Genomic DNA, 121896 nt, shown 5'->3' on the forward strand with positions numbered 1-121896 from the left:
AGCTACATTCCCAGCCCTAAGAACCTTGTAAAATAGAGGTATCATTATGAAAATTACAGAGAAACTTGGTGTTTTGCAATTACATACTTTAATTCTGGGCAATTTTCATGAACGCTTTCAAAATAAATGATTTATTATTATTATTATTATTTGTTTTGTTTTTGTTTTTGTTTTTTCAAGACAGAGTTTCTCTGTGTAGTTTTGGTGCCTGTCCTGGATCTCACTCTGTAGATCAGGCTGGCCTCGAACTCACACTCATAGAGATCTGCCTGCCTAGTGCTGGGATTAAAGGCCACTGCCACCTGGCAATAAATGATATTATTTTGATGTTATAAACACTTTAGACTATAAACATGGTCCCATAATTGTTTTTTTATATTTGAATGGGTTAAAACCTTATTGAGCTTTGCTTTTGCTGTTTATGTATTACTGTGCTATTTATTTTAGCTACACTCTTTAAGGGAATCTTTCCCAAAGAAGGGTGTTCTGTCATCAATATTTTCTTTTTTATGTGCGTGGGTGTTTTTCCTGTGCATGTCTGAGCACACTACCTCTGCACCTGGTACCTGGTGAAGTTGGAAGACAGCATCGAATCCCCCGGAATTGGCATTACAGATTCCTGTGAGTTTCCCCGTGTATGCTGGGAATTAATTGAACCTGGGTCCTCGGAAAGAGCAGCAGTGCTTTTAGCCTGACTCAGCTCTGAGATCACCAAGGAAAGTGTTTAGTTTTTAGGAAGGCTTCTTCTTGGGTCATTTTTGAGCACCCCCTCCCCCGGCCCCCAATCAGTAGCAATAGGCTCTGGCCTTTATGCGCACCAATTTGGCTGCAGAATCGCATTGAGCCATGCCTTATTTCTCCGCCTTTTGTAGATATTGCTCAATGCTGTCACTGGACCCCACTGAGGAACCTAGGGTGACTGTCACAGTTCCCTTGTTTTTCTAACAGGATGTGGACACACAACCTTAGTGTTTCGCAACCTTATCAAAATATACGTTGATGTAAATCATAAATCAAGCTTATTGCTTTCCCCCTCCCTCTCCAGTATTTCTTTTCCGTCCTTGAACAGGGCACATCCACCTTGCCAACTACTTTCCTCCTGGGAATTTATGACCCAATTTTACAACCCTATGGCTTGACACAGAACGGTGAAATGTCCCTTCCTCCCGCATTTGTTCCTATTTGGACAAATGTATTCAGCACAAGAATCTTCTCGGTGAAAGGTTTTTTATAAAAAGCAGGTGGCTCAGCCACGCTCCCTTCCACTGTCATAAAATGTTTGGTTTCTCCTAGGATTACACTTGGAGCACAGTTACCCTTCACCTTTATGAGACTTTTGCTCAGGACTGAGCGCCGAGCAAAGACCGCTTAAATCCAAGTACCCGCCGCGACAGAGACTTGCAGCTAGGAAGCCTGGATGGAGTCAGAAACTGACTCAGAAACTACCAAAGCGTCTGTAGGTCCCATAGGGTCCCACGCTGGGATAAGAACCCGAATCCCACTCTGTGTGGAGGGATCGCAGAGGCGGGGCCGGGAGGGCCGCCCCGCCAGATTACCAGCTGATCTGCATGCAGATCAGAGACGCAATCGCAACAGGAACTGCAGCAGAGAACTTTGTGGCTGCCCAAACCGGGGCGGGGCGGAGCGAAAGTGTGCACATGCGTAGTGTCCACACGCCCAGTGTTGAGCCCAAAGAGCAGGGCGGGCATCTGGCCGCGCATGCGCCTTGAGTCACCCTGAGCCTCTGCGATGGTAGACAGGTTCCCCCGGTGGGTAGCGGGATGGTTCCACGGTGCCAGGTAAGAGTTGGTACGCGCGGGCGAGCTAGTCTGGGCCCGGGGCTCCACCACAGGCTCGGCCCTGCTCCGGAGGCTCTTCCTTCCCATCCTGTCCCTGGCTCCAGGCCTTGAGCCTGCAGCTCACTGAAAGTCAAGTTCTGTCCCTGAACTCTGGTGTCCAGGTGGTGGCCTGCATGACCGACGCCCTTCCGAAGGCTTCTAGACCTTTTTGTTTAACTGCCCTTCCTGATGGATTCATTTCGACAGAGACACACTTCTTAAGACGCACCAAATTAAGAATTATTGCGAGGAAATGAGCGTCCCCTGTGGGTTGACAGGCCCTGGATAATTTGCAGGACCCTGTGATTATTGCGTAGAGACTTAAGTTGTATTTACTAAATGACAAGTAAGCCGTTGTGCATGGTCAGGTTCCTTAGTTCCCAGGCTGATTGCACACGTTTGGCCTAGGAAGTACCAGTTTATCCAGTAATTCAAGCCTATTTGCTTTGCTGCATGTCAAATTTTGTGTGTTGTGTAACGTGAAGCAAAGGTCATTTGACCACCATGAAATGAAAGCTAGGCCTTTGCTGTTTTAGCAATTTATTTTACTTGTGTAATTCACTTCTTGTCCCAGACCCGTGCTCACTGCCTTATGATGTATGGAAGAGTCAATTCTATGTCAATTGAAGTCAGACTTCCCCCTGTTTTCTAAGGAAATGTCCTAGGATTGACTGGGGCCACACAGGTCTCTGACAGGTTTAAAAAGCATGCAGACATCAGAACTGAGTTTAAAACGTTTGTCTCAGATATGAATCTGTGGCCGTGTTGGAGTTTTATGGGCAATTGCATTGGGAGACCTCTCAGTGCGAGTTGTTTAAAGCGTCCTTTCTCGTTTCAGATTGAAGTGTTGTATTTTGCAAAAAGTGCCGAAATAACGGGAGTTCGTTCAGAGACCATTTCTGTACCTCAAGAAATCAAAGCGTTTCAGCTGTGGAAGGAGCTAGAGACCCTACATCCTGGGTAGTTAAAGTTGTAGCGTGCATATATAATGGACCCTTTAGTGTTTTGAAAGTGTGTAAATTATGTGTGTGTGTGTGTGTGTGTGTGTGTGTGTGTGTGTGTTGTAGCGTAAGAGTACTAGTTGTATTTCTCTTGAAATCTTAAAACTCTGGTGTTTAGAAATGTTTAGGTGCCACAAGGAACATTGGAGGAACTAAAAAAGACATAGCAACGTGGATACCCCTAGACGTGTTTATATAATCTACAATTATTTTTGTAATTTCTAAGACACAAAACGTAAGTTCTGCCTTTCATAACAAGATGCAGTTAAAAAATGTTCACTGTTGGCCAGGCGGCGGTGGCCCACGCCTTTAATCCCAGCACTCGGGAGGCAGAGCCAGGTGGATCTCTGTGAGTTCAAGACCAGCCTGGGCTACCAAGTGAGTTCCAGGAAAGGCGCAAAGCTACACAGAGAAACCCTGTCTCGGAAAACAAAACAACAAAAACCAAAGAAAAATGTTCACTGTAAACGTTTCTGTCCTTTTCTTTGGCACACTCAAAATGTTCCGAGATTAAGAAAAAAAGAAGTATAATAAACCCCACATGCTGCTGTGCTTGGGTTTTATGATATTTGATAAATTTCTTCCTGGTCTCTGAAAGTCTGAAATGTAACTGCCACTGTCTTTACCTCAAGCCCTTTTGGGATGAAGTATAGAAGGGATTTACTTGAAAATGTTCCAGGAATACCAATAGTGCTGCTCTGCCTGCCCAGAGAGGGTTAACCTGGAACTCAGTGCTTCCTGGGAAGACGCTGCACTGTGTACTCAGCAGGAAATAAATCTCCCTGACTAGGAGTCTTTCAGAGTGCTTTTACTTTTAGTGAAGAGTTGGCAAGACCTTTGTACTTTTGTACTGTTTTACTTACCTGGAGTAACATAGCTGTACTTGTGAGAGACTTCTCAACTAGACTTCCTATGCATCTGTCTACACTTAGGCCTGAGAAAAGGCCATGTTCTGATTGGGAAGCTTGTTTTTGTTTTGTTCTGTTTTGCCTAAAATTTTGAATATTGGCCCCTGTCTAGTTTGGGGGTATTTGTTTCTCTCTCTTCCCCCCCCCAACCCCCACCCCAAACACTTAGCTTTTCAGCAAATAGTAACCTAACATATCTTTGTAATCAAATATGTTCTTCCAGGGATATGCCCTCCACAGAATGAGAATGAGATTAATATCTTGTGAGTGATATGAGTTCCTTAGTGCAGCTGAGGAGATGTGAGCTGCAGCTGACTTGGCAACTTCTCATCAGACTGTTTTCTCTTTCAGATTGGCTGATGTTAGAAATCAGGTGATATTTGCTGTTCGTCAAGAGTATGTCGAGCTTGGAGATCAGCAACTCCTGCTTCAGCCCGGAGACGAAATTGCCATTATCCCCCCAATTAGTGGAGGATAGTGCCCTGGAGCCATCTAGGTATGTGGTAGTTCTTCTTCTTTTTTTTTTTTTTAAGCCAGTCTTGTGGTGAAAGATCCTATAAATGGCAACTTGTATATGGTTCCTGTTACTATATATTCTTTGTGAGTCTGTTGTACCAGTCCTTTACTGATGTGGCAGCAACTGGAGTAACTGTATTGATGGTAGTATTGATGGACACTGGCTACCATCTTCCACAACCTCTATGGTAAGCAGTTTAATGTCAATGTGGTGCATCCCTTATATTCATTTAACATTTCTTACTGAGATCTTCTTATGCGTGTATTTTTGGTGGTGGGAAAACAAATTCGGAGAATTAAGAAAGAAAGAAAAAACAACCCTCATCTATGGGGGCTGGAAAGTGACTCCGTCAGTAAAGTGCTTGTGGGAACCTGAAGATTTGGATTGGAGACCTAGCACCCTGTAAAGGGCAGATGGGGCAGCATATACATTTATCTCAGCTCTAGAAGGCAGAGGCAGGTGAATCCCTGGGATGTGCAGGCCGGTGAGCTCCAGACTGAGTGAGAGACTTAGTTTCAGAAACTAAGGTGCAAGGTGGTAGAGGAAGACACCAATGTTGACATTTGGCCTCCACCCAAAAGTACATGCTGTTCAGGTTCATGAATACACACACATATGCGCTCATACACACAAAACCTTTGGTCACATGGTTGAAATTTGGCTTTAGGTCACAGTGGCAGAACCCAAATTTGAATTTGTCTTCGTAATATGATCCTGTTTACTTTATCACACATGTGGTTGCTCAGACCTGGTCCCGGCTTCCTCAGACATAAAGAAATTATTCAAGTAGGAAGTTAAATGGTTAGTGTCCCTAACAAGACTGTCCACCATTGGCCAGTACAGAGGCACAGCTTTTCAGCTATGTGGCAGTGTGCAGCGTGGAGTGGGTAGTTTGGGAGCATTGAGCTTAGGGGTTGAGTCAAAACAGCTTATTTTATTGTCAGCTGAAGAATAAATAAACTGCAATCTAAATAATTCTTTTTTTTTTTTTTTTTTTAAGATTTTTAGACAGGGTTTCTCTGTGTAGCTTTGTGCCTTTCCTGGATCTTTCTCTGTATCTTGATTAGAAACTCTTTAAGCTATAGATTTAAAAAAAATGATTTTTTTTTCTACTAAAACAACAGTAAACATCCTGCACAGAGGTTAAGGGTTGGCCCCATTAAAGGCAAGCCAACAACGCCTGTTTTTCTCTTCCTCACTTTCCTAGAAAGCTGTATAGCAGATGGCAGCATGCCCACTCTTGGGAGTCTGTCTCAGGCCTGCTGTCTGGACACGCTAGGATACTGTTAGAGATGGATCTTAGTGTCATGTGGACATTCTGATCAGCCTATCACCATGGTAATCTCAGGGAGTTCTGCTTTTAAAAGCCTGTGTGTGTACTTGTAGCTATTCAGAAAGGTATAAAAGGTTGCTAATAGCATTGTATTGAGTTTGAGTGATTTATCTTAGCTAATTTTAGAACCTGCAAGTTAAGTTTGAGTAGTTTTGTACAATCAGAGTTATGGGGACTCTATATGGTTGGAAGCACATAGGTGACCTATTTGGGTTCTGTGTTATCAGAAAGAAAAGGGGGTATAAAGCAGTGGTTCTCAACCTTGGGGACCCCTTTGGGAGGGTGCATGATCCTTTCATAGGGGTCACATATCAGATGCCCTGCATATCAGATGTTTATATTACGGTTCATAACAGAAGCAAAATTACAGGTATAAAATAGCAATGGAATAATTTCATGGTTGGGGGTCACTGCAGCATGAAGATGTATATTAAAGAGCTGCAGTTAGGAAGGCTGAGAACCACTGGTGTAAAGGATCTAAGTACCTCAGATAGCATGTAGAGAATGTTGGAAATCCTGCAAGTCAGATGCCTTTTTTTTTTTTTTTTAAGTTCGATAATAGAGAAACAAACACTGAATTAAGACTTCTTGGATTCTCAGCACCTTGAACCTGTCTTTAATAACTTCTCTGAGCCTTCTTACATTTTTCTAATCAGATGAGCTGTTACAGAATTTCTAATTATGCTTCCAGGCATATAGTATAAAGTCCTCTTACCTGGCTGGCCTCAGTCTTTACTCCGGTGCTTCTTAGCACATTATATTCTTTGTTGCTCCCAAGTCTGGACATTTGCCAGTCCCTCTCATCAGCCACACCCTGTTCCCGTTTCTTCCTGTGGCCACTTCTTATCTTTCAAGGGTCAACTTGGAACATTATTTCTTTCCAGAGACCTTTGGGGTCCCTTTATCTGCAACAGTCTCTGAGACCTGTTTCAGAAACTCATTTATTTCTATTAAGTTAGCTGAATGTGGTAGGTTTGTGATTCCTGTGTGTGTGTGTGTGTGTGTGTGTGTGTGTGTGTGTGTGTGTGTGTATGGACACATGCCACACAGAGCATGTGGAGGTCAGAGGACAACTTGTGGGAGTTGATTCTCTCCTTCCACCATGTATGTCCTGAGCTTGAAACTTGGTAGTTAGGCTTGGCGACAAGTACCTGTACCTGTTGAGCCGTCTTCCTGAACCTGTGGTTCTTCATGGGTTTGTTTCTCCTATACAGATATGAGCACTCTGAGGTCAGGAGCCTGTGCTTTTGTTCCCCACAGACCAGTTCCTAGGGTAGTCTCTAGCCCTTAGTCATTTGTTGTAGGACTTCTATTCCTGTAGTAAAACACCATGACCAAAAGCAAGTCGGGAACCAAAGAGTTGATGATGTCTGCTTACAGTGTCAGGTTGTACTCCATTGCTGAGGGAAGTCAGGGCAGGAACTCAAGGCTGGAGCTGAAACAGAAGCCATGGAGAAATGCATGCTGCTTCCTGGATTGTTCCTCATGGCTTGCTTGTCATGCCTTGCTTTGCCCACTTTCTTAGAGGACCTAGGACCACTAGCCTCGGGATGGCGCCTCCCCACAGTGAGCTGGGTCCTCCCACATCAATCAAGGAAATGCCCCCAGGCTTACCTGCAGCCAATCTGGTGGGGAAGATTGAGGTTTCTTCTTCCCAGATAACTCTAGCTGTGTGAAGTTGACATAAAACTACCCAGAGTATAAACAGATGGCATTACATAATTGTTTGATGAATAAATGAAAAACTAAAGAAGACTGTCCACAGTACCTAGACAGTAGGTCACAGGTGGTACCTTCTTTCCTCCATGACTTACTGGGCTTGAGCCAGATTGTAAAGGGCTCCTTGTTCCTATGGAATCATCATCTCTTCTCTTTTTCCATCTCTTGCGTGAATAAAAGGAAAAGGGATTCTAGGTGTGGGGCTTGCTTACAGAGTGGTTAGTGATATTGTAGGTGGTGTGGGACTTGGTTACAGAGTGGTTAGTGATTTTGTAGGTGGTGTGGGGCTTGGTTACAGAGTGGTTAGTGATTTTGTAGGTGGTGTGGGGCTTGGTTACAGAGTGGTTAGTGATGTTGTAGGTGGTGTGGGATTTGGTTACAGAGTGGTTAGTGATGTTCTAGGTGTGGGGCTTGATTACATAGTTATTAGTGATGACATATGTACAGATGAGAGTGGTGATACCTCAATTGGATCATGATGAGAGAGATGAACAATAGTTGCATTCTTGGTGTATATTGGCACACTGGTAGAATTCCTGTAGACTCACGTGGGATAGTAATAGTTGTAATTGTTTGTTAAAACTTTAGACTCATCACTCAAATCAAATCCTCCTCTTCTACCTAACAGAGAGAAAAGTGGACATGGAAAAAGCATGAAAGTGGAATGTGTTACTTCTGACACTCTCACTGAGGGCTGTTCATGTCTTCTTTCTAGGAAAGATGTGGATGAGGTTGAAGAGAAACCTAAAGACATAATACAGTTCACTGACAAGAAGCTGTCAGTGGATGAAGTCTCACAGTTGGTGATCTCTCCGCTGTGTGGTGCGGTGTCACTATTTGTGGGTGAGTGTGTGATCTGCTCTCTTTCTGCCTAGAAACAGGTGAGTGCCTTCCATGTTAGTGTCCACAGTCAAAGGATGCAGAGTGCCTTCCATGTTAATGTTCACAGTCAAAGGATACACAGTGCTTCTATGTTAGTGTCCATAGTCAAAGGATGCAGAGTGCCTTCCATGTTAGTGTCCACAGTCAAAGGATGCACAGTGCCTTCCATGTTAGTGTCCACAGTCAAAGGATGCAGAGTGCCTTCCATGTTAGTGTCCACAGTCAAAGGATGCACAGTGCTTTCATGTTAGTGTCCGCAGTCAAAGGATGCACAGTGCCTTCCATGTTAGTATCCACATTCAAAGGATGCAGAGTGCCTTCCATGTTAGTGTCTACAGTCAAAGGATGCAGAGTGCCTTCCATGTTAGTGTCTACAGTCAAAGGATACAGAGTGCCTTCCATGTTAGTGTCCTAGTCAAGATTAGTGTCCAATTCAAGATGCAGAGTGCCTTCCATGTTAGTGTCCACAGTCAAAGGATGCAGAGTGCCTTCCATGTTAGTGCCGCAGTCAAAGGAGCACAGTGCTCCAGTTAGTCCACATTCAAAGGATGCAGAGTGCCTTCCATGTTAGTGTCTACAGTCAAAGGATGCAGAGTGCCTTCCATGTTAGTGCCACAGTCGATCAAGATGCTAGAGTGCACTTCCATTTTATAGTCCACAGTCAAAGGATGCAATGCTTTCATGTTAGTGTCCGCAGTCAAAGGATGTAGTGCTTCCATGTTAGTATCACATTCAAAGGATGCAGAGTGCCTTCCATGTTAGTGTCTACAGTCAAAGGATGCAGAGTGCCTTCCATGTTAGTGTCTACAGTCAAAGGATACAGAGCGCCTTCCATGTTAGTGTCCATAGTCAAAGGATGTTAGTGTCCACATTCAAAGGATGCAGAGTGCCTTCCATGTTAGTGTCCACAGTCAAAGGATGCAGAGTGCCTTCCATGTTAGTGCCCGCAGTCAAAGGATGCAGAGTGCCTTCCATGTTAGTATCCACATTCAAAGGATGCAGAGTGCCTTCCATGTTAGTGTCTACAGTCAAAGGATGCAGAGTGCCTTCCATGTTAGTGTCTACAGTCAAAGGATACAGAGCGCCTTCCATGTTAGTGTCCATAGTCAAAGGATGTTAGTGTCCACATTCAAAGGATGCAGAGTGCCTTCCATGTTAGTGTCCACAGTCAAAGGATGCAGAGTACCTTCCATGTTAGTATCCACATTCAAAGGATGCAGAGTACCTTCCATGTTAGTGTCCACAGTCAAAGGATGCAGAGTGCCTTCCATGTTAGTATCCACATTCAAAGGATGCAGAGTGCCTTCCATGTTAGTGTCCACAGTCAAAGGATGCATAGTCCTGAGTGGCAAACCAAGATTGCCCATGGAAGTGGACAGAAACTTTTTAGTTTTACTTTTATCTTAGTTTCTTTTTGATTTACAAGCCTTATTAAATTACAGGAATAATAAAGGCATGATAAAAGTCAGTGCTAAGAGAGAAATTTTGCACTTTCCAATTATTGAGGTAAAAATGGATTTGTTGATAATACTGGGTACACAGATATTTTCCTTTAAGTATGAAACACTATTGGTAAGAAGAGCAATATAGCTTGTTTTGGCATATGAATACTTTCAGGGAACTTGCTTAAATATTATTTTCTGGTCATCTTGGAGATAATTGTCTTTTATTCTCCTAATGAATTTTTTCTTATAGAAAATTTAAAATAGGTTTTAGAGAAATGTACAATACTTGTTTGTAAGTTAAAAATAACCCTCTTTTAAAAAATTCTGTAAATGAAGTATTTCTGTTATAGGGAAAAAAATCTTATTTTCATTGTGTGATTTTTTTCTTCTTTTTTTTTTTTAGGGACTACAAGAAATAACTTTGAAGGCAAAAAAGTCATTAGTTTAGAATATGAAGCATATATACCGATGGCAGAAAATGAAATCAGAAAAATTTGTTGTGACCTTAGGCAGAAATGGCCAGTCCGACACATTGCGGTGTTCCATCGACTTGGGTAGGATTTTTTTATCTTTTGAATATTGAATTTGGCTGCTTTTTGTCTGTATTGATACGAACTCCAACTCTGTCTGCCAAGAACAGAAAGCTTGCGCTTTAGCCCGAGGACTGTGGAGAGGGCTCCCAGCATCTGCGTGGCTGCTTGCTGGATTGTAGCTTTGGATGGCTCCATCCCTCATTTGCTCTATTGAAATTTAACCGCCTAGACCTTCAGGTCCTGGCCCGAGTGCCTGTGGGAATGTCTGCTTAAATCCCCGACGCCTTTTGACAGTTGTTCTGGCCTCTGGGCTTAGTGCATGTTGAAAGTTGGCTACAGATCAGAAGCCGTTAAAAACAGTTCATTTTCCATGCCACCAGAAAGAATGGCATTCCAGGATTTTCAAAGAAGCCAGCAATTAAGACATCTGTCATTATTTTGTTATTAGCTATAATTTTATTACTAACCGGTAATGCTACTGGGTGTTGCTGATCCTGTTGCTTAAGATTAATTGATATTTATTATTTTTAATTGTATGTTAAGTGTTTGTGGTCTTTACATACCATCTTACGCTGTACCTTGTTTGAGTTAGATGGCTGGAACTAGAGCAGTGGTTCTCAACCAGTGGGTCGAGACCCCTTTGTGAGTCTAAATGACCCTTTCACGGGGGTTGCCTAAGACCATTGGGAAACACAGATATTTACATTGCATTTCGTAACAGTAGCAGGAACAGTGGATTAGGGAGAGGACCTTTCCTTCTTAGTCCCCATCCAAGAAGGTTTATGGATAGACGCTCATTTCCACTGAATGTAACTGACATGGATTACCATTTTCTAGTTAACCTAGACATTTAAATGCAATAGAATCACATTATAATTCTAACATATATACAGATTTCCCCACCCTCTTGGTGGTGTATTTAATGTGTGAGTTAGAAAATAATGGGACTTTTCCGTCATCTTGTTAAAGTTTGGTTCCCGTGACAGAAGCCAGCACAATTATTGCTGTGTCCTCTGCTCACAGAGCCGCGTCCCTCGAAGCTGTGAGCTACGCCATCGACTCTTTAAAAGCCAAGGTGCCCATATGGAAAAAGGTGAGTGAAGAAAATACCTCACTTTGCCATGTGCACGTGATTTTTATTCATAGATAAAAATGTGATTAAGAGTACATTCACAGCCGGGTGGTGGCGGTGGCGCACGCCTTTAATCCCAGCACTCAGGAGGCAGAGGCAGATGGATCTCTGTGAGTTCGAGGCCAGCCTGGTCTACAAAGCGAGTTCCAGGAAAGGCGCAAAGCTACAGAGAAACCCTGTCTCAGGAAAAAAAAAAAAAAAAGAAAAGAAAAGGGTTGGGGATTTAGCTCAGTGGTAGAACACTTGCCTAGCAAGTGCAAGGCCCTGGGTTTGATCCTCAGCTCAAAGAAAAAAGAAAAAGAAAAAAAGAGTACATTCATAATTTGGCTTCCTATGCCTTGCATACCTATAGACTCTGTTTTTCCTTATCTGACATAGTACATTTATGTCGTGGCTGTTTTCCAAGTTTAAGCATAGAAAGTTCTATGCCCCAAGGAATGCATGGTGTGGAGACCGCTGGCAGTTAGAATTCCTAGCTGCAGGCTTCCTGCAGTTGGTAAGCTGATCTCCCTTCGGTTTGGGAAGTGAGAGCAATGTTGGCTACTTAGTCTTTAGCTGAAGGAGAAATCCCCTCAGGCAAAAGAGCTTTTATCTAGTGGTTCTTTTCTCAGGGTGGAGAGTGTGTCTGAGAAAATGTCGGTGCGTGGATTAGAAAACAAATAGGTACAAGACATGGTATTGCATATCTACATTTCCAGCAGTGTGGTGCAATCACAGGCTTTATTCTGTCCTAAGCTCCATAGACCCCATCTCCATATATTATATATATGTGTGTATGTATGTGTGTGTATATATATATATATACACACACACACACATCTATATAAAATAAAAACATTGATAGACCATTCTGTCGTGTTTGCTGCCAGTAAGTCAAGCTAAACAAAAATGAGTAATTCTTTGGTTAAATGGAGCATTCTGAAGGGACACCCCACCACCACCCCGCTCCTACCCCCTAGAATGTAGCAGCATTGAACAGAAAGTTCTGCACTTGGAAATCTTGGAAATGTTTACTTATGCATCTGAGTCGAGAATTCCCGAGTTGTCCTAAGCAGTTCCCAAAGCCGAGGAACTAATGTCAGCACACAGGATCAGAAGAGCCACACAGGGCCAGGACAATCCTCAAAGGAGTGGTTGGCTTCAGTCAGTGGGAAAGATGATCAGGTAGGACACTGATCCAGGGTCTGGGTAAAATCTGATCCTCTCCGTGGGCTGAAGAGTTTAGGAACTACTTTGGGATTACAGGATAGGGTGTATGTAAAGTCCTCATGATTCTGAGAGAATAGAGGCAAGCCTGCACAAGAGAGGGGAGGTGAGAGCACTCCAAATGAGCTTCAAGCCATATGGCAAAGGTAGCTTTCTTTACTGGAGAGGAGAGGACAGACAGTCAAGACAGCAGATGGGGGCCTAGCCCTGCAACTGAGAGCGAGAGGCAAGAACGGGCACGTACCCCGAGTTTATGCTTCAAGGACTTAGCTGAACTTCGTCTTTGCTCTTCGTGGTCTGTAGGGGAGTGGAAAAGTGTAGTGCTCAGAGGCGATGGAGTGGAGCAGGGAACTCAGACCCCATCCAAGAGCAGATAAGACATTAGTGACCCACCCCAGACGTGCAGGGCAGACCTTTCAGTCGAAGGCTTTAAAATCGCTGTGGGGAGGAAACGGAGACAATCCACAAAAAGCAATTCAGCAACTTAGTAGAGATGAGAGAGAAAGAGAGAGAGAGGGAGGGAGAGGGAGATGATAAGAAAAGGTTAGGGGAAGGGAAGACAAGAGAAAGAGCCAGGCGATGGTGGCACACGCCTTTAGTCCTAGCACTTGGGAGGCAGAGATAGGCAGATCTCTGTGAGTTTGAGGCCAGCCTGATCAACAGAGCAAGATCCAGGAAAGGTGCACAGCTACACAGAGAAACCCTGGTGAGAGAGAGAGAGAGAGAGAGAGAGAGAGAGAGAGAGAGAGAGAGAGAAGAAGAAGGAGGAGGAGGAGGAGGAGGAGGAGGAGGAGGAGGAGGAGGAGGAGGAGGAGGAAGGGAGGGAGGGAGGGAAGAGGAAGAGAAGAGATGGGTCTTAGAGGTGAAAACTACAGGAATGAATTTAAGGGCAATTGAATCTGGATTTCTCTCACTGTAGAAATGAAATCTGGCCTGTGTGGGCAGAGGCAATGCTTTTCCTCTTCTTGTTCAGTTGTCTGAGTTCCAGTCCGATTCTTTGCCTGGCTCATACTTGAAGGGCATCTGAGACACAGGCAAGGGGGCTGCGGGCAGGTAGAGGGTCCTGCACAGAGGTCGCAGTGGACTGCAGCGCAGGCCTGTTCCAACACTTCCCAGCTACCCATGTAACTTCACAGCTGGTGGAAATCCAGTCCACACCTCATTTTAGAAATGTTTGGAAAGAAAAAAGGTTTAAAGCTAAAGACTTTCCATATTCTCGTATATAACTTAACTCTTAGTAAATAAAAGTAGAGATGGGGGGTTGGCCCAGATGGAATTGTTTATTCTTGTCTGTTGTTGCATCTTGTCTTGTGACAACTGGCTTGTCATCCATGTTTGTGTCTCAGGGAAGTGTTGCTTCGATTGTTAAAAGGGGTGGGTGGTAGGAGTCGATGGGCTGTTCACTTGCCTGACGAGTTCAAGTGTGTTTAGTCCTCTCGTGCATTTTGAATACCTGCTGTGGTTCTGTTTTCTTCAGGAAATCTATGAAGAGTCAGCGTCATCTTGGAAAAGAAACAAAGAATGCTTCTGGGCAGCTGGTGACTAGTCCCTTCATTTTTGGTGGTAAACAGTCTCTTAGGTCGCCCAAGTGGAGGACAAGCAGAATGCCTGAGTGTGGGATGAGGGGCTGCCTAGGAACCGAGGATGAGAAGAAGTGGCTTACTTTAAATATGAGATAAGGTGTCTGCTAGACCATCCTGCTGTGACTAACTCCGAATGGTAGTCAGCCCACGATGAGCTGTGGCCTTCCTTTTGTGGTCAGCTGTCCCAGGAAGAACCCCCATCTCACAGTGTATTGACAGCATCATTATCGTATTACAAAAACTTGGCAGGATTAGAAAGTCATCATCAGTTTTGATCTATATTTTACGTAACTTAAAAATGAAACTAAATAAATCATGATTTAAGCAGCTTAAAAGTAGATCCTGTTTGTTTATAGTCAGTGATAATACCTAAGGAATTTTATATTACAGAGACCGCTATGACTTCAGAATCCATAATTATACAATAAAGCTTTCTGTATTTCATGAGTTATCAGTATGCTTATGACTGTATAAATTATTATAAAATTGTTCCAAAATTAATAGCAAAGTGGTTTGTGTTAAAATGGTGTCTGATGTTTAAAAGTTGGCCCACAGCTATTTAGAGAGATTATATAATTATTTATTAAAATAGTTTGAATAGTTTTAATAATGTTAATGTAACATTGCCCTGTGTGAAGTTATTACTAAACAAATTAAATTTTCTGCATATTTTATACCAAACATCCAGTTTTTGATTGGTCAGTATATCATGGCATGTTTGAGTGCAAAAGTCCCATGCAATTTGTTCTGAAATTTTTTTGGCTTTATTGACATTTGTTTGACAAGTAAAATTTATTTAAATTCTATAATGTGGTATTGATATGCTTGTGTTATAATGTGATCATCACAACCCAGATGAATAACACATCTGTCACTTCATATAGGTTCAATGGGAGAACTTAAGGTGCATTCTGAGCTCATAAAGAATTAAAATACCAGCATAACTGGATAATTGATCTCATCATAGAATTAGCAACATTCATAATAAGAATAAAGACTACTTTTAAACACAGAATAAAGAGGCTTTTCTTTTTCCTTTCTTGGCAAGTAACTTAGTAATCCTTGCTGGGGATGTCTTTCTGTATGCTGTGAATGTGCTGCTCTGATTGATTGATAAATAAAATGCTGATTGGCCAGTAGTGAGGCAGGAAGTATAGTATAGGTGGGACAAGCAGAGAAGAGAGTTCTGGGAAGAGGAAGGCTGAGTCAGGAGACTCCAGCTCACCATCCAGGGAGCAGCATGTAACGGGCACACAGGTAAAGCCATGGAACATGTGGCAACATAAAGATGAACAGAAATGGGCTGAGTCTAAGTGTAAGAGCTAGTCAGTGGTAGGCCTGAGCTAAATGGCCAAGCAGTTTTAAATAATAATAGCCTGTATATGTTTATTTGGGTTTGAGTGGCTGCAACACCAGGGTGAGAGATTTGTCTTGACCACAGGCCAGGCAGGACAGGAAAAATCTTCAACTATAAATCCTATTTATTATACCCAAGAAAAACACATTTTACCTAATTAGTTCATATATTCAACAAATGTTTTCTGAAAGCCTGTTGTGTGATAGACTCCCACCCTGTCTCCCATCTTTATTATCATGAGAAGATTATTCTTATGGCTGTGAGAGACAGGATAGCCATGCATCCTCAAGGATTTCTTGGTTACTTGGTTTCTGTTTCTTCGTCCATCCCTAATGATTGGGTCAGAAAGACACTTGGAAAATGTCTACTTCTGTTAGTGATTTTGGGTCATCTGTCTGTCTCAACCTTCTCTCACTTCAGAACGTTCCTGTCCTTCCACCAAGCTTTAGTCTGCATCTGTGGGGGATCAAGAGCTGGGTGTTGGAGTCAGTTACCCTAACCCTGAAAACACATTAGGTTACTGGGCTACTGTGTATATTCTTAGGATTTTGTACTCTTGATGTTAATGTGTTGCATTTAATGTTAATGTGAGATACTTTCAAGTTTTAAGATTTCTCTATTAGAGCTGAGAGTGGTGGTGTATGTCTTAATTTCAGCACTAGAAAGGGTTTCTGTGAGTTTGAGGCTAGCCTGGTCTACATAGTAAGTTCTAGGACACCAGAGCTACACAGAGAAATCCTGTCTCAAAAACCAAAACCAACCAAACCAAAACAACAACAAAAAATTTTCTATTTGAATGCTCTTTACAAGGCTTTCATTGAAGGTAATTGTGTTTTCAAAGAGTGTAGAGAAGTCATTAAAAATGGCTTTAAAGAATCACGCCTTCAGTAAGTAGGCTTGATGCTGTGTGGGACCTGGATACAGTGCTCCCAAGTCTCAGCATGAAAATGGAAGATTAGATTTGGGACGTGCTGGAAGAACCAGAATGGAGCATCCTTGAAAGTTTGTAGTTCATGGCACTGGGAGCTTCATTAAAGTACCCACCTAGGAGTGTCAGAGTTAATTGATTGTTGAGTGATCAAAAGCTGACGTCACCCCCACATGTAGCCATTGGCAGCTGGCTGTTGAAGTGGAAGAGTAGCCTTGGAAACCTCCTTAAGTAGATTGCTTGCTTTGGACTGTGACTGGGCATGAGGTGAGTTCCCTTAAGAAGCACAATAATCATGGGACATATTTGTGCTTCAACTGCCTTTGGGTAGAGAGTGGAAAGGGTCTTAGCTTCACACGGAAGTAATAGACGCTCAGCCATTGATGTAGCCTCTAGATTTTTATCTCTTGTATATGACCTATAGAGTCATAATATGTCTCCAGAACGTTTCGAGACAGTGGTTAAGGAACAGTTGTTGGATCTTGGTTTTGACTTTCTGAGTACGAACATCTTGGCTAATAGGATTCCCGGGTGAGTCTTGAATCCTGTTTCTTTACTTCTTTCTGGTCCAGGCCTTGTGAACTATAGCCATCACCTACCAGTCATGCTCTCTCTCTACCATTTCCAGCCTAATTCATCCATTTTTCTAGTAATGAGCCTTCTCACCAGTGTTGGGATCCCAAAGCCCTGAGTTCTCACCTCTGCAATCCAGCAAAGTAGCCTTCCTCTCCACCTCCCATCCTGCTTCAGGCTTGCTGCTTTGCTGTGGCTGGTGTGGGTAAGCTATTCCTGCTTCTAGATTGTTCTTCCTTCTGGGGTTTATGGATTCTGCTTCTTTTCTTTGTTCCCGTCTCTAAATGTCATTTGCACAGAGAGCCTTCACAGACTACCCTGCTTAAAAGTAGAGTCCTGTTCATTTCCTGTGCGCACGTTTTGTTATGGTACCTGATGCTGCCTGAAGTACTACAATCACTACTAGTTTATCACCAGTAGTTTGTCATTAGCTACAACTCTGTGTCACCAAAGTGCATGGGCTTGTAGTGTTCACTCAAGTATTTGCTGGATGAGTACTGGTGCTGTTGGTTTCACATACTGTGTCAAATTAAACACACCTGACATGTAAGTTGTGCCACACACAGTTAAAGGAACCAGTGGGCAACGGAAGCCATTCTAGTCCACTGTGTGTTGTAATTAGTGGAACCATCCAGCAGAGGGCAGTAGATCCAGGCCTATAATTGTGACTGCCTTAAATCACATTTTCTACTCACTAGAGTTGCGTTTAGTGTAGCCATTCTGTAAGGCTAGAGTGGTCCTTAAATGTGACTAATGTGTGATCTGTAATTAGTAACTTATTTAAAAATTAGGGGTTATAATAGGGGGAGGGACAGAGTTGTAGAGAAATGTTGTTTGTAGTTTTTAATACTAATATGGAACAGGAAAAGGAATCAATTACCTTTTAAACGTGAGTCAATAGACAAATTATTATACAGTTGCCTGTATGGGACGAGATGATGGCTTCAGTGCAGGTTTCAAAATGTCAGCCCTGAGGGGGGGACGTGGGCATAAAGTCCCTCTCTGACCAATAATTTGCAATTTCATTAAAATTTCCATTTCATAAATGGTATATCACAAAATGTGAGTTGCTGGGAAATGGAAAATTAATAGAGTGTCACGTGGCATATCAACCACACTCCAGGGCAGATCCTGTGCCTGGGAGTAGTTGGCCAACACAAAATGGATTCCATGCTTTTTTGTGCTATTTATTTATTTTTTTTGTTGTTGTTTTATTTTGTCTTTTTTTTTGAGGGGGAGGGGAGAGAGAGAAGAGGAGAAACAAAGTTAGATGAGTAGGGAGGTGGGAGGGTCTGGGAAGAGTTAAGTGAGGAGAAAGAGTGTGGTTGAAATATGTTGTCTGGAAATTTTTAAATAAAATAATATAGGTCTTTCTGAAAAGAAAAATAAAATAGAAAACTAAAAACAAAACAATAAAAACAAAAAGTTCTTTCCCCCAGCATTGTATTTTAAGCACATGGACTCACTTTTCTATAGAAAGCTGTACATTTTGGAGTGAGAATTCATATGTAGGAATGCCTAATACCTAAGTGAGAGATGTTTTAACATTGATACAGATGGCGGCAACACAGTCACATTCGGCCTTCACCTTGCAGAGGACTGCCATGCATATCATGACCGCACTCTGTAAACTCAAATCTGTCTTGCTTCAGTTCTTCAGTGTGTTCATTTCAGTGTGTGTAATTGTTTTTGACATTTAAGTCACCTGTCACTTAATATTCAAATGTTTTAGCTATCCGTTGCACATGGTAGCCCATCAGCTGCTTTGAGTTTCTACCAGACCAGAAACTGATGTCACTGACAGCCCGAGTCTTCAGAATACATCTTGAGTGTGTTCTGAAGCAAAAGGGGTCCCTAAGACATATTGACATGTGTAACTTTGCAATAAAAACCCAAGATGAGTGTAGCATGAATCTTAAAATGTCTTATTAATTAAATCAAACCTGAGCTAGGTATTGGGGTGAATGCTGGAAGATCAGAGAAGCAGAACAAGCCACAGCTACCTCACCTCATCAATTCCTCAGCTGATCCTGTTTCCTCAGACTGGAAGCCTCTCAGTCCTCATCCAGAATGAATCTCAGCTGAACTGTGCTGCTCAAAGCCTAAAAGCTTAACCAGCCAAATGCTTCTAGTTTCTGGTCCTCATGCCTTATATATCTTTTTCTTTCTGCCGTCACTCCCTGGGATTAAAGGCTGGATTTCTGGGATTAAAGGCGAGAGTCACCATGCCTGGCTGTTTCTAATGTGGCCTTGAACTCAGAGATCCAGAGGGATTTCTGCCTCCAGAATGCTAGGATTAAAGGTGTGTGTGCCACCATTTTCTGGCCTCTATGTCTGTCTAGTGGCTGTTCTGTCTCTGACCCCAGATAAATTTATTAGGGTGCACAATATTTTGAGGAACATAATACCACCATAATTGAGTAGCTCACTTTCAAAACAATTTTAATGACATTTAACGACAGGGCATGAAAAGAATGATTTACAATTAAATACAACGTTTCTGTCTCATGCTTTGAGATCAGAAAAGCTTCTATTTGTGTCAATACTACATTTTGATTGTTTCTAAGAAATCAAATAAATTCACCAAGTTGGTGTACAAACAAATACATTCATCTTATTTACTTTTGGTGGAGAGAAAAAAGACAAAACACTTAATTCAAAACTGCAAACATTACATCTTACCAAGATTACCTATCATGTTTCAAGGAAATAAGACAATCCCCTCTTTTAAAAATAGATAATTCTAATAGAGTTGTGCAATATATACATTTACATTTGGCTTCCTTTGCCAAAATCAAGTACAAACAATACAATCTATATATTTACACAGTGACTACATCTTTATACTTTAAAATTCAAAGTAGTAAATATTTTACTCCCCAGTTCACCCCCATGTTTATCTTTTAACTGGATGTTTACTCTGTCATGTTATTGGGAATGAACCTTCCTGAATGCACATGAAGTATATAGTTCGAGGATGCTGTGTATAGACTTGTTCTGTGTGTAAGGATGAGAATCCTGCCTTCTGTTGAAACCTTGAGGCTTTCACATGTTAGGTTACAGCTGTGTATCAGGATAGATACAGCGTAATATTATTATGTATAATGTAGAATAATCACTTGTGTGACCATCATAAATTGCCTGTAGTTGTCTTTAGTCTTCACAGTTAAAAGGCAAGTTGCACTGTTTTATGAAAATAACACTGCCAGTTAGGAAAACATCTGTCCAGTTAGGCATTCATAGTTTGCTGCTAAGGTGAGTGGTGCATAACTTGAGATGTGTCCAGTTTCTTTATTACACTATTTTACCCTCCTGCTGCTGTTTACAGAGTTGTGTGATGACCACACAGGAGGCAACTTGGGTTTTTAAGATCACATTTTGTGATATACCATTTATGAAATGGAAATTTTAACCTGACATCTTTTGAGTCCTATACTTACTTTTAAAGCAAAAGTAGGGTTAAATGGATTATGTAACTTCCTCTCAACCACTGCCTACTTGCCCCCAATAATTTCTTGAGAACACTCATCTTTGCTTAAAATTTCTTGAAAAATACAGGGGTCGTTTAGTAAAGACTGGGTGTGGGGCTCAACTGGGGACATTTGTTATTGTCCGCCAAAGTTGCAATCTGTCCTTGAGTAGGTAGAGGCCATGGATGCTGCTTAAAACCCTGTAAGGAACACGACCACCTCTCCCTCCTAAAACTACCTGCTCCAAAATGACAGTATTGCTAAGGTCATAGACCCTGGGGCTTGTGTGAGAAATGCTTTAGAGACTGTGTTTAAGTCTTGGTTGTAACCCAGCCCTGCCCCTTCAAAAGTAATCAAAGCTGATCACCCAAGCCAAGGCTAGTCAAAGGTCACAAGCTCTATGTGTATAGTGGTACATAACCCTGTTTACTACCTACAGAAGGAGAGGGAGGCAGTTAAATAAAGGAACTGTGTGCTATGGGTACTCGTAAAACACACTAGAAAACTCGTGTGTGTGTGTGTGTGTGTGTGTGTGTGTGTGTGTTAGTGCACATGCGTGAGCAGTAGGTTAACATGGTGTGTGAAGTATTCTGTCAACCTAATGACTGGTTTCTCCACTCTAAAATAAAATTTTGGTTGGAATGACACAATGGTTCCACATAGCTGTTAGGAGAACTGGACTCTGGATCTCGTAACTAAGAGAGTACCAAGTTGTTTTTGCTGTGCCTCCCTGACATTTACAGCTAATAATATTTTTTCCCCTCTGTTTGGCTTTATCAAGGATGAAGTAAGCCAATAACTGGTCCAATTAGCTCTGGACTGCCACTCAGGGGCCTGGCCTTACACACACACACACACACACACACACACACACACACACACACACACACACGAGCTAGCTGTTTTTCCTCTGAGCTCTCTAGGCCCCATTCTCGGAAGTTGTATAGTAGGAAATCCTTACGGTTGACTTTTCAGAATGAGTCGCTGCTGAGCCCTAACCCTGACTTCCCCTTTCATGAGAGAAATGAAGTTCCTGGAGGTTAAGGACCAGGCCAAAGATTTGTGTGCACAGTGTGTGACAGAGTGGTCTCCCCTGTTGTTCCCTGGACCCCTTTCTTCCAGCTCTCTTCTGGAGAACGAATAGGCTCAGAAATAAGGTGCAGAAGGTGGGAAGGGTATAGAGCTCCCTGGAGTGCAGCCTGTTTACCTCACAACCACTGGGCGCTTGTCAAAATGGGGGCCACTGGGCTTTCTATCAGCCCCACCTCGTCAGAGTTTCAGGAGTTGGGGGCTGAACAGTTTTGCCTGTCCCGGTCAAGCACAGTGGTTGTACCTGCTACGTTAGCGGGTTTCTGCTGCTCCTCCAACCTTAGATCCCTGAGCTGTTCCATTCACCTCCTTTGTAACTGTAACAGCTACCAGTACAGGCACAGTTTTCTTAGTTGTGTGGCAGCAAATGAAACTAGCTCCCTAAAGTTAGTGGAGAGAGTGATCACACAGGTGTGTGGACTAAACAGGGGACTTTCTCATCCCACCACTTGGGGTAGTGAGTGTGGGGTGGGCGGGTTGGGATTCGTGGTGTGGGAGATGTGGATGGTAGGTAAAGGAAAGTGGGTAACTACTAGAGAGAAAGGCGGACGACCAGGGGCTTCTGTCATGAAGGGCAGCAGGGAAGGGGAGAGGCAGGGGAGGCAGTTAGCAAAAGAAATTGTTCACCTCTAGGTTCCTCCCCGCTAGCTAATCAAGCAGAGGAGAACTTTTGCTGTTCCTAAAATGAATGTCCTTCCTCCTTTCCTTTGGCCCCAGCAGACAGTGATACTATAAATTTCTTATAGTATATTACTAGTCAATTTGGGTACCTTGACTTTTAAACTGTCCCTGCCCCAGCATAATGTTTGTGGGGGTCTGTGTAGTAGGTGGCATATTTATCTGCAAATATTATATATATAATATTTATTATGTACATGTAATCTGTCTTTCTTGATTATTCAAGCATGTTTATAGTAAGATAGGACTCGGAAGAGGCAGTCAGGGCCTGAAAGAAAGCAACGAATTTTATCTACTTTTTTTTTTTTTTAAGATCCTGCCAAGCAAGCACTCTACGATTAAGCTAAGCCCCAGCATCATTTTACCTTTTGTTTTTAGACAGGGTCTCCTTAAGTTGTCCAGGATAGCCTTGAGCTCACTGTAAAACTCAGGGAGACCTCAGACTGCTGTCTCCACTTCCTGAGTAGCTGAGATTACTGTCCTGCAGTAGCAGGACTTCATTTATTTATTTTTTTCCGAGACAGGGTTTCTCTGTGTAGCTTTGCGTCTTTCCTAGAACTCATTTGGTAGCCCAGGCTGGCCTCAAAGTCACAGAGATCCGCCTGCCTCTGCCTCCTGGGTGCTGGGATTAAAGGCATGCACCACCACTGCCCAGCGTTTTTTTTAAACCTAGTTTATAAATAAGATTGTCCACTAAAAGTATCCTCTATAGCAACCTTGGATGAGCAGCATAAATTGAAAAAGCAATCTATGCTGGTTTTCTCTCTTTTCAACAAACATTCATATTAATTATAGTAATATAGTTATTATGTATGTGGAAGTACTCAGTATAATATACATATTATTTACAATATAATTTATGTCACAGTTATAATATGTAACACATAATTACATATGCTATATTGATTATATATAACATATATAATATGTGTTATGTATTATATACATACCAGGTACTTTCCACTTTTATTGATACTGTTAATCAAAATAAAAAGAGCATTCCCCATGCACTTTCCCACCCCCAAATCTGAAAAATGTTACAATTTTCTTGAAGGCTTGTCATGCATAGACGCACCCTATCTTCCTGACACAGTAAATGTTAGCATGTAAACACTGGACTAGCCAGTTTAAAGAGTACTTGTTCTTTCTGTTTAATGTTTGACCTGTGTAGCCCCTAACTACCACGTCTTCATTACCAACTGACCAGCAGTTACTCTAAGATGATCAGGCTAGTTTGCCTATTGAATTATTTAAAACTGGACTGTAAAAGAAATCCATTCACCACACAGTGAACTCTATCTGGGATGTCACCAGCCGTCATGCCGTGGTGTCCGTGGGAAGGTTTAGCTGTTGAGGTCTGTGGTCTCATCCATCTCATCTGGACTTTGGCTCATTTTTTTATATTGTCTTTTGAAGAAACCAAGCTGTAAGGTGACAACATAACCTGTTACTACACTGTGACTCCACTTACCTTGGTTTGATCATTACCTGAAATACATGCAGCCCATACCACACCGTGCCTGGAAAATACCGACCATGAAAAGAATGACATTATCACCCGTGGCTTACTCTGCACGTGCCTTTGACCTGCTTTATGCCCACTTTTCTGCAGCCCCTCTGGACTGCATGGAGGTTTGGGGGAACTGGTGCACAAGCTGCTGACTAATGTGTTAGCACCCGTACATTGAGGAACTTTACATGCAAGGAGTTAAGTTGCATTGTGTGAAATTGAATATCTGTCATATCCATTTGAAACTGAACAAAATGTTCAGGGTGCCAGGTGATAGGGAGGTTAAAACAAAAAGTCCTTATTGGCTTTTCAAAGACTTGAGTAAGAAAATACAAACAGCCTTGCATTTCTTTTCTCTGTGGCAAGAGGTACCATGCCATTCAAAACAGGGGCCTTTGGGAGTACCATATTTTAGCCACAAAGTTTTCTTACCTTCCACAAACCTGTAACCAGAGCTGCCAGCAAGAGGATCCCAGCAATTATGCTTCCTATTATAACCCCTGTTGGTACTTCGGCTTTCTCGGTGGGTTTCATTATCATGAGGGGAATCTGTGAATGAATACATGCTCACAACTGAGTTATCTATTTAGCAGAAAAGTAATGTGGCCTAACACAATTCAATAATTTATAAATACGACCCACAGTTCTCGAGGGGAGCTGTGACTTGTCATAATGGCGTCCGTCCCTTAAGCATCCGAGAAAACACACTGCAGAGACAACTTGAAAACTCGGGTAATGCACAGCCTTTTTATCTTTTCTTCCTCAGCTGTATTACTGTCTTATGGCTATGCTGAGCTGAAGGCATCAGTTGCTTCCTGTTGTTTAAAGTAGGCACTTCAGTCTCCAGTGTGTGTGTGTGTGTGTGTGTGTGTGTGTGTGTGTGTGTGTGTATGTGTGTGTGTGATCAGACAAGACCAAAGTATCCTTGGAAGGGGGCCAGCATAGCCTTACCCAATCCCTCATTCAATAACTTTGCCTCAGCTTTTAAAGTGCTGATTTCAATACCATTCATGTTTGATATTAAACACTGGGAAAGTAGACTAGACAGGAGATGTCAGGGGTGAGGTTGACATTGCCCTTGGGCACATTCATGACCTTATTCCCATGTCCCATGAGGACTGTGGCTGTGGGGTGGAATGGCATCCTCAGGGGCTTTGAACATTTCATATTCCTTTTCTTGGTTGAGAAAAGGAGTCACCACAAAATATTCTTAGAGTTAGCAAAAGGGAACAATACTTAATTCATTTATTTGATACCATATTAAACTGTACTGACAAAGGAGCTGCCTTTTTGTTTCCTTGTTTTTCTGGCTTTCTTTTGTTTTGTTTTTTTGAGGCAGGGTTTCTCTGTGTAACTGGCCATCCTGGACCTTGCTCTGTAGACCAGGCTGGCCTCAGACTCAGAACTCAGAGATTAGCCTGCCTCTGCTTCCCTGGTGCTGGGGTTAAAGGCATGTGCCATCACCACCACCTGGCAACCTGCTTTTTATGGTAGGATGCATAGGAAGCCAGCTCTGTGACTAGGTTTCTTCCTCATTTGTATTTAAAAGCTAAAGTGTTCTGAATGAAATCAGTATAAATTTGTGCAGTTCACTTCTGAGTAGTAGTGAGCTACTAAGGCTGTATTCCAGAGCCCACCAATCTGATGCTTAGATTGTCCTGTACCCTTGAGCACAATACTTCTTCATGTATCTGATTTTGAAATGGACCTTCATATAGGTGTGTGCCAGTATATTATTTGGGTTCCAAGTATTCCTCAAAAAGTTATCCAGATTATTGTTTGGATTACAGATTAATTTCACAGACACAAATAGAAGTTAGTCTCTGCTAGTAATTAGTACTGCTCATAGAAAAACCAAGAAAAGAAATATCTGGTGGAGTCATGAAAATGAAACTTTGAATCTTTAATTAATACCTTCAAGGGCTGCTTTCAAGAAAGACTTTAGCAGAGTTTACATATTGCCCAAAATGCTGCATTTTTCTAACATGAGCTTTGAGAACAGTCTATATTGTTTTCTCTTTTCACTTAGGTTCATAGCAGTTTGACTTTGGAGCTTACACTTCCCTTTGGCTCCGTTTCTGGGTTTCCATGCCCAGCCTCTGCAGAGAGGGTGTGGGCTTTCACTGAGGTTCCCAAAGCAGAGGCAGAAAAGCAGCCTCTATTGTGTGGAATCATTTTTCCTGGGACAAGATTGGGACAGCAGTGTTGTGAACTCAAGGCAGGCATTGAGAGAGGCCCAGAATTCATGGGGCCCTTGGCTTTTTCACCGATCTGTAGGCTGGAGAACTGGACAGAGGCCATCTGTCCAGCTGGCCCTGGGGGCAGAGTTGTGATCTGACCTACAGTTCTTTAACAAAAGCTTTGAGAGGAAAATGCTCAGGGCTCTGCCAGCAGATTCGATGGGCATGGAAATCCTGCTGTATCTAAAAATGGCACATGCTAGCCAGAGGATCACTGCTAAGGAAAGTCGCCTCTGCCAGCCCCAAGAACAGACAGCCTTTGTTTTCTGTAAAAGGACAAGCCTCCATAGTACTCTCCCTTTTGAATGAAGGTTACATTTGTAGGTCTTTAGACTGTAAGGCCATGAATAGACACGTCACAGTGCCTGGTTATAAGAAGTACTTTAAAAAAAAAGTGTAATAAATGCCTGATTTACATACTTTTACAATGCTCTGGATCTAAGTAATGATTTAAGCCAGTATAACTTAGGTCTTATGCCTCAGAACCTGACGGTTTCTCACAGCACAGGAAGAGGTGGTGATGTGGCTTGAGGCATGAACTGTTACCATGGTGTCCCAAACACAACACAGCACCTCTGTTTGTACCTTTTCTGGTGGGTCTTCACTTCTAGAGAGCCAGCTTTGCAGGAAGCGGGGGTGGGGGGGTGGAGGTGGGGGGCTGGGGGGGAGGAGAGGGGGGCAAGAAGAAGGCAAGTGTGTCACTGGACTCTCTGCATCATAGCCACGCTGACCACATCTCCACCTAAGGAAGCCTAGGCCTTCAGTGTTTCGGTAAGAGCCTTCTGGATGGTCAGAGATGAGGATGGCTGTTCTGTGTTCTCCAAGCTAGAATGTCTGTCCCAGGGAGGGATGCAGCACACTCACCGTGACAGCGTTTTCCTCAATCACGTACAGCTCAGGGTTGTGTGTATCAATTTCTGCTGCTGCTGTTAGTTGCACGGTCTGGAAAGTCGACTGGAACATAGAATAAAAACATTTCATCCTTGCAGCCAGTATACAGAAAACCTGGCACATTGAGGTTTGGTTAGTCCCTGGCGGAAATTCACACGAAGAAAACTTGGTCCTGGGATTCATCCCTTGCATGCTTCAACTCGCTGTGCGGACTAAGCCTGCCCATCAGAAGTTGCTGAGCAGCCTTTGAAATGTGCAGTGATTGGAGCCTGCTGCTGCAAATTATACCAAATCTCAGGGTGGCGCCCGGGTGGGAGCCTTGGAAACACCTTCTGACATCACTCAAATTTGAAAATGATTCAAACAGAAGGCTCGCAAGGCCTGTTTTTTAAAAAAGAAAAGCTTGTCACTGAGATTTTTCTTAAATTTAATGAAGCTTGATACATGCAAGAAAATTGCACATAATACTCTTTTACTCGTACCTGAACGAGGCACATTATGGAATGAGACACCTGCGGTTGAGTTTCTTCTTCTATTGTAAAAAGTATTGCTCTCTAAAAGTATACCTGAACTTGATTATATATGATGACTGCAGAAACCTTGAGCCTTCTTACATGTTACTCACATTAGGAATGATTTCATATATCCTAATCTAAGTGTCTCTATCACATGATACTGACTGGGGTGGATGGATAAGGACATACATTATGCTGATACTATAAGTAAGGATATACAGGAAGCTTACATGTCATCATCCATTTGTTTATGGAAAAAGAGTCTGCTCAATGGGAGGGCAATGATGCCACTGTCTTGCTGCTAGTGTTTGCTATACAACACAAATTGTGGGCCTGATAATTAGGTGTGATAGAGCTAACACTCAGATTTTAGAGCTGTCTTCACGTGCTCTGGCTATTAGGACTCCACTGTCCTGGTTACTAGGGCACACAATTCAACATCTTCATGAAGTAACTTGCTAGACTATATCCAGGAGCCAGCAAGAGAGAATATATTTCCAAAAAATGAGCTATTTGTTTCCTTTCTGCTGGCCCAGTCTCTGGTTATTCTTAATTTTCTCAAGATGGAAGATTGCATCATATGTTAACCATAAATGTTGATCTTTTAAACATATATTATAGGTGAAACATTAAGAGAATTTATGTGGTGTGTGTGTGTGTGTGTGTGTGTGTGTGTGTGTGTGTGTGTGTGTGTAAATGGCTCAGTACTCTAGCAGAGGACTCCAGCTCAGTTCCCATCTATACCTCCAATTACAGAAGATCCAATTCTCTTTCCTGACCTCCAAGAGCATCTGCATGCATGTGGTGCACATGAACTCATGTAGTCAAGTGGCAGTCAAGTGAACTCTAGGCTATATAGCCCCTGTAGAGTGTGTGTTGAAATAATTGTTCTTATAATGCTCATATAGCTGCCCACACAGAGCTGGCTATTCTTACTCAGACCCAATGACCTACACAATTAACTAGTAGAGAAAGGGGTACAACACACACCCAGGAGAGCAAAGTAGCACACTTGCTAGCATTTACCAAGGTTTTCCCTCCAAGAGGCAGCCAAATGCCATTGGGAATCAGTATGTGATGAGATACTTGAGATGCTAAGCTGATGTGTACTGCACCAGAAAAAGAAGTAATCACATCATGAGCCCCATACAGGAAATGAGACCTGAATTTCAGACTGGAATGGCTGTTAGAATGGACGAAAATTAAGGCAAGGATAAACAGCTGGCCTCTTGTGGAGGAGGAAGATGTGCCGCGCTTGACACCTGTTGACACCCAGTAGTAATTCTGAGGGTGTAACTATTGCAAAAAAGGACAAATGTTCCACTGCTTAAGAACTTGCACCCAGAAAGGAAAGGCTGCCTCCGAGCCTGCTGAAAGTCACTTTCACAAAGCCTGATGGTTAAAAGATTGTAGCTTCAAGTAAACTCCAGAAAACCCAAATACTTTTCACAGAGGAGTTGGAGCGACAATATTTTGATGTGCGCAGAAGTCAGTTTTCCTTCCCACTTGGCAAAGCTTGTTACAAAAATATTTGCTCTTCAGATCTGAGGAGCCAGGAACCCACTGAGTACCGAGACTGAGTACCAAGCTTCAGCAGCAGCTGGTGGTACCTCCAGCAGCATACACCATATTTTAGGACTTAGAACTGTCCCAGAGGCTGCAAAGCCAATGCAACTGACAGGCAAAAGAAGATAATATCTTCAAAAGGAATCCCAACCCCTCAGTTTTCCCACTCCCCCAGTTCTGCAATCTTTCCCTAAGTATCCGCCACTATTTTCATATTATGTCTTTACTCAATCTTACTGCTTGTGTTTTGACTAATTTATGTTAGTGTTTACCTCCTACCAGGGCCAACATAGGAGGACAATCTCAAATCTAATCCAGAACTCCAACTCAGAGAATGGGAACTATTGCAGGTTGTGAAATGGTAAAACATCAAGGGAGCAGAGTTCAGTGAGGGCCAGTAAAGGTCATCCAGATCCCCTGGAGATCCAAACTATGATAGCTTGTCAACGCTCAGTGCCAACATTGGAAAAGGCACTAGCTAGCCATTCCAGCGGTCAGGATCAAGGAGGTAAGGCCCGCCCCTTCTTATGTTACCCATATTTACACTGTGCCTGCCACCCTAAAATCCTGGCTACCCAACCCCTGCTCAAATGGTGCTATGGTAGACACTTCCACTGTGTAGGGAAACAAGACTGACAATTGTTCTGGAGCTTTCCTTTTCATGGATGTGGAGATAGCCTAAGAGTTGTATGCTGTCTGGGTTTGCTCATGAAACTGAAGCCCAACCAGGAAAGCAGAGTGTCTGTCTGTTTATTAATAGAGGGAGATGGACCCTCATGCTGTATTCATCTCTTCATGGTTTAAGATCAATGACACACTTGGCTGAGAACTCAAGGAGAGAGACAAGGGCATGAGCGTCCTGATTCAGGTGTGACTACAGAAAGAGAACTGTGGGGACATCATGAGGGAGACCAAGAAGATGCTGTCTATGGCAAGGACAGCAAAGGGATCCTTGTCACCATTCAAATAAATGCCATGGGCTGCTGTGGCATCTAAGAGGCAGACCTCTTCATGAGCTCTCCAGACGATTTTGAGGCAAACCCAGACTAGGTGAGCATTGGAAAGGGATGTAAACTTACTACCTAGAGTATGGCTGCTTGGGCTTGCTTGGGCATTTATGACTGTAGGCAGGGTGCAATTTCATCAAAAAGGAGGAATATTTTTGACAATGAAGCTGCCTGCTTCCTTCCTCTCTCTTGATAGACCCGGTAGGGAAAGCTGATACTTACAGCAGCAAACGTCCCGTTCCAGACTCTGGTAGTCACATTGATGAAGTACTCTGATTTCATGTGAAGGTCTTTCAGCCAGCAGGTGATGTCACTGCAGGAGGTGGTTCTGCAGTCCTTTCAGATCAGAGTTCATGGGGGGCAGGGGGAGAGAGAGAGAGAGAGAGAGAGAGAGAGAGAGAGAGAGAGAATGGGTGTTACAAATGCTAAAACTTTAGAAAAAGATTAAACAGTGCTAGGAAGGGCCTGCAGAAACAGGCAGGCACTATCAGGCTCAATTGGTATTGATATCATTATTTGTATTTATATCTACTATTATTTATACTAATTTAAATTAGTATTTATATTTATTTTAGTATTTCTTATTAGTATTTAGCTCTGTGAGTATTTATAGCCATATATTATTAGTATTTATACTAATTTATACCTTCAAGGGATTTTGATAATATGTTTCAGACTATAAACAGAGTTCACACAGCTTTTCCCAGCCATTTCCCATCTGTGTTGATAACCTCAGAGATAACAGAAATATGTGAAAAGAAGGATGTTGCAGAATATTTGTTTAACCACATAAAGAAGTGTTGCATTTGTTTAATTATGTAAAGATGTGTTGCTGTTTTACCTTGCCTGCCTAAGTCACCTGATTGGTCTGATAAAAAGCTGAATAGCCAATAGCAAGGGAGGAGGCACAGGCTGAACTTCCAGGCAGGGAGAGCAAGTAGGAGGAAGAATTTAGGGTCAAAGGAGAAAGAAAAGGAGACAACAGGGAGATGCCTGAGGCCAGCCAGGCAGACACGGAGGAAGCAGGACATACAGAATGAAAGAAAGGTGAAAAGCCCTGAGGCAAAATGTAGATGAAGAGAAACGGGTTGAATTAAGTTAAAAGAGCTAGTGGGACAAGCCTAAGCTAAGGCCGAGCATTCATAATTAATAATAAGTCTCTGTGTCTTTATTTGGGAGCTGGTTGGTGGCCCAAAGAAAATTCCAACTACAAAAGGGCACAACCTTTTCATTATACTATTTATGACTGTAAAAACTAAACACAGTAATCAATTCATGTTATCAGCAATGTGCTCAGCAAGTAAATTATTGAACAGAAACAACATGTCATATGATTTAGCCATTAATGACAATAATGAATTTCCTAGATTAAAATATGTCAGTAAAAGAATCAGTAGTTCTCAGGGGTTAGGGGAGAGAGGGAGATGTGACTACAAAGACCACAGTAGGTTTTTTGTCACTTGTCACTTGGTATGCTGCCATCATTAATGGACACAGGCTATTACACATTTTCGACTCCATAATGTGAATGTTTGAAATTCCAGCCATGAGCCCCAGTGTAAACTATGGCATAAGGGATATGTTCTGTTAGTGTAGGTCTGTGCCACTCTATCATGGGGTTTCAATGGTGGATGAAGCCATGCATATGTGAGAACAGGAGGTATATGGGAAATTCCTCTACATTTCACATGATTTTGTTATAAATTGCTTTAAAAAGTAAAGTCTTAAAAAAAAAAGTTTATGAGGCAGAGAGAGAGAGAGAGAGAGAGAGAGAGAGAGAGAGAGAGAGAGAAAACAGTGGTGGATTAGAGTACTTGCAAGCATTAGGACCTGAGTTCAAGTCCTCAGCACCCACATGAAAAGCTTGGCCTGGCTGTCTGTGCCTGTAGCCCCAGTGTTCGGGGACGCAGTGCAGAGAGAAGTGGATCCTGAGGGTTCTCTGGTACTTTAGCCTTTCCAAAAAATGGTAAGCATCCAGTATAGTGAGAGACCCTGTCTCAAGGTAATATGATAGAAAGCAATAGAGAAGTACCTTGGCCCCATATTTCTGTGCATGTACCATACAACCACAGACAGACAGACAGACAGACACACACACACACACATACACACACACAAACACCATATACATATATGCACACACACACCACACCACACACAGAGACACACACACTGTACTATTCATACAGATACACACATTGTACACACACACACACACACACACACACACACACGCGCACACGCACACGCACACGCACACCTGAAAACCCCAAAGCAGTCTATGACACTGGCTTGTGTATGGCCAAAAAATAACAACATGGCTTATTTATGTAACAACATACATATACATCGACACATTAATGCATATAGAAAAAAAGTTTTATTTCAACCTCTTCTATTTATTCCATCCATCACAACATAAAAAAAAAAAAATTGCAGAGAAAGAAAGCTAAGGACAACTTAAGGATCACTGACAGTGAAGAGCCACAGCTTGCTTAGGGTTTATTGTTTACTTACCCAGTGACTGAGTCTGTGCCAAGAACCATGCTAGCTGCTCTATTAACCTCTTCCCCTGAACAGGCAGAGCTGGGCAGCAGACGGTAAGTAAGCACATGGAATTCCTTGTTAAAAGCTAGCAGAGGAAGTGTTGGTTTCCACGTGCTGGTTTCAAGCCTGGTTGTTTCTGTGGATTCTCTCCCTGATCTCCATCCCCCGACCTTCTGGCCCCTCCACCTCCAGTAGGCTCTTTGGCACTTCCCTGCCACAGCCCACATGTCCTGTTGATGCTGTGAACTGTGGACCTAAGCCTGAAAATGTGTTTGCTGTATCCCACTTCCTGCTCGACCTCAAGGGCAAAAGGACACTCTAGAGGGTCAGCTGCTGGGATAAAACAAGGACCATGGTTTCAGGTGCAACAAACACCAGATCACTTTAGGCAAGTTTGGCAGGAACATAGACCTCTCCTCACCAAATCTTTCGTCGTCCGGAAGTTTTCACTCTTGAAAGCCACAGGGGAGGACGCGGGTCCCAGCTTTAGTGGATTTATTTCTGCCGTGCAACTGATGTCGCCAGCCTACAAAGAAGAAGACCACGTCAGACTTGGAAAGAAACATGGTTGATGCCATTTCGTTCAGCCTTCCAGGAAATCCTGCCATCATTTGGGGTATGGCAGGGGCCCTAAGCTGCTTTCTCAGGGGCTCAGTGGCCAAATGCTTGTTCTCCAGTAAAACCTCAAGTATTCCGGTCAGCTGATGTGACCTGGTGACGCAGGCCAGCTTCTCATAGCCTGTTACGATTTCAGTGTGGTTTGTTCTTCCAAGTTCACACATTAGAAGTGTGGTCCTCAAGTTGGCAGTGTGGAGAGAAGGTGGGACCTTTGGAGTTGGGCTCCATTAGAACATCTACGGGCTAAGTGGAAGGAAGTCCTAAAAAAGGGAGTTCAGAATTCTAGGCCCTCTCTAGTTTCCAACTTGGCCAATGTACTTCCACCTGCCTCCCCCCACTCCCTTATACCAACCACCATGAGACCCTCACCAGAGCTGAAATGATGCTGGCATCATATCATTAAACAGCAAGAACTGGGGGTCAAATAACCCTCTGTAAAGATGCAAAATGAACTAATACTAATACGGTATGACATGAGATTAAGGAGCCAGTCCTGCAGACCCATAAAGCTGCAGGATCTCCACAACACAGGGCAACAGCAGGATAACCAAGAGAAGTCCCAGTGAGGGTCCAGCATCGATCGTGTAGCAGAAACCAGAGGCCTCAAACGGGACTAATGGTTCTGCAATGAACGTTTGCATGTAAAGATATATGGATAAAATGGTTTACTGCGTGACTCTCTATGTCACATTATAACTTCCATGACAAGATAGTTCCTATTTTACTCTAATTTATTTTTGTTTCTTTTAGGGGAGGTTACAAGGGCAGAGGTCAGATACAAAGGAATGGGGAAATGAATGGAGTCAAGATGCATGATGTGAAAGACACGAAGAATAAATAAAAAGAAAGGTTGTTTTTTTTTTGTTTGTTTGTTTGTTTTAAAGAATATAGTAAAAGAAAAACACCATGAGTGATTCAATTCAAGGTTCTTTCCCCTGGAACATTTTAGGTCTTTAATTGCTTGAAGTCTACTCTGCAAATTACAGAAATAATACTGCTGTAGGACCAGTTAAGTGCTCAGCTAAAGGAGACCCAATATTAACACGTTTGGTTATGGCAGCAGGCACTACCTCTTGGTCCAGGCCGCACGGAAGAACCCCTCTCTGCAGCTTTAAGAGAGATGCCATAGCGACAGTTGTGTAGCGTGATCTGCTTAAGGGGCCCCCTGGCAACGGGACCAGAATCCATCCCTGGTGTATGAGCAGGCCTTTTGGAGCCCACTTCGATGATGGGACACCCATGCACAGCCTTGAGTCGAGGGAGGGGCTTAGGACTGCTCTACTAAATGTCCCTCCGCACATGGGAGGCCTTACCATCTTGTAGAAGAGGATGGGGGTCGATGGGGAGGGAGAGGCTGGAGGAGCAGGAGGAGGGAATAGGGGGATCCTTGGTATGTAAAATGAATAAAAACTTTTTTTCTTAATTAAAAAAAAAGGAATGCTAGTGTTCTGGCCTTATCTTCAGATCCTGATTTCATTGCCTTGATGGCTCTCCTTAAAAGGTAACTAGGGTGACTAAAATGAACAGCGAGGGCTGAGTCCTACTGGATGAAAGTCCAAGCCAGCTGCTTAAATACCAGCTACTAATTGCAGCTTTCTAGACCTACTATGTGCTACGTGCCTACAATAGACCGAACTCCTCGCTTCTCAGGGTTCTGACTGAGTCAAATCCTCTTCTACCCAGAACAGAGATTTCAGCCATCAGGACGCTGATTTTCCTATGACAGTGTTGTGCTTATAATATGAAGTCTGATGCTGGTTTGTTGGGATCTGGTATGCACAGTGCTCTCTTTGGTTTTTCAATGTGTAGGTGCAGACACCATTACTCTTAAGTCACGGGTTCTGTACGTATGTATGGCCGGTTGTATTGTCCTTACCTCATCTGTTTGCACCCCGGTCAGATACAGGAGCGGATTCTTCGCCTTGGTGTACTGAGGGATGTGGATGGTTACCAAGGCCATGCTTACTGGAGAGCTTCCTGTTGTCACCTATGTAGAGAACAACACGGAGTACAAATGCTGCCAGAGAAAACACCCCTGTTGCTAGTTGAGGGGGATGAAGAGTAGCAGCGTGGCAAGAAACTGAACCTCCCTAAGGATAATTTTTCACCTACCAATTAAAGATCATTAAAAATTCAGTGGCCATGTGCTCCCATGTTATCTGTTCTCACTAATGGGAATTATGTTGTTATTGTGTAAAACCCAAGATACAATGGCTGATGCTTAAACTCTTAATAGTATAATAATTATTATTATTTTTTACCATGAATTGATTAAAAATCATATAAAGCATGTGGTTACCATCTTTATTTTCTGAAACACAAAATCTGGATAACAAATCAAGGTTATTTTGCCATTAAAGACATGACATTAAACTGTAGATCTGAAGGTGTGCATGTCCTAGTGGAAATGCACAGACACAGAATGGTATTGACTCAGAGAGACAGGTGAATTCCAAAGTTTCTATATCATTCTTTTCTAAATTAGTTATTCTTTTATAACTTAATTTTTTTCTTTCTTTCTCAGTCATACTCTGTGGCCCAGACTGGCCTTAAACTTACAGCAATCTCACCTCAGCTTCCCAAGTTCTGGGATTACAGGTGTCTTTCTTTGAATTTCTCTGTAATAACTGATTCCAATCTTTAGATTAATAGTTACTTATTCACAGGTACTTAGTTATGTTGCATTGAATTGACTCAAAGCATTTTAGATACTACTTAGCATAACTGTACAAAATCCCTATTTGTACTATGTACAAATGATGAGCTTTTCAAACAAGACTTGTCTCCAAGTATAAAGTAGTATAATAGACACTCATCCACAATAATGCCAGTGTATCAATGCCCTGTTGGTTCATCCTGAGTATTTGCTTTGAAAATATTTAATTTCTCCCTTACTAAGGATGCACAACTGAACACAAGTCCCTCTACTTTCCTGTCATCTACCTCAATGTTCTCAAAGTGTGACACCCAAGCCAGCAGCATCTACAGCATGGCCCGTGGGCTTGTGGGAGATGCACACTTCCAGACTCACCACAGACCTTCTGAGTCAGAAACCTGGGGACGGGGCTCAGTTGTATGAGCTGTAACACACACACTCTCCCGATGTTACTGCACACTCAAGATGGACAGCCACTGGTGTATTGCAACCTTGTGGTACTTTCTTCTCATCCTATACTCCCTAACTTGGCTCCTCCTCTTCCTGCTTTGTCATCTTTATGACATGTTTACCAACCTTGAGGGAGAAGACAAATTTAGGACCAATATCTTCCACACTGTTGATGACAGAAGGGGCATTCTCATCTGAAGAGATTTCACAAAAGTTTATATTGGTGGATCTGTTGAGTGACATTGGTAAAACCAGTTATTTCTGTTTGATATTGCTCTTGAAATACTATAATTATTTTACCCAACGATCTTCTAGCTTGTATTACCATCAAAATGGTTCACTTTTACTTACAGAAGCACCAAATTATTATTCTACTTTTTTAGCTTCCACATGAGAGAATATGAGAATCTGTTAATATGAGAATTTTGCTTGGCTGCTGTCTGGGGAGTAATGGCAGTGCTACTACCTACCACTGATGTTATTTGTATACACACACACACACACACACACACACACACACACATATATAATGTTGAGCCTCTAAATATTTAGAATTATTAATTGTTATCATAATCCAAAAGTTAAAATATAACAAATGTGAATGACTGCATGTTATACTCCACAGTCCAATGTATGTTTCTGAGATTAACAACTTCCTTTCAAATCTTACTCCTTCACTGTCTTTCTGAGGACAGCCTCTGTGTTTATCAGTTGTCAAGTTTCTAACACAGGTGTAAAAGTATTGTTTTAGGACTGACAGTTGTATTAGTCTCTAGACTTCTGTTACATTGGCAAATGTGTTGAAAAGGTAGACACTCCAGCTTTGGTGGTTGGATTGGATCTCTAAGCCAGGATTTTCTTCCCTTGCTTGGGGCTATAGTACAATGATGGGTACCAGTTATTAGCTCCTGCAGTATTTGTTACTAGTCTTTCAGACAGGGCATAGATTGATTGTATTAATCTTTCTCTAGTTTTAGACCAACTTGAATAGTTGGCAATAAATTGAGGGTTGACTGAATTTGTTTCCATCATTGCAGAACCACTCTTAAAATCCAAAGATTTTTATTATGAGATCTTGACCACATGATTTAAGATTCATGATTAATGCCTGCAAGTATAGTAATGCCCAGGCCAGAGAATTCCACAGGAAACTGTTTAGATGTGGGTAAAGCTGGACATCTTCCATTTTCTCACCTATTTCTGGTGCTTGGAAGCAACAGTCCAACCAGGGTGGCTTCTTTGCATTGTAGGGAGTGCAAAGGAGCTGATAGCCAGAGTAGGATTCTGAAAAGCATTATGCATACCCCTCCATACATTCCAGGGGACAGTTTATCTAGATTATGGGATGTTCAGTTCACTTCCTAAAAGAATGGACTAGACATTTTCTGAGACAGAATGTTTTCTATCCTCTGAGCACCACTGTATCTTTCTGTCTTTATCTCTCTGTACCTGTCTTTTTGTTTCTCTCTGTCTCTCTCTACTTCCCCCCCTCCTTTCTCTCACACCTCTCTCCATTTTTTATGAAAGTTCTTCCAAAATTTCGAAAGGAAAATCTGTCACAGGGAGAGCTGAATATACGTGGAATTTGTCAAAGTTTTATGTGTATGAGAGGAAACAATGATGTGTTGGCCTTGTATGGAAAATGGGAAAACTGACTCAGATTTGAAACAGAAAACTCAGCTATGTGTGCATGAGTTATCCTCTTTGCTCTCCAGATGTTTATGTAAGCCCCTAAACTGAGCCAACTCCTAAACTGATTGATACGGTCTGCTTTTTGTATTTTAAGGAGATCTGACACTTGTCCACTTTTTACATAAGTTTTTTCTAGTTTACTTAAGGTTACAGTAGCAATAATCTAAATTCAGGAGGATCCTGTTAAAAATAATTCTATTTATATTTATTATATGCAGAGAATATAGTGGCACATGTATACAGTATTACGGTGGCTACTAAAGGACATGATAGTTAGGTGGGACTTTTTGCAAAAGTTTACAAAATGTTAAAGCTCTTTTTTTTTTTGCAGTATTGCTTCTGATGGTTATACAAACAAAAATGTGAGACAACCAAATACCTTATTACTGCTAGAGTGGTTGCATAAATTATGATTTATCCAGAAATAGAATGAGTTAAGTATGTATAACCTGCTATGAAAACCATATGAAGATATGAAAGAATGTTTTAGTATTCCCTTTTAGTAGGTAAAATGTTTGAGCACATGTGTGTATAACCTTGTAGATAGATGAACTGAATGTATTGAAGATATTAGTCTCATTAGTCATTTGTGGGGACTGTCATGAAGGTGGAGGATAATGCTAATCTCTTCACTTTGTGTTTTTCTCTAAGATTTGGATTTTCCAAATACATTCATGTAATGCTTAAAAAAAAAAAAAAGAAGCATGCGGGAAGCCATCTGGGTGGAGGATCAGAAGTCATTTCTTTAAAATTCTCCATAACAAAAATTTTAACCATATACCTTAACATTTTATGGCATACTATCGACTCTAATACTAGGATGCATTAGAATAAAAATTGCAATCACAAAAAATACATGGCTAAGATGGTAGTAAAAGTAGTCATATTTTAATACTATATTTTTTCCATGTTAACCTACCTGAAAAGAATATAGACTCTCACTAAATGTGTTTAAGAGAATACAGAATTGTATATATTAGAGGGGGAATGTTTGGCAATACTCATTACTATAGCTTTGTCATTAATTACGTGTTTTAGCAGAGAGAGCTTTTTGGAAACTCTAGCTACGGATACACTTATCAGGGCTGGATAACATGGGCTATGTTTTGTTTCTACATGCACCTTTGTGACTTTGATGCAGACATGTTCTTTTTATCTTTGCTCATCTGTCTCAGGCTTCATACAGGATAGCATGTGTTCCTTTTCAGTTTTGTTTTGTAATTTATTGCATGAACTGTGTGCTCCATGCTTTCATGGACTGGGCTGTCAAGACAGGAGTTAGAGAATGTGGTTGCCCATATACTTACTGGGAAACCAATGCTTAATGTTTTCAGAGGCCTTTGGTTTACACAGGGAAGTGGCCTTAGTTCTGAGAGTGAACTAAGGTTAGACCTGCCTATAGCACCTGTTGGGTTCGTATGTTTGTTACCCCTTTCCCAAGAAATCTGCCTCTGATGTCTACTGGTAACATTTTAACTGCTGTCCTCAGGTTGACCTGCATTGGAAGGCAAGACAAAGGTATTAAGCCTTTCTTCATGGATGACTTCCTTTGGAAAATCCCTCATTTCCTCCCGGTTGGAAGAAAACCATCATCAGTCATGTCTGGAGTTTTCCATTAAGAAGCTAGACTTGGTCTAGTTTCCATATCAGCTTATTCATCCCGTGACTCCATTTCTTATTTATTGCGCTCCTTCAATGTCCAAAACATGGTGCTGGGGACTTCCATGTCTAAGAACAGGTCTATTCTTGGCATCCAGTATCGTATTGTGACGGGAGCAGTGAGAAATGTTGGCAACTCTCACAGCCTCCAAGAGTCTGTTTCTGCATGTTAGGACAGATTACAGACAGCTTACCACCTTCAGGGGCGCTGACCTATGACATGTGATGAAGACAGTTTTCCTCTGCCATTTCCCTCTGGTGCTATTCTGAGTCAATAAACCTAAAGAGTTCAAGTGTTCCTAGGCATCAATTTGTCTGCATATTTCTAATCTAGTTGAGAAGTGGGAAACAAATTCATGTGCTAAGATTGAGCCAACAGTGGACTGTAGTCCTGAGCTAAATGACTCATGTACCAGGGTGCTGTCAGGGGGAAAAAGCTACCCACTCGGGTAGCAGACTTCACCTACCGGGTTAAGTGAAGTTCGGCATCATACACAAGAGGGATCTTGAGACTGATAGAATTATCTGCTTTGTTGGCTTCTTGGCTCTCACTATGAAAACAAATATTAGAAATTACTTAAGGAGACATCTCATAAAGCCTACCGAGCATAAGGTTGCGATTGCATTGTGCCTTACCTGAAGGCTTGGAAATGGATGGATGCCTGATTCTGGAGGTTTTGAAGGTTGAAGTCGAAGTTGATGGTAAAAGTCACCTAGACATGACATTAAAATCCATCAACCTGACATACTGTATACCAGGGAAAAAGTTCCCCAGCATGATTAACCCATTCTCTTGTAACTCTGAATTTCATGTCTTTAAATTTTGTTTGTAGACCATGTCTGGGTACCTTGCTTACCAGAGAACCAGAGCTTAATTTCCATCAGAAGTACATGCCATCCAGCTACATGTGTCAGAATTGTCAAGTTTTGTGATGATCTGATATTTACTTACAGGACTTTAACCAATGTTGGTCAATGTAGTCACACAAAAGAGCATTATGTATGGCATGTACACTTGGAAAAAGGCACATGAGGAAGTACTATCTTTGTTAATGATTTAAAGAGAATGACCCCAGTGAGGGAACCACTTCCAGGTATGTGGCTGGTGGTTTTGTGATGTCTGTTAAATGATGATGCCTGATAAAGACAGTGAATGCTCTCAGGTGTAGAGAGCTGGGATTAGATGACACAAGCTCTACCTGCTGTTCGCTCTGTAAGGCAGGATATCCCACATCACAGGTAACAGATTTCTGCGATGAGCCAACCTGGCATGTTACTTCTGTTCCATCGACCTGAAGGGAACCGAAGGAGTAACAATTAAGTGTGTGTGTACACCCATACTGAAAGGTGGATAAGAACATCTTAGTAGTGATATTGGTTTATATTGAAATAGTTTATTGCTCTCAAACACTTGAATACCTTGGATTATCCAAGTGGTTAACATGTTGTTTTTATTGCCAACTCTAAAGAAAGACACACTCAAGAAGCTAAAGGATTGGGGAAATGTCCATGAAGATGGAAATCAGCTTTTGTATTTCAGCAGCACAAATATCTTTAACATAATATTCAGGAGGCTTCTATTTAGAAATACCTTCTTCATAATGTTTTTGAAATGTATATTTTTAAAAGAAGAAAAATACATGTTGAAGTTTGTATTTTAAGTAACTAACAGGTTTTGCCAGTTTTCCACAGTTAATGTTGTCTTTAATGTAAGCTGCTATCTGGCACAGGCCATTTAAACACAGAGGTCAGCATAGGTTTGCAATCCTAAACCTCTAAAGTTCACATTAATGTGAAATAGAAAGAAACTTTTTTAATGTCCTTTAATCAGGCAGCCCAGTTGGAAAATAGCTTTTCCTTTTCCTTTTTTTTTTTTTTTTTTTTTTTTCCTCTCTCCTCATGGCTTGAGAGCAGAAGAATTAGCAAGGGGCACTTCTGGTTAAGTGTATTCCTGCTTTAGTGATCAGGTCAACTCAACAGAACGGCTTTGCAAGGCTTTGCAGGAATGCACCATCCTGGCACCAGAAGTAGCAGCATTGCAAAGCTGGGACCAGGCTGTGGGACTGGATGCCACTGAGCAAGTGCACCACATCTGTTAGGCAAAGGACTGGCGGCTCCTCACAGCACCGATGGCTGGAGAAGTTGTGAGTTGTCTCTGCCAAGGCCTGGGGTAAAGGAAAAAGTGACCCTCACTGCCTCTGGAGCCGCCCTAGATTCGGAGCCAGACTGCATTCTCAGGAGGCTTTACTAACTGGAATCCACAAGGTGGGACTGAGGATGCCCGGGGTCAACTATGATTTTTTTTCAGACAGCTTGGAGGACAGGGAGGTCTTAAGTACCAGAGACAGTGATTGGCAGAGGAAGGAGCGAAGGACTGTCTCAGGGGTGCGGTTTGTAGGAGGAGTGTGTGGAGGTTGGGGGGATAGGGACGTGTGTGGGATGGAGGGGCGGGCGGCGCGGGGTTCCTCACATACGTACCGGCATGGTAAATGAAGCAAAAAACAAGTTCTCAGAGAAGTCAGCCAAGACTGCCGTGTTGTAAGCGCTCTCCCCTCTGTTCTTCAGTGTGACTGAAAATGTTAACCTTTTGTTCTGGTTGCTGACAATAAAGCGTTGATTTCTGTTCACAGGAGAAAAGGGAGACAGGTAAAGCCACTAAAGTTAAAACTGCGCCAGTATTCAAAAACTTTCTTGATGCAAGAAATTGCATTTACATGACGATTACTTAACAATGAATGACTTTTCTTCGTAGTAAAATGATGCTGGCAAGTAAGCAAACGGAGCTGGATCTTTTAGATACATTCTAGCTTTTAAGTGCGTCACAGGGAAGAGAACCACTCAAATCCAGCAGTTTGATACTTCTCATTGCTCTACTCTTAGGGTAATGGTAGAAGCTGAAATTCAGTTTTAAAATGTCTTAACTATATTCTGAAAACTTCCTCTGTAGAAAAGAAATCCAAAATTTTATCTTTATTATGTATACAGAAGAGGGCGCCAGATCTCATTACAGATGGTTGTGAGCCACCATGTGGGTGCTGGGAATTGAACCCAGGACCTCTGGAAGAGCAGTCAGTGCTTTTAATCTCTGAGCCATCTCTCCAGCCCTCCAAAATTTTATCTTGAATGAGGAGATATAATGCACCTTTTATTTTTACATTTTTTTTTCTCACAGAAACATAAAGTTGAACATACTGCATGGCTGGCAGCTGTTGGACATCCAGGATCAGGTCAGAGATGCAAAGCCCATCGCTGCCACATTCTTTATAGAAAGGGATCTACAACAAAAGAATCTACATCATTCTTGGGTACTTGTGGGTTAAAAACAAAACGCAAAAGAATATATACAATATTATCCCATTTGCATAAGGTCAAAACTATGGAAAACCAAACAAAGTTTTAGGGCCTTCTACATGCATAATCATAAAGAAAAAATACTGAAAATACAAAATTCAAGATAATATATACTTTTCTGTTTGTTTGGTTTCTTGTTTGTTTGTTCGTTTTTTTTTTGTTGTTTTTTGTTTTGTTTTGTTTTATTTGAGACAGGGTCTCTCTGTATATCTTGGGCTATCCTGAAACTTGCTCTGTAGACCAGGCTAGCCACAAACTCAGAGATCTGCCTGCCTCTGCCTCCCAATGCTACCATGTCTGGCTGGTAATAGCTTGTTTATGGGGAGCTAAATTAAAATGGTCGTAATGGAGAGAGACAAACAACTCCACAGGCATCTGAAATTTTAAGTGAGTGTTGAGCACAAGAAGTTTGGCCTGCTTTAGTCTTTACTTCTTCAAGAAGCATTTGTTGAACACCTGTGGTAGCATGGCACCTCTCTTGGGGCTAGAAACAGAGTACTGAAGAAGAAATCTCTGCTTTGTGGAACTGAAATGTCCATGAATTGTGTGCATCATTACATTTAGGCCACATCTGTGGCATCTGTAACACCAAGGTGACTATGGAGGCTGCTAGCCAGCCTCCACTTGGGAAGGGCAAGCCATACTCACGCTGAAGACTTTGACAGTATCCGAATAGGCTTCAAGGGCAGGGCTTGTGCCAGGGTTTTCCAAACTGATGTCGACACGCAGATCCAAAGGGTTGACAACATCAGAGGGCCTCTAAATACAGGAGGAGGGGGATGATTGATTACTTAGACATAGTAACTTGAAAACAAAGTCCGCAAATGTGTTTATAATTAAAAGTACCATCAGTTACAGAGAAGAATGACCAAGACTTCCTCTTTGGTCCCAAATTAGCCTCTAAATTCAGAAGGCTAAGGGGACTTGATTACAGTAAAAATCTGAAGTGGCAATTCTTACTGAAGTGGTAAATAATCTGGTTATTTACACACAAGTAATTATGAGTATTTAGATATATCCTATGTCAGTGCCCAGCTCTTGGGTGGTCTTGCTTCTCATTCCTAGTATCTTCTCTCTTCTTTTCATGAAATCTGGAATTGCATGGGTAATTTGATCCCATAGTAGACAAAGTCTGGAAAGGACGGAAGCCAACTTTCTTCCCTGCTCCTTCTCCTCCCTCCTTCCTTTCCTGTCTCCTTGCCCATCTCAACCCTTTGTTCCTGTCCACTTCTAACCCTTCTTTTTCTTTCCAAATGTGTGTGTGTGTGTGTGTGTGTGTGTGTGTGTGTGTGTGTGTGTGTGTGTGTGTGTGCATGTGGGTGGCATGTATGTGTGTGTGATTGTGTGTGTGTGCGTATGTTTGTGTGTGTGTGTGTGGTGTGTGTGTATGTTTGTTTGTGTGTGTGAATGATGCAGAGGGACAAAAGCCCCAGGTTTTCATAAACAAGAAATCTTCAAATTAACCAATAAATAAAATAACAGAACTGATTTCGATGCATCAAAATTTCAAGGGATTTCCCCCCAGTGATCTGTGTGTATGCTTGTGTGTGTACATGCACATGTATATATGTGCCCATGTGGAGGTGTCTTCTGTTACTTTTAAGGTATTATTACACAGTTGCTGAGGGGGGTGTTTCATATAACTGATAAAGTAAGTTTCTGATGGGAAAATTTTTCCTAAGAAGCATGTTTCTTACAGGAAAGACTTCCCAAATCAATGTGAACTCTAGCAATTATGGCCTAATAGGAGAACAAGTAATCTTTAACATCATGTAATATTATTTGCCTAGTGCAGTGGTTCTCAACCTGTGGGTTATGAGCCCTTTGGGGGTTGCATATCAGATATCCTGAATGTCAGATATTTACATTCTGATTCCTAGTAGTAGGAGAATTATAGTTGTGGAGTAGCCGTGGAATAATTTTATGGTTTTGGGGGGGGGTCACCACAACATGAGGAACTGTACTAAAGGTCACAGCATTAGGAAGGTTGAGAACTACTGACCTAGTGTAAAGAGGTGTTAGACACCACATTTGAGATTTTCATGTTCAGTAGCTTAAAATGACTGAAACTTTTACCTGATGGGAAAGATGTCAAAATAAAATTGTCAATGGAAAGCTCACCCAATTAGTCACTTAAGAAAATGCTGTCTTTAAATTTTAAAAAAGCATTTATTTAATTAATCTATTTATTTTCTTTATTCAATGTGTGTATGGTGTAGGGGCATGTGTGCCCGTGTATATGTGTGTATGTGCACATGTGTATGTGCGCATGTGTGTGTGTGTGTGCGCGCAATGTGTGCATATATGCGCTGTACATGTGGTGTGTGTGTGTATGTGTGTGTGTAGGCCAAGAGGGACATCAAATATTTTCCTTCACCATGCTTGACATTTTCCCCTTGAGACCAAGTCTCTAGATGATTTTGTAGTTAGCCTGGCAGCCAGGAAGCCCCAGAAATTGTCTTGTCTCTGATGTTCACAGTTCTGGGGTTACAGGCACACGTATAGCCATATTTGACATTTTTACATAAGTGCTAGAGATTTGAATTCAGGCCCTAATGCTTATGAAGCAGGTAGTCTTAGCAGCTCACCCATCTCTCTAGCCCCAAGTGTTCAATTTCTTTAACAATCTTTTATTCCCTTTAGTTGCAATCCCTATATAAAATGCAATGCCACTAACACATATAAAATCAGAATGTGACCATAAGTATTATAAAAGAAATGTGTTTCTCGTTCACAGAGTTAGACAAGAGATGCTGTCATTAGAAAGGCAAGCATGTCCTAACATGTAAATCCCACTTTAGACTTCCTGTGCTTGCCAGTCTTTTAGAAGAAAGGGGTGGAGAGATGTAACTCTGAGGTCTCACCTGTATGTTAATGTGGTGCTCAGAACAGCTCTGTATTTCATTTACAACTGTGTTCTTCTGCAGGAACCGTTCACTGTTTTCTTTAAATACCCCCCTGGAGGTTACTCTAGATGAGTATCTGTCTGCATCAAGTGTCATGTTAAACAGGATGGCTAGGAAAAAACCACAAAGAAATATGTCCAGTGAGCTCCAAAGAGGAAAACAATCTTGTTTTCTTGTATCTTATTAGACAAAAGCCTGATATCAAGAAAATACAGAAACCATATGGCATTTGTAATTTCATGTGATTCAGTTCAAGAGAAGAAAAAAAACCAAAAAACAAAAAAATGAACCAGAGAAATGCAGCAATCAGCAATAGAAAAGAACAACAATTGCACTCGCCCTGGGAAATCTACTGGATAAATTTGGCAAATTAATCCCTTTTCTTTGTATTAGCCTCATCTGCCATAGCATAGGGCACACAGAGAAGAAGTCGTCATTATGGAACGCCTCCGGTTGAACACATCCTCTTATGCTACCAACTCTACAATAAACCTGGACACTGGATACCCTGATGCTATTGTCGAGATAACAAACTAGATCAGATGAGGCAGAATAATGGGCATGAGTTCACACCGCTGGGACAAGGTCAGAGGTAAAATATGATTCATTTTGAAATGAAGGTTCATGTTCTTTCTATTTCCATGCCATTACAAGGACTAAACGTTATTATGAGAAGTAGCTGTGATCATCTATGTCCAGTGCCTGACATATTCTAGATGTGTGTGTGTGTGTGTGTGTGTGTGTGTGTGTGAGAGTGTGTATGATGCAGAGGGACAAAAGCCCCAGGTGTTCATGAACAAGAAAGATGTGCAGCATCGCAGCTCCAAGGTTTGATCCGGATATTCTTAGATTGACAGTAATCCTACTGTGTATGACCTCCTTGACCTTGAGCTACCCTCTTTGAGTCTCTGTTTCTCTAGCAATCAGAATTGATGAATATCAACTGGGGGGGGGTGGAAATGAAAAAAACTACTGTGTGATAAGAAAGTGAGGACAGTAGCCAAAGTCTAAGTAGTCAGACCGGCTCTGCCTTAAGAAAGTCCACGGGCCACATCCCAGAAATTCAGCTGCTTACAGCAGCTGTCGAATTTGGAATTACTTTATCCGACTTATTCAGTATTTTAAAGTTGAATATGATTCCCAGGACAATGTATCTACATTACCTTTAATATCTCTACTAAAGAAACGAGAAATTTCTGTGCTTCTGTGACTCAATGAGATCCAAAATGAATGTCAGAAACATGAAAGAATTGAATGGACAGACGAAAATAAAATGACAAAAAAAAATATGGAAATGGAAGACTAATAACAGGGGCTGGATAACTGTCAAAAGGACAAAGTTAGCACACTTCATGTACCTTTTTTAAAAACAAAAAAGTAGCTTGATAAAATAGATATATAGTTCCATAGATCATATGGTTTGAAAGATGGGATTTTGTTCTTACATATTGTTATTATTGCCAAGCAACAAAGTGAAAAATTATGACCTGCTCATCAGTGTAGACCTGAGCACAGCAGGATAAAGAGTCAAAAGGGCAAGGTTCCCCAAACCCAAAAGTCAATCAGAGGGAAAGGAATTCTTTGAAAGTACAGGGTTTTCAGTATGGGCCAACAGAATATATGAAGAACACTCAAAATGTGGAAGATGCACAAGGCTTATTCATGCTTTAGGGCCAAGACATCTGGGCAGCCAGCCATGTCTGCCAGAGAATACATTTTCCATTTTAATCGTTTAAGCAGACTAAAAATGTTTATATGGTGGTGGCTTTCGGCTTAACTATGATGGCTACTCAGATGGATGTGTGGCAGTATGGATGTGAGGTATGTCATTCAAAGGTGGGTCAGGGTTTGAACACCCGAGAGTAAGGAGACCTAGAAGCTGTGCCAGTTGTGAATCTCACTTTGGCTTCTCTCCTTGTTCATTTCTTTCTTGGCATGAATCATGACAACCTACCTACCTGATGGTTTTCAACCTGTATGTTAATTTGCTTGCAATTTCATTAAGTGCCACTAGGAACTAAGAGATCTGAAATACAGAGCTGGAGTCTGATGGAAGGGAGATCAGAATCCATGGATTAGCAAGGGAAAACACTCAGCTTTTAATGAAATGGTGTTTTGCTTGCTGTCTACAGAGGATGCTGAGATAACAGAGTAGTTGTTTGGTTGGAAATGGCTTCAAAGAGGGTGCTGTACCACAGTCAGGTCCTGCAAGATGGCCTCGCCTCTTTAGGAGAGACAGGATGACAGTTCCTGCTGACATTTGCCCACAGTCCTGCTTGAGCTTTTCCCCGTCTAATGGGACACACTTCAGACTCCTACTGTAGGAATGGGAAAATGATGGTTACAAAGTGTATGTTTCCTTCTCCTTTTCTTCTGCTTGATACCAGGAATAATACACAGTGCTTTTACTAAGCACACCTATGTAGACAATGACATAGACAGTAGATGGCCCACTCATTTAGAACTTGCCACACGTTCAATGAAACCTGTGTGTGCTGAGGATCTACGGAAGGGATCTGTGAATAAGAGAGACTCAAAGGCAGAGCCTATGATTATGCCATAGTGATTACAATGTTTTGCAGCAGAATGCCACCAGCTAGAGCTGGGCAAGGATGCTCTAAACAAACATCCCACGCCTAATGAACTACTCTTAGGTACTGAATGTGTGGCAATTTAAGCATGTCCAGTAAAAGATCCTTATTTCTTCTGGTCTGCAAACCAGATCTTCTAGCTAAATCTATCGAGGCAAACCCATCTCTGTATGGGTTATTTCAGGTCTACTCACCCACTTGACGGTTTTGTCCAGTAGGTCTAAATTTTGCTCTGAAGCAAAGTTTGAGGATTATCTTAGCATCCTTGTTGAGCAAAGTGATTTTGTCTGGAGTGAATGAAGCATCTATAGCCACATCAGCAATGCTTTGTGACCTGAAAGACACAAATGGAAACATATGCACATTATTGCCCAGCATACCAGCAAACATGACCTTCACATAGAGGACCCAGGGCTGGTATCATTGAATTTTTCTCTCCATTGTTTTAGAATTTGAGCAGTTTTTCCTATTTGAAAGAAAAGATCACAGCAGGAGTAAATGGATTTTTTTGTTGGTAACTGTGTATTGTGTGTGTGTGTGTGTGTGTGTGTGTGTGTGTGTGTGTGTAATATATATATAAATAACAGTTGTGCCTACACAGAATAGAAATATGAAATCTCTTTGCAAATGAAATGTTAAGTCATGACACTTTTGTGTCTTCCCAACTGGGGTTGGTGTAACTCTTGCTTCTTGAGATGGCAGGAGAGAGAGAGAGAGAGAAGACAGGGAAATGGAGGCATCAGAGCTGACGAATGTGGCCATGTCTTGTGCCTTGCTGCCTCCATGGTTAGCATCACCTGTCCATGATAGTGACAATGAGCATTATGGCAGAATATGACTGAGGTGTCCATCACAGGGGGCCAGAGTTTCCTATGCTGGTGTGGCCTTTTGTATACCTGAGACAGTCTTATTTTCTCTTTCAAAACTAGTGTGAAATAGAACAAATACTGGTTCCATTCTATTAATGAAAATGTCTGAGACATAGGCTTACCACTTCACTGGACAATTGTCAGTGAGAAAATGGAACCTACAGTCTGAGTTCCCCCATTACTGGAATTTGAACTTTACCACAATGACTCCTGCGTACAGCTTCCACTATTTCTAAGGTAGCAGGCAACGATTAGTAATTTCACCTTTTTGAAAAGTACCACCAATAGTTCCAGAAAACATTTCTTTTTATTTTCAGGCATCACTAGAAAGACTATTTCAAAAGTTACTATGTATCTGTGATTTCTCTTAATATGCAGCCATGACACATCTAATAAGAAATGTAACAGGGCTTCAGGGTTACATTCTAATGCTTAATTGAATTTTAGCACAACTATTTGAGAGACTGAACATTTATTCTAATACAGATGATGTTGATTTACATGTTTTGTAAGTGTATTACACATTATTCCTAGAGTTATCCAGAAAAAGCAGTTCAGCACTTTGTAGGAATTTGACCACAGAATATTAGCTTAGCATGAATAGTCAGCTCAGCACATTCATTTGATTCCACATGTGTTGACTTTTCTGAAGAATCAACTACACCTTTCAGAACAGAAGCTTAGCCACATCACTGTCTAAACTATGTCACAGTATAGTAAATGCAAAGGCATCACATGGGAAAGACTGCCTAGAGGCTTACATGGTGCCATTGTTGCCAAGTATGTGTTTGGTACATTATTTTAAATGAAGCCATGTAACTCTATGACACTCCTAGCATGCCATTCTTTCATTATTTTAACTAGCTTTATTCAGTAGATGTATTTTCTAGTTTCTCAGTCTTAATGCTTTCCTTGGTTTTCCATATAACAGTTTCCCTTGTCAAAAAGAAATGCATTTCACTCTTGAAAAGCTCAATTCACATGTGTGCAGAGTAGCGTCAAACTCAGAAGTCATATAATGTCAATGGACTGTGTTTCTATTCCCAATATGTCTGGACGGTTAAAGCATATATTTTCAACAGAGAAAATGGATGTATGAGTATTCTTGACTGTGTAATCAATTTCTTTTCAATTCCAGTATCTCATTAGATCACAGACCCAAGTTTTGTGTGTATTTGTCTGGTTTGTGTGTGTGTGTGTGTGTGTGTGTGTGTGTGTGTGTGTGTGTGTGTGTGTGTGTGTGTGTGCGCGTGCGTGCGTGTGTGTGTAGGTGCATGTATGTGTGTGCATGTGCATCAGGATGCCAGTGGCCAACTTTGGGTGTCATCCCCCAGGTACTCTGTTGACTGAGTCATGGTCTCTACTGCCCTGGGACTTGACAATTAGTCTAGGCTAGCTGGCTAGTGAGCTCCAGGTATTGTCTCTGCCTCACCATCACTGGGGTTACATACCACTAAGCCCAGCTTTTTATATGTTTACTTACTTAAGTGGTCTCACTATAGAGCTGTGGCCAGCCTGGAACACTCTGTGAAAACCAGGCTGGCCTCAGACTCACAGAGACCCACCTGCGGCAGCCTTCTGAGTGCTGGGATAAAAGGCATGAGCTATCTCACCTAGCTCTGTCTGGCTTTTTGATGGGTTCTGGGGATTGAACTCAGGTCCTCATGCTTGTATAGAAGGTTCTTTAACCAACTGAGCTATCTTTACAAGCCCTTCACATATCTAATTTTTAAAATGTTGAACCATATTTCCTTTGAGTCCTTTCTTGCTCCCCCAACTTTTTCACCTACACAGGCAATGAAGAGGTCAGCTAAGCCAAAACAATGATTCTTATTCATGACTATGATTTTAAACTATGCCTTTTAAGCACATAAGAAGTTCCACTTTATTTGGGTCCTATGAATTTGTTCTCATGAGTTTTTTTGACTGGAAGCTGAAATGAGGCTGTGTACAAGAAGATAACATTTAGAAACATGTGGGATAGCATTTCAAGGGCTTTCTCTTTTCTATACAATGACTCTTCACATAAGGAGAAGAAAAGCATGACTCTAATGACAAAAATCTCTCTATATATATCTATATCTGTATCTATGTATATCTATCTAACTATCTGCCTATCTATCTATCTATCTATCTATCTATCTATCTATCTATCTATGTGCATATATATGTGTGTGTGTGGCAAAGGTACATGCCTGTCAGTAAATTATATATATGTAAACACACACACACACACACACACACACACACACACACACACACACACATATATTCCCCCAACTCTCAGGAAACCATGTATATTCCTTCTTTTATGCAACTCAAACTCATGATAAATACATTTCCTAGTCTTATATAATACATTAGGCATTACATATACTATACAACCCAGCAGGTCATTTTAATTAGCTAGTCTTAATCTTGCACTTACTGACTCACCAGAGTTGAACCACTTGTCCCAAAGCACCAATGGATACATCAGTGATGGAATCCCCATTTAAATCTGCATAGCCATCCAGGGACCTTCCAAAGAACTGGAGGTGGTTCCTGAAGGCTCCATCAGATCCAAGGATTTTCTGAAAGGGCAGATTTAACGTGAAGTTGTAATACACACAGCTAACTCAGAACGACAGCCTTTGTCTTGCCCCTTACATTCTCTATATGGTCATTTTTCAGGTTATCTGGTCCAGGAAATTGTATTGTTTTCCTCCTCCACATCTGATTTCTGCATTATTTTTACAATGATTCTTTCATCAAAGAAACAGCATGGATCTTTATTGTGTAAACACAAGCCAGTACAAAATGGTGAGAAGTCAGTGGGCTAGGAATGAGCTGAGACAAGTTCAGGTCTTGTTTCCTATCCTAGCTAGCTTTCCTCAGGATTTACACAAAATTGCCTGTTAGTGAGGCATTCTTCACCATCCTTTGATCATCTGATAGCCCTCACAATACTTGAAAATTGTCCTCTTAATTGACTTCTTATGTTTGATACTTGACATTTGCTATTATCTATAGCACTGCAACTTATTTCTTTTATTCACGTTTTCTCTTTTGGAATATAAGTTCAGCAAGAAGCAGAATTATGTCTGTCTTGTTCTGTCCAGCATTCCCAGAGATGGTGTTCAACAAATAGCAAAGCTTTACTAACTATTTTTGATGGAAAGAACACAAATCTAAGGGAAGAGGCGTGGATTGGATGAAGATGTCCAGCTCTAGCAGTTATGTTCACGGATTACCTGGGAATACTTGGTGTGAATGGTACCCTGATGACCATTGTAAATGTATACCGCTCCCGAGTTCTCATTCTCCATAGGTGAACCAACGATCACATCATTAAAGCCATCCATGTTGATGTCTGAAAGGGCTGCAATTGCTGAACCAAACCGAGCATTTCCAGTACCTTCAGGTCCTTCAAGGAACTGGTGCTGATTCAAGACGCCCTTGCAAAGGGAGAAGGAAGTGGTGCAGCAGAGTTTTCAATGTGTATCGTTAACATTCAACGCAACTATGTGAAAGCAGACAGGGATTTAGTCTTCGAATTGATAATTCTCTATTTTGTGATGAGAGTTACAAATAAAATTTTCATTAATTAATGTATCACAAGATACCTACTCCTAAGCCAAGATTAAAGGAGGTAATAATTCTTTTTTTTTTTTTTTTTAACCTGAAAAACCTACATAAAATGTCCGGCCCTCTATCTCCACTTTCTCTCAGTATTGGGACTGTTACCTCTTTCCAAATCTTTGACTTAAAAACTTTCTGGTGAAAGGCTAATATCATGAGTGAAATTAAGGTAGGTACAAAGCACAAGGAAACATGATAATTTAGATCTTACATATTGCTGAATGGTGACATAATTATAATGGGTGGGAAATGGAAAATGAAGTCGTTATCACTACATGACAAGCAACACTAAATGGTTTTGTGCAAAGGAAAAGACATTTTCTTTTATAAAACAGTTTTTCCTTCAGATTTTGTGCTCAAGTATGAAATTTTTAATGGCTTTGCAAGAAAGCAAAATGCCTCACCTAGGAAACTGGGTCAGTGTTGAGTATTTCTCATTTATAGTAATTTTATAAAGACTAATTTTTTCTGAGATAGATAAAGCATTAAGGGATAGTGTTAGGTGCTGGAGAGGTGGCTCAGTGTTTAAGAGCCTCTTTGCTCTTGCAGCGGACCTGTGTTCATTTCCCAGAACCCACAGTATTTCCCAGCACTCCATTATTTTAACTGCTTGTGTTAAAGGGTCAGTTTTTACATTAATCTATAGTAAGTATCAAACATATAAAATATCCCAACAACTAAGCACAATTCTCCCTCCCCCCTACACCTCTCTGGCTTCCTATGTCAACCACTGCCTTTTGTTTGCTTTTCTTGCTGCCTTGCAGAACTCCAGATTCCTACTGAAATGGATTTAGAGTTCTGTCTACAAGTTGGAAAAATGATGCCTTCTCCCTTTGAGTCAGCTCAGTTTTATGGCAAGAATCTGAAATTCCAAGGATTGGACGTGTACCTAACTGTGACACCAAGCACTGGAATTTTCTGACAAACTAATGTAGAAAGCATTCTAGGTCATCTGGAGGTTGCTGGAGTCGCTGGGACAATTGTTTTCACTGTGAGATGAAGAGGTCAGTGTGCCCAGTGATTACTATCTTTTCAAAGAAATGTCATAAGATGCTTTAAAAATGAACCAATATTTATATTTATGTGTATCCTAAAAATTATTTGTGCTTATAATGGCTTCATTTGAACAGGAACACATACCCAAAGACCTCTCATGAAGGACACTTTATATTAAACTCCATGCCTTTTAATGTCTTTTTAAAAATTGTAACAATGGTGACACCTTGAATTTGATTAAATACATGCCATATTATGCATGAAAATTAGTTATTATTCCAGAATAATAAGCATCCTTCAAATTTTAGATGAACTTATTTATCAGTACAGTCAGTTAAGCTGTTTGATGTTGATTTTTACCTTTGTGATGGTGAAGAGGTAGACCTTTCCCTCTTCCTTCTTGAGGTCATTCATGTACGTGGGAGCACCTACCAAGAGCACGTCTGTAATGGTGTCTTTGTCCACATCAACTGAACACAGCACACTACCAAAATAGGAGCCAATCTGGAGTAGCAAAGCATATTCATCTTAGGAGTCACATTATCACATATGTATCCTAGCACGTGCAAATCTAGGGGTTTCTGATGCCAATGAGCAAGAGACCACATTCAAAAGAGGAACCGTAGTAGCTACGTGAGCTGTGATTCAGAGGAAGACAAGAGCGCCAGGGACAGCCAGGGACAGCCAGGTCCGGCAAATAACCATGTTCCCATGAAAAGCAAAACAAAAGCTGTTGTAATAAAGATGCTTTATCGGAGTGTAGGGAGGGGGTGGAGGAATCAGGGAGGGAAGGATCATTTGAATAGGGTTTTAAGGACAAGAGGAGTTTTCTAGGTGGAGGGAAATATGAATGATTTAATGTCAGTGGTGTGGTCCAACACAGGTGATGTCGCCTGCGAGAAAAGATGGGAGAGCTAGGTAGAGATGAAGTAAAATTAGAAGGGTTGGGGATCTGAATGCCATCCCATCCATCAATGTTCAGTGAGTGCCTGTGTGAACATTTCTTAAGGATTTAGACACCAATAAGTGATTTATTCTGTGACACTGTCATTGTTTATTTTTTTCTCAAAATAGAAACACCATTCTTTAAACTACTAAAGAGGAGACAAAAACCTGATCTAATAGCTGCTTTTTGACTAGTTTGTGGTTCCCTTACTCCTATAAAATCAATGGCAAGAGAAGTGTCCGATTTAATCACAGTGAACCTTCTGTTGTTAGAATTTAACATAGACATGAGAAAATTCAGTTGACATTTCCAAACAGAGAGGAGCCACTCAGTAAACACCAGTTTCCACTTTGTCCACTCAGCTGTCCACCTGCCCCAGCTATCTGTACAATTAGTTTCACTTGTTAGTAATGATGTTTACCTGGTCCCCTCTGTGAGACTGAATCACTGTGACAGTGCCATCCTTGTTGACACTGTACAGCACTATCTGGCCAGTATAATTTGCCCGAGGCGCACCAGCAGCAAAGTGGACACCATTTTCAGTAGAAATTGCAGCCACAGAGTAACCTAGGAGAGAAGGAGTTTTAGAGTAAGCATCCCTCACTGTCTCAGCCAGAGAGGGCTTCCGAAGCTAGCAGAGAGGGTCAGAAGTCTTGATGTTAGATGTGATGATTACTCATGCTCCTGTGATGAATTGTCCTCACTTTTCTTTGTAGCTCTGACTACCATAGACAGGCTCTCAAGTTAAAAAGCTGTCCCTTGATCCTGGGTTGTTCTCATCAGCTACCTACCCCTCAAGCCTGGCTTATTGCTGATTTTAATTGTCAACTTCACACAAGCTACTATTACCTGAGAAGAGCATTTCAGTGAGGTCTTGTCTAGATTCAGTATTCCCCTGGGCACATCTGGGAGGAATTAGGCTGATTATATTATGTGAGTAATTGAGGTGGAAAGACCTGCTCACTGTGGGTGACACCATTCCTTAGGCAGGGGATCCTGAACTGGGTAAGAGTAAATGAAGTGAGCTGAGAGTAAGCATGTATCCATTAACTCATTTCTCTCTATTCCTGATGGTGTAGATAATGGGACTGGCTGCTTCAATTTCCTGCTGCCTTGATTTCCCCACAGTGATGGGCTATAACTTGGAACTGTGAGCCAAAGAAATCCTTTCTTCTTTAAGTTGCTTTTGTCAGTGTATCTTATCACAGCAACAAGAAGCAAAACAAAGACACCGGCCTTTAACAAGTATTTGATGAATAAACAATGAATCAAAAAGGTAAAGTTGCTTCATGGAAAGAACATAGGTCTTGGAATTAACATAGTTCTAGGTTTAAATTCTGGATTTGTCACTTGCTAGGCTGTTAAAGTTGATAAAAATTATTAAGGTCACAGGCTCTCAGAGGATTTTGGAAGGATTTATGTAGATAGAATACAGATACTGAACGTCCCTGGATGCTTATCATATGAACGATAATAACAAACAAACAAACAAAAACCCCTAAGAACTTTAAAAGAATAGAAGGTCACTAGTTAGTATATTGCCTTTTAGGAACAACTTCTGTTTTAGAGAAACAACCATGCTCCTGGGATATCTGCCTGAACAGATTTGTGTGTTTTAGAAAGTAACATCATTGGTCACATGAGCTTAACAAACCTCTACAGAGATTTGTATGTAAAACTCAGCTTCCCAAACTTATGGGCTGAGGCCTGACTGCCAAAGAAGAAACATCTGTGGATTAAGAACACGTAAGCAAGAGGGCAGTTCAGAGGCTCTGCTGAGCCGACCTGAGAGTTTAAAGAAAAAGAACCTGAGTTGCCTGAGCTGACCGCTGTTGCGCCTCACCTAAAAACGAACTGTGATTTCTATCCTGCAGAACGTGCTCAAAGGCTTGTTTGGGAAAGATCAAGTGCTCACGAGACGTCTCCTGGACCACTGTTCCACTCCAGTCAAAAGCTCCCACTGCACCTAGCATCAGAATATCCTGAAACAATTGAGGAAAGGGAGATTAAGACAAATCACCTTTAATGCAAAAGGATTCAGGCTGGTCAAAACATTGAAATAAACTATCAAAATTTAAGGAAATTTGCACAGTAAACCACACACACACACACACACACACACATATGTGTATATATATATGTGTATATAGGTAACTGTTTGGATTTTACTGGAGAACTAGCTTACCATGAGCTATGTCAACAGCTTTCATCCTTTCATGAGTGTCACCTAAGACTATCCTATATATCAGATATTTATATTATGATATATTATGATTCATAACAGTAGCAAAATTACATTCATGAAGTAGCAACAAAAACAATTTTATGGTTGTGGGGTCACCACACCACGAGGAACTGAATTAAAGGGTTGCAGCGTTAGGAAGTCTGAGAACCACTGAGCTATACCCTCTCGGAAGAGCTTATTACAATGCATTATGTAGAACTCTTTGCAAGAGGCCATGGCACAGGATGGATGCACAGTCATCTTGCATTCAAAGGCACACATTTGAAGATGCTGAACCTTTCAGAACTTACAGAAGAAACAGATGAGAACTTCTCATCCCACATATTCCTAGGAAAGGCTCATTATGAACAGGAGACACACTAAAGCAATAGCAAGTGCTGACCTCAGAGGAGGGAGGAAAAGCTGCTCTTCCCTAGCATGTCTTGGGAGATCTTCTGACCGGTTGTATTTGCAACTCTCTGTATGTTTGCGGTGTGTGTTGTATGCTTGGATGCACATGCTTGTACACAAAGAGGCCAGAGAAGGACATTAGGTACATTGCTCTATCACTGTCTGCTTCATTTCCTTCACATGGAATCTCTCACTAAAGGTAAATTAAAGATGGTGGCCAGCAAACCCCAGCGGATCCTCCTATATCTGCATTCTCCGTAAGTGCTAGGGTTACAGGTGCAAGGGCAGCCATGTACCCTTGCCTGATTGTGGGTGCTGGGATCTGAACTTGGGTTCTCATGCTTGGTCAACAAGCTCTCTTACTCATTGAGTTATTGCTCTAGCCCTTACGGTCCTTCATTCTTTTCCTCAGTCCTTTTCAAATGTTCTGGCATCTCCATCCCTATATCTCGTGTATTTAATCATAGCACAACCACAAAACTTACCTGTAGCTGTGACAGTCAATGTAATGGACTGAAAACAAGCCCAAATCAGAGACGGGGAAGACCAGATAGCTCAGGGTCCACTGCATTGGTTCAAACTCAATGAAAGGTTTTAGTGTTACGGTTTTTGTTTGCTTGTTTTGATATAAGGAAACAGAGATGTGGTGATGTGGGATTAAAAATACCAAATAGGGAAAAAACATATCTCATTCTGGGGAAAAATACAAAATTTTGAGAATAAGTGTAATGTAAGCACAGACTCTAAGCTGGGAGTATATGACTGGATAGTAACCTCATGAAATTGTGTGAAAATATTTCTGTACTATTGTATTTATTTACCTGTTACTGCAGGAAAGATTTCTAACTTTTTTTTTCAACATCTCTAAGGGTTATTGAATCAGTAGCATGAGCATCTTTTATTCTTGGATCTGTTTATCACCCTCTGACTTCAAATTAATTCGTAAATATTTTCCAGAATCTTGTACCATTTTGTCTCTCATTCCCTTCCAATGTCCTGGGCAGGATTTGTGTCCAGACCTAGAAGGTGTTTCTGAGAACACTGGATAGACTCCTTGAGTTACCAAGACATGTACTCCTGGTCCACCCCAGGACTCATAAATTGCCCATCATCAACAATTCTCTGTCTCTGCTTGTAGAAAATGATACCTTGGCAACGTGGACTGTGACTGTGTTGGGGATAAAAAGGGCTTTTTTTTTCTCTGACAAATGTTTTAGGTAATTCATTGATTCCCATGAAATTCTTATAAGGATGATGCTTGGAATTAGTATAGTGTTTTTTGCCATAGGGGACTTAAAGCCTTTATTATAAAAGGTATTTTCCTCTGACATAGGGAAGGAAGAATTTATCTGCTGGTTTTAAAGCTTAGTGACTTGGCCCAGGAATCTGAATCATTGCCCAGGGAATGGCTGTTTTCCTACTGTGTCTAAGCTATTGTGTCTTTGTGTGATCTAGCCAGTGGCAGCATTGATTTCAGCGTAGCTGATATACACACATTTTGAGGAGAGTAGTCTGCGCTGAATCCAACTTGTGCCATTTCCATCTGGAAGTTGTCTCCTCCTTGAACAGTACCTGTAAAATATCATTTTCAAAAATTGTACTATTGTCAACAATTTTCAGTCAAAATTTAAAACATGGACACACACCCACAAGCATGTACATTCATGAACACACACACACACACACACACACACACACACACACACCACACACACACACACACACACACACACACACACACACACACGTCAATGTACAGATATAGCTTGGAGGATTCTAGGATCAGGAAATCATTAAGAAAGTGTCCAAAGAAGTGTTCAAAGTTGGCTTTGATCCCCATTAAGCATTAATTAATTTAATGTGATATTTATGCTGTCCCTGATATCAAATTAGCCTGAGCAAAGAAAGAGTACTAGTTAAGGTGGAAACTGAGATCAGGGTGTTCTTGTTAATTTATCATTACTAATTAAGAAACTATGTGGATTTTGCTTTAAAATATTGGTGTTCCTAATACACAGATACTTCAGATGCATGGGAAGAATGGGTGATTACTTTGTACCATAGACTGGACTGAGGGAATCTTGTGTCAGCCATTGGAAACCAGGACTCAAGACTAAAGAGTTTTCTAGCTGGGAAGTTTGTTTCAATTGCACTTAAGTATCTGTTGGTGTCTAACACAACAGAACTCTATTGGTAGGCACATTCTCTTTAGTGTGGTCAGAATTGTTGCGTTTCAATAATTTTCCTGAGAAGCAAGCCAAATTCCTCCATGAACACTTCAAGGAAACAGACTTTACTACTGTGAGGGGTTCTCTTGCTTAGGAGGAATAATAATTAACACTGTTTGTATAGAGACAGTTTGGGGGAGAAACAGGTTTTATGTTCTTCAAAAGTCTTCAACAACAGAAAATATCCAAGATCATTTCAAGTTAGGCTGAAATTACATTGCAATTACTCCTATTCACAGACTCCCAGCAAATTTGCTCTTACAGATGCTTTAGTAGTTTTGAATAATTGCAGGAGGCCTTAGTTTTTGTTGGTGATTTAAATAACTCAGAAATATCACACTTCTGCAATAAAATTTGGAGTGGGACAGACATTTCTAGTGCATCAACAAAAGATCAAGGCTGGACTGCAGAAGTGGACACCTTTGCAGTACCTTCAAACCCAGCTTCTAGGCAGGACCTGAAATGTAGGTGCACAATTAAACACCAGCTTTATTGCTGAGTTATTCGAGTTAAGCTCCTGGAATTAGGATTTAGGTTCTCTTTTTCTTTTTCTTTCTTTCTTTCTTTCTTTCTTTCTTTCTTTCTTTCTTTCTTTCTTTCCTTCTTTCTTTTTTTCTTTTTTTTTTTTAACCAACTGTGAAGAGTGTTCTGGTCCTCAAGATCTTGTCTATCTGTGTGGATGATGATTCTGCCCTGAGGATGTTCCAAGGCTATGGAGGTGCATCAGTAGAGCTGTAATAAGGAAAGCCCCAACGGAACTACTGGAGATCATCACTGTATTTTCAGTATTTTAAAGGTATATATGTTTATTATAAACAAATTCAAGAATATCTGAAATTACATAACTTAGAAAAAAACTATGATGATAATAGATGTGGCTAGATTGTTCTCTCAAAAATTGAAAAAAAATTCATCATCTTATCAACCATGTGTGAGCTTTGCACCTCAGAGACTTCTAGAAAATTCAACAATATTGATGTGTCTTTTAGACAAAGCACAAAAGTGACTGGATGCATATTTTTCTTCTGCTTGCTAATCACTTACGTTTCTCTTATAAATCATATAGTCAATGTGTTTTGTCTATCTTTCTTGCTTACATGTGACATATCTGAGTTAGTTTTTATGCATAGTCTATAAGTTAATATCCAGATAGCAAATACATTATATGAAAATAACATATAGTAAGTAAGGGTAAGTTTGTGCCAGGCCTTCATACCTTCGATGCTGAAAATGTGTTCTCCGAGTGTTCCAGCCTTTTCCAGAAGAGCAGCTTCGTCGGCCACATTGAAAAAGAATCTCTCTGTTGGAGTACTAGCAATGGCTTTGATTTCCTTGATCAAATTTTTGGTATCAAGGGCATTTCTGTTTAAATACCCAAGAACCTTGAAAAAAGAGAGCAGGACAAAGGTCATTCTTCTTCTACCTCGATTTCCCCATCTCTTCATTTCAGTACGTTTCTGACCATCCCAGAGCTTCTTGCGGACACTCCCACAGGCACTCATTCAGTTGACAGGGCTGAAAACGAGCAGGTAGCAGAGACACTGTACAAATTGCAGACCGGGAAAGTGATGGAGTTCAGGACTGTGTACCCATCAACCTCCAGACATGTCCAAACTGCAGCCACTTACTGCTATGCCGAATCTCAATATCTCATCATCATTGCATGTCTGGATCACCTCTTTCAGCATCGACCCATCATGGGATTCCCCATCAGTCACAACTACCATGACTTTCGTAGCTCCTGGGCGCCCACCAGAAGCTGGCAAATAAGCCTCGTCTCTGTGACAGATAAAAGTGCTCATTATTCACAGAAGCTAAGATGTAGACCCCTGCTTTGAAGTAGAAATGGGAAATGAGCATCGTTAAGCACATCAACCATAAACTATGTTGTGCTTTCCACGTCAATTCCTTCTACGGTAATGCCAGTGTTATATTTAAGAGCATTCTTCTATTGTAGCTTCTTCAGAGAAATAAAAAATGTAATTCACATTTAATAGCAATTTCAATAGATTTCATGGTGTGTGTGTATGTGTGTGTATGTATGTGTGTGTAAATGTGTGTGTATGTGTGTATATGTGTGTGTATGTGTGTGTGTAAATGTGTGTGTATGTGTGTGTGTAAATGTGTGTATGTGTGTATGTGTGTGTGTGTGTGTCTATTCTAGTTAGCTTTTTGTTGCTGTGATAAAACATCAAAACAAAAAGAAACTCGGAAGGAAAGAGTTTATTTAATTTACGGGTTATGTCTATCATCAAGGCAGAAGCTGAAGGCAGGAGCTTGTAGCAAAACTATGGAAGAAAAACAGCTTACCAGCTTGCTTCATCTGGCTTGCGTGGCTACTTTTGCCATACAGCCCAGGCCCACCTGTCTAGGGGTAACACTGCCCACAGTGGGCTGGACCCGCACCCCCAGGTATCAATTATTAATCAAGAATATGCCATGTTGTCATGTCCACAGAACAGTCTGATGGAGGTAATTCCTCAGTTGAGGATTAGCCTTCCCAGGTGACTCTGACTCTCTGTCTTTGTTTCTGTCTCTATTCTGTGTGTGTGTGTGTGTGTGTGTTGTATATGGTCAATAAATGTTTTCCTGTACATATATATACAGATACACATGCAGGAATGTGCATATGGAGGTCAGAGATCAATATTAAGTGTCTTTTTTCTATACCTCTCCACTGTAGTTTTTAAGACAAGGTCTCACTAAACCTGGATTTCAATGACTCAGCTATACTGCGTGGCCAGCAAGCTCTAGAGTTGCAACTGTCTCTCTCCTCCCCAGTTCTAAGGATACAGACATATACCATAGCATCTTATGTGGGTTCTGGGAATCCATGTAAGGCCCTCAGTCTTGTGGAGAAATTTACAGAGTCAAATCCATTTTCTTATATTCCCTTTATATTTGATAAGGCACTTACAAAAAATATGATCTTTAAAAAAAAGTCTAAAATTATCACTAAAATCTCATGTACATGCTTAATCCTTTAATGCTTTCATTTTTTTGTATTTTGTATTTTCTTTTCTTGAGATAGGGTTTTGTTATGTAGCACAGGCTGGGATCGTAGGCATACACCAATATGCCCAGGTAGATTGAAAATTTAAGTCAGCTAAAATCTATTTTGATGCAAGAAGTAAGGTACATTATTCAGCTGTATTTTCTTCTATATAGACAGCCAACCAACAAGTTATTTCTGTCTATTAGAATCTCCATGATGTTATTCCTAGGGTAAACTATCAGCTAGCTGTATTATGATTTCTGTTTCCTCTTCATCTCTTTTATCTTCATATTTATGTCTTCAGTGCTGGCTAATCATTCTACCCATTTACCAATACTCTAAAGCCAATTTTTTGAAGCTGATAAATAATTTTTGTTATACAGAATATCTTATGTGTATAGTATTAGGAAACATGGAAATGAAGAAATATATTCCATATTTTCAGCCAGACAAATTTTAATCATGGAGCTCATGTCATAATCATTTTTTAAAAAGTGAAGTTTACCCTTTGTGGGTACAGTACACATCAAGATTGATTTGAGGATAGAGCTGACTCATTTAGTTTTTATTTCCTGAATTGTCCTATAATGGTAGGTGTTCAATGAAATAAAGTGTGTGGAAACAAGGGGATATTTACAGAAAGGATATCAGAATTTCCTGTGTGTGTGTGTGTGTGTGTGTGTGTGTGTGTGTGTGTGTGTGTGTGTGTGTGTGTGTGTGTCTGTGTCTGTGTCTGTGTCTGTGTACCTGTGTGTTCTAGTAGGTGATGATTAGAATTTGAGTGGGTCCTGATTTTTGTTCATTTCGGAAACTGTGGGGGTAGGGGGGAAATCCAAGGCTTTAAAAAGGTAATAAAAGCCAGACAGCCACACCTCAGCAAACAGTAATCATGCCCTATTTTGGAGAGGAAAGCTTGCCAGGCCTCCAGGTTCCTTCCTGGTGGATAGGCCCCAGCTACATTCTCTGCTGAAGACTGAAGTCCTCTGAGATTATCTTGACAACATTCTTTCCTTAGTCTGAGTTACCAGACTGGAACAGGCTCTCCACATAATGACAGGTGACTCATTGTTATGGCCTACAGTTTATGAGATGGCCAAGCCCCCAAAGAGCTAGAGACAGAAAGATGAAGCCAATCATATCTTCTTATATGGACAGTGTCTTTTAAGACATATGAAGAAAATCTCACCAGTTGATGAAAGCAGCAACTTCAGTATACACAGAGAGAAAATGAGGGGACAGATAAAATAGGGAATGAGGAGATAGTCGTGGCAAATTTGATGATGGCCAGCTATGTATCTAAGGAGAAGTGAGGAGAAGAAAGGCAACAAGGAGGGTTTTGGCTGATGATGGGGTGAACAGACACCAGCATCATGAGCAGTGAGAAAAAGGATTGAAGCTACTGTAGGGATTAGTGAATGTTCTGATTCTCAACAAAGATGCTCAACTTCAGCGAGATGCCTGATGACTGTGGGGAGCGAGATAAGAGATGACGCATAGCGATGGGGGAGCCCACACAGGGTTAGTCCTCACACCAAGGGTAAGGGCATTGTTCCTGGAAGAGGCCAGAGTTGGTGGCAATCCCAGAAGTTTATGATGTTCCATGAAGACTGAGTTCAGAGCAGCAGTGTATGTCTGTCCTTATCAAATGCTCAGAGGTGCTAAGGGCGACGGGTTTGAGGCTAGTGCGTGAGACTAGCTGGCACAGAGACCATGTCCACCTAGTGGCAGAGCTACATGCTTTGCAGAACAGGCAAGAAGACTCATAGACAACTTGCTTTAATGACTTTTGAAAGAGTAAAAACAGGAGGTGGAAAAGGTTGTGAGCAGGTTTAAGGGCAGGCACATTATTCTCATTTAAAAAAATGACAGGCAGACATTTAATAAAGCATCTAATAAGGCTTACAGAGCAGAAGAAGAGAAACTGAGGTAAGAAGGAGGTGGATAGCATGCAGTTGTAAAACTCACACTCCCTGTGTGTTGCAGCAGGAATAATAATTTTAATGTTCATATTCTTGTGTATAAAGCACCATGAGCTTCATTAACGTGTGCAAAATACTCTATTAGCTTTATTTGTTTGAAGTGAATATTAACAGTGATAGATTATTTCATTTCTATTTTAATCTAAGACCTTTGTATTTTATGCAATTCATGAAAAATCATATAAAATCACTCTGTCTGACCATTCCAGAACCATGGTGTGTAACCTCAGTTCCTCTGTGCCATGTCAAGGGACACATGTCACAGAAAGCTCAGGCTCATCTCTGCTTGTTACTTTTGATTTGACATTTCCATTCCTTTCTCTCACTTTGAGCATTTTGATATTGTCCAAGTGTTGGCTCAATAGCATTAAAACTTACCTTGCAAATTTGATTGCTTTGAAGGTATTGGTGAGGTCCCCACCATATTGGAAGGTTCTGGATGTGGCTGCAACCATTTCCTCTTTGGTTTTGAAAGTGTCCAAGTTAAATATAACTCTCGGGCTATTGGCGTATTGAATTAGTGCCACCTTCAAAAGAGAAGAAGTTTATTAATGATCATTAGCTTATAAACAACTTACATTTAGCCAATATAATAAGAAAGGTGAATTTAGATGTGTAGTCTGATAACTTAAAGGAACCAAATTCAATTCTGTATTTGAAAATCACTCTTCTTTCTGTGGAATTATCTTTGTTAGAGGTCTTCAGTATGTAACAGGAGCATGATTGCCACGCAAGTCAATCTGTTACAACTTACACGTTTGGTTCAGAAATAACTTTAGATTCTTAAAGCTCTTCCTTAGTACATTTTATGCAAAAGAATATTAGGTTCTGCTTTCTGATGCAAAGATTAAAGTAGATACAAATAAATAAACTTTCTAATTATTAGTGAATACTAGCTTGAAAACAGCTATAAGCAATCATAGATGGAGGGTAATATCTCATTAGTTTTGAATAGTTATGTAACACAGTCAGAGTTGACTTGAAGAAAAGCTCATGTATTCCTAAACTATGTACGCAGTTTAACTGACTGTTACATTTCCTCTCTTGTGGGCTTGAGCATTGTTGGAGCAAAGGTGTTAGATATCCATGTGGGGCAGGGAACCTCTGGCCTTCAGAGGGCACAGCAGTGGAAAGAACCTTATGTGAGAGAGCAAACAAAAAGATAAACTTCTGAACAAGGTATCTAGGGGACAGTTTCTAGTCCTGTAGACCAAGGAACTTACATCTTTCTATCTCTATGCCTATTTCTGAGCATTAGAAGAATTGTCCCACCCCAGGAGATGGGATCCTGTGAGCAGGAAACAGGGGTAAGTGGTGAGAGGCTCTCTGGAAGACACAAGGCTCTCTGAGGTAAGACTATAGGGGAAGTGGAAGGACAACCCTTGATGGCTGAGTCCAGTTTGTAGTTTTGCCTGGGAGGAGGTATGACAGCCACCGAGAAGGCATAAGAAACACGGTGATCATCCTGTACATCCTACTATAAGATAAGATGTGCAACTGATTCTAAACTAACTGAGGATGTCAGTCAGATATGATCCTATGACAGCCGTAGACCTGAGTGCCGAGAGGAGGGCTTAAAGGTAAGGTGTATATTAAATATCAGCCATAATAAGAGAGACTGAACTCAGCTTTTTCTAGAGAGGAGACAATAGATTGTGGTAGGAAGATACAAAAAAAAAAAAAAAAGTCGAGAATTCTGGAGGCTATTAAATCAGCTGGGACAGGTATGGTAACTGATTTAGAGACAGGAAAGAAACAGACAAATGGGGAAAATTTATTCTTTTTTTTTTCAAAGTTTATTCTTTTTGTTTCCCCAGAGCTGAAGACTGAACCCAGGGCCTTGCACTTGCTAGGCAAGCGCTCTACCACTGAGCTAAATCCCCAACCCGAAAGTTTATTCTTAAGATTTAAAAGTGTTGTTCTCTAGAAACCAGGATGATATATAGCCTTTATTAATAGAAGTTTTTAATAAAAACTCACAGTAGAACTTCCATTGTCTCAGAAGGCTTTTTGCCCAATCCCCTGGTATGTAAAATAAACATCAAAATTATATATAGTTTTTCAAGACAGGGTTTCCTGTGTAACAGTCTAAGCTATTCTCTATTTTGCTTTGTAGACCAGGCTGGCCTCAAAATCAGGGATCCACTTTCCTCTGCTTCCGGATTGCTGGGATTAAAGGCATGGACCACTACTGCTCAACAATTTTATATTTTTTAGGGAACTAGAAAGGTGAGTTTTTAGTAAAGATAGCTAGAAAGAATATGGAAAACTATTCCACTAGGTGTGAGGTATGGTCCTGTCAGATGCCTCCTAAAAACATGTACTGGGAAATCATGAACTGCACCCTGGGGTTACTGCTGCTCCAGTCAGCAGGACTTATTTTTGGTAGATCCCATCAGAAATTGGAAAAAGAAAAAAAGGAGCATAGTAAAAAAAAAAAAAAAAGAAAGAAACTCAGCCAGGAATTGAGCCCCCTTCTCTCCCTTCCCTTCTCCCTCCCTCCAAAGTCTTGCTCTATTGTCCAGGCCAGACTCAGAATCCTGGTCTCCAGAGATGTTCCTGCCTTTCTCTACTGAGTAGCTTGGAATACAACTGTCACTTTCTAAAATACTTGCTATTTATTCTTGGGGAATCATGAGACTTTTATGTATGCATTTTTGAGTGCCTACATCAAGAAGATTACATGGGACTGGCCTAGGCACTCTGCATATATGTTATAATTGTGTAGCCTGTTTTTTTTTTGTTGTTGTTGTTGTTTGTTTGTTTTTGTTTTTTCTTTTTTGGGATTCCTAACAGTGGGAACAGGGGCTATCTTCAACTCTTTTCCAGGCTTTTGGGATCCTACTCCTCATACTGTGTCACCTTGCCAAACCTTAATACATGGGGAGGTGCTTAGTCTTACTGCAACTTGATATGCTGTGTTTTGTTGATGCTCATGGGATACCTGCTCTTTCCTAATCAGAAAAGAGGAAAAGATGGGGTGTGGGAATAGAGGGGGTTAGGGGAGGGACTGGGAGGAGAGGATGGAGGGAAACTATGAGATGTAAAATAAATAAATTAATTAATAAAAACGTATAAAAAACAAAACAAAGAAGATATAATAGCATCCAATTGAGACTTCTCAGAAAATGATTTCAAATTATTGAAAATACTTTCTTATGTAAAATACAAGTCAGATTATATTATATTATAAACAAAAGGCTCCAAACTAATATCAGAATTATGCAGAGTTATTTTTAAATTTCACAGAATTCAGGTAATTCTTTTCAAGCAAAGTGTAAACAGGAGGAATTCACTATTGGTCAAAATGGATATAGGGAAAATATATATCTAATTTTAGAGTACATTATTTAGTTTTTTTATTTATGTGTATATGTGTGTGCCTGTGTGAATTTATGTGCATCATGTGTGTACAGGGGCCTGAAGAGGTCAGGGGACTTTGGATCTCCTGGAATTGGAATTGTAGGCTGGGGACTGAACCTGGATCCTCTGCAAGAACAGTAAGTGTTCATAAGCACTAAGCCATCTCTTTTTTCCTGTAAAGGTATTATTAATAATCTTATGGGTTAGAGAATTAAAATAAGCAGCTTTTAGAAGAGACATAAATGCTATACATCATTCTTTTTGATGACTCTGTCAAAAATAAAACTAAAATCAACAACAGTAAATGAAACCATGGGCCAAATACTGACCTTAGAAGTGTATGTTTCAATTCATTTCCCAGGTCACCATTTACATGCATTAAAAAATGAAGATTTGGCAAATGAAAAATTTAAGACTTCACATCTAACATTATTTTCCCCAAAGGAGAGCCATGTGCTCATTTATGATTTTTGATGTTTTTACCTGTGTCTTTTTAGGTCCTATATCCAGGCCTTGTACAAATTTTTCCAAAAAGTTCTTTACTGCCTCCCAGGGATAAATACTGTTTGATTCGTCACATACAACTACAACATCTACGAGGGAAGGGCAAGCTGCACAGGGAGAGACAAAGGAAGAACACATTTTCCAAAGATAAGTCAAACATCACAACCATATACGCTTCAGACTTACAGAGAGGTTTGGTTGGACTTGATACCCCCTCCCCCATTAATCATAAGGCGTTGCTCAGACGTCTTTCACATTCATATCTTACCCTGAACTGCGGGTGAAAAGCTGGTCAAGGACTGAAAGTCTGGACTGATGTCAGAACAAATTCCAGTTGCATAATACTGATTTCCACACTGATGTGCCCACAGAGGACCACAGGTCTTCAAAGAAAGGAGAAAATAATAAACATACACAGGAAACGTCACCTTCTAGTTCTCCTTTTATGGAATTAAGACACCATGTTCATTCTTTCCCAAGATACTAGGATTTACCAACTCACATACACACACGTGTGTGTATATATACCTACATATGTACACATGTATATATATGAATGTATATACACATATGTTTATATATATTTGTGCATGTATGTGCATACATATGTGTTTTTTTTTGCCCATATGTCTTAGTGCTACTTTTGTACCCAGTGCCCTTGGAGGCCAGAAAAGGATGTTGGGCTATAGAAATTGAACCCAGGTCCTTTGGAAGGACAGCCAGTGGTCTTAATCACTGAGCCATCTCACCAGCACCTGATTTGCTGATTTACAAAACTAGCAAGTCAAAAATAGATTAGAAGGCCTGGAGAGATAGCTCAGTGGTTAAGAACACTGGCTGCTTCTCTAGAGGACCCAGATTCAATTCCCATTCTTCACATGGCAACTAACAACCTTCTATAATTCCAGTCCCAAGACCTCTGATATCTTCCTTTGGTTTCCATTGGCACTGGCATGCACCTCGTGCACAGACATACATTCAGGCAAACATACATGTGGTTGAAATAAAAATAAACTCTCAAAAATCTTCATAAAATGTTTTTGAGTGACCATGCTCTGGGAAGGCTAAAAAGACAAGCAGAAAGCAACAGATGGGCTGCCTCATGATGGGCCTTCAGGAAGAGAGATGGGGCCATCAGGGTAGCTGTCAGTGGACAGAGAGACCATGGGTTCCCCCACCAAACTAATTCTAGAAAAGCTCCATAAGAAAACTGAATGCCAAGTTGGCTTTTCGTCTCTCAGGTATGTGGGTCTCACGTGGCTCATTTAGGAAATGAAGGTAGTCATGTCTTTTTGCTTGTCAGATTGTAAAGATTGAATGTTCAGTCAGGGAAAGTAGCACATCATCGTGGTTGTTGGAGCATGGGGGTTTCCTCCTGTGTCATTCATCTAGGACTTCTCAATAGGAACCAGAAAGCCAGCTGCCTCTAAGGACAGGCAGGAGTCCTGTATGGACACTATGGTGAACAAAAATCACACTTTTTACATTCAGGGGCAGGCCACTGTGTCCCTGCTCACAGGATATTTTAAAACCTTTTGTTTTTCTTTCTGAGCTTATGAAGGCAAATTTTGAGTAAAACCTCATTCTTGTAAAGCACATTAACACACAAAACAACACAACTGAGGAAATGAACTGCTACCTTTTACCCTTGCTATAAACTATTTCTCTACTGTGAGCTTCACAGTCCCTAGCTGGCTGGTTTTTATCTCCTTGCTCAGAGCATACATATTCTGACTCTTACTATCTCCACGAACACAGCACCAATTCTTTCCTTAACTGCAGCCCTTCGATGAAAGCTGAGAACTGCTGATTAAATCATGATTAAAGCATACAGGAGACATTAGACTTTCTATTGAATTTTCTAGAGGAAAAGTGAGGAAGAGAGGTCAAGTCTAAAGATACTAAAAGTGACCTAAAGAATTTCACATTATGTAAAGCTGTGACCCATGCATAGCAGAGCATTGAACTTATGGACAGATCAATTATTAAAACTGAGCGGAGAAGTGTAAACTTACAGGAAGCAACTGGAAAAACAAAAGGAATTTATTTGACCCAGTTTAATTGTTAGTGGCTTAATCCTAGCAGCTGCGCTCATATTTCATGCTCAGTGTGCAAGCATGGTTTTCCTCCCATAAAACTGGAACATTTTGCCAATTAGGAAAAAGTCATTGTTGCTTCTGGCTAGTACACACACACACACACACACACACACACACACACACACACACACAGTAGAAGACAATCATTCATGCCCATTTCTGCATCCTCAGTCGCTTTATCACCTGGCAGGTAACTCATGATATATGCAAGAATAGAAGCTCTTTTTCATAAGCAATGGAAAACAGAATTAAGAAGCAGAAGCTACAATATGCCAATTGTTACTGCCAAAACATTCTTGCTTTAAGCCCAGAACTTAAGAAGGTTCAGAAATATGTGATGATTGTCAGTCTTTTCCACATAATTCTTAAGAGGAGCTCAAGAGCCTGACCTTTTCAATGTGTAAAGAAAGCTGGGTCTTTTCCTCCTCCCAGCTCCTTTACAGTGACTACAAATTCTCTTTGTTAAAAATTGTATTTAACCTAGAATTAAGGGTTAAAACTTTTAAAGTCCATCTACAATTCATAATTCTCAAGATATTCTTGTGATTTAGCCAACTGCAGAAATAAGCAAAAATCATGAACCAACTCTATTATAAAGATCTCAGAATATAACAAAGCCCCGAAGATACCTTGCAATAGCTGTTTATACACTGCTTCGACACATATGCTAACCAACATTTAATTTATTTAGTGGTAATAGTTTTTTTAAATGTAAATGTCTGTTATTCTAAATAAAATGACAATATTGGCTACAATTTCTTAAATCAAGTTGTTTTTTTTTTTAAAAAAAAAAATGCAAGATTTTTTGCTTAACATGTTAATAGCACAGACAGCCTGGGCTTTTGAAGACAGTTTTGCAGAGCTGTCCAACTAGACTATTTTTATATGAGCCAGAGAAAATTTCAAATGTGATTTGGTTTTTACTTATCTTCTTGCCTTTCAACTTTCCAGGGGATGGAGAGGGTATGTGAATTATTTTCTCATTCTTTGTATAGTCAAATATTTTCAGGAGTTTCTTATATTAGATTGGAGCTCAGAAACTCTTCTTACCTTCAGAAAATTTCCTTTCCTAGCTCATTAGGAAGTAAGTGATGGACAGGCATGATAGACAGCTCCTCACTTTACATAGGGTCAGAGTAGCCAGAGCTTACAGCAGTGATTAATGGCAAAAGTGCTGCTTGGCTTTGAACCCTGCCTGCTGAATGGAAGGTGCCTGCGCATGCTCCCTGAGTGAGCAGAAACAGGACCTGCGATTTTGATGGTATCCACACCTGCTCAGCACACCTCCCAGGGGGAAAGCGCTTCTTCTGAGGCTTTTCATTTCATTGAAAACATTCTATTGCTTGCTGAGTGCACAAGAAGGCTCCACATCAACACTGTTATGTCTCCTTGGTTATCCAAGGAGCAGAGTTGATCCAAAAGCAAATTTCAATGTTTAAATCTCCAGATTGTATTTGATAAGGGGGATGGCAGGGGGACACTGACCACAAATTCTCTCCAGAGGAGGGAGCATCTGAGAGAACAACACTCACTAGAAAGCCACCGGTCCCCGAATTCCTGGTGAGGGTCAAACCCAGACTCATGTTGGTTTTTATCTCCGTAACATTTGAGATGCTTGTTGAATCTTTAGGAGAGAAAGAGATGTTTTAAAGCATTGAATATTTACCATTCACTTCAGGCTATAATAAAACAAACAGGCAGACTCGTGTTTCTACATAGGTGTGATTGTGGCAGAAAGTGTCTGGAGACTAGCAATATATGATGAAGAGTGGGGATGTGATCACCAGACTAGGTCAGATCAGGCTTGCTCTCGACCATTGCTTGATCTGTTTGGGAGGCACCCAGGCAGTGGGACCGGGACCTATCCTTAGTGCATGAGCTGGCTGTTTGGAACCTTGGGCTTACACAGGGACACATGCTCAGCCTGGAAGGAGGGGACTGGACCTGCCTGTACTGAATCCACCAGGTTTAAATGAATCCCTAGGGGTGTCTTGGCCCTGGAGGAGATGGGAATGGAGGGGAGGGGCTGGGGGAAGGTGGGGGCGGGGGCGTGAGGGGGGAGGACAGGGGAACCCATGGCTGATGTGTAAAATTAAACCACAAATAAAAAAAAAAAAAAAAAAGTGGGGATGTGGTATCTTCAGCCACTCACCGCTCACTCCTGTGTGAGAGGCAGTTAGGCAACTGCACTGTCAAGGTATTTAAATATGTGTTCTTCAAAGAAAAATGTTTTCATCAAACAAAACGCACTGTGAGGGTACCATGCATTTCTGTCACCTTGTCTCCTGCTTTTTTTTGTTTTTTAGATCAGGATTGTTTAAAATAGTCTTAATGAACACCATTTGATAGACTCTGGCTCAAAGCAGTAGGAGAATTTCGAAAGAAAACCATGGGACCAGCCAGGTAAAATAAGAAATGAATCTGTCCCTCCAAGCTCTGGCACCAACCAGTACCTGGCTATTTTCTCTCCTGAGCCACTAAATTCCATAATTCTCCTCGGTAGCAAGTTCTCTAGTTTCAGGCAAGCCAGGGCCACTATTTTCATTAATCCTCAGCTGGGTTGCTTCCTGAATTTCCCAGGGCGACTGCTGTAAGACTTCCCTCTTCTTGGGAAGCCTTCAGTTCAACACTCTTCCTTCAGTCTCAGTGAGAAGCTCACACACTGTGGCCATGAATCACACTCTACAGGGAGATAGGTTCCTCCACACTGATGAGGGTCACTGCTGGGACTTCTCCCTCCCTCCTTCCTGTCTGTCTTAGAGGAGGAGGCATTCTCCTCAGACTCATTCTGCCAGGCACCAGTGACACCTCTCTGGCTGGATAAACGCTGCATTGTGATTGACAAATACTCACTTCATTTGTACCACCCCTTCGCAATCTCTGCCATTTTCTGGAGAGAATTCTTAATCTTGTTACCCTATAGAGCTGTCTTCCTACCTCTCCTGTACTACCTAACTTCTAGAAATGGAGGCTGGCTATCAATCCTTGTGTTATCTATCTATCTATCTATCTATCTATCTATCTATCTATCTACCTACCTATCTATCTATCTATCTATCTATCTATCTACCTATCTATTAACTCCCAGCCCCACTGGACTTATAACCACATTAATTTGTTAGTTACATATGTTTTGGTAGAGTAAGATTTTCTTTGGTAGAGAAAGAAAACAATGAAACTGCTGTGTGTATGCTCTTATTTTTAAATTTATTTTTTATATAAACTTATTACCCATAAAGCAATGTGCCCATCCATGTGTTAACTTAAAATTAAATATGTGCATGTGTGTCTTATGGACTCCCTGTGTTTTATTCAAAAATATTCTGTGATCATTTTTGCTGAATATGCAGCTATAGCTCAACAATATTATTTTTCCTAGGCTATCTAAATAGTATAATTGACCTGAAAGCAAACCCCAATGTTTAAATCTCCAGGTTTTGCTTGAAAATAGGGGTTGAGGAAAGACACTGACCACAGATTCTCTCCAGAGGAATGAGACTCTAGAAGAAAAATATTACTAAGTGCTGAAACATTAAGATGACACAATGGTTTGAGGTGATACAATAACATTGGTAGTGTGTGTTTCCTTTTGGCTGTTGTTGTTTTTCCTGTAATGCTGGGGATTGAACCCAGGCCCTCACATATTCCTGGATCTACCATTCAGCTACGCACCCAGTTGTTAAGTAAAATTTTTGAGTATCAATTCTATATATGGTGAGTGTTTAGAATTCTATCACCCACATCCCTTTTTACGTGAATGGAAAATGTGTACTCGGGCTTCACACTTCGATCCCTGTAGCATTTGTAGCTGACCATGTGACTGACTGAAAATAGGCTAATTTAGTACCTACTGTGGGGCAGAAAACATGTTATAATTTGTCATATAGAGATGTGTAAGGGACACTCCTGCTCCTTTTCCTAAGGTGTGTGTGTGTGTGTGTGTGTGTGTGTGTGTGTGTGTGTGTGTGTGTATGGTCTTAATGCATATACATGCACTTGGAAGCCAGAGAACAACTGTGGATATTGTTCCTCAGGCACCATTTACCCTTTTCTTTTCTTTTTTTTTCCAGACAGGGTATATTACTGGATTATTCACCTAGCTGGCAAAACTGGCTGACCTGAGCTCATGAGGCCCACCTGCCTCCAACTTCCTATTGCTATTTTTGCAAGCCTGAGTCAGCACACTTGACATTTTTTTACACAAGTGTGTGCGGCCATGGCTGTTTTAATTTTTTGCTTTAAATTTTATTCTTCTTTCATACACTCCATCCCAGCTGCAGTTTCCCCTCCCTCCTCCCTCCACTCCTCCCAGTCCCTGCTCCCACTTTCTCTCTCCCCTGATCAACTTAACTCCTCTGATTTCCCTTTAGAAGAAGGAGGAGGAAGAGGAGGAGGAGGAGAAGAAGAAGAGGAAGAGGAAGAGGAAGAGGAAGAAGAAGAAGAAGAAGAAGAAGAAGAAGAAGAAGAAGAAGAAGAAGAAGAAGAAGAAGAAGAAGAAGAAGGACTCCTCCCAGGGATATCCACCGAACATGGCCTAACAAGGTACAATAAGACTGGGCGCAAACTCTCATATCACGACCGGATGTAGCAACCCAGTAGGAGGAAAAGGGTCCCAAGTACACTCTTCCACTTCCACTGTTGGGAATTCTACAAGAACAACATGAGGTGTATGCAGAGGACCTGGTGCAGACCCACACAGGGTCCCTGTTTACCACTTTAGTCTCTGTGAGCCCCTGTGAACTCTGCTTAGTTGATTCTATGGCCTCTGTTCTCATGGTGTCCTCCATGCCCATGACTCCTACAAACCTTTCTCTCCTCTTCTTCAGGGTTCCCCTGGCTCAGCCTAGTGTTTGACTGTGAGTCTCTGTAATCTGCTCCCATTGGTTGCTAGATGACCCCCCCTCTGCTGACAACTGGGGTAGACACTGGTATCTATGAGTATAGCAGAACATCATCAGGGATCATTTCATTGACTTTTTTTTCCCCAGTCATGTTTGGTTCTATCTTGGGTCTCTGGGCTGTCCTGTCGCTGGTTCCTGGCCACCCAGGCAGTGCATAGCTGACTATTTTTATGTGACTTTGGGGGACTGAACTCAGATATTGGTGTTTGCAAAGCAAGCCCTTTACTGACTGAGCCACCTCCCCAGCCATGCTTCTAATACTTCATAACTGTCATTGAAATCCTTCTTTCCTCTGAGTTTCTTAACAATGCTCTTTCTCATTTCATGCCTTGATTCTTGAGGACTTGGGCTCAGCAATGTTTGTATTCTCATGGCTTTCCTGAGGAGATAACCATTGAGTTGAATGTCCTTTTACTTCCTTCAGGAAATACTGTGTGGGATATTTCTCATTTAGCTTTCTAGTCCTACATCTTAATGAAATATTTCACATTGCAATATAATACACCTGCAATGTAAGTAAATAAAATAGCAAATAATTTTAAGTTGTGTATTTTTATTAGAATGTAATTATTCAGCATAATCTGAAATATATAGTGTTTTTTAGACCCTTCAATATCATCCCCAGACCTATTGTGTTTTGTACATAATGGCTTCTTCTAGAAAGAGGAGGTAGAGAAATATTGATAGTCTCAGATTTCTGGCCATAATTTGAAAAATAAAAATGGTAGAAATCAGTCTATGGTCTAAGCAAATGTCCCAGGAGACAGAACTTTACCCATGAAGATTATTAAACCAGGTCTTCAAACTCATTTAAAAATTTGGACATGAGACGGTGTCCATATGATTAAGTAAACAAAGACCTAAGGCTATCTACATTTCTTGAAGACAAATTTGAGATCTTTTTGTCATTTTGTCTGTTTATGACAAATGAGAGTCTGCTATTTGTAAAGAATCACATTGTTAAGTACAACTCACTTTGCAGATTCAGCTTTTCACAAGTGGCAGCGGGTACATCAACAGGGCACTTATATACATCTCCCATTCTGTTCTCAGGAAAGCCACTCCATGGCGAACCAACCAGTAGCCTAGAAACAGAATGTTCTCATGAGTCATAGCATGCTATGCACAGTTTATTAAAGAGAAAAACTGAGCACAGATCAGCAACATTACATTTCACTTTAATCTTATATAAATTCATAGTTCAAAGGTGTTCACTTATAATTTGACTTCTTTCCTCATGGCTGATCAGGACACTTGAAGTCTGTGATATGGCTGCTTTGCTAAACACCCTGAGATGTCTCTCCACCGCAGCTAGAGAAGTATAATTCTTGCCACAGTATGAGCCATGCAAGTATTTACAGATTTTCTACTAGACAGTTGCATTAATACAATAAAAGTGACAGTCAAAAATAATTGTAATATTGTATTTTAGCTCCACATAATAAAAACTAGCATGTAGTCAATGTAAAATATTTCAATGAATTACTTTTAATTTTCTCCTACAAAGTATTTAAAATTTGGTGCATATTTTATGCTGAGAACACATATCAATATGCAGGCAACATTTTAAGAACATAAAGGGCACAAGCAGTTAGATACTACTGTATGTACTGACAAAGTGCTGAAGAATGACCTCATATTCATTCATAACCAAGAGTGACAACAACTGACATTTTTTGGAGTTCTTTCTATGCCTTAAGTTCTGTCATAGGCTGTGTTATTTAGGCAGCAGGTGAGGTATCTTGGTGGCTTTATGGCTACTACCTTTATAAAGCAGATACTTGCAGAAACACTGAACACATGTATCTTAGAGATCTCCTTACTGATTACAGTATTTTGGGTGCATATCTAGAATACAGAACGAGTCTGGTATTCACATCCTTCCTTTGGTTAGCTTCGTTTCCCTTCTAGGGTCTCTGCTCCTCCTCCCTACAGAAATACTCACTAGATGTTTATGCTCATATGGTACTGAAGAGAAAGAGAGTATGTACTGTTTGATCATTTTTCTCTTATGCATGCGTGTGTGTGTGTGTGTGTGTGTGTGTGTGTGTGTGTGTGTGTGTGTGTGTGTAGGCCAGAGAGCAACCTGAAACACCTTTGAGAAAGGATCTTTCATTGGCTAGGAACTCCTGAGTTGGACTGCACTGGCTGTCAGGGCAGCCCCAAGCATCCACCTGTCTCGGCCTCTCTAGCACTGGTAACAAGTGAATCACCATGTCCAGCATTTTTGCATAGGTTCCGGGGGTCAGGGTTGTGCTTCTGAAACAAACACTTTAGCAATTGAGCTATTGCTCAACCTGATCAGCTTAATCTTCAGAGGTCATAGCTGGTTACATATTGTGTAACATCCAGTTGCTAAGGAAGTATACTTGCTTTACTGTTAGTTATGCTTTTTTAAGTTGAGAAGATTATCTATGAAATTTACCCATGAGTGTTCTCTGCTAATAATTTGTCATTGTCACTTCCACTTTTGCTCATATAGAAATCCTGTCTACTAAATCCTGCACAACTATTTAACATACATAACCAATAAAACAATTAAATGAGAGAGATGAAGGATAGGAATTAAGCTCTTCTGTGAAACAAATGTTAAAATGGTCAAAGGATGCAAAAAGAGACGTAAAGGATGAAAACTTACACTTCAATAGTAAAATTACCTTACTCATTGCATAAAATTATTCTTAGAGAACATTCAGAATACCTAATAATTCAATTAACTTTTATTAAGGTCACAACTGAAAGATTTGTCCTCTTAGAAGCAGGTAACTTAGCATTATCTATTAAAATGTTACTTGTACTCAACACTTCAATCACATTGGGCACACAGGTTGAGGCTCTCGCAAAGTCAGAATTCAGAGTGATGGCTATAACATTGTTACCATGTTGATTTTAGTGGCGGGGGTGGGGGGGGGGGGGGGCTGCTGGTGGTATTTGGCATGCATATTTGACCATTTCTGGTGTTCTCCATTGCCACTTAGAAGGAGTTCAGAATATCCTTTGTCCTGTGAAAACGGTTTCAACAGCGGCTCAACCTTTTCCCTCTTTAGTAGTCTCTAGCATTCATTTACAGGGGGTCTACACAGCATTCTTCTCGTTTTCTTGCACAGACACTTCTTAAAAAATCAGGCGATATGCCTCTGATTTCCTGTCCAGCCCTGTCTTATTCTTGCATTCTCTTGAGTTGGAGTCCAGTCTTACTGAATTTGGTTTTCTAGACCAAAGTCTCTTATGCTTCCAGACCTTCATACATACCATGCCATTCCATGCATGGCAGGTTCTACCCATCAGCTACATTTCCTGTTGGATAATCCTCCCTCCAGAAAGCCATCTGGCTCTTTGAACTCTGAAGACTAGATCCTCCAGTAGATATGAAGGTTGATGAGGGCAGAGATTCTGTGCCTGTAGGTCTGAATATTTGCCAAATAAATGAATGAAAAAATAAGCATTTCAGTTACTGATTGGAAGACTGTCTCTGTAAAGGAAAAGTTAATTAATAATCTATAATTATATATTAGCTGAAGGACATACTATTTTTGTCCATGTAAAGGGTGAAATTAAAGAGCCAACACACACATGCTGTGTATATATATATATATATACATATATATATACATATATATACATATACATATATATATAACAATTTAGCATTACCCATTAAAATGTTACTTGTACTCAGTGCTTTAATCCCAATAGACACACAGGTTAAGGCTTTTGAAAAGTCAAAGAGAGCCAAAGGAAGAATACAATGCGACTCTTCTGTCAGCTATTTCAGATTCAGTCTGTACCTTCTACTATGCATCAAAATTTTACTTCTGAAAAATTAATGTTTTAAATTTATCTTTGAAATTTTCATACATGTATACAATGTGTCTTGATCATAACCACTTTCCACTCCCAAGCTGCCTCCCTTGTACCGCAGAACATCCTCTCAACCTCCTTTTAAAAATCTCCTACTGAGTCCAGTTAGTGTTACCCACAAGCACATGGATGCATGACCCTTCACTAGAGTTTTGGCAGCCTACCAGTAGCCACATCCCTGAAGAAAAATAGTCTTTTCCTTCCCCAGCACCCATCAATTACCCATAGCTCATCTGCTAGAAGTGGGATCTCATGTACCCTTTCCTCATCCATGATGGAATGTTGACTGGCTTGATCTTGTGTTGATCACGTAGAGATAGAACACAGCTGCTGGGAGTTGATGTTCTCAATGACTATGCAAATCCAGAAGTCATCATTTCCCAGTTTAACTCCCCATTCACTGACTGTTCCGTTCTTTTCCTCCTCCCCATTCTGCATAGTTTCTTGAGTCTTAGATGGCAAAAAGTTGATACAGATGACCCATGCAAAACTCAGCACTCTGTGTTATTTTACACTTGGTACTTTGACCAGTTATGAGTCTCTGAGCTCAAAGAATCTTCTCTGGCCAAGGTTTAAGGGATGAAGGAAAGTAGACTGTGCAGTCAGTCTATTTAGGAAGAAAACAGCACCTTGATGGTCAATCTTCGTAGCCAAATTTGACTGGATCAGGAATCGGACGGAACCACACCTCAACTGTGTCTATGAAGCTTATTTCTCAGATGGTTGAACTGAGAAGGGAAGACCCATCCTAAATGTGAGCAGCAGTCATCCATGGCTGAGGGGGCAGAGCTTTGATCCAATGGAGAAGAGAAATCTAGCTGAGTTCTAGCACTCATTATTCTCTGCTTCTTGACCAGAGATGAACTGTGACCACCTGCCTCCTGCTTCTGTGTTCACACCTTCCTCACCATGATGGCTGTGCCCTTAAACTGTGAGCTAAAACGAACCCATTATTCCTTAAAATACTCTTGCCATGTATGTTGTCACAATGAGAAAAGTAACTAAAGGAGTACCTTAAGACAAGCAGTTACAGAAAGTGTGGCTCTGGCCCTTGGCATTCTGGGAATTTCTGTTAATGCTGGTAAATCTTACAATATTTTAGAGTGGGTGTAAGGTTTTCTAAAAATTATCTTATTTAATCTCCAAAACAAATCTGAGATTATATTATTGGCATTTTACAAATGGAAGTGCTGAGAGAGAGAGAGAGAGAGAGAGAGAGAGAGAGAGAGAGAGAGAGAGATGAACAATTCGCTCCTTATAAAATTGCTGGTCATGGTCAACTGTGCCCCTGTCTAAAGAACTGGTTTTTAACCTCCAGAGAGCCCCCTTTCCTCTTCAGTGCAAGAAGCCCTAGGGTAGGCTTGGGAAAACTCTCTACATAGATGAGATGAGTTCTAGCAATTGGATGGAAAAGAGACTGGAAGCAGAGGGCCAGTTCACACTTACTGGCAACAGGTGTGTATATGGCTGTGTAGTGCTAAAAGGAACTACAGTTCACACATGTGCCAGGGTCCTCCTTTGAGAACACATATACACAGTGAGGGACAGGCCATACTGTTTGCAATGACAGTCAAGGACAGAGTATGTTCAATAAATACCAGATTTGATCATACAGGTGACGTCTTTGATACACACCTCTTTACCAAAGCCCAGGGGAGACACACTGAGGAAAGTTACGTATGCCTGAACTAAAGTACTCTGTTTCTCAGTGTCTCCAGCAGCAAGGATACAGTACCTGCTCTCTGCTAATCTCCTTGAGAAGAAGCCAGAGACACTGGCTGCTTTCTCTCCCACTGAGAATCCTGATGGGCAGGCCCCCTTACCTCCTCTCACCTTATGTAAGAATTCAGGATTAGTTAACATTGAAATTAGAGAAGGGTTAAGATGCCACTGTCACCATTACTACTGGGAACATTGTGACTCTCTTAAGGCAGCAGACACAAAGAAGAGGGAGAGGCATACTTCTGCTCTATCATATGCCACTCGATAAGGAGTCAATAAAAGCACTGAAATGTCAGGGAAAAAAAACAGAAATAAAGTTATTTTCTTCATCTGCTATGTTAAACAGAAGACAGGAAAAAACAATATAAAACCTGGCCATTTGGTGTGTACCTGAAGAACAAGGGAGTCTTCGTCCCTAGTTCACGCATGACTCATTCTGTAAATATTATAGCACATTAGATATCTACCTCCAGGCCAGCAATTCCAGGGAAGGTTCTAGACCACTGCCACGGCCTTTACTGGTAATATTTCCCACCCTGCAGCAGACACCTCACCACACCCACAGATTTTCATGGAATCCTTACAGCTCACCCCATGATAGGAGGCTATGAAGTCACCAGAGGCCTCACCCCATGATAGGAGGCTATGAAGTCACCAGAGGCCACTCCCAGGGAATCATGACATCCTTAAATCAACCAGACAGGAAGTTAAGAAGGCTGGTATTGTCAACCATTAAATTTTATGGACATCCAGCTGAAACAGGGAGCAGTACAACAGTACAAATTTTACAAAGAGAGGTATGGCATCCACAGGTGGGAGAACCATGTTGAAACATGACAGGAATTCTTTGTAGTTATAGATTTCATTAACTCTAAACCAGAAAAAAAATAGAGCTGTGTGAATAGCCGTGAGTGCTGATTCTCCAAACTAAACAAAAACCCAGGATATAAACTTCTTCTTCCCTACAGTGAAACTGGGAATTCTTCCAAGACTGTCTTAAATAACACTTACTGTTCAATTATCTTGTGGGAAAATAGTGATTATGTAGACTTCCCAAAAGTAGCCAATTTGCCCACCTCAGTGAGAATTCAAAGTGCTTTGTTTAGTTAGTAAACAATATTTATGATGGCATAGGTCTGATAATTTTAAACCCACAATCCAGGAGCTGCTAAAAATATCTTCCTTTGTTCTGTGGATCTCTAAGCACTCCAGACATTTCATCAACAGTAAGGATTTGTATAGAGATTGCCAATGGAGGCGCAGTTAAACCAATATGGTATTGTCAAGAAATGTTTAATGAGTGCCTATGGGATGGACATGTTGTACAACTCCAGGAGGTACCATTCTTATGTAAACTGTATGTCCTGGCCTTTTATAGTAGACCACCTATGAGGCTGTGTACAGTGGCAAGACCTACTGTCTTAGTTAGGGTTACTATTGAGAAAAAAACAAACTGAAGAGGAAAGGGTTTATTATTACATTTCCATTTTACTGTTCATCCCTGGAGGAAGTCAGGACAGAAACTCAAACAGGGCAGGAACCTGGAGGCAGGAACTGATGCAGAGGCTAAGGAGTGATGCTGTATGGCTTGCTTCTCATGGCTTCTTCGGCCTGCTTTTTTATAGAACCCAGGACCACCAGCCCAGGGATGGCACCACCCACAGTGGGCTGAGCCTTCCCTATCAATCACTAATTAAGAAAATGCCCTATAGGGTTGCCTACAGCCTGATCTTACAGAGGCATTTTCTCAGGTGAGGATCCCTTCTCTGATGACTCTGGCTTGTGTCAAGTTAACATAAAACTAGCCAGAATACCTACCTACTATGAACCATACTCAGTTGTAGGTATCAAGGAAGTCACTAGAAAAATTCTGGCCTCAAATTTTACATCCTAGGAAAAACATAGATAATAAATCTTGTAAGTGAACCATATGGTGGCAGTCATCAGTACTTTGGAAGGAAGATGAGCGGAATAGAGTTAGGAGTGTGAGGTGGAGAGTAGTATAATCTTTATTTGGATGGTTAGAGAAGCCCCTCTCCCCTGAAAATAAAACTGTTCAAGATTTAAGGAGACTTAAGTATTCAAGACTTAAAGAAAAGAAAAGAAAAGTCGGAGACTTTGATGGAAGAGTAGTCTGGGGCTGCAACAAGCTGGAAAGTCCAGTGGCTGGGGAAAATGGCAAGAGGTGGGATCAGCTTGACAAGGGAGCCAGACCACACATAGACTTGCATTTCATTAGTCCTTGATTTTTTTCTTCTCTAAGTAAGAAAGTTTTTTTTGGGGGGGGGCGGGGTGAGTAGAGTGATTATAATGTGGCATGCTTGGGAAACTGTGACAGATACTTCCTTAGAACAATTGTGCTGAAGCCACAGGGAAGCACTTGCCCTGTTTAAAATAGTTTGTCAAAGTAGGGCCAGCAGGATTTCTTTAGGTTGTCTTTCAAAGGAAAACTTAAACAGAGGGAGCAAGAAAGAGGGACAGAGGGATGAGCAAACCCTTGGAGTTGGGACATTAAGGAGAATGAGTGTCATTATCACAAAGGATGCTTTCAGCTGAGCATGATTTTGAGCTGAAGAAGCTCGACAGCTGTGTGAGAGACACCTGGAGTTTGAGATGTCCTCTAGACCCCGGAGGTGATACCTTACTCATGACTAGAGCCTCTTCTATGTAATACCTATATTAACACTAGAAATTTCAAAGTCACAGTGTATGAATAAGAATATCATCCTTTTATCATTCTAGGTTATTGACAATACAGTGCATCTGGCAAGTTATAAATAGAGCCTTGCTTTTTGCTAGTTAATGGAAAAGGTATTTGTGAATGAAGGAAGTCACCTATGAAATTTTGCCCCTCAGGGAAAGAGGAGGCAGGTAGACTTCTAGGTCATAGTATTGCTGTCCCAAACTCAGTAGTCAAACTCTTTGGCAGAAGTTAAAAGTAATGTTAGTATGTCAACCTCATTTTGTGACCACAGACTCTTTGGTTTCCAGATTGTTCCCTGAAGTGGTGAGATGGCAAAGCCTTCAAGGTCTTTCAATGTCACAACAGAGTCCACCAACCTCATTATCTCTAAAGCATCTTAAGTCTTTTCTGCTCCAGAAAAACCCTAGAAATTGATTTTATTACTGGAATCAAAGAAGCCAATAAATACCAATTGTGGCTTCGAATCATCTTCCATGAAGTTTTCCTGAAGTTAAAATCAAAAGCTGAGATACTCACTATAAAGACTTATGGTGATATAAAATCCTCCACTTTTACCCATCCTAGGGAACCAAGTATGATTTTTAAGATTACTACATTTCAGATGTCAAAGCCCACGAGACAATGGTGCTTTGGAGGCCTTTTTTTTTTTTTTTTTTTTTTTTTTGAATCAGAGATAAACACTTGAATAGCAACAGCATTATACAACTACACAATGGTTAATGAAGGACTCACTTGAATGATCTCCTTTGGCCCTTATAATTACCTATGAGTTGTTATACTATTTCTGTTTTTGTATAAAGACACTGTGCCTACTGTGATTTGAATGAGAGCCTCCTTCCAAGATGTAGGCATTTGAACACTTGGTCCCCAGTTGGTGGTGCTGTTTGGGGAAATTTGGGAGGTGTGGCCTTGCTGGAGAAAGGATGTCACTGAGGGCAGACTTTGAGAATATAGCCTCATCCTACTTCCATTTTTTCTCTTTCTTCTCTCTGATTTTGACTGGGATATGACCTCTTATCTTTCTCCTCCTGATGCTTGCTGCCATGTCTGCTCATAATGGACTCATCCCTTGGGAACTACAAGGCCAAGTAAACTTTTTCTTTAGGTTTCCTTGGTCATGGTGCTTTACCACAGCAACAGAAAAGTAACTAGTGCAGAGTCTCAGTGGTAGCAGAATCTACACCTACTTCTACATCCCTTCCCTCCAAATCCACAATTCATACTGGGTCCACTTAGAACTCTTTTAGACAAGAACTCAATACGTGTTCATCATATGGAACTTAAAAACATTAACAACTACCTCCTATCTATGCCACTTAGCACTTTCCACATACATGTTCTGATGGAGGGAACTGTTTTAGATGGTTGGGTACCAGAAAGGCCTATGTGTCAAAGCTCTTCACTTTTGTAAGTTAATTTTGTTCTGGGGAAGGCACTTGACATTATCATGAGGAATATCTGATATGATGTTTTGGAAGCATGGAGGATTTTTCCATAGATCATTGATATGTCTCAAGCATTCTAGAATAGCAGGTATCTTTCAAATGTGAGTCACAAATGGTGTGTGTGTGTGTGTGTGTGTGTGTGTGTGTGTACATGAGCATCACAAACTCAAGTCCAGAATGGATGATGGGAGAAGCAAGTTAGAGTATGAGATATTTAACACACATAGCCTTTGTGTCTGTTATAAAACTGAAAATTTCTCATTTTCATATGACTTTCTATTTAAATTTCTCCTACAGAGACACTTTTGGGGGGACTATCACACTTATAATAAATAACAAATTTTACTAAAATTTCTCTTAACCAAAAAGTTAAAACAATAACACAAGCCCATATATAAATGCAGTGATTTTTTTTTGATGAAGTATTCATTCATAGTTCTTCTCTTTTTATAAGGAGGTAGAATGCACCAGTCCTTGATGAAACAAGAAAATACATTTCCAGGGCTGGAAATACCCCTCATTCTTAGTCTTCATCTCATAAGTGATTTCAGTTACAATGATTTTGAGTCATACAATGAACTCAGATTGTTCTTGGGGCAAGCCTTCCGATTACACAAACAGAAACAGTGCATATCACTGCTAGTTCCAGGAAATGATCTTAAACATGTCTCAGGCCCTCGCAGATTGTTTGTGATAAGGATTGCATCATCCGTGTTGGACATCCGGTGTATGAGACTCAGGCTAGAGGCAGGCTGGCCCTCCTCTGCCTACGCCGAAAGAGGAGCACACCAGGCTTTACCCTTTAGCCACAGGGCTGCACAGCAGCTCTGCTTGGGAGGGTCTCCTTGCTTTTAAAACTGTGCAGCTCAAGGGAGACTGTGGAAAAGGCTCAAGAAGTAATGAAGAGATGTCACTGATACTATTAAAGTAGAAGTCTAAGGTGTAATAAAAATCTAATAAATAAAGCTACTAAAATAGCCACGTTGGCTTCATGAAAATCGAGTAGATCTTGAAGTAAAACATGCCTATATTCTTAACAATGGACACATAGGACAACCTAAACTGCACTCCGAAATAACAGTGTGATTTAAGAACACTTCTCCTGGAGCCTTGAATGGGTTAGAGGAAAAGGGCTGAGAGATGGAGTCAAGGATAAAAATGGTTGTAAAGGAAGTCAAGGGAAGCAGACAGAAAGGGGGTAAGACCTACTTCAGAATAAGCAGTAAGACAGCAATGAACTGTGTGTGTGTGTGTGTGTGTGTGTGTGTGTGTGTGTGTGTGTGTGTGAGAGAGAGAGAGAGAGAGAGAGAGAGAGAGAGAGAGAGAGAAACAGATTCAAGTGCAAACATACAATTTATTGAACAAATTCCTAGCAAAAGTTAACTTCATTAGTATCAGAAGGAAAGTTAATGTTTAAACAGTTTTTCCCACATCTGCTACTTCCATAACGTCTGGGCAAATGTCATAAATTAGGAGTGGGGAAGGGCACAGCGCCAATTGTCAAAACAAATGGGCCATTCTGGAGCCCAGGTTCCATATTATTTTTCTTCTGCTCTGGGAAGGCAGCCTGTTCTAACTCAGGACTACCTAGCCCTGGTGCATTGTACCTGAGGAAGGCCCACTGATAGGGACGGGCTAATGACAGAGGCCATGAAGAAATCTTGTACAGCTAGTGTCCTGGGCCTTGGAAAGGGAAAATGAGCTCTGCCATTAACGGAGGTAGAAGCATAAAAACATGAGCAATGACAAGGTTTGGCACTGAATTATCCCTTCTCTCTTATTCCTACATTCCTACTCTGCATATAAATCTTCTTCCTAGATGGTTCCACACTCTGGAGGGCAAGTTCCATGCTCTGTGTTTCCTACACCCTACGTAGGCACAGTATCCAGTCACAGTGGATTACGTAATTTTGTCCATGGCTTAGCCTGTTCTGTTCCTTTGCTTGGCAAGGCCGAGGCAGTGAGAGGATTTGGACAGGCTTGCCCACCAGCTTTTCTCTCTTCTTCTCTGCTTTGTGCCTTCAGCCTCTTAGACAGACATGAATTGCCCCTGCTCCTCTGTGTGGTTCAGTACGTCTGTCTGCACAGGCTGATGATTACACACTGGCTGAAGGGAAGGAAGGCTGTGATCCTAAGCTAAAAATTACACTTTACCAGAAAGTTCCATATTGGTATCCAAGGCACCAACCCAGCCAATTATAGAGTAGGACCTTGTTTCCCAATAGCCATTGTCATTATTTACACAAGGAATATTATGGGAAGGCTAAGGCAGGATTTCAAATTATCTGATGTCTCTGATCTCGATGTCACCCGATCAGCACAAGAATTTCAATATAATCTGCTAATACCACAGCCTTTTAATGATATCTTGAATTCTTCCTATACAGAGAGAAACATCAAGACTGACCCTCACTTTCTCAGGATTCTGCATTAGGTCTCTGTTATCTCTTTGTCATTTTCGTCTTAGTCAGCTGCCACATAGCCAGTGGTTGAGTTGCTCACCAATCCATAACAGACATCATCTCTAATAACATCTATTACAGATAGTGGCTTTTTTCTCTTAGACTTATTCTGCCCCTAAAAAGTTGATACTGAAAACAAAACAAAACCACCTCAAACTCAATGCCAGATTGTTCATAGCTAGGCTGTGCCTTTGCAGTAGACACTGGAGTTCATGTGGAGCTCTTCTTCAGCCCATAGGTCTGAAGGTGGTCTCAAACAGATCACCTCATAGGCTATCTATGGTGAATCATTTGGAAGTAGGCTTTTCATTTAGTCATTCAACAAATTATTATTCTTTCAATGTTAAGCTGTATTTTAATTATGTGTTTATATATGTGTGCAAATGTGTGTATGTGAGTGCAGGTGTCAGATACGCTTGGGATTGTAATTATAAGCAGTCATCCTACATGGATAGTGGAAATCAAACTTTGGTCTTCAGCAGGACTCTTAACTACGGAGGTATCTCTCCAGCCTCAACAAATAGTCATGGATTTATTGCAAAGGAGCAGATGCAAACTTGGGTTCATTGGCAACTTAATGAATTGGATTCTCAGGTCAAAACATGGCTGTGTCACCCTTCTAGCTTGCTTTCTTCCCTATAGTAATTAAAGAAAAATGATAATTGGTAGGACCTCGGCTCCCCTCCTGTACTCCAAATGGTTGCAGTAGTGCAATCCTTGGAATGATTAGCCTGGCTGTTCTCTCCCAGGCTGACAGACCATTTCCAACAGTGTTTGCTTTCTGGATCTCCTCAGAGTAAGCAGTTCAGGTTCTTCTCCAGCCCACTTGTCTCCATCATTTTAATCCTAGCTCAATCTTTGCCTCTTCTAAATGCCTTCTCAGATGAACCATGATAATTGCATTTTGCTTTCTCATCACACAGATAAGCATGTCCCAATGCAGAAACAACATGGAATTAAAATAGTCTTAAAAAAATTAGTGGATTAGTGAATCAAAGGTAAGTTCATAACATGAAGGTTATACATGTTAGTTCTCACATAAAGGTCACCCGAAGTTCATGTTATTGTTTAAAAGCATCCAGAGGGTGAAGATCAGGACCTAAAGCTCCAGGTTGAGTGGGCAGAGCTTAAGTCCTTGGGCTACAAGGAGAGGTTTGGTTCCAAGGACCTGTCTACAAATGGGCATCAAATTGGAGAGGGGAGGAACTTGCCTTCCTCAACATAATTTTCAGGGTCATCTTATTTCCTTGAGTTTTTTTTTTTTTTCTATTACTTTCACAGTAAACTTAAATTAGCAATGGATATACATATCCATTATGTTTATTATATATACATACATACATGTATGGATATATATTTTCCTCCAGTTTCTCAAAGGTAGTCATTTTTCACCAGATAATAAAGCTCTGGTTTATAAATGTAATCCTTTACATTAAAATTCTTGGGTACTGTCCTGGCTAGCTTTATGTTAACTTGACACATGCTAGAGTTATCTGAAAGGAGGGAACCTTAATTGAGAAAAATGTATCCATAAAATCTGGCTGTAGGATATTTTATTAATTAGTGATTGCCATGGGAGGGCCCAGTTCATTGTGGGTGGTGCCATCCCTGGGCTGGTGGTCCTGGCTTCTGTAAGAAAGCAGGCTGAACAAGCCATGATGAACAAGCCAGTGAACAGCACCTCCCCATGGTTTCTGCACCAGCTCTTGCCTCCAGGTTCCTGCCCTGCTTGAGTTCCTGCCCTTACTTCTTTTGATGATGAACTGTGATAAGGGAGTGTAAGCTGAGTAAACCCTTTCCTCTCCAACTTCCTTTTGATCACAGTGTTTTATCACAGCAATAGTAACTTAAACTAAGATGAGTACTTTAGGATAGAACTAAATGAAGTCAACTTTGTAAGTTTTCTATGAATACATATAAGAACTCTTGCTCTCAGGCACATTGAAAGCTGACTTGGAGCAGAGGGGGCTAAGCCCCACTGAGGGAGAAGATTTAGGAAGTTGTTCTGCCCCTCCCCCCACACCAAGAAGGGACATCAAAATAACATTAGCTCAATGATTACTTTTAAAACTCAAGGAAGATCAGTTCAAAGGTTAAGAAACCAAGGCAATATCCATTTGTCTGTTTTTTAATCTATCACCTTAATGGTCAGAACTTGTCAGTAGAATTTTTAGAGAAAGGTTTTTATCTGGGATTTCCCCTCACTAAATAGTACTATTCTAGTATCCCAATAGTTACCAATCTACAGTTATCAATTCTCAAAGAAAAATTCCTCATTTGCAAGCACTTGATCAAACAAACAAACAAACAAACAAGCAAGCAAACAGAAGAACTGGGTGCACCTTTAATTCCCAATACACCCTGAAGACAGAGGCAAGCATATTTCTGTGAGTTCTGGGCCAGCCCGAGTGAGACGGTGAGACTGTCTAAGGACAATTTTAAAGCATTATCCATTAACAGTATATTCATTCATCTATTTGGATTAAAAAAGGATTTAAATATTACATTTACACAATTACATTTTATTGAAATAATAAGGGAGAGAATAGTCTTACCATTTGCCCTGTGCAGTTGTGAGCTGCTGCACTGAATAGCCAAACTGTTCACTTGAAGGACCAGAAAATATTTTTGCTCCTGGGAGGCCAACATTGTATGCCAGACAACTTAAAATACCTATTTAAAAATAGAAAACATTGTCCATATTTACAATTTTTAATGTAAGTGTATAATAGAATTGTTAAAGATCATGTTAAAAAAACAACAACCTTGTTTGACCCGATAACTATTCTCCTTATCAGTGTTGATAAGAAAGAATGGCTACTACATCTAAAGTACTTAAGTGGGCTCCGGCATGGGTCTAGATAATCATATGAAAATTCATTGCCTTAACTATCCAGCCCCAGGAGATAGTCACCAAAGGTATTTTTGATTCCAAGAGATTTTTGAGGCTCCAGGTGTGTCTCTCATGTCCAGTGCTAAGGGAAGGCCAGCATTTGAATAAAAGACTGAATCAAGCACTAGGCTCTTAAACTGTTGACCTATTTCTAAGAATTATGAAGTGATTTAAATTCTATTTGTGTTTCCTCACAGAGAAAGACCCTATACTACTCATACAGTGCCCAAAGGGTGACCTGGTCCTGTCATGGTCTCCACATGAAATGTGTGTTAACAACGCAATGCCGAGAAGGGAGGAAAGTCCTAGCCCAGGAAAGCAGCATCATTGTCTCTCTCAGAAAGTGATGCTTTGTAGGCTAAAGATTTAGGAAATGGTGCACTGTCTTTTAATTCCTGTGGGAACTGCCAGAGCACTTCTGTCTTTTGAGTTTTCTTAATGATCAATAAACGACAATCAGGAAAAACAGAGCAAACTAAAGGAGACAATACCTAATAGATTTTTAAAAAAAAAAAAACTTCCTACTTCTGATAGAAGAGGAGAGAAGAGTAGGGTTAACTCCCTCTGGCACTAGAGCATTCATGCTGGGAGTCCTTCACACGGTAGAAGCCAGGCTTTATGGAGTTCGAAGGATGGCAGTGTGCCACATGCCATGGAGCTTCAGCATTTATCTTTGCAGAGCTTAAAAAGTACCTGGACTCTTTAAACTTAATGCCACTACTCCTGTACCCTTTGTCTTCACAAGGGGAGATTTCACTTTGGGTGCAGCGTTAAGGCTGCATGATGTTTCAGATATCTGTAGCTCCACACACCGAAAGCCTGGATGAAATGGCTTGCTTTCCCATTGTGCTTCTGAACTTATGGGAGGAGATTCTATGGACTGTTCCAAAAGGAAGAATTAAGTCACTGGTGATGCTCTGGGGGGTTGAAATAGTCAATGTGCCTTTTTAAGTGCCAAAAATACTCCACTGGGCGTTCGCTCACTCAAAAAAGCCCACTTGTTATTTCTTAGGAAAATAAAGTTGCCAGGAGGAAAAGGGCACATATTAATTTTGAAATACGATGTGACATAATCTGCACAGGTCAACCTTTGGAAATTCAACCTGTAACATCTACCTCTCCATAGGACCACTGTTCCTTTTTACCGAGGAAAAAATGCAAAAGGAAATAACGTCAAATTAAACAGAATACTGAATGCGGCATTCAGAATCCTTGTGTTTCTAATTATTGCTTCATTTTCACCCACTATGAGAATTTAGCAAATACTGTTTGAATATTTATCAGGTCTTACATATTCTAGTTAATGCTTGATGTCAAACTATTGTCACTTTAAACATATCTAACACCATGTGGCTGGACATACAATAACACAGCTCCCTCCCACTATTAATTAGACTTTGGCAAATCATGTAATAGGAAGTGAATCAGGATGGAGTTCATTTTCTTATTCAATTTTATGATATATTGCATTTATTTCACGCAGTGGCAAGTGTATGCTTTCAGAAATGTGTTCTTGGGTGCTTTAGTTATTATGCAATCAAAAAATGTACATAAACACACAAGATCACTATTACACTCTTGGGAAACATAATCTTTTAAATTTTCTATTGAAATTTTTCATACAATATATTTTGATTATATTCTTTCCTCTCAACTCCTCCCTGTTTCCCTACCCAACCAAATAACTGTCCTTTTTCTTTCTCTCTCTTAAGGGTCTGTGATACTCTATGTCATCTGTTTTTTGACTAAAATGCTGCTATACAATATATACATATAGTATATGTGCATTATTATATATGCATATAGGTATATATAATGATTGATTTACAAGGAAATTGGAGTTCACTTTAAAACTCCAATTGTATTATAAATGTATATTATATATATAATGTGTATGTGGAAAGCATTATTAAAAATGGAAGAAATCATTTCATCTTTCTCTTTTAAACCCCAAGGTCTTGCCGTAGCACTGAGAAAACCCAGTTTCCTCACAGAGCTTCAAAGGTCCTTTCCTACCTGGTGCTCATGTAGCTTTCTGGCCTCACCCTCTCCTTGCTTCACTGAGTCCCAGACACATTCCTTTTCCTTCTGTCCTTGAACACGCCCAGAACATTCCAGCCACGGTCTTTGATATCTGTCTCACTGCCTGTAGCTTCCTCCAAACTCTACTTTAGCAATCATTCATCATATCAGCCTGGTTGGTCTCTGTTCCAAGGACTTCTTTAATCCCTCGATTTAGCAGCAATACTGTCTTCCAACATTATCCCACTGGGGTGACAACTACCTGCAGTTTTCTCATGTCTGCTTCTGTCAACTAAAATGCAAGCCCCTTGAGAGTCCAGACCTGGCTTTTTTTTTACCCATATTTTCTCAGGACTTAAGGTAATGTGCGTGCATGTGTGCGTGCGTGCGCGTGTGTGTGTGTGTGTGTGTGTGTGTGTGTGTGTGTGTGTGTGTGCTGCACATGGCTAGTGCACATACCCATGCACATATGGAGGCCAGAGAACAGTGTCAGGCATCCTGCTTTATCACACCATTGAGAAAGTCTTTCACTGAACCTGGAGCTAGACTAGCAGCTGGTAGGCCCCAGCATTCCCCTGCCTCCACTCCCTACTCGGTGAGGAGCTGGTTTTGCTTTGGCTTTACTTGGGTCCTGGGGCTTTGCACTCAGGCCCTCTTTCATGTTGTTTATATAGAAGTATTCTTAGTTGCTTAGCCATCTCTACAACCTCAGCAGCTAAGATAATGTTTACTGAACAAAACACAGTTTAAATTAACATGTATTTCTCAGTGATGATTTTGAATATAAAAAACAGAGGGAGAAATAATGCACAACCCAGAGTCCATTCTTCAAATTTAAGTACAATTATTTTTTAAAATATTTCCTCACAACATTTTTCTCTCTATAGTTTAAGCCAAAGTACATTTCCTATCGTCCACTATTCCACTGAATCCAGGATTACACTAAAACCTACTGTATCTTTTGTAGTTGTTGTTTTCAAGCCAGGGTTTCTCTGTGTTGTTTTTGTGCCTGTCCTTAATCTCACTCTGTAGACCAGGCTGGCCTCGAACTCACAGAGATCCTCCTGCCTTCCTAGTGCTGGGATTACAGGCATGCACCACCACCACCCGGCAAAACCTACTGTATCTTAATGGTCATGTGTTCATGACAATGGCAGAATTATCTTTACTTATTTGAACCCCCAAATAACCTTGTGTGATTGCAAAGCCCATTATAACCAACTGACAAATAAGGAAAGTATAATTCATGAAGATTAAATGTCCTTATTGCTTATGTCCAAGTTCTTCCTCAAGTCTTGACATGGTTCATTTTCTCCAACATTACAGTTTAGAAATTCTGTTAATAAATGATCTGCTCATGTTCTCATAAAACCTGTCACTCGTCACCACCATCTCTTTATTCTACTGATCCTAAAATTCTCCTTTTCTGCAATTTAAATCATTTCCTTGAGACGCTGCTTCTTTTGATGTATCTAAGCATTATCAAACACACTTATTTTTCTTCTAAAATGTACTTACATCTCATTATCTGTGCCATCAGTTCACATTGGATAGACACTACCTTCTCAGTTTCTGTAAATCTAATACTTGTGTATAAAGTATCCTGTCTAACTCAAAATCTACTTCTCCTTTGTAATCCTAACATTTGTAATGATACTTTCATATTATCTCTTTAGGACCATATTGGTATTAAGAACTACATTTAATTCATCTTGAACTTCCCTTTTCAACTCTGCCTACATGTCTATACCCACTAAGAAATAGCTCATTCAACAAATATTTATGTAGAGCCTTTGTGCCATGAACTTTTCCACATCCTGAGGATATAGCAGATAAAAAACAAAACAAAACAAAAACAATATCCCTATTTTCTCTGACTTTCCATCCTTGCAAGTTGACAACAAATGAAAAATTACTTCATAATGTGATAAACATAGAAACAGAGCAAGATACACCAGTCCTCAATACAAGTTAAATGTTAAGACAAGCTTGAAGCGGCAGCAGCTAACTTGGGTATTGACAGATGAGTTGGAATTCACTCTATCCAGAGAAGGATCATCATGTTCAGCAGTTAGATACACGTATGCAAGAGAAGACTGTGGTAATGGTGAATAGTTATGGCTCAGAAAGCTATAACCTACCTGTTTCATTTATGTAAACATTCCCAGTTCTATATTAGATACAGTGTCTAACCAATTTGCACTTTGCCCTGCCAGGAGCTTATTATTACCCAGACTAAAAAGTTTTCATTATCCAACAAGATTTTTTTTTTTTTTTTTTGGTTTTTTGAGACAGGGGTTGTTTGTGTAGCTTTAGATCCTGTCCTGGAACTCACTCTATAGACCAGGCTGGCCTTGAACTCACAGAAATATGCCAGCCTTTGTCTCCTGAGTGCTGCGATTAAAGGCTTGCACTACCACAGACTGGCACAATAAGCATTCTTAAAACATTCAGCAAAGATGACCTTGTTAGCCAGTTGCTGACAGTAGCCAAGCCAAAGTAATCAAGTAAATCTCATCAAATGATAACTACATAGTTCACACCACTCTTAGTGTAGTGGGGGAATGTTAGTTATTTTTCTATTGCTGTGAAGAGACACTATGACTAAAGCAACTTATGAAAAGAGGCATTTGATTGTGGGTTTTCTTACAGTCTCTGAAGGTGAGTCCATGACCATCATGATGGAGAGCATGGCAGCAGGCAGGCGGGAATAGTGCTAGAGCAGTAGCAGAGCTGACATCTGATCCAATAAGGCCATACCCCTTAATCCTTCTTCAAACAGTTCCACCAAATACAGCAGCAAGTGTTCAAATATATGAGCTATTCTCATTCAAGACACCACAGATGAGGATAGCTGAATACCATCCCTTTTCTAAGTTACTCACAGAAGTGGTGTGCCCTGGACATGACACTGCAAAGCACAAGTGACCTTCCTTCTGCTCCAAACATATGCAGCTTCTACCAGCCATGGCTTTTGTGGGTGGACAGCTGGACTCCACCTTCCTGAAATGGTGCTATCCTGCACCCACATATCTGAAGATCTGGGTCTTGAAGCCTACACAATATTGGTCCCTCTTTGAAGGAGACATTCCTCCATCTCACATACCAGCATACCTCTGCAGGAATGGACTAGAATGAATCTGATAACTTAGTGTTCAGCCCTAATTGTTCATCCAAGTTACATTCTGTAACTCAGAGAATTGTAGATGAGTCACATAAAAGAAGAAAGTACTGGAAGTAATGAAGATTGAGACTTAGCATCATCTGTGCTGCATTAGAGCAAGTTTCTTACCTTCTCCAAGGCTTGTATTTTTAATCTTTGAAAATAAGGACTTATTCTAGGACTTCTATGTATATTTAATGTAATTTCTCATAATACAAAGTAACTGGAGATACTTATTATATATGAATTTCTTATTTTATATTTTGTGTTTCTTAGATGATTGTCTCCTCATTTAAATGATTAAATTTCAAAGTTGATTTTTTAAAGCAAATTTTGAAAGCTTCTATAGAACACCTCATTAATTTTAGATATTTTGGTAGTTATTGTTAATGATCAACTTGACAGGATCTGGAATCACTTAGGAGGGAAGTGAAGGGTTATTTATTCTCTGGACATGTCTGTGGGGGACTGTCTTGATTAGGTTAATTTGGGGAACAGATTAGTTAATGTGGGAAGAGTCATCTTAACTGTGGGGTTGGGGCCATTCACTGAGTAGGGAGGGAATCCCAGGCTGCATAAATAAGAGACGTTGAACTGGGCACCAGCACTCATCAGTCTCTGGTTCCTGGTTGTAGATGTGATGTGACCAGGTGCTTTCAGCTCCTGCTGCCATGACTGACTTCAGTCATGTACTGGGAACTGGAATGAGGTCTTACTGTCTTGAGTTGTTTTTTGTCAGGGTATGTTATTACAGTTGTGGGGAAAGAAAGTAATGAAGTAATCTCTCAAGAATAGAGCCAATTCTTCATATAGTTTCATGTTCTTCTTTAAAGATTTAAAAGAAATTATGTGCACATATATACATGGAGGCCAGAAGAGCCATGGATCCCCTGGAGCTGAAGTGATAGGTGGTCATGAACCACCTGACATAGATATTGGTAACTGAACTCCTGTCCTCTGCAAGGACGATAATGCTTTATTTCAAGAGCCTAACTTAATTGCACATACAGAAGCCTTTTACCTAATAAGGTAGCACGTACTAGTTCTAATGGTTAGGACATCGACATGGTTTTTTCCCCCAGAAATGACCACTAAGTCTGTTTTGCTCTGCTATCTGCCTCCCCCACCATGTCACATTCACGCTACACGTAATATACATCATGTTTCTCCAAACGTTGCAACCCATTCTATACTAACTCTAGGCCCCAAATCTGACCTACTATCAACTCACCACACTCCCAAATTTATCATCCAAATCAGGTAGGAGTGATGTTTCCATATTGTATCCCAGAACAAAATTCCTTCTCATCTCTGGGCTTCCCAAACAAATTATCTACTTCCAAATATAATTGTGGAGCAGGCACAGGAGAGTCAATTCCACTCCCAAAGGCAAAAATCAGAATAGAGGAGCCACTAGTCTCAAAACCATTTGACATTGGAGGGAAGTTTTCATTAGGTCTGAGAATAACTCTGTTATTCATGACTTTGTCCCATGAACTATTGGCACTACAGGCCTTCCTACCCACAGCAGCGCTCTAAAGATCCTTGCTCTTCCCACTTCAAATGGTAGCATTTCTACTGGCACAATGTCCTCAAAAACCTTTTAAACCTGTAATACATGTCACAGAGATCAGTGCCAATAGATGAACAACCATTAGCAGATCTTTCCTGGGTAACTTCCTCTGTGCTGGATAACCTGGTTGTGCCAAGATAGTTTGAGGACTCCTGGTCAACATCCTAGTCTGTTCAGAAAAACTCTCTAGCCAATCACTGGCCTTCGTGCTAGGCATGCTTTTGTAATGAAGAAATTCATAATATTGCTTGGCTTGGATTGCTACGAGGAACTAGCCCAGGAGCTTATTTCTCATAGTTCTGAAGACTGGAAGTCTGATTTCGGATGCCTGCAGGGCTGGGTTACAGTAAGGGCCCTCTTCTAGCTTGCAGACAGCTGAGTTCTTGTTCTCTCTGCTTCACTAGGCCAGAAGAGAGAGAGGGAGAGCTAGATGTCTAGTCTTTGTGTTTGGACACCAATTCCTTGCATGAGACCTCCAGTATTATAACCTAGTTACCTCCCACAGGCTAACTTGAATTAAATACTGTCACTGAAGATTTCAATATATAAAATGTGGAGGGATGTAAGCACTCTGAGTTTTATGTGCTACAATCTGCATAGGCTGAGGATTTTCTGGATCATCAAGGATGACGATTCTTGGTTCTTCTTCAACTTGCCTCTTCTTTTCACAGTTGCTGTGCTAGCCAGGAAAAGACAGTCTTCGCCTTCAGTATTAGATCTGGAAGTTGGCTAAGCTAAATGGCCCAAGTGCAAGCTTCACAACTGTGATTTTTGCACCATGAACAGGCAGAGATAGATCTAATTTTCTGCCACAACACAAGGGAAGTCACATTTCCTCCAGTTTCCAATAAGGATTTTCCACAGTTCCTTGTCAGCCTGGAGGCAGCTTGAGCATCTGTGTTTGTATCAACATTCTCCTCAAGGTGTTATACAAAGAGCCTTTTGCTAAATAAAGCAATCGTCTTAGTTAGGGTCTCTATTACTGTGATGAAACACCATGACCAAAGGCAACCTGGGATCTGCGTTGGTGGTATAGTGGTGAGCATAGCTGCCTTCCAAAGGCAACCTGGGGAAGGAAGGGTTTATTTTGCTTACAGTTCCACACCCCAGGTCATATTCAAAGGCCATCAAGACAGGAACTGAAACAGAACAGCTGACACAAAAGCCATAGAGGAGGACTGCTTAACTCTCGCTCCTTCATTATGACTTGCTCAGCCTGCATTCTCATGGCAGCCAAGATCATCTACTCAGGGGTGGCACCAGGTACAATGGGCCGGAGCCCTACCATGTCAATAACTAAGTAAGAAAATGCCCTATAGGCTTGCCTACAGCCCAACCTTATGTGGGCATTTTCATAATTGAGATTCCCTCCTCTCTGATGGCTCTAGCATGTGCCGATTTGACATAAACCTAACCAGCACAGCAACAGGCATGGGTTTTATGAACTAAGTGGTGACTTATTTTTGAGGGGTCACCATTCAACTCAATAAAATTGGTATGGGAAGAATGTAGAATCTTTGCTCCAGTTTTTCACAGAGTTGGGCTTGTATTGAACTGCACTGGCACATAACTACATCCCCACAGGACAAAGAATAGGCTTGCAAACATTTGCTGTAAAAAGGCAAGTTCACAAGTTCATTACCTCTTTCCTGTAGAACAATGCACTACCCGGACCGATGTTCACCTAGCCTTTCAAACAAACACTATGAGACTAGCTGGAGTGGGTCAGAGGGCACCTATGTTAGCACACTCATGCAACTTGCGAAGCTGTGAACAGTAACATCTTTCTCTGGTTCACAAATATTTGTTTGCAGTGAATATATTTATCACATATTGGGCAATGACTCTATGTTCACATAAAGGAAATAGCATCACTTGTGTGATCAGAAATAAACATCTAAATGTATTATCCAGGCTCAGAGACTGTTGTGTGCTCCACTCAAAAGTCGTGCGTTGAAGCCCTAGTTTCCCAGCATCAGTAAGTGCAATTAGAGAGAGGGGCCGTCAGGAAGTGACTCAAATTGAATGAGGCCATCACAGTTGAACTCTCATCCAACATGACCAGTGTCCTCCCAAGAAGAGGAAGCAACAGCTGGCCTCCATAACTATTAGAAAATACATTTCTGTTAGTTGGGGTATCTTGTCTGTGGTATTTGTCATGCAGTGCTAGCAGATTAGAGAAGGGGGGGGGAGTCTAATTCTTAACCTCTGAGCCATCTCTCCAGCCCCCAAGGAGTCTAAATCTATTAGAAAAATTTTAATTTATTGCTCTAGTTTCAAAGATTCTATCCATGTAATACAAATATATACTAGATATTTCACATAATGTTCATATTTTTATGAAAAATTCAAAGTGGTGTGTGTGTGTGTGTGTGTGTGTGTGTGTGTGTGTGTGTGTGTGTGTGTGTTTAGGGGAGCTAGTGTGGAGCAAAGGAGAAGAAAGAAGAGAAGAGAAACTGCATCAAGTCCTGGAGAATGGCTTCATGTGCTCAGGTCATGTCAACGCCTTTTCACATTTCCACTCTTCAATTTTGAAAGGAAGAGCCATTTCAAACAGCCCCACTGTAATTGTTTCTTGGGTCCATTTACTGTGACTTGGTGCCGCCTAGCAACTCAATAGATTTCCTTCATTTTCTAAAGGATGCAGGAGGGTGAGTTGCACTTGGCAGACTCACTTTCTCCTGACAGCTGAGCTCGAGACAGTGAAATAATCGTGCTGGCCCAAGAGCTTCTGGGAGAACTCCTTGCAATTCCTTCATTGAAGTGGTGGTCTATTTTCGACTTCTCGGTAAATGCCTTCTGTGCAGGAGAGGAGCCCCTTTCCTGTCTGATCTCCCCACTTTTTCTGTCCACCTCACATAGTTGACTAGTCAGGGTCTGTTACCGGACTTGCTCATTACAAAGTAAGTGTCACACATCTTCAGGCAGTACACGGGGAAACAATCATTATTAAAATGAGCACTGCTTGTTACATCTCTGCTCACAGGGAACTTTGCTATAAAGCGCCTTTTAAAATAATTTTTCATACAACGTACTCTGATCACACTTTCCCCCTCCCTTATCTTTTCTGAGATCCTCCCTACCTCCCCTCCTACCCAATTCCACACCCTTTCTTTCTCTATAGTCTTTTTTTAAATTTTGTTTTGTTTTTTCAGATTATGCTATAATTACATTTCTCCCTTCCTTCTCTTCCTGAAAACCCTCCTATATACTCCTCTCCTTCAAATTCATGGTATCTATTTTCCACTAATTGTTATTGTATGCATATGTGTGTGCTTTTTGAGGAATACACACAGACACACAGACACACAGACACATACACACACACACACAGAGATACACACAATCTTCCTAAATATATCCTGTTCAGTCTGTGTAATGTTACTTGTGTGTATGTTTTCAGGGCTGACTCTTTGGCACTAGACAATCAATTGGATAATCACCTCTTCCTCTCCCACCTTTTCTTAGTTGCTCACAGTTCGTTGTGTAGAGTGGAAGCTTCATGGGCTTTTCTCCATCCTCTTCCACACACCTATTAGTATCATCCTTGTTGAAATCATCTTTTGCATGGTCTTCCCTGATCATCTGAGCCTTCCTTCACACACCGTTTTAGTATCTCCTTGGTAAGTCCTCAGTCCTCTCCAATTGCATCTCATGGAGTATTTACATCACAGCTACATGCTCAGTCTTCCTCTACCTCTAGTTCAGTGATTCTCAACCTTCTATGCTGCGACCCTATAAAACAGTTCCTAATGTTGTGGTGACCCCCAACCATAAAATTATTTTCATTGCCTCTTCATAACTGTAATTTTGCTACTATTATGAATCATAATGTAAATATCTGTGTTAACTGAGGGTCTTAGGAGACTCACATGAAAGGGTCATTTGACCCCCAAGGGGTTGAAATGCACAGTTTGAGAACCACTGTTCTAAAACCTCTTATCCCACCTACCTAAAGCTCACATAGCTGACACCATGACTCCCACACACGTCTGATCTCAATCTGTCCCCCTGCTTGCTATGAGCCTTTTTCCAGAGGGCCATGGATTCACTCTGCCTCCCAGCTATTCTCACATATCAACTTCTCACAGACTCTTCCCTCACACCTATGGTAGACAGACTGGTGTGTTCCTCCTGTGATCCTCCTCTCCTGACATACATGCCTTTGGGTAAAAGTAGGTCCCTCAACTTTATATAATACATGGGAAGATTAAAAGCCAAGATAGAAGCAAATGTCATGATGAATACCTACCATCATGTGAGGGACAGAAAGGCAAACCTTTTTCAGGCAGAAAATCAAATGAGACCTACCTCCACCCAACACCACGATTACAGCCTTCTAAAAAAAGTCCGAAAAGACTCCAATGAAGCCATGTCCAGACTCTGGACCCTCAGAAACTCAGAAAAGTGCATATTATTTCACATCAGTACAGTGTGGCAATTTGTCATACCATAATAAATAACTGATATAAAATCTATACAAACAACATAATTGCTCCCATTTCCACCCAGCATTCTTTGTCTTCTTCATTATGTTTTATTTATTTATTCATAATCAAATATAATCCCTATGCCATATGCTTTTATCATCTGCCCAACCTATTAAAATGTGTAAAGGAAGACACAGTGCTTTTGCAAGGATGGGAAATTCTAAAATTTGAGGAAGAGAAGTTCTTCAAAGAAATAAAATTATTTTTCTAGACAAATTTGTCGGCAAAATATTTATTTGGGATGAAAAAGCAACCCCAGGAACATTTTCAAAAACTGACAATAAAAAACTGATTCCCCAAACACATCCACAATAATCTTTTCCCAACAGTTCGTAGCTGCACATTTTTAAGTTGCCTTTTGAAATGACAGTTTTTATAAAATAATTCTCTAAATGCAATGACATGATTCACTTCTTTCTTTTATCATGGTGAAATTATAGCAGATAAGTATATCCTCTTCCTCTGTACATTTTATTTTTAAGTGTCATGTAAATAAATGTTTGGGGTTGTTTTCCAATCATATAGGAATTAGGACATTTCAAGGCTCCTTAAGTTTTCTTTTCCAGGGATTAATCCAGAACTCTGGATTACAAAATTTAATAATTGGCTTGTGGTTGATGTCTTTGTAGTTGAAATATATTGGGAGAGAGACAATAATCTTAACTCCTTCATATTTAATAAAAATGTCAGGCTGTGTGAGTGTATGGGCAGGGCCTGTACAGAAATATCCCTAAAACTTAATCTCTGCATGTTTTATACTTAGCCTGATTGTCCATAAGAGTAGGGACCATGCTTACTTTACGAGCTGGCCTATGTCCCAGTCCTTACAGTAGAGACTATCAGTAGTAGTTGTTGAATGAACAAAAACCAGTTAACCAATTAACCTACAAACAATGAACAGTGGATGGGCAACAAAGACCTGTTTAATAAAGAAATGACTCAGAGTTCTGGCTGGTTCAAAGCAAGGGAATGTAGGGTGGTGAGCTATCTTATTGATGGATGGATTAGTAGACACATTAATGACTGTGTGTTACATATTATTCTGTACAAATACAAGTTATAAACACATACATTAAAAGTATATACTGTGAATTCCTGTGCTCAGGGAAATATAGTTTGTTTTCTATTTAGAGTTCTATAGAACATCTCACTTTTCTTCTAATGTAGTTGTAGGAGAACCATAAAACATTGTTCACATTGGATGCAGGTAGGATGGCAGAATTTTGACAAAGGCAGAAGTAAATTGTTTTTGTAATATAGGCAAATATCCTCTAGTGGAGCAAGGGCAATAGTAAGGCTGTGGTATCTAAGAGCGTGGCCTGTGAGGTTTGAGCAGCCCTGTGATTAAGCTTCTCAGTCTGTGACCACCGCTGCTATCTCATCATAAAATAAGTCAATATGTGTTCCTCCCATACATCAGATAGTGCGTGAGAAACTCTAACCCAAGTGTCCAACCTGTGACCGACACAAAGGGAAGCCACTTTCTTTTTGTTTTGTTTTCAATAGTTTAGTTTGTTTTCAAAAGTTTAGTATCATTGTGCTTGCTTGAGACTCGCACACTTCTTGGGAACTTTCACAAACAACACCACTTTGTAGGACACACCAATTTTTACCACAGACAAACAAGCATATCCTGAACAAATTTCCATTTAATTTTCTATATCTGTTACATCATGAGTCATCAGATGTCAGATGGCTGCATGCTGCTGACACACAGAAAAAAATACACCATAAAACCCAAGAAAATAGTATCAGTCCATGGACCCTCCCAGGAAGCCACACTGACAGGAAGTGGGTGATGCAGACCCTACTATGGAATTAAGCAAACAATCTTCAACTCTAAGTGCAGCTAATCATTACAAAGAATATACATGGTACAGGAAATGGCGATAGATCACATAAGATCTTCTGCACACACACACACAACCACAGGAAATTTGTTTTTAGTAGTACTGTCTTCAGTATAAAAAGGATCACAGTGCAGGTAGAAGGTACCTTCTCCCCATGAAAACAATCAGGTTTAAAAACTTCAGTCCTTTAAAAAGGAGCACATGGCATGTACAGTTAAGCTCTGTAATGTTTGGCTTACAGATATAGACACACAAAAAAGTATACAAGTTGAATGTGAAAAGTGATACCTTCAACATCTCGTGACTGCAGCAGTGTAACCCTGACCTTGGCTTTCATAAAGAAAGAAAACTGTACTGGGAGAGTGACATACAGCAACCTTAGCATTTGGGAGGGAGAGGCTGCTTCCAGTTTCCTAGTGTCTAACACTCAAGTGTTGTATGATTGGCATGCCGTTATTTTAATGTTGCCCTAAGTAAATAAATGATAATAAAAATAGATGAATACCAGTCTATAGATTTACAATATGTAAAATGTTCTCCCCTTTATAATGATTACACTTGATCTACCTTGTGAGGCAACAAAGTAGAAAAAAATCTGCTAATGATTTATCTAACGCCACCTAGAAAAGTGATGGCATGTAACCTACTCTTCATAACTTCAGTTCTATGTGGCCATGAGCAGGAAATGCTCTCAATACAGGCTTGCTTTTTCTTCAGTGGTTTCACCTAAGGGGATATTTGCTAATGTCTGATAAAGTTTTGACTGTCACACGGGGGTGTACTATCTAGTGGGTGGAGGCCAGACACGCTGCACAGTATCCTGTACTTCCTCGTCTATTCCCCTCCCCTGGGTCTAGATGAATTATCAAGCTCCAGATGTCAGCAACGCTGATGTCTGAACTGTAGTCTAAACAGTGAGCAGTCTCGTAAGCAACACGAAGTTGTTTAAGTTTTCGTGGTGGAATATTTTGATACTCTTCCATCAGGAGGCAGAGTCTCATTTGCCTCCCCCCACCATGTGAAGTGGGACTTGCTCCCTGTTGGATGAAGAGATGCAATGATGTGATTTCTAAGTCAAAGACAGAGATGACCATGACTTTCTTTCAGCATTCTTTAAAGTTTTGATCATTTTTAATTATGTGCATAGTGTGTCTCTGTGTAGGTTTGGACACTTTAGTGCAGGTGTCCTTGGAGGACAGAGGTGTCTGGTTTCCTTGGATCTAGAGTTACATGTGGTTCTGAGCCTGTGAGCCGCCACCTTACATGGTGGCTGGGAATTAAACTCAGGCCCTCTCCATGAACAGAATGTGCTTGACACTGCCAAGACATGTCTTCCAATTTCTCCCCAATATCCTTTTGAAATTCTTGCCTTTGGAGCCCACATCACCACACATGAAGTCAGGTCATGTACTAGATGCCTTGCTAGAGAGACAAATGGATACTCCACAGAAAGGGAATGCTGCCTGCCCTATAAGAATGAGACATAATAAACAATGGTCAAGACACTGGCTTGGGGTGACTGCACCGTTAATAGCTAACCAGTGCAATCTACTGACTGTTAGCCATAGTGAATTGTTGTGGCAAACAGAATGCCTTCCTTCCGTCCCTGCTGAAAGTTTCTGACACATGAAAGTGCCAAGGATTATCTTCAAGTGAAAGCTGTTGGGACTGTTTGTAACAATAACAATGAAGACAAAAGAGCAGTTTTCAAGGAAATATTCAGTGTGATCAAGAGGTATCTTGAAAACACATACAAAACATTGCAGGTTGGAGTCGCAGGTGCTAATCATATCAAATTCCAAGTGTAAAAATGAAGCAGGAGCATGCTGAACTTGATGAGTTCTTAAGATTTCTTTGGGGTCAATATCAGAGGGCCCTAGCATTAAATTCTGTGACCTGAATCTATAGATATTTTTCACAAGATATACATCCCAAAGTCATAACTTGAAAGCAGTGATTCCTTGTGAATAAAGGGGATGAGTGTATCACTTTATATTTGACAAATTACAAAAAGTAAATGAAAAATACAATGTTGAGGAAGTTGATAAATTTCTGCATTGTAGACGGCTATATTGTTGAATATGTGACAAGAGCTAACACACACACACACACACACACACACACACACACACACACACACACACACCATCTCTGGCATTGCAATGCTGCTTTGGGAAATCATCCAAAAGGAAACAGGAGGGAAAAAAAAAAAAAACCTTCTTGTATAGCTTCATTATATACAGTAGGGGTGAAGGAAATCCCACAGGATGCAACCTAAATATCCAACAATGGTACAATAGCTAACCAGGAGAAAGCAGGATACATTGATTCATGCCTGAAGGAAGACTGCTTAACATACAGATTTTCTTTGCAAGGCTCTTTGGACTCTTTCACAATTCATTAGAACTTCAGCACTGCATCTGGAGGCAGTTGTTCTAGAACAACAGAGTCAACTAAAGGCCAAAGATAAATACATGCATAATACATACATGCATACCTACATATATGAAAGAAATAGGGACTAGAATAAGAACACTTGTGTATGCCAGGAAAGCTGTGACAGACCAGCAGAGCACTTCCCTACTGACCTCAGCTAGAAAAACATGTACTGGGAAAATCCAATATTTTGCTGCTGTGTTCCTGTCCCACCACAAAAGCTCCTCTGCTATTGATTTGGGGGCTATGAAAATGGTAGCATACCCTCTTCTCTTCCATAATTTCTTTCACAGATCAGATTCCCACAATAAGTCATGATCCGAATAGTAAACAGAAATTTTAGAAACAAACAACTTATGCCTTAATTTGCATGAGTCTAAGTAGTCCAATAAGATTGTCTTCTCCATGCTCCTGGAGCATAAACCACCCTTCTTTCAAGCATATCCGAGCTACTTGCCTGCTAGCCACTGAATAGTCATCTCATATCTATCATGGTCTTGCAGAGATTGTGTTTGTGTAGTCCTTATATAGTTATCCAATGCCATGTCACAATGTCTGAGTAAGTCATCTCACATCACCTTATCACATAGGCATTGCATCATCACAAAGGAAAAGGTGGAGTGATACTATCTTTTTTTGAGGGAGACCACATTCACACAACTTTACTATAGCATTTTTATTATTAATCCTTTTTATTATTTGGTGCTGTTATTAAATTATTAGTATTTTCTATGCCTATTTTCTTTTTCTTTTGCAAAAAGACATTATGATGTAGCCTGGCTAGTTTCAATACATCATGTAGACCAGGGTGACTCTGGACGTAATTTCCCTGAGTGTTGGGATCACAGTTGAACTTGACTGTACATAGACAATTATGCTTAATTTATAAATGAAACTATGATATGTATGTAGGTATAGGGGAAAGGTTTTGTAGTATCTATGGTTTCAGACATCCCCTGGAGGTATTGAAATTTAACCCCTGGGGATGACAGATGACACAGTAAACATATATTAATGACGAGGCAAATTTGCAAATAAAAACTTGTGAGAAATGGAACATCAATTTCATGTGTTACTGAAGTCCAAGAAAATGGGAAATGAAAAAAATTGGGGATGAAGAAATATTTTAAAATGTGCTGGTTAAGAAATGTCATGAGGAAAATAAGGAAGAGTATAGAAATATGACCCCAAATTTTTGAAATGGACATAAGCACAGCATGTTAATAATAAGTGAAACTAAAAAATTGCTTCTTTGACAGTGTTTATAAATTTCATAACCTTCTGGTGAGAATAATGAAGGCCAGGCGTGACAATGAATTATTATATAGATCTTACACTAATTAAAAGCTGAGGTTATGAAAATCATTTCCTGTTCACTTGAAAATTTAAATGACAAAATGTATGAATAAGAACAACTCATAAATATAAGGTAACATGTTCATCAGTTTGGATTTAGCCCTACAACTCAACCCTGTGGCCTCCATGTTTCTGTACCTTGTTTCTGCAGCTCAACTCAATCCTAATGTTTGACGAAAACTTGTGACCCTGCAGCTTGGTTCTGCAGCAGCATCTATGACATTTCTTCAAATGGGGTTCATTACCTAACCTCCCACAAAAAAGATCCTATTTGCATGTCTACCAGTGTTTTGTCTCTGACTTCTGTAAGGCATCCTTGAACTCTGATGAAGCATCTTTAGTCATACTTGGTAACTTACACACACAGAAGTAATTACTATGTAGTATGAGATGTTGTGGTAGTTTGAATGAAAATTCCATGCCCCCCCATAGGCTCATATATTTGAATGCATGGTCCCCAGTTGGTAGAATTATTTGGAAAAGCTTAGGAGGTGTGTCACTGCAGGTGGGCTTTGAGGTTTCAAAAGCTCATACCATTCCCAGTTGGCTCTCTCCACTTTGTGCTTGTGGATGAAGATGTACATGCTCACCTACTGCTCTGATGCTCCCTGCCACGATGGATGTGGGTTCACCCTCTGAAACTGCAAGCCCTCAATAAACTCTTTCTTCTAGAAGTTGCCTTGTTCAAGAGGTTTTGACACAGCAAAAAGAAAAGCAACTAAGACATTTGAGAGTTCAAGTAAACAACTGGAATTCCAAAAAAGATTGGCATAATAATTATAAGAAAAACCAAAACCAATGTTTGGTAATAGCCAACTATCCAGACCACTTGGTAAATTACAGCCAACAAAACAGATATCCTGTGTGAATGTATTGTTACTTAATAAAGTCTGACATAATGGAAAGACAAAAAGTTACAGGGTGAAAACATAAATATTAGACATTCTAAAACTAATTCAAATTTAAATTTACACTGTAAAAAATGGAGAACCTTTTTTTCCAGAGCTTCCTGTCAAGAATATTACAAAGGGAGTTGTGGCATGGCTCAGCAGTTAGGAACACTTGCTGTTCTTCTGGAGGACCTGAATTCAGTTCCCAGTACATAGGGAGGGTAACATCCCCAACTCCAGAGATTGAACAGTTTTCTGGCTTCTAGGCATCATACACACACACACACACACACACACACACACACACACACACACACACACACATACTTTAAAAGAATATGAGAAAAATGAGCTAAATTTATGCAAACTTCTTTTTTCTAAAAATCATGGTATACGTGTACATATCACATGTGCCTGCCTGCACATGTGACCCAGTGATAATACAGGAGTCGGAGGACGATGGTCAGGAGGTGGCTTTCTCCTTCCTCCTGCAAATGCAGGGTCTACCTTGTTGTTTCGGTTGCTCTCTGTACTCCAGGCTAGCAGGCCTGAAAGCTTCCAGGAAACTCTTGTTTCCACCTGTCGTTTCCCAATAGGAGTGCTGGAATTACAGATGCAAGCCACTACATCTGATTTTCCATGGGTTCTGGAGATGAGATGCAAGCCATCCTTGTGTAGCAAGGATGAGGCATCTTGTGAGCTCACAGAAAAAATTCAAGAGACTCAAAAAAGAGGAAATGGTTTCCATTTTATGGTAATAGCTCAGTCTTGACATCAAAATCCAAAGGAAGAGTGCATAAAAAACGAATCAAAAACTAATCTCAATCATGAACATGAATACAAAAACTAATCCAACAACCCATTACAAATGTTGATCAAGCCAGACACAGTCCACTAATACAAGACTTTCATCATGTCTGAAAAGCAGTCAATGTCATTTGCCATGTTAATGGATTACAGGAGAAAATTTACATGATCCTCAAGATACAGGAAAATATTTATAAAAGTAAATCAGCTGTCAATTAAAAAATATCTTGGCAAAGTAACATGGAAGGAGAATCATATGATGAAAGAATATCTTTGAACAGCTCACAGTCAACAGTGTACTGAGCACCAAGGTGCTGACATGCTGAAATCTGTTCATGACAAGGACTCTCCTCTTGCATCTTCTTTTCAATATTCAACACAGTATTTGTTACTGTATTGAAGGCCCTGTTTAGGTCAGTGTAACAAGAAAGGATTAGAAAAGGTTAAAAAAAATAATGCATACCTGAAATGATAATGATTGAACAACTACAATCAAAGAAGATTAAAATATGTTTGAACCAATGAATAAAATAACCAATAAATTGTGTGTGTGTGTTGTGTGTGTGTGTGTGTGTGTGTGTGTGTGTGTGTGTGTGTGATGCATACTTTTGGAGGTTAGGGAACCACTCTCTCAGTAGTAAGTTCTCCTACTACCCTGTCAGATCCTGGGACAGAACTATGAAAAATAATGATACAGAATTCCATTTCAATGTATCAAAACCTTGATATCATTTATAAAACCATTTTAAGAAATGATTGCTTATAATAATATCAAAAAGTATCACATTCCTAATGAAAATCTAACATACACTAAGAGTTGTCTGTACAGAAAACTAGAAATCATTACTGAAAAGATGAAAAACCTAAGCAAATCAAGAATTTATTAGAATGGTGGGTTGCAAATATGTCCATTATCCAAAAATTAATTTACAGACTCAATACAGTTAAATATTCTAGACATTTTAAAAGCTAAAGAAATACATTGGTATTAACAAGTTAATTCCAAATTATATATTAAAATGTCAAGACCAAGACACTCCCAAAGAAGAAATAGATAGAAAAATGCTCTATTGGAGTTCCTGTGCATCTGCTCTAATTAAGACAGTAATTTTGGAACACAGTGGAGAAGCAAGAGCTAGAGGCAAGTATCCACACTGCTTGTCTGGGATAAAGGAGAGACTGAAGGATGAACTCTTCATTCAAAAAAATGCTGCTAAGATTATCAGTTATCTATATAAAAAAATGATTCTTAACTTCTACTTCTCTCATTCACAAAAATCTACTACAGGAAAATCTAGGTCTACATGAAAATTCAAAGTAAATACTGTTTTAGGGAATGCAATACAATATCTTTATCACATTGAATTAGGGAACTTTCCTTGCAGTTACAGTTAAAATAAAACAAAACAAAAGCAATTATCACAAAATCCAAGTTCCACTACATTTCCATTGAGAATATCATCAATACACAGCATTAAGAGAATAAAATGGAGCGGAAGGCTGTCTTTGGATCACACATAACTGGCTGGTAAAGTCCTATACAAAGATGGGTAACTCTACTGTGATTCTTAAATTCATTTGTGTTTCACAAGCAGAAAGTTAACAAGGCCAGTGATGGTGCTCAGCACTTGGTTAAGACACTTGGTGCCAAGTCTACCTTCCTGAGTTCCACCCCAGAACCATACGGGGAAGGAGGGACGGACCTCCACACATGTGCCAATATGCGCTCTCCTCCTCCACTAAATGAATAAACGCAAGAGCAATTTTTAAAGAATTAACAAAGTCCTTGATACAGAAGAGGGAGGAGGAGGCTTGTCGTCTCAGAGCTCACAGTCAATCAGAGCAAATAGCGTTTGAAAACAGCATGTGAGAGCTGCCGAAATGGTCCATGTGGGGAGTGACACTGAATTGCATGAGGGATGTGTGTGCTTCCTGAGACACACGTACTTCAGTGAAACAGAAATAAATTGATTTGCCAATCAGGCGTCAATAGCTTGAGTACATCTGGACAGGAGACCGTGAAGCAAAAAAAAGAAATTATAAGACTGTATGTTGACCAAAGGCTAACAGTGTCATAAGGACTTGACCCTCTTCTGAACAATAACCAGAAATAATATTGCAATGATACTATTACAGCCTGATTATTTGGGGGCAAATATTAAGCATTGTTGTAACAAAGGAATTTCTTATTTGCTATATGTGCATAGATCATTTTCAAATCTGTATTTTATTTTCATTAGGACTATATATTATATTTTTATTCTAAAAGAAAAATAAAATCTTATAATTTTCAAGCCAAGTTTTCCTTTTGCTCCCCCCCAAAAGAACATTAACAAATACCTAGAAAACCTTATCAATTAATGTAAACTATCTGCTTCATGAACCAAGATCTCTGCTGTGACTCTCTACTATACCTACCTATCTATCTACCTATCTATCTACCTATCTATCTATCTATCTATCTATCTATCTATCTATCTATCTATTGAAACAAGGTCTCTCCTGAATCTGGAGCTTGCTGCCTCCCAGGATTCACCTATCTCTGGTCTCCCAGAGATTTAGAAAGGGTTATAAAATCCAAGATGGTTCTTACTCTACCAAGCATTGAAGAAACTGTGGGCTAAAGGAACTGAATATAACTGCAAAACAATTCAGAATAGAGCTGTCTGGCTGCTCTGGCCAGAATCCAGCTTGTATTCTGTCTGCACTGCTACATGGTATCCATGGCAATGAACTCAGGCCTGCACAAAGACAAACAAAGGCCACCTTTCCATGAATGACAGCTGCCAGTGTCCAACGTGGCCATTGGAGCGGTGGCTTTCCTCATGCTTTTTAACCAACAATGAACTAATCTCAGACACTGACAATACAGCCTCCAGTGTGCTTTCATTTGCCTCATTCTGTTTAAACACTAACCTCATTTTTATACAGAAAGTTTCTTACTACAGACTGTCTCCATTGACTTTAAACTGATAAAAGCAATAATTGCAGTTGTAGGTTTAGGGCACAGAATGATAAGTCTTTGCTTACAATTCTAGTTTATTTTAACTGTTTGGGCAATGAAAACAGACAAATCTTAAAGAGAAGCTACAATATATTTAAAATCAGTGGCTGCCACAGTATTCTGTGAGCTGAAAAGGTGAGAAAAAGTCTGCAGTTTATGTTTGTACAGCATAGTGAATATAACTTTTCTGTACACGAATCATCAGGTATAGACTGGACAAAAACTGAATATATGCAACTGCAATCATTGTAACTCTAAAAAATAATAAGAATAGTGTAAAGGAGATGGCTCAGTAGATAAAGTGCCTGCTCTGTAATCATGAGGACCTAATTTGGGGTTCCCCAAATCCATATAAAGGAAACTGGGCATGGTAGTGGATATCTATAACCCCAGCATTTGGATTAAAGGGAGACCAGAGATAGGTGCATCTTGGGAGGGTGCTGGCTAGCCAATCTAGATGTAACAGCAAGCTCCAGATTCAGGAGAGATCTTGTTTTAGTAGATAGGTAGATAGATAGATAGATAGATAGATAGATAGATAGATAGATAGACAGACATAGATAGATAGATAGATAGATAGATAGATAGATAGATAGATAAAGTAGGTATAGTAGAGAGCATCAGCAGAAGACACTCAACATAGACATCTAGCTTCCACACATATACACATGGGCAAATACACACGTACTTGTGCATGTACATACATACACACAAAACACATACACACAAAATTAAGAAGAAATACCAGCTTTCCCCACCCCCTATCTCTTTTCTGTCTTCCAAGATTCTTTCCATAGACACCAAGGCTGTTCCCTCTCACTCTTGGGTTGTGAGTGTCTGATACCTGTACAGATGCTCTAACACAATTTTGCAAAAATTATGCATGCACCATGAATGACTTTGATCAGAAAATCTGAGATCTAACTATCATAAGTTACGTGCAAGTGTTTCCATTTTTGTTTAGATACTTCTGTCTTGTCCTTCTCTCTGCTCTCTCCTCTACTTTTCTATCAAGTGTTCCTTGCAGTATGACCTCATTTCATTCACTTCTCACTTCTACTTATTCAATCCTTGGAGATTCTCACTACCCAAGCAGCCACACTCACTTAACTTCTGCAAAGTTGTCTTGTTGAACAATACTTCCTTCTCTAAGAACTTCTGTGGTGCCTCACTTCCTACAGACTTCTTGCTAAGTCTCCAGACACCATTCTCTCTCTCCCTATACCGCTTGTTCCTCACCTGATCCTCTAAAGTAGTGCCCAAGTTCTGGCTAGAGGCCTCTTCCTCTCTCTTTGCCTGACTCATCAACACCATGTGTTCAGTTGTCTCCGGATGCAATACCTCCCATTTCTCTCCCTATCTCACTCACTTGACGTATCCTAAGGCTACTATACAATGCTGTCTGCTAACTCAACCTCTCCAAACTGATCATCTCTTCCCTACAACTTGCCTCTATTAGCACTCCTTACCTCCATAAATGGCTGGACATTGTGTGTTACCTATCATGAATGGATGCATCTGCTTTATCTTTTTCCCTTGACATAATGAAGTCCATGGCCAAATCCTGTCTCATCCTTTTCCTTCATAGCATTTAAATTTTACTTTACTCTCTTTCCCCACTGCTATTTTCTGAGGTCTTTTTTCTTTATCATCATCTCTCCTGGTGTGGTAAACTAACACTAAAATTGGTTCTCTCCTAGACGTGCATGGCATCTTCTATCTAGTCTCTGTCCCTTGTCCTCCTCCTGGTCACTGGAGTGCTCTGGCACTGAGCAAATCTGAGCATATCACTTCCTTATTCAGGTACCTTCAAAGGCTTCCCTCATCCTCAGATAAGACTCTGGCTGTGCCTTAGTTGAACAGCCTTAAGGCTGGATGACCTCCTGACCTCTCACTCTTCCTTCTGTGAGCTTGTGTTGTCTGTTTTGTGATCTGTTTTCATTGTGTCAGTGTTCCTCTCTGACAAAGGAATTAAACTCAGGTCTCCTTCTAGTAATCTTGCTGTTTGCCTCCTCTTTCTATAATACTACTTCCATCCAGGTAAGATGATGGACCAAACCTGCAGCCTCCACAGTCCTCCATGGAAGATCTAAACTCAAATGACTCCTTTCTGTTTCTATGAAAGCTTCTCTGGAGGCTGGAATTTTTAGTGTCACAATGATATTTCTTTCCTTAAACTTCACATTTTGTTTGGTGTCCCTCATTAACTGTTTGTAAACATAATACTTATTATGCCATAGAAACACATAACAATTCTCAGTTATAGAAAGCATAACTAAGTTTAAAATTAGATAAAAAAGTTTTGAAGAGTTTGAGTGGAATTTCCTTTTGATGATTTAGAAACTCAAATACAACACCAGGCCCTAATTGCTTCTCCATATTTCTGTGATGCTACCCACAGTATATTTGGTTCCATCTTTCAGGTAGCTGACTGGCGTCATGGTTGCAAGATGGCTGAATCTAACAAAATCATATCGTCTGAACAATGAAGATTCTTTTCCCAGAAGTCACATAATACAGTGGTTCTCAACCCCCTTGAGTATGTTTGTAAGGTTTGAAATGTATGTATTATATACATATGTGGAATACCTGTGTGTGCTTATGTGTAGGATTGATCAGTATAGGAAAAACAAAACAAAACAAAAAAACAGTTGGATAGGGAAACTACCAGCCAGACGGTAGCGCTGTGGATATCATGCTGTGTGCTGTGAATGTGTTTCTCTGATTTGGTTGATAAATAAAAAAGCCAGGCATGAAGTATAATATAGGCAGGACAAGCAGAGAGGAGAATTCTGGCAACAGAAAGGCTGAGTCAGGAGACGCTGCCAGCCACCACCAGGAGAAGCAAGATGTAAAGCTACCAATAAGCCAAGAGCCATGTGGCAAGGTATAGATTTATAGAAATGGGTTAATTTAAGTGTAATATCTAGCTAGCAAGAAGCCTGAGCCATTAGGCCAAACAGTTTTAATTAATATAAGCATCTGTGTGTTTATTTGGGTTTGAGTGGCTGTGGGCCCAAGCAGAACTGGAGAAAACTCCAGCTACATGGTAGAGGACTTTTATGAATGCAAAGAAATTTGGACTTTGCCCTGTATTAGATGTGGCGGGAAACACCAAGTGTTTGAAGTGAGGGTGTAGAGTATTGAACACAGATAAGTGTTTTAGAAAGGTAGCATGGCTGGCGATGAGAATGATAAACTAGAAAGACAAGAAACAAAATGGGCAAGCCAGTTCCAAAGTTACAGAGGTTCTGACACAGGAAGATGAGGGTTGGAATTAGCTGCAAAAGAAGTTGCATTGATTGGTAGAATCTAGAGTGCAAGGGTGAGACTTAAAATATGACAAACACATTATCAGCCTCCCTGCTTGTGTGGCACACTGCCTGTGAGCCATGGTGAACTGTGAAGAAGAGATCCTGGAAGATAGGTAGTGGGTCCAGTTTAGGAAATATTGAGTCTGGCATGTGAACCGGACACATCGGTGTGGAAATGCAGTGTTTTGAATTTAAGAGGTGAGTGAGGCTAGAGACCCTGCCTTGGGGAAGGAGCTGGGTCTAGCAGCACCTTTAGAATGAAGAAGGAGATCCAGGATGGCGCTCTGCAAACACCATCTAGCAATAGGTAGAAGATGAGCCTCCAAAGGGGATGAGATGAAGCTGAAGAGAGGAGAGGAGAAAAAGAGAACAAAAGCCAGGGATGGGGGCATTTCATGAGGAAATCAAAAGTTAAAAGGAAAACTTACCATGAGAGGAACCTATTGGTTAGTTTACAGACAAGGAAAATAATACTATGGGAGAAAGAGAGGGCTGACAGCTCAGCAGGGACTTAAGAAGCAGTGTGATCCAGAATCCAAATGGAGGACTCCTTGGCCCATGAGCCCCCTGGAGAACATGTGACTTTATTCATGTTAAGGTTACAGTTGATTTCCTCTCTGGATGTGTTCTTAGTTTACAGATTATCTATGTGTCTTGTGATCTCTCTTTTCCATCCTCAGTCTGCCCATGAACAATGAAAAATGATAAATATGGAACAAAACTGAGCACTTGTTCCTCTTATCCACTTGTGAGAAGGGTTTTGGAAAATGAACTTGAATCTAAGTGTTAAAATGAAATCCAAGATGAATTGTCTTCTAATGTGGTCTGCCTGGGTGCTGTAGAGAATGTGAGAAGAAGGAACAGACATTCATGTATGCCTTTACATTTCCAACTTTTGTAGGTATTTGTAATCACAATTGTGCATGCCTATGATCAAGAAAGACTAATTTATGTGTCTGTTTATTGCTAAATAATGTTGAATGCTTATATATCTAGGGTAAAATAAAAATTTAAAGTACTGCTGGCCTAGAGCTTTCAACTAGATGTCAACTTTAGATACCCAAGGCAGCAAACATCATGCTACCTGCCTAAGGATCTCAACTGCCCTCTCAAATGGCAAAATTTTATTGTGCGATTTCATTTAATTAGATGATTAAAATCAAGAGAAAATGTGTTCCTTGAAAATATAACTAAATCAAAAGGAGGGAATAAATATGTGGAGTAGTTTTTAAAGATGCTGTAGAAACCCCATCTACTTGCTGATGACACTGAGTCATCCTTGTTAACTAACTACAGAAGAAAATCCCAGTACCTGACTTCATGCCTCTCGGCAACACATTCCACTAACATCCTTCCCATGACTCCTCCCAGAACAAGCCTCAACATTTCAAGATTAGAAAATGATGTGCTTCAGAAGCTTCTCCAAATAATACCAACAATTAAAGGGAGATGAAAAGCCTGGATTTGTGCTTCCAGGACCTCTTAAGAGAGCTTCAGAAACGGAATTTCAGAATCCAATCCAGCTGTCTTAAGCCCCTAGATTAGAGCTGATGGCCGCTCAAATCAATTGTGTGTCCCCAAGACAGAGCATGTGTGAAGTGTGGGTTACAGGGTACCATCCTATTATCTGACGGTGTCCTACATCTGCTAGTGTGTTGCAGCACAGTTCTCTCTCATCTCTCACACACAGGAAATTCCACAAGGCTAACCTGGACTAGTTTTCCTCCATGTTAAAGAAAGATTAGCCTCAGAGAAGCACAGTGTAGGGAACACTTTCCTTTGTAAAAATAACTGACAACTAGTGACCATTAAGATCTCTTAGCTGTTTAGAGTCCAGATGCAATTGCTTCCTTCTCCCCTCCACTGGTCCCAAAGCCTTCACCTTGGGCACATGCAGGATATAAAGGTGGAGAGAAAGTTCTCCTGAATCTCCCAGCAGCCCGCTGGTTCCCCCACCTTCTTTCTTCACTTAGGGCAAGGAAAAGTCAGGCTGGGCAGCCTAGCTTTGGCCTCAGCTAATCCCTTTGCGATGTCTAAGATGAAGAAAGTGGACAGAACTGGCTTAAGTTTACTTTCTTTGAAGGACGACATAACAATGAGAGGAAGGCAGGAGGGAAGGAAGAATTCCCCTCCGCCTAGTATTTAAGAGGTGCTTGGCTTTCCTGCCTCCTGGGAAAAGAAACACCAGTGCTCCTTTCTGAAATAAGAAGTAGGGGTCTTTGTCCACGACTGTGGGGTGAAAAATATACATCAGGGGTTCCTGCAAAACCACTCTTGGGGAGCTGTAAGCTGCAGTACTGAGCTAGATCCCGGGTTCCTGATTCAGGGCTAGCTCAGCACCTGCCCGATCTATAGCTCTATAGGAAGCTGGGAGGTGGGATGCACGGTCTGCGGGCCACCCATTAAGGCTGGGAACGTGTGAGTGTGAGAACATCTAAGCACAAAGCACTTCGAAAGATGACTTTGATGGGTGCTTGATCAGGTGAAACAAGTCTTAATCCGGACGTGTGTGTGTGTGTGTGTGTGTGTGTGTGTGTGTGTGTGTGTGTGTCTGTCTAAGCAGCTCCACGCTGTCGGGATCCCGAGTCCATGTGGATGCCGAGCGGACTCCTCCGCCAGCTCTCCACCTGCACTAGAGCACTAGATCCCTCGCGGCTGTCCCAGGACCACTGCGGGTCTCTCCAGCCTAGTACGCGCACAGCACCGGAATTCAGACTTACCTTGAGCAAGCGCTAGCAGCCGCAGCAGAAGCGCGCCCCCTGCCTGTCCCGGCTCCATCTCGGGTCTGCTTGGGGAAATCTAAGGTGCTCTGGGGGTGCACACAGTACCCTTGGTCGAGGGCTCCCAGAAGTGAGAGACTTTACAGAAGCTGTCCTGAGGACTTCTCTCCGGCCTGGATGAGAGCAAGGAAAAGTTGCTGCAGCTTCTGAGCTAGGACCCGCCCCTGCCCGCCCCTCAGCCTGAGCAAACTCCGGATCTGCCCTGCCACGCCCCACGGAGCCCAGCCCCTGCAGCGGCTGCAACTCCTCCAGGGCTCCACGCAGTAAGCCAGGATCCCGCGACTCCCACCCAGGCCCCGCATCCCGCAGGCAGTGCGGATGGGACTGCCTGCCTGGTGACTTTTCCTGCCTTGTCTCAGACTATCCCAGCACACTCGACCCAAGAGTTCAGGACCACTCCTCCCCTCAACCCCCACACTTGTCCTCTGTCCTCAGGAAACCCCTAGCCAGACCCCCCTAGTGCAGTTATATCAGACCACAGCCCACTATAGCTCTCAGCAGGAAGCCATGAAGCCTGAACGCCGCTCCTAGGCTGCTACTACGTGCGTGCCCTTCTCTGCTTTTCCTGAGTGGGTGGAGAAAGGGACAGAAATAAGCTCGGAATGACCAGGTTCGACACTAACTCATCAGAAAGAGCTGCTCTCAAGTTATGATTATCCCCGAGGTACTATTTTTGCACCACAGAAGGGTGTGTGTGAGAGAGAGGGGAGACGATCGTTCATTTCCGAGGTGATGAGGAGTTGGATCATCCAGTTTACTTGATTTATTTCTGGACAGGTGAGAAGAGGGAAGAGCCTCTGAAGACTCACAACTCTTCCGCTAGTTTGTGCCGTCACCATTTTCCGGTCTTTCAGACTCTGGAGAGACAAGGTTCTATATCTGACTCTTTCATTTCCAAATCCAAGAACTGGAATATCCATTTTTAATCGCCTCTAATTCCGACTTTCCTCCAAAGGCTCAGCCACAGATTCCTACACACTGACGACACTAGAATTATTCCAATGATTGCTTTCTATGAAGCAATCAAAAGGTCTCCCAAATTAAAGAATTGCTCGTCTAATTGCTATTATTCACATCATTCAAAAGCTTTTGGGAGCGGGCCCTTAAGCAGGAAAGGATTCCATGGGTCCATGGGACAACAGATGTAATTGCTTGGTAAAGATAAAAAAAACACTTACCTGTTTACTAAATGATGGGTCGAGCCGAAACCTTGAATTCTTCCTTTGTGTGTATGTGCATGTGTGTATAGGTTTATGTGTGAGCTGCATGCTTTTGTATGGGTGTATATGTATGGAGGCCAGGGAACAAATCTGACTGTTGCTCCTCAGGAAACACTCACCTTTTTGTGTCTCTCACGGGTCTGGATCTTGCTAAAGAGGCTAGACTAGATGATCTGCTAGATTCATGACCCTACCAAGTCGACACTCACTAGATGCTAGAATTTAGGATTAACACTATAAATTCATCATCCCAGAACCTTATTGCCCCAGGTTGCTTCCTGTTCTCTCAACCACCGTTGTTTAGCTTTACTCACTGATCCTATCAGACACTTCTGACCTTGTGTGTGTTGTGCTTAGTAAGACCTGAGGTGGCTGCTCACTAACCCTGACACACAGCTGGGCAGCTCACAGTCTCCTGGTGGGAAGCCTGCCAGGTTTCAGGGAGATGACTATCTGTCTGTTTCCTTCTGACTCACTGAAATGTGAGTTCTGTTTGGAGCAGACTCTTGTTTGGGAAGCAGGATGGCTCTTTTAAAGTGCTTTGTCTGTGTTGGGGAGAAGAAAGTGCATCTTTTGGGGTGATGCTGCTCTTAGAACAGGACAAATCAGCACCATGCTGCTGTGGGGGCAGAACAGATAAGGAGCTAGCTGTATTTTATTTTATTTTAGTTTTTGAGCAGGCAAAAATGTTAGGAAAGAAAGAGCAAATTTGTGGATTGCAATGTTTAGCCAGCATGAAGTGGCTAAGACAAAATTATTTCCGAAGTCTTACCTCACACATACCTTGCCTGGATTAGTTAGTTGGGAAGCCACATTCACTTCAGGAAATAAGGCAATGGCTGAGCTTCCCCACTGTAGCCTCAGGATCCTTTTATGCCATTCAAACTTGTAAGGAACTTTTGTTTTTATTACATTTACCATATAAAATATTAAAACAGAGCATTTTCAGATGTTTGTATATTAATTTTTAATACCAGTAACCATTACATATTTACATAAATGGTGATGTATTAAAAAAAATAACCTCCTTCGGGTGTAAATCAAACGATGAAAAGAGCAGCATTGCTTAACATTTTTGTTAATTATTACCAGTATCTGGCTGAAAAATAGACACGTTAATTCACATATCTGGCTTGACATTTGATCCCATTGCTGTGATCCTTTGAGTTAAATCGTAAGGATTAGTGTGTAGTCATGCAGATGTGTAGTTTCTACACCCATGGCGATTTTAGACCATCTTCTAATAGTGTATCAAAATTCAACAAGCAGTAGGTTCCTTTTCTTACCCCCAATTTGGATCTTTTTATTAACTCATCCACTATCCCATCTTTCCTGGTTTGTTGGGGCTGTCAGCCAGACAACACTGGCCACCATAATGTCTGTCAACATAGATGGCTGTAAAAAATCCCAGCACCTTATTCTTCAAAGGGTGTTCTTACTGAAGGTGATGAAGTTTGCCCTTTTCATCGACTCTGCCGTATTTCAGGACAGCTAGTTTACCCTTCTTTATCTTCTGCTTATTCTTCTTGGGAGTGCTGTAAGACTCATGAAATCTCAGCATAATATGAAGGGTGGGTTCCTCTTGAGTGTAGTCAGAGGAAATACAACCATCCTCCAGCTGCTTACCAGCAAAGAACAGCCTTGGATGATCAGGGAGAATCCCTTCCTCACACTGGATCTTGGCCTTTCCATCTTCTATAGTGTCAAAGAGTTCACCCTTCAGAGTAATAGCCCTCACCCCACCCCAGTAAAAGGTCTTCCAGAAAATCTTCATCTTCTACTACAGATGGATGGTTAGAAACAAGCAAACTCATTTCCTAAAAGCTAGTTAAGACATCTGAAAATGTATTGTGGACTTTCCCTATCTACAGCCTTAACATTCGCTGGTCTCCTTGCTTCCCTCCACATTGATTACCATCACCCAACATTTGTCTTACACAGCCAGAGAAAATAATAAGTGGCAAGGGCAACTCATGCCTCAGTGTTATTGTGAACACTCTTTTGGCATCACTGAGGACTTGGAAGAGTCTTTGGACACTTTGAGGCTGATCATGGTTGGAAGAGGCTTTCCTATGTTTTCTTCTCTCAGAGCTAGGCCAGGTGATGAGGGAGAGGAGCCAGATGAGGTTGCTCATGTTCCTTTCTGACATCTTCTTGCTTCTTGTTCATCTTGCTTATTTCATTCCTATACAAACACCATTCTAGAAACCTCTGTTCTCCTTTTTCGGGGATACCACCAAGATATCTTGCCACCAAACTAACTTTGTATGCCCTGTGCCATGGCTACCTGATCCTCCTTCTGTTCTTGCTTGTGAGATTTCTTCCCAGATGATAGGTATGGTGGTTTGAACGAACACGGCCCCCACAGGCTCAAATA

The 121896-nt window shown here is 40.8% G+C and overlaps 3 protein-coding genes across 4 annotated transcripts; 1 reads left to right on the plus strand and 2 right to left on the minus strand.

Annotated features, from left to right (window-relative positions):
• Positions 1–2734: 2734 nt before the first annotated feature.
• Positions 2735–14903, plus strand: Mocs2 (molybdenum cofactor synthesis 2). 2 transcript variants are annotated; one of them, XM_036207347.1, is made up of 6 exons: positions 2735–2798; positions 4099–4243; positions 8032–8159; positions 10047–10197; positions 11146–11269; positions 13992–14903. In XM_036207347.1, the coding sequence occupies exons 2-6, from the start codon at positions 4146–4148 to the stop codon at positions 14058–14060; spliced, it is 570 nt and encodes a 189-aa protein (XP_036063240.1). In that variant the 5' UTR covers positions 2735–2798; positions 4099–4145; the 3' UTR covers positions 14061–14903. The 2 variants fall into 2 exon arrangements, with proteins under 2 accessions (XP_036063240.1, XP_036063241.1); XM_036207348.1 differs by having other exon boundaries at positions 11200–11269.
• Positions 14904–23148: 8245 nt separating this feature from the next.
• On the minus strand, positions 23149–118297 carry Itga2 (integrin subunit alpha 2). The gene is made up of 30 exons (XM_036206918.1): positions 118240–118297; positions 90277–90394; positions 76503–76612; positions 72159–72250; positions 68796–68910; positions 68507–68634; positions 65039–65187; positions 61315–61465; positions 60903–61068; positions 58954–59030; positions 56667–56805; positions 55245–55390; positions 54238–54381; positions 52494–52697; positions 51697–51833; positions 48586–48725; positions 45759–45910; positions 43543–43653; positions 42736–42818; positions 42022–42163; positions 40743–40835; positions 40180–40256; positions 40011–40094; positions 36319–36421; positions 34963–35073; positions 32890–32994; positions 30144–30257; positions 26807–26896; positions 24135–24251; positions 23149–23616 (listed from the first exon to the last, which is right to left on the minus strand). The coding sequence occupies exons 1-30, from the start codon at positions 118295–118297 to the stop codon at positions 23536–23538; spliced, it is 3537 nt and encodes a 1178-aa protein (XP_036062811.1). The 3' UTR covers positions 23149–23535.
• A 2657-nt stretch (positions 118298–120954) lies between these two features.
• On the minus strand, positions 120955–121293 carry LOC118596158 (ubiquitin-like). Its single transcript, XM_036206919.1, has one exon. The coding sequence runs from the start codon at positions 121291–121293 to the stop codon at positions 120955–120957; it is 339 nt and encodes a 112-aa protein (XP_036062812.1).
• Positions 121294–121896: the final 603 nt, after the last annotated feature.

The sequence above is a fragment of the Onychomys torridus genome, chromosome 15 (genome assembly GCF_903995425.1).
Source record: "Onychomys torridus chromosome 15, mOncTor1.1, whole genome shotgun sequence".
In the NCBI taxonomy this organism is placed as follows: Eukaryota; Metazoa; Chordata; class Mammalia; order Rodentia; family Cricetidae; genus Onychomys; species Onychomys torridus.

Excerpts from the sequence above, each read along its gene's own strand:
- Mocs2 (XM_036207347.1), top strand. The coding sequence starts at position 4,146 with ATGTCGAGCTTGGAGATCAGCAACTCCTGCTTCAGCCCGGAGACGAAA. Across the intron at positions 4,244-8,031 it reads AGTGCCCTGGAGCCATCTAG|GAAAGATGTGGATGAGGTTG; the intron begins GTATGTGGTAGT and ends TCTTCTTTCTAG. Across the intron at positions 11,270-13,991 it reads AGGTGCCCATATGGAAAAAG|GAAATCTATGAAGAGTCAGC; the intron begins GTGAGTGAAGAA and ends TGTTTTCTTCAG.
- Itga2 (XM_036206918.1), bottom strand. The coding sequence starts at position 118,297 with ATGGAGCCGGGACAGGCAGGGGGCGCGCTTCTGCTGCGGCTGCTAGCG. Across the intron at positions 76,613-90,276 it reads ACAACTGCACAGGGCAAATG|GCTACTGGTTGGTTCGCCAT; the intron begins GTAAGACTATTC and ends TTCTGTTTCTAG. Across the intron at positions 40,257-40,742 it reads CCTTACAGAGCGAACAGCAG|GTGACTTTTACCATCAACTT; the intron begins GTAGAGCTTGTG and ends TGTCATGTCTAG.
- LOC118596158 (XM_036206919.1), bottom strand. The coding sequence starts at position 121,293 with ATGAAGATTTTCTGGAAGACCTTTTACTGGGGTGGGGTGAGGGCTATT.